Here is a 144,179-nt window from a genome sequence, read left to right on the forward strand (position 1 = left end):
TTAGATATGTATTTTAAGGTTTTTTTTTTCCTTTCATGCATTTGTTTCTAACGCATTTATAAGATTATCTCTCTGTAGCTTTGTATGTCCCTCCCCCACAATATAACCTCTGCTTTTACTATATTTGATGTCAGTATAACTTGTAGAGGAGATGGGGAAAAACAAGTCGTTTAAGGATTCAGGTGGACCTGTTGCAACAATGAGAAATACAAGTTGTCATGTCGAAAACGAGCTTTGCAATGTTGTTGGGGGGGGGCAAGGCAAGGGGGGGATTGTGTGGGGGGATGGGGGGAGGCTGGGAAGGGATGTGAAGGGTAAACAAAGAGGAGGCTGCAATGCTTGATAAGAAATGTATGCATTAACCTGCCCATGTAATTGTAACCCCTCTGTACAGTGTGTGCACAAAAAAATAAAAATTAAAATAAAAAAATTGCATGAAAACTAAACAAGTATGAGTATGTTAGTCAAGCCAGATACATGAAGATTGCAGTTTGAAGCCAGTCCAGGCAGAAATGTCACTATTAGGCTCTGTTGCTCAGGCCTAGGCCCTGATTTTAAGCCCATAACTAATGGGATAAAAGAATTCCAGGAAATATCATTTTAATTAACAGCATGATTAGCGACACACACAAATACTTGACAGAATGGTGAGACATCAACCAACATTTTGTTTATAAGGAACATTATTTCTTTTTTCTTTTCCTATTTTTGTCAGTACCGGGGCTTCAGTGCTGTTCCTGAGCTTGTTTTGCTTAAGGTTAATGGTCTTCCACATTGAGCCACAGCCAGTTCTGGCTTTTGGGTGATGAATTGGTGATAATAGCCTCATGGGCTTTCTGCTGGGATGGCTTTGAACATGGATCCTCAGAATTCATCCTCTTGAGCCTGACAAGCAAGATCATTTCTTATGATAAACCAGATGAAAAACAGTTAAAATTTTGTAAAGCAACACTTGGTTGTGAAAAGCACAATGTCTTAATGCATTCACACCAGCATAAAATTGCAGCAGAGACAAATGTTAGACTGAGAAGGAAACACAATTAATGCACAAACTTCAGTTTACAAAAGAAACACTTTGTTAGCAAACACGTATAATCTGATTTTATTATAGAATTTCAAATGCTTAGAAATCCAAAGAAGCCAGGTACTGGTAGCAGATTTCTGTAATCTAGCCACTTGGAGGCTGAGAGCTGAGAATCGCAGTTAGATGCCAGCTTGGCCATAAAATGTTCCTGAGACTCTTATCTCCAATACACTAGTGTGAAAAGGTCAGAAGCTGCACTGTGGCTCAAGAGGTAGAGCACTAACCTTGGGCAAAAAATAAACTCAGGAATAGTGCCTAGACCCTGAGTTCAAGCCCCAAATTGGAAAAAAATAAAAAATACTTACATAGTTGTGTTAGATCTCTTCATCAGAGAATATTGTACCCCTGAGCACACAAAGCTGTGTGATCTCCAGGATATGAAGGGATGTGCAACTACACCAAGACTGTAAACTGTGCTAGGAGACAGGCCTGTGACTCTCACCAGATATTTTTCCTAAAATACAAGAAAGTGCCTCATTCTGGCAATCCAAAAATTCATATGGAACAATAAAAGACCCCGAATAGCAAAAACGCTCCTGAATGGAAAGAACACTGCTGGAGGAATATCAATACCAAACTTCAAACTCTACTATAAAGCCATAGTAATCAAAACAGCTTGGTATTGGCATAAGAACAGACCTCAGGACCAATGGAATAGAATTGAAAACCCAGAAATGAACCCACAGACCTATAGCCATCTAATCTTCGATAAGGGAGCTAAAACAATAGAATGGAAGAAAGACAACCTCTTCAGTAAATGGTGCTGGCAAAATTGGTTAACTACATGTAGAAAACTTAAGCTAGATCCTTATATATCACCCTGCACCAGAATCAACTCCAAATGGATCAAAGACCTTGAACTCAAAGCAGACACTCTGAAAACATTACAGGATGGAATAGGAGAAACCCTGGGTCTCCTTGGCTCAGGCCGAAATTTTCTGAATAGAGACCCGGAAACACAACAAATCAAAGAAAGGTTGGACAAATGGGATTGCATAAAGTTGCAGAGCTTCTGCAGGGCAAATGACATAGCTAGCAAGATCAATAGAAAGCCCACGGATTGGGAGAAGATCTTTAATAGCCATACAACGGACAAGGGTCTCATATCTAAAATATACTTGGAACTCAAAAAATTAAACCCCCCAACAACAAATCCTCAAAGAAACAACTGCCCAATAAATAAGTGGGCGAAAGACTTAAAGAGAAACTTCTCTGAAGAAGAAAGAAGGATGGCCAATAGACACATGAAGAAATGTTCAACATCCCTAGCCATAAAAGAAATGCAAATCAAAACAACATTGAGATATCACCTCACTCCAGTTAGAACGGCAAAAATCAAGAACTCTAACAACAACAGATGCTGGAGGGGATGTGGACAGAAAGGAACCTTACTTCATTGTTGGTGGGAATGTAAACTTGTTCAACCACTTTGGAAAGCAGTATGGAGGTTCCTCAAAAGACTCCACATAGAGCTCCCCTATGACCCAGCAATCCCACTTTTGGGCATTTACCCAAATGTTTACAAACAAGACCACACTAAAGCTACCAGCACAACTATGTTTATTGCAGCATTATTTACCATAGCTAAGATATGGAACCAACCCAGATGCCCCTCAGTAGATGAATGGATCAAGAAAATGTGGTATATATACACAATGGAATTCTATGCCTCCATCAGAAAGAATGACATTGCCCCATTTGTTAGGAAATGGAAAAACTTGGAAAAAATTATATTAAGTGAAGTAAGCCAGGTCCAAAGAAACGTAGGTCCCATGGTTTCCCTTATTTGTAATATCTAGTATATGTATGAGTCAAGGGGAAAAGGTCAGATAATGTGATGTCAGGAAAATGAACCCTTAGATGTGTATTTTAATGTTTTTTTCTTTCATGCATGTGTTTCTAACACATTTATAAGATTATCTCTTTGTTGCTTTGTATGTCCCTCTCCCACAGTATAACCCTTGCTTTCACTGTATTTGATGTCAGTATAACTTGTGGAGGAGATGGGGAAAAACCAGTTGTTTAAGGATACAGGTGGACCTGTTGCAACAATGAGAAGTACAAGTTGTCATGTCCAAAACGAACTTTACAACGTTGGTGCGGGGGGGGGGGGGCTGGGGGGGGAGGAAGGAGAAGAATTGGGATTAGGGGGGGAGGGGGGAGGCTGGGAAGGGATGTGAAGGGTAAACAAAGGAGGAGGCTGCAATGCTTGGTAAGAAATGTACACATTATCCTGCCCATGTAACTGTAACTCCTCTGTACAGTATGTTCACAAATAAAATTAAATTAAAATAAAAAAAAAAAAAGAAAGTGCCTCATTCTAACCCCACACCGCACAGACATTTTACAGAGAAGTTATGTCTGCATTTTCATGATGAGTTCCATTTACTACTATCACTTTCCTGGAAAGAATAGCTGCTTATCCAGTAGGAAATGGCTGTAAGGACAGAGGAGCAGAGGCAGTGATCACAGCATGTGTGCTCAGCCACAGAGCCCCAAGATAAAGGCTCAGGACTGTGTGATCTCATTTCCTCTGTGGGCATGCTCTTCATGTCACCTGGAAGTGCGGTGACACTGTTTGCATGGGGAACAGAGCTTCCCACTGACACACACTGGTGAATTGTGGATACTGATGAGCACCACTGAACTTCCACAACTATTTACAAAATATGTGACCCATGATTAGGGAAGTGCAGGGAATACAGGGGAACTTTTGAAAATGATCGCATTAGAAGTTAGTAGAGGAAAAGGAAATCCATTATATGAGTGTGAAACTGAGCAAATGGTTTTGGTGAAGTTGAAATGTATTTTTCTTTTATTTCCACTATGTAATTTCTTTCCTTAGCAAATCATTCAGGTTAAAAAAAAAGCTGAGTCTGGCAGATTATGCCTGTAATCCTAGCTACTCAAGAGGCTGAGATATGAGGATATTGGTTCAAAGCCAGCCTGGGCAGGAAAATCCATGATGCTGGATCTAAATATATAAAGTTATTTTTTCAGGAGCACATGTAAAAACCAACAAGTACTAACACTTTGTTTTTGACAAATATTGAACTTATTTCCAGGTTTCTTATTTCCACTCATTACATTGATCAACATATTGTAATTTTAGTCTCAATAAACAGAGAAGCCACATTTTGGAAGTCTTAATTGGTGAGCCAGAGACTGCAGGGGACTCCTGTCACAAAGCCCTGCAGCACCTGGAATATATTTACACTGTCAGAAAACTAAGCCAGGAGAGCAGGTGAGGAAAGAAAGAGCAGAAAACAACAATGCCAACAAATGAGATCAACCCCAGTGGATACCTGAAATGGGACATCATGGCAACCGCAGGAGAGCAAGAAGCCAGGAGACAGAGGAGGTACAGCACATGAGTCACAGTGTTATAGTGCCTGGTCTTTTCAGGGCCTAAATAGTGGCAGACACAAGGGGAGGGTCATGGAAACTTGAGAGTCTCCTAAGCTCAAGGCAAAGGACTCACAGGTCCGTGAATCTATTTTCGAAGTCACTGTCCCTGCTTCTAGGAATTCAGGCATGCTCATCACCAGAGAGGTGGAACTGAACCTTCTTACTACATGAGCACAAAATAGCCTCAGCTAAAACAAGTTCCTAATCAACAACGTGGCCAAGATGGCACCCATTCAACCTAGCATCCTTATTTCATTCCTCACTGGTTTTACGTACATGAAATCAAGCCATTGATTTCTCAGTGACAGAGCCACATTGGGCTCTTAGGACTATGCCCAACCAAATTATTTTTTATTGTGAAAATACTGTACAGAGGGGTTACAATTACATGGGCAAGTTAATGAGCACATTTCTTATCAAGCATTGTAGCCTCCTCCTTTGTGCCAATCAAGTTATTTTAACCAAAGTTGAAAAGAGGCTCTTCTTTCTGCTCCATTAGCATGAAAGAGCATAACCCCCAATCCTTTCCCAGATCTTCCTGGGTAAGATTTACAAATCTATCTACCACAGAAAGAGTGTCACACAAAAAGTTTAGTTCCAGTAGGCCCTCCCATCAGTGGAGGTGGTCAGGATGAAGATGTTGGATGCTTGAAAAGACAGAAGAAATGGACAAAAGTTTTACTTTGATTGGGAAACAAAGAAACAGAAGACTAAAATTACTGAATCAATAATCATAGTACAGACATGACTCCTGACTTGTGGAAATGCAAACCACAGTCAGGAAAGGTGGCTCAGACCTATGATCCTAGCTCCTCAGGAGACTGAGATTAGGAGGATCACAGATTATAATCAGAACAAGCATAAAGGTCCATGAGACTCCATCTCCAAAGTCAACATCAAGCTGAGCACTGGCAGCTCATGTCTGTATTCTTAGATACTCAGAAGGCTAGGATCCTAGGATTGTTGTTAAGGCCATCCCAAGCAGAAAATCCTGTGAGTTTCTTATGTCTGATTAACTGCCAAAAAGGTAGGAAGTAAAGATTGAGGTCAAATGGCAGAGAGGTAACCTTGAACACAAAAGCTCAGGGACAGCACCCAGGCCCTGAGTTCAAAGACCAGGACGGTAAAAATACTAAAACAAACCAATAATGAGAACAAAAATCTTGGCTGTAGGCATGGCTCAAGTGGCAGAGTACCAGGAAGGTAAGCAATTTCAGCAAGCACAAGGCTCTGTATTCAAATCCTTGTATCTACACAGAGAGAATGAGAAAGAGAGGAAGAAACAAGTAAAGAGGGAGTGAGAGAGACAAAGAATGGATTCTACCAATGACATGCAAATTGTATAAACTAGATGAAAAAGGTTCAATTTCTCAGAACAGTACTCTTGTCAAAATTGACTGAAGAAACCTGGTTACTGGTGGGACAGGCCTGTAACCCCAGCTACTCAGAAGGCTTGGATGTGAGTATCACAGTTTGAAGCCAGTTCTGGCAGGAATGCATGTGAGACTCTTATCTCCACTAAAGTAGTAAGAAGAAGCCAGAAGTTGTGCTATGGCTCAAATGGCAGAGTGCTACCTTAGGCAAAAGCAGCTCAGTGACAGCTCCCTAGTTCAAGCTCCATGGCAGCAAAAAAACAAAAAAGATTCAAGAAATAGCAGTAAATCTGAATAGCAAAATGAAGAGGAGACATTGCATCTCTACTATAAAGTCACTCAACTGATAAAAGCCCACACATAGTCCCACACTCATATATACACACACAGAGTTGTTTATTTACATTTGAATCACCACAATGAAATGAACAGCTTATAGTAATTTAATAAAATTAAAACTTATGAAACTCTCTTTTCAAATGCATAGTACATTTTATCTTATCACAATTCATTAGGTAATGAAGAAAAATTAAATGTAAAGCCTGTTAACTAGGGCGAAAACATGTATTTTCTGGTTCCTGCATTACTGTTAATTATTGCATCTTTCCTTATTCCTTATTTGCTTACAAAACTAACATTGAAAGATCATTAGGCCACAAGAACTACATTGAAATTTTCTATAACTTAATTTATTTGAGGTTCAGGCAACAAACTTAGGGTTTCATGTAGGCAAGTATGCCATTGCTGATATACTCCCATGGCACTTGTTTTGTCAGTTTCACACGGATTCTTACAGAATAACATATTATAATTCAATCTTTTAAAAAAATTATGTTGATCATTGGTGGCTTATGCCTGTAAACCTCGCTACTCAGGAGGCTGACATCTGAAATCACAGTTCAAAGCCAGCTCAGCAGGATAGTTGAGAAATTCTTAATTCCAATTAACCCTGGGAAAGCCAAAGTGGAGGTGTGGCTCAAAAGAGTAGCATGCTAGCCTTGAGCCAAGGAGCTCAGGGATAGCACATAGTCCCTGAGTTCAAACTTCCGGAATGGCACAATACAAAAGCAGAATTAAAACAACATGAAAAACCTAAGCTTGAGTCATGGGAAAAGAGGTAGAGGACCAGCAGAGGAAGAAATTTAAATGACCACAGGCCCTGAATTCACATCCTGGGATCTGCAGAAAAAGAAAGAGAAAGACAGAAAGACATTGCACGCCCATGCGTGTGTGCACGTGCATGAGTGTGCGTGCACGCGCGCGCGCACACACACACACACACACACACACACAATGGATTCAAACAATTACATATAATTAGGAATGTTAGTTTCTAGGAACATTACTATCAAAATTGACTCAAGAAAGCAGAATTTGTTGCCTCACACCTGTAATCATAGCTACTCAGGAGGCTGAAAACTGAGGATTGCTGTTGGAATACAGCCATGAAAAGAAATCCACAAGACTCATCTCCAACAAACTACTCAGAAAAGACTGGAAATGGTTCTATGGTTCAAGTGGTAGAGCACAAGCCTTGTTCCAGCAAAGCTCAGGGAAAACACCCAGGACCTCAATTCAAGCCATAGGACCATAAAAAAAAAGAAGAAAAGAAAAATTGAATCAAGAAATAGCAGGAAATCTGAATAACCAAAGAAGAGATTGCATCTGTAGTACAAAGCATCCCAACACAGACAATCCCACAGACACTCACACACACTATCACACACGGTTGTTTACCTATATTTGAATCACCACAGTGAAATGATATATATTCTAGTAACAGATTATAAAAATTTAATAAAACGAAAACTTGTGAAACTTTGTCAAATGCAATATACACATTACTTGAACATTGGCTAAAACATCTTTAGGATGACTGCTGATATTGTGCATGAGGCTAGGCCTCACACTGAGTCTGTCATAATTTTAAGACAGGATGAAATTCTGGACTGATGAGGGTTATATTTAGGAACCAGCAGTGACACAGACTTACTGCTTGACTTGACACCATGTCTCCTGGTGCAGGTCAAACATGGTGGACGTCTTCAGGTCTCTGAAATCCCCGTGATCCACAGGAGAGACTTTTCTGGAATACTCTACTTACGTGAAGATGCAGGATCTAAATATGTTTCAAGGTAATATGTTTTCAGGTATCTATGTGACAAACCAATAAGTAATAACACTTTGTTTTTGTGCTAACTATTGAACTTTATTTTCAAGTTTAATACTTCCAGTCATTACACTTACTCAGCATAATTCATGAGGTAAAGAAAAAAATGACATGTAATTTCCACAAAATGGGGTTAAAACATTCATCTTCTTGTATCTCAGTTATTGCAATTAGCAATTGAACCTAATGCAATATTTGTTTAGTTAATTAACATTAAAAATCGTTACACTGCATTAACTACATTGAAATTTTCTATAACTTTGTTTTATTTGAGGTTCAGGCAACAAAATTGGGGCCTTGCATAGGCAGGAACTTCACTGCTGAGACACTCCCATAGTCTGCTTTCAGTCAGTTTCACACAGATTGTTATGTAGCACCTTCTATTATACACTCATTTAATAAATTTAAAGGTAAAAATTTATGGCAGGCTCTGCGGGTTCAAGTCTGTAATCCTAGCTACTCAGGAGGCTGAGATCTGAGAATTTCAATTCAAAGCTAGCCTGGCAGGAAAGTCCATGACACTCCTTTCTCCAATAAGCTACTCAGAAAAAATCTGAAGTGGCGCTGTGGGCCAAAATGGTAGAGTGCAAGTCTTGAGCAAAAGAGCTCTGGGAAAGTGCCCAGGCCCTGAGTTCAAGCGCCACAACAACAACAATAACAAATAATAATAATAATACTCAAAGACTGATCAAAGGTGGATGCAGTGGCTCACACATGCAAGTCTGAATCAGGAGCATTCAGATTGATCCAAGGCCAGCCCAGGAAAACAGTTTACAAGATCCCCCCTCCAATGTTCTCTGATTGTGATGGTGTACATACATCATCCCAGGCATGTGTGAGAATGAGATTGGGATGGTTGTAGGGATAGGTCTGCCTGGCAAAAACAATTCCCCATGACTCTATCTGAACTATAAAATCTCAGCATATACTTTCATATCTGTCATCACAGGTTCTTCAGGAAACACACAATAGGAGTATGAGGGTACAAGGTTATAACTAAAAAATAACCAGAGTGAAAAAGCACTAGAGCAGTTCTCTACTAGTAGAGCCTCTGCCCTAGCAGTGCAGAGTGTAGTGTGTAAATGCAACTGCTGCAAAACAAAAACAAAAACACTATGAGCCAACTGGAAATTAATTGTAATCGCTTGGTTTATCCGATTTGTGAAAATCTTTTATTCAGTGCAGAAATGAAACACCTGAGTGATACAAGTGTCTCTACTGATGAGCACACAGGGACTGACACACCCAGAAACACAGACGTGTCCACCAGCAAGAGGTCTGACTTCCTAAGGAGACCAACTCAAAGAGTGAAAATGGCAGAGACAATAGAAGGAGATGAACATGCTCACCAGGGTCAGGATGGTGTGCTTAGGCCTGGCCTCATAGTCAGGTCATTGGGAGGGTATGCGGCTGTGAATGTGCTGGAACCTCTGCTTGTGTCTATGCAGAACAAAGACCATGAAGCCACTCTCCCACATCATGAAAACCAAGCACATAACATTATTGGCAATGAATAAAACGACATGTAATAATATTCCAAAGGGTTTTGGTGGACCTTGGGAGCAGTATCTATAATGCATGTGCAGAGTGACATTTAGTTTGTGTCATGGGCCAATCACTCTCAGAGGCAAATAAACATTTACCAGGAGCTGCAGGATCCAGAAAAGGGAACCACAGAATGCAAAGCACTTGGGAAATCTAGTAGTGATCTTTCACCAAGCATTTCTAGGGCAAAGCTTTGAGACCTGGAAGCCACTCAGAAGGCAGATGGCATTAAGAGAAACCCCTCTGGCTACTCTGAATAAATACAAAACAACTTTAAACCCAGCATCATCCAGAAAGTACTTCCATCCAAATCCTGCCATTGTATAAGGATCACAGAGGATAAATCAACCAAGTTGTTGGCAAAGACCAGTTGACTGTGGATGGGGTCTGTGGGTTTCACCTTCTGTCCAGTAAGGAGGGTGTAGCTGTAAAAACAAAGGAGACAGGAGTTCCCCAGGACCCCAGCTGCAGTCTGAGTGAGGAATGTCAGCTTCAGCCATCTCTTCCATATCTAGGAAATCATGGATTTTAATGTGACACAAAAAATGCATGAAAACAAAACAAGGATGAACATTTTAGCCAAATCAACTTCATGAGGATCACGTTTGAAACCATTTCAGGCAGAAAAGTCCCCATCAGTCTCTCATCTCTAATTAACCACTCATATACCAGAAGTGAGGCTGTGGTTCAGGAGGTACAGCACTAGCCTTGAGCACAAACAGGCTCATGCACAGCACCAAGACCCTAAGGCTAAGCCCAAGAACCAATGGAAAAAAATCCTTGAACTATTATTAATTAATAGCATGATTATTGATACACACAATTATTTGACAGAATATTGAGACTTTACCAACCTTTACTTTGGCAGTCATGGGGCTTGAACTCCCTTCCTGGGTGCTGACCCTCAGCTCTTCAGCTCAAGACAAAGGCTCTACCATTTGAGCCTCAGTGCCATTTTCTGCTTACTCTGTGTGGAGGAATCGAATGCAGGACCTCCTGCATGTGAGGTAAACACTCTACCACTGAGCCACCTTCCCAGCACTCAACCAACATTTTGCTTATAAGAAATATTACTTCTTTTTTCTTTCTCTTTTTGTCACTAGTGGGGCCTTGGTGCTGTTCCTGAGCTCATTTTGCTCAAGTCTAGTGCTCTTCCACATTGAGCCACAGCTCCACTTCTGGTTTTTGGTAGTGGATTGGAGATAAGAGGCTCATGCACTTTTCTGCTAGGCTGGCTTTGAACTTGGATCCTCAGAATTCAGCCTCCTGAATAGCTGGGATTACAGGACTGAGCCTGACAAGCAGCATTATTGCTTATAATAAAGGAGATTATCATAGAGGAAAACAGTTAAAATTTTATAAACCAACACTTGGTTATGAAAATCACAATGTCTTAATAAATTCACTCCAGAATTAAATAGCAGCAGAGACATATGGTACACTGAGATGGAAAGAGAAGTAGTACGTAAAGTTCACTTTGTAAAAGAAACATCTGACTAGTGTATCAGCAAAGAAGTATAATCTGAATTTACTCTAGCAATTTCAAATAATTAAGAAATTCAAAGGAGATTGGGGCTGGTGGCAGGTGCCTGTAATCCAAACCACTTGGAAGCTGAGAGCAGAGAATTGAAGTTAGAAACCAGCCTGGCCAGGAGATGTCCCTGAGACTCCTATCTCCAATATACTACTGAGAAAGGGCCAGAAGTGGAACTGTGGCTCAAGTAGTAGGACACTTAATTGGGCAAAAGAGAAGCTCAGAAATAGTGCCTAAGCCCTGAGTTCAAGCCCCAGGGCTGGGTAAAAATAAAAAATAAAACTATATGGAGATGTGTCAGATCATTTCAACAGAGAATGCTCAACCCCTGAGCACACAAAGTTGTGTGGTTTCCAGGATGGAAGGATTGTGGAGCTGCGCCAATGCTGTTAACTGAGGCAGGAGACAGACCTGTGACTCACGAAATATTTTTCCTAAAATTCAAGACATGTTCCTCATTCCAACTCTGCACAGCACACACATTTTACAGAGAAGTTACTTCTGAATTTTCTTCATGAGTTCCATTTACTACTGTCACTTACCAGAGAAGAATAGCTGCTTACCCAGTAGGAACTGGCCATCAGGACAGATGAACAGAAGCAGGTGTCACAGCATGTGTGTTCAGCCATGGAGCCCCAAGATAAAGGCTCAGGACTGGGTGATCTCATCTCTTCTGTGGTCGTGTTCATCATGTCACCTGGAAGTTCAATGACACTGTGTGCATGGGGAACAGAGCTTCCATGTGACATACACTGGAGAATTGTGGATATTGATGAGCACCGCTAAACTTCCACGATCTTTCCCAATAGATGTGACCCATAGTAAGGGAAGTTCAGGGAAAATGGTGAGACTTTTGAAGACTATATTATTAGAAGTGAGTAGAGGAACAGGAAATCTATTGTGGAAGTGTGTGACACCTAGAACAAGTATTTGATAAATTTTGCGGACTTTTTTCTTTTGTATCCAACATGCAATATCTTTCTTTACTAAAATAGTAGGTTAAAGATAGTAAGTGTCTTAGTCTTGGGCCTGTCATCCCAGCAGTTCATGAGGCTGAGAGATGAGGCTGCAGTTTGAAGTCAGCTGAGGGAGAAAAAAAGTCTGACTTTTACAATGAGCTCCGGAAATCCCGCCCACAGTGACTTTACCTCCATGCTGCCAGACTGCAGGAGGGTGTGTCCGCGGGGAGGGGGGGAGAGTCAAAGAGTGGCTTAGGGAGAGGGCAACTGTATACAGGGGATGGGGAGTTCTGGAGCAGGGACAGAGAGAGAAGGGAGATGGCCAATAAATATGCAGAAACACCTGCCTCCCAGAGCCTCAAACCTGAGGAGAGCCAGGCCCAGCCTGAGCAGACCCATTAGCCTGAGGATACCTGAGGACCTGAGGATACATTGGCCGGTCTGAGGAGAGCACAGGCCAGCAGAGAGGCCCAAGAAAAGAGGTCCGTGGAGTGCTAAGAGGCCTGGGGAAGTCTTATGAAGAATCAAGAGGCTGGTGGAGAGCAGAGAGGTCTGTGGGTACAAGGAAAAAGGAAAAGTAACTTTCCTCTTTGGAGGCTGAAGCTGCTCCTGTTTTGAGATAAGACAAGATAGGGTTGTAGACCAAGTAATATACTCCTGTGTCACTCTGATGGTGCCTCCATGGATTTCCCCGCTCGCGGGTCATCACAAAACTACTCAGAGAAGGCCTTAATTGGTCCTGTGGCTCCAGGGTTTCAATGCTGGCTTGCAGGAAAGGGGTCAGGGACAGAGCACACGGTCTCAGTTTGAGCAGTACGACTGGACAACTAAAAGACTACATCCCAAGACGACACAATGTGATATGGGCTGGTTAGCAGTGTTTAAATAATCAAGGCTCAGAGACGTTTCACAACAGGTTTTTAATGTTTCCACAGTACCTTCATAATATTTACACATGCACACTTTTTGTAACCATTTTGACTTTCTAAGGTACAGAGAATATAGAAAACCTGAAGACCTCTCCCTCTGAACACAGCACAGCCATTTCTCATAATTCTAAGGGACATAATTTGCATGCATATGTTACGAAAGGAAAGACCAAGACTTCCCCACCTCTCATCACTCCTTACAGAGCAAGAAAAATACTAGCAAGGTAAACATAGTATGAAGACAAGAAGAATACAAATATAAATGCAAGATGAAGAAAGAGTAATAGAAAAGAAAATCATCAAAACAAGTGTTGGATGCTTGAAAAGATCCAAAAAAGGGACCAAAGATTACTTAGATTGGCAAATGAATGCAAAGGAGGACTGAAATTAAAAAATCAGAAATGGGAGTTAATTGTTATTCTGGACTTTAGAAATGCAACATAGAGCCAGGCATAGATAACTCATGCCCATAATCCTAGATCTTGTGGAAGCTGAGATTAGAAGGATCAAAGTATGAAACAAGAGCCTACACAGAACCCCATGAGACTTCATCTCCAAAACAGCCTGCAAGGTGGGTCCTGGTGCTGGTGGCTTATATCTGTCATCCCAGCTACTCAGGAGATTGAGATTTAAGAATTTTAGTTCAAAGCCAGCAATGAAAGAAAAGTCTGTGAGATTTTAATCTTCAATAAACTCTTGAGAAAAGGCTGGAATTAGTGCTGTGGCTCAAATGGTAGACCACTAGGCTTGCACCAAAAAACTCAAGGACATAATCCAGGCCTAGAGTTCAAGCAGGAGCAGCACAAAAAAGAAAACAAAACTCAAATTGAATGGAGAAATAGCAGTAGGGGCTAGGAATGTTGATTAGTGGTACTGTTTGCCTAGAATGCATGAAGGCCTGGATTTGATTCCTCAGTACCACATACACAGAAAAAGCTGAAAGTGGTGCTGTGGCTCAAATTGTAGAGTGCTAACCTTGAGCACAGAGAGACTCAGGGAAAGAACCTCTTCAAGAACAAGAGAGATTACATACCTATTGTAAAGCCACCCAACACAGAAAATCACACACACACACACACACACACACACACACACACACACACACACACAAACACACACACACACAGTTGTTTGACAACAACTGACACATCACAATGAAATGTCATCTATTATATGAATAAAATTAAAATTTCTGAAACTTTTTTCTCAAATGTATACTGTATTTTAGTTGGACATCAACTAAACCATCTTTAGGCAGACCTGCTGATATTGTGCATGAGGTTTGACCTCACATTGAGTTGGTCATACTTTTAGGACAAAATGGAATTCTGGGCTGGGCCTGCATTATATTTAGGAACTAGCAGTTATATAGGTTTACTGCTTAACCTGCCAACGTGTCTCCTGGTCCAGGTCAAACATGGTGGTCGTTTGCAGATCTCTGAAATCCCCATGTTTTAGAGGACAGATCTTTCTATACTACTCTTTTTTACCTCATGATGCTGGATCTAAATATGTTTGAAGTTAATATGATTTCAGGGACCCATCTGAAACACCAATAAGTAATAAGACCTTCTTTTTGTGCTAAATATTGAACTTTATTTCCAAGTTTAGTATTTTCATTCACTTACTTAGCAAAATGCATTAGGTAATGAAGAAAAATTTGAGTGTAAGTCCTGTAAAGTAGGGAGAAATGATTCATCTTCTGGTATCTCTGTTACTGTGAATTAGACAGCAATTGTATCTTTCCTTATTCATTATTTGCTTAGTGAACTAACAGTAAAAGAGCATTAGGTCACAATAGCTACATTGAAATTTTCATTAACTTTATTTTAATTGAGGTTCACACAACAAACTCAAGGTCTCAAGTAGGCAGGAATTTCACTGCTGAAATACTCCATGATACTCTTTTTGTCAATTTCACACAGATTCTTTAAAAAATACCTTTTTTTCCATACTCATTTAATAATTTCTGGCTCCCAGGGCTTGAATTCAGCATGTAGCACTGTCCCTGAGCCTCTCTGTGCTCAAGGCTATCACCTTACCACTTGAGCCACAGTGCCACTTCCATCTTTTTCTGTTCATGTTGTATTGAGGAATTTAACCCAGAGCTTCATGGATGCTAGGGAAGCACTCTACTCCTAAGGCACATTTCCAGCACCTCATTAAATAATTTTATAAACATTTATGTGGGTTGCTGTTGGCTCACTCCAGAAATCATGGCAACTCAGGAGGCTGAGATATGAGGACTGAGGTTTGAAGCTACCCCAGACTGGAAATTCTGAGAGACTTCATTTTTGGAGGGTTCCGGTCGTGGGGCCTGAACTCTGGGCCTGGGTGCTGTCCCTCAGCTCTTCAGCTCAAGGCTAGCACTCTACCAGTTGAGCCACAGCCCCACTTCCTGCTTTTTTTCTGCTTATGTTGGGCTGAGAAATCAAGTCCAGAGCCTCATGCATGCAAGGCAAGCACTCTACTACTGAGCAACCTTCCCAGCCCCTGAGAGACTATTATCTCCAATTAACAACCAGAAAACTGGAAGTGAAGCTGTGGCTGAAACGAGGACAGTGCTAGCAAAAGAGCACAGAGATATCTTCCAGGCCCTGAGTTCAAGATCCACAACAACTAATAATAATAATACAAATTTAAATGAAAGATTGATGTAAGATGGATGCAGTGGCCCACAACTGTAAGGTTGAATCAGGAGAACTCAGTTTCAAGGTCAGTCCGAGAAGCAGTTCTTAAGACCCCCCCATCTCAAGTATTAACTGGGTGTGGCAGAGTACACATCTCATCCCATTTATGTGGGAGACAGAGATTGGGATGTCTGAAGTTATAGGCAAGGTTGGGCAAAGAAATTCCTAAGACTCTGTCTCATAAAGATATTTCAAATCTTGGTTCACATCTGTCATCCCAGACACTTCAGGAAACACATAATGGGAATATTAGGGTTCAGATTGACATACATAAAAAGCCCATATATCAAAAATAACCAGAGTGAAAAAGAACTAGAGTTCACCGCTAGTAGTAGACCACCTCCCCTAGTGAGTGCAGAGTTTAAAGTCTAAATCTGAGTCAGTGTTATAAAAACAAACTAGGAAAAAACAAACTAAGAAAATGTCTTTTTGTGTAGGAATAAAATACCTGAGTAGCCCGGGTGTCTCTGCTGAGGAGCACAGAGGGGCTTAGTACTGAGGAACATGTACTCAGGAATGCAGCCATATCCACCATCCACAGATCTGGCTTCCTAAGGAGACCAACACAATGAGTGAAAATGGCAGAGAGACAGTAGAAGGAGACAAACGTGCTCACCAGGATCAGGATGGTGCATTTGGCCCCAGCCTCATGGTTATTTCTTTGGGAGGAAATGTGACTGTGAATGTACAAGACCCTCTGCTTGTGCCTGTGCAAGACAAAGACCATGGAACCACTGGCCCACATTATGAAAACTAAGCACATAACATCAATGAAAGAGAATAAGACCATCTCTGATGTACAAATGGTTTTGATGGGGCTGCTCCTGTGGAGCAGTATCTATAATTCATGTACATAGTAACATTTTGTTTGTGTCTTGAGCCAATCACTCTCAGAGGCACATAAACATTTACCAGGAGCTGCAGGATCCAGAAAAAGGAAATACAGAATCAAAGCACTTGGGGAATCTAGTAGTGAACTCCCACTAAGCATTTCTAGTGCAAAGCTTTGAGACCTGGAAGCCACTCGGAAGTCAGGAGGCATTAAGAGAAACCCCACTGGCTACATTGGAAATACAAAACAACTACATGTGGCATCATCCAGAAAATACTTCCATCCCAAACCTGACACTGTGTGTGCGATCCCAGTGGATTAAACAACCAAGTTTTTGTCAAAGACCAGATGGCTGAGGATGGGGTCTGTGGCCTCACCTTCTGTCCAGTGAGGAGGGTGTAGCTGTAAAAACAAAGGAGATAGGAGTTCCCCAGGACCCCAGCTGCAGTCTGAGTGAGGAAGGCAATCCCCATCTCCATGTTCTATTGGGTCGTCTTTTCTATATCTAAGAAATAATTGATTGTATTGAGGTACTATGAATACAAAAACAATCAAATAACTAAATCATGCTAGCTAGCCAGGCACTGGTGACTGTTGTCTGTTATCCTAGCTACTCAGGAGCTGAGGTCTGAAGATACTGGTTCCATGTCTGAGGAACATGGACCCAAATCAGCCAAGGCAGAAAGGGTTGTGATGCTATTAACTTCCATTAACTACAGAAAACCACAGATTGTGCTGGGCCTCAAAGTGGTCAAGGAGCAGCCTTGTGCAAAAGAGCTCACACAACACCCAGGCATTAGCTCAAGCTTTATGGTGTCCAAAAACAATAACAAAAAGAAAAAGTAAAAAATATTCTAACCTAAGCAAGATCTATAGAAAGCCCACGGATTGGGAGAAGATCTTCACTAGCCATAAAATGGACAATACTCTCATATCTAAAATACACCTGGAACTCAAAAAATTAAATCCCCCAACAACAAATCCTCAAAGAAACAACTGTCCAATAAATAAGTGGACTAAAGACTTAAAGAGAAAACTTCTCTGAAGAGGAAAGAAGGATGGTCAATAGATACATGAAGAAATGCTCAACCTTTCTTGCCATAAAAGAAATGCAAATCAAAACAACATTGAGGTACCACCTCACCCCAGTTAGAATGGCTATAATCATGAATTCTAATAACAAGAGATGCTGGAGGAAATATGGACAGAAGGGAACCTTACTGCAATGTTGGTTTGAGTGTAAACTTGTTTAACAACTTTGGAAAGCTGTATGGAAGTTCCTCAAAAGACTCCACATAAAGCTCCCTTATGACCCAGCAATCCCATTTTTGGGCATTTACCCAAATGATCACAAACAAGACCATACTAAAGCTACCACCACAACTATGTTTATTGCAGCATTATTTACCATAGCTTAGATATGGAAATAACCCAGATGCCCCTCAGTAGATGAATGGATCAAGAAAATGTGGTATATATACACAATGGAATTCTATGCCTCCATCAGAAAGAATGACATTGCCCCATTTGTTAGGAAATGGAAAGACTTGAACAAAATTATATTAAGTGAAGTAAGCCAGGCCCGAAGAAACATAGGTCCCATGGTTTCCCTTATTTGCAATAACTAGTATATGTGTGAGTCAAGCAGATATGGTCAGATAAGTTGATGTTAGGTGAAATGAACCCCAAGATAAGGACTCAAATGTTTTTTCTGTCTTGCTATTGTTTCTAATGTATTTATAATATGATTTCTTTCTTGCTTTGTATGTCCCTCCCCAACGGTATAACCCCTGTTTTCACTGTATTTAATGTTGGTATAATTTGTGGTGGGGAAGGAAAAAAACACATTGTTTAAATAGGGATACATGTGGACCCATTACAACAAGGAGATGTACAAATGTTACATCGAAAAACAAACTTTACAACTTTGGCAGAGGGATGGGCACGTGAGGGTGGGGGAAATGGGAGGGATGGGAAGGGGAAACAAAGAGGAAGCCACATTGCTTGATAAGAAATTTTCTCATTACGTTGCCAGTGAAATTGTAAGCCCTCTGTCCTGTGTTTTCACAATAATACAAAAAAGTGGTCTGTGAGACTCTGGTCTGTCTTTGAAGTAAGGACACTGTGTATAACTGGTGCCATCTTGGCCACGTGGTGGATACTAGGGAATTAACATTAATTGGCATCATCTTTTCTTCATAGTGTGGGAAGGTGAGGTCCCACCCCAAGGTGATGGGTCCCTGAATTCCTAGAGCCAGGGCTGGACTTGGATAGCAAGTTATTAGATATGTCAGTCATGTGTCTTGAACTCATGGGACTCTGGTGCTCCCTGTGTCCCTGTTCCCTGACCATGACACTCTTTACACCCATTCCAGATCAGGCACTATTACACCATGCCTCCTGCCTCCTGGCTGTCCTTCAGTCACTATGGCATCTCACTTCAGCTCTCCATTAGAGTTTAGCCTGTTTGGTTGTACTGTTCTTCTGTTCTTCCTTTCTTTCCTGTATGCATGGCTCAGTGTTCTGACAGTGGTCACTGCATTCAACAGGCCATAGTTCTTTGAGGTAGAAGTTCAGCTGCAGTCACTGGCTCTATAATAAAAACTCTCAATTTGACTTCTCAAAATGTAGCTTCTCTGTTTCTTGATGCTGAGTTCTCATACATCACCTTAAACTACTAAAAAAGCCAGTATTAGAGCCATGGCTCAAGTGGGACAGTGCTAGCTAGCCTTGAGCACAAACAGGCTAAAGGACAGTACCTAGGCCGTAGGTTCAAAACTCATAATCTACAACAACAACAAAATAGTTCCATGAAATGTTATTTGAATTAAGAGCATGATTAGTGATATTCACAAATACTTGATAGAATGATCAGACATCAGGGAACACCTTGCCTATAAAGAACATTATGGGAGTCAGAGAACGATGGCAGAGTAGAAGCTGGAGGCTAAATAAGCTCTCGCATAGAAAGCAATTTTAGTGTTTCAGTGAACAGTTCTAGGCCAGAGAATTTCACCAAGTAGGCCATCACAATACAGAGAGTTTGGCCAGAGAGGGAAAATCCAGGCAAGGAGACAGATCTGAGAACTTGTGGGTAGCCATGGCTGCAGCGGTTGTGGGAGCAGTGGCTGCAGCCGTAGCTGCCATACCTACAACAGAGAGAGTCCACTGCCAGACGCACTGGGCGAGAAGATTCTACTTAACACCAGGAAGAACTGACAAGGAGCAGATATCTTCATCCTGGAGATTGCAGACCAGAGATGGCCCAGGAACCAAGACTCTGGAATGGGTAGAACCCTAACATCCTCACTCCTTCTTAAGGAGCAGAGGAGGGAAGGCCACCCAACCCCCACCACCAGAGATCTCCATCTTTGATACTGACAAAGGCCTAGCTGAGCAACTAGCTCCAACTCATGCCTTGGAAGAAAAGAGTCATTTAGCAGGTCACAGAAACCTGAACTGACCTTCCAGGCTCTGCTCCACCCAGGGGAAAATCACCCAGCCCAGGCAGAAAAGGCTCTGTCCCCGAAGGAGCAGCTTTCTTCACTGGGTAAACAGAGCCAGAGGTTGCCCCTCCCTACAGCAGCCTAGACAATCAATTGAAATTCAGTAAACATAAACCTGATGGCTCCAGGCTGGGCTCTGTGAGTGTCTCCTGAGCTAGCCCTTCAGGGAAGAGCTACTGTTTGTTGAAAGGCCTCAACCCTACCCAGAACCTAGCCTCATCACAGCATCTCCAAGCTAGAGGAAACAGCCCTATCCTTCTATTGTGATACTCAAAGCAGATCTCCCTCCCACTGAACTAGGCTGGGAGGAGGATCACAAAATCCTGGGTCAAGCAGAGCATTTGTCTGCCTGCTCAAACAAACTGACTTAAGAAACCAATCAAGCTGCGGGAAAACCAAACACCACAAGCAAACCAGAGTCTCCACCAAGAGACTGGTTATGGCTACAAGGGAGATAGAGGATCTTCCCATTCCACCCCCCCAAAAAAAAAAATCAAAGAACTCTTTTTTTGTATCACTTTTAAATTTAAATTTAAAATTTTTTCCTATTTTTTATTTCTCTCTTTTTTCCTCTCATAATTCTTATTTTAGGTGTGTGTGTGTGTGTGTGTGTGTGTGTGTGCTTTTTTTTTTTATCTCTTTTGACCTTTTGGTCCTTTTTTATTTTTTTATTCTTTTCATTTTTTCTCTTTCTTTTTTGTGTGAGTTAATTGCTGTTCTGCTCATCATCAGATATATATCTGTCATCGATTAATAGACCTTGTCCCCCATTGTGTACATAATTAATCCAGAAATTTATTATTCAATTCACAACCTCTTAGGCTTAACTTCTTTAATAGCAGTATTATATCTTTATTCCTATATAATTTTTAAATAACTAATTTTAAGAATTTTTATTTTTTTAGTTTTTCATGTCTCTTTTCTATCCCTCCCTTACTCTCATCCTATCCTTCTCCTCTCAATATCACTTCTTCATTGTTTCACTTTTTAAATTTAAATTTTTGTTTATATTATTTTTTCTTTTTTTTTTAAATCACTCTCCTATCATTCTGTGCAATCAATTTCCCTGTCTGAGATTAGTATTTGTTTAAATTCACTCTTCTTTTACTTTCCACATCCCTCTAATCCTATTTTCCCCCACATTGCTGCCTAAACCTAGTAATTTCTGATTTGCTAAATTCTTCTTTGCTGTTCTTAGCCCATTAATCCATAGTTGTTTGATGTTGAATAGATTGTATCTGTTGAAATAGTTTGTACCTGCAGCCATTTTGACTGTGCAACTACAGGACTTCGGTTGATGCTTGCCTTAAAATAGTGTTCTAGCACAAAATTGGTGTTACTTTCATATCAAATGGGCAGAACAAGCTGGAAAAAATGCAAGAAAAATGGCAAGCCTGGGTATCTCAACTCCCACTCATGTTAATCTGGTAACAGAACAGTTAATGAATAATCCAGAGGAGAGTTCCCAAAAAGCTCTACAAACACTACTGGTAAACATGGTGAATCAAAAGATTAAAAACCTGCAAAGGACTCCGTGTGATAGGGAGAGAGAGGAAGCAAACCAAAGATTAATACAGGAATCTTGTGAGCTTGAGGAAGCTACTCAAAAATTGATACAGGAATTGAGTGAGCAGGTTGCGAACAAAGACAAATAAAGGAAATGCGTGAGCCGGCTGAGAACAGTCAAAGAGAACTGGAATTGAGTGAACGTGAGGAAGTTACACAAAGAGTAATCCAGGAATTGCGAGAGTGGGATGAGAATAGACAAAGATCAGTAGAGGAATTCATGGAATCCATAAAGAGACAGCTGAAAGAATTCAAGGCGACCACAATTGGAATGCTGAATGGAATCTGACAGAAGTAAACCATAACCAGTCAACTAAGTGATTTGAGAATAAACACTGAACACCAAACTAAGGAAGTAAAGAAGCTCATACAAGATCTAAAACAAAGCTCCAACAAAGAATTTGAAGCCATCAAAGCCGACCAATTAGAAGGAAAAGAAATAAAAAACGAAGTAGAAAGTCTTGATAGTAGGTTAGACCATGCAGAAGATTGAATCTCGGGGATTGAAGACAGTCTAGATATTATAGAGGAAGAACATACAACTATCCAAGACAAATCCAAAAAATATGATAGATAAATTCAACATCAGCAAGACACTATCAAAAGGCCTAATCTGAGGATAAATGGGTGTAGAAGAGCATCTAGAGACAGAAGTAAATGGTCAAGGAAGGTTGTTTAACAGGATCCTAGCAGAGAACTTCCCAAACATGCAAAAAGATAGGCCTATTCAGATAGAGGAAGCTTTTAGAACCCCAAATAAACCAGACTAGAACAAGATATCCCACTGTCACATTAAAATACACACAGGACTAATTCAGACCAAGGAAAAGATGTTAAAGCTGTCAAGGAGAAAAGCTCAATCACTTATAAAGGGAAATCAATTAGAATCACCTCAGAATTCTCAGCAGAGACAATTAAAACAAGAAGAGCCTGGAATGATGTATGCCATGCCCTAAAGACAAAGAACTATCAACCAAGAATAGCAAAGAAAAACTGAAACATTATTTATCCATCAAACCAGCCCTAAAAAAGCTACTTAAAGATTCCTACACATAGAAAACAACAAGACTACAATAAAGGCCAAGAAACCACACCTAAACTGAGAATCCAAGAACCATACGAAGAACCCAGTTGCCGCAGCCCACAAGAAGGTGGATCCAGGAACTCCCAAACACCTCTCAGTCCTAACTCTGAACATTAATGAACTTAACTCTCTAATTAAGCGACATAGACTGTCTAGTTGGATTAAAAAGCAAGATCCTTCTATCTGCTGCCTTCAGGAGTCACTTTGACAGTGAAAGGGCTGAAATAAAATCTACAAAGCAAATGGCCCCCATAAACAGATGGGAGTTACAATCCTAATATCAGATAAAATAGACTTCAAATTAAAATTAGTGAGAAGAGATTTAAAAAAATGTCGCTACATACAAATTAAGGGATCTCTCTTTCAGGAGGATATTACAATTTTAAATCTCTATTTGCCAAACAACGGAGCAACCAACTTTATCCAATAAACGCTACTTTCCCTCAAATCTCACATAGATCCAAAGACATTAACTCTTGGGAACTTTAACACACCACTAACCCCACTAGATAGATCAACACGGCAAAACCTCAAAAGAGAAGCCACAGATCAAAGCAACTGCATAGATCAACTAGAATTAACAGATATCTACCGAATATTTCACCCAGTAACATCAGAATACACATTTTTCTCAGCAGCACATGGAACACTTTCCAAAATAGACCACATTTTAGGTCACAAAACAAACTTGTCCTGTGGTGTTTGAATGCTCCAGGCTCTTCAGTGACTCATGGACAACTAGGACTCTCAATGTCTCTGCTCCTAAACCATTCTCAGGGATGCAGAGAAGCATATATTAAGTGCCTCCTACTCATGTACATAGATGAATTTGCCCATGAAATAGATGTTCTGGTTAAAAGTTTTCATTTGGAAAAGAATCTCCTAAGCTAAGCACTCATCCTTGTAATCTCAGTAACTCAGAAGACTGAGACCTGTGGATCAAAGTTTGAAACCAATATTGGTGCACTAGGTGTCCAGGCTGCAATGTCCAAGCGACACTTATTTTCTAATAACAACCAGGGACAGTGAAGTGGCACTGTGTCTCAAATGATAGGGCCCTTGGCTTGAGCAAAATGGCTCAGGGACAGAGCCCAGGCATTGAGTACAAGTCCCATGACTGACAAAATAATAAACATTAAAAAGAGCATCCTTAAGTAAGACGAGTGCAATAACAATGAGAGAGAAGGCAGAGGGAAAGGGAACAAACTGAGGAAATTGGTTGGAATGGAAATGACAAGCCAAGGCATTAAAATTAATGTCAAAGGCCTCTTACATTCATATCATAAATTGTCATGTCACAGTTTATTCCTTGGCAAATCTCTTCCAATGCATATATTCAAATTATATGCGATTATTTTAAATGTAAGTGTGAATCAAGTTGAGACATTACTCATGACAAAAAGATTACAGATGTTTATTAGATCATTTCTGCAGAGAATGCTCTAACCTTGAGCACACAAAGCTGTGTGGTCTCCAGGATACAAAGGGATGTGAAGCTGCATCAAGACTGCTAACCGAGGCAAGAGAGAGGCCTGTGACTTTCACCAAACATTATTTCCTAAAATACAAGACATGTGCCTCATTCTAACCCCAACCAACACACACATTTTACAGAGAAGTTAATTCTGTATTTTCTTGATAAGTTATAGTTACCTGAGAGTAGCTGCTTACACAGTAGGAATTGGCTGATCTCATCTCCTCTGTGGGCGTGCTCATCATGACACCTAGAAGAGTGGTGACACTGTGTGCCAGAGCCTGCCAGCAATGAAAGGGAATCCTGAATTAGGGGGAGAGGATGAGGAAAAATAAAGACATAAGACCAAGGATGGGGTCGGGAGGTCTGCAACTCAAGACTGCAGCTCCGTTTATTTTTAACTTTTCCTAATATATACTATTAGAAGTCAAGAGGTAACGTAAGGTTACCATAGTGCAGAAAAACAAGGAAAAATTTTAGTAAAAACAGAATGCAGTAAAAACAAGACAAGGTCAAGTAGTTGAAAGTAAAACAAACTCTGCAGTCATAGCAAAGCAATCCCAGGCACCAGGTGTTTTTCATGTAAGCCAGTTCCTTGTACATGTCTTGAGCACAGGGGTCAAGATGACCTTTGAGATTTACTGTCAGCTCCCAACAACTGTGTGCCTGGGGAACAGTGTTTCCCTGTGACAAACACTGGAGAATTGTGAATAATGATGAGCACCACTGAACTTCCACGACCATTTCCAACAGATGTGACCCATGGGTAGGGAAGTCCAGGGAATATGGGAAATCTTTTGAAGATGATCTCATTTGAAGTGAGTAGTGGGAAAGGAAATCTCTTGTGTAAGTGCGTGACAATCTATGAATGGCTTTGGTGAATTTGTAGGGTTTTTTCCCTTGGTCTCCTAGATACAATTTCTTTTTATAGCAAAAAAACATAATTAAAAAAAAAAAAGCCAGGTCTCTGTGGCTCATGCCTGCAATCTTAGTTACTCAGGAGTCTGAGATCTGAGGATTGCAGCTCAAAGGCAGCATAGGGAGAAAGTAGATAAAACTCTTACCTCCAATAAACCACTCAGAAAAAGCTGGAAGTGGCACTGTGGCTCAAGTGGTAGAGCATTACCTTGAGAAAAAAAAAACACCCTCAGGGACAGTCCCAGGCCCTGAGTTCAAGCCTGAATCCCTTTAAAACAATGTACACATTACCTTCCTCCTGTACCTGTTACTCCTCTGTACAGAATTCTTACAATAAAAAAGGTATTAAAAATGCTTTATCCCAAGTTGAAGGCTATGACTTTATCAATATTCAAATACTCAAGGCTCAAAGACAAGTTTTACAATAGTCTTTTTCATGCTTTCCCAATATCTTCATAGGTACCTTCACAGGCTTTTCATATGCTCACTTATTCCAGCCATTTTGACTTTCTAAGATGCAGAGAATATAGACGTCCTCCTCTGAACACAGCATGACCATATCACCTAAAACTAAGGGGTATCTGTAGATGAAACTAGTAACCAGGTTGCTGCTGAGAGGGAAATGTGTAACTTAGCTCCTGTCATTACAAAAGGAAAGACTAAGAAGACTCCACCTCCTCATCACTCCTTACAGAGCAAGAAAATAATAGCAAGGTAAACAAAATATGGTAACAAAGAATAAGAGTATTACTATGAATCCAAGACAAAGATGGAACAATAGAAATAAAAATCAGTGAAACCAAATGTTGTATGTTTGAAGTGAAAGACCCCCGACTTCGGGTATCTCCCAAATCAGGACCTCCCTGCCCCAAGCACCAGTCAGACGACACCAGATGCAAAGGCAAGAGGATTTTATTTCGGCATGCCCAGGCTCCCAGGTGCACGTGACCTCGAGATCCGCAAGGTTCGGGTCAGTGGCTGGGAGCCCCGAGCAGTCTCGGGGCTGGTCCTTTTATAGGACCCCTCAGTCCGTTAAAGTAGAGTCCGCGCTTTTTCAGCCAGTAAATTTAAAGTATTACAACCAGGTCTGCACGCAGGCAGCCAATCCTTTTAAAAATAAATCTTACACCTTGACCAATTATTGTTTAGGTGGGGTTCAACAGGGTGTACAGGCCGAGTTGCATACCTCCGGCCGAGTTGCATACCTCCGGCCCTTGGTATGAGGAAATGACCTCTATCCGAGTCAGCACCTGGGGTTTGTTTCTGCCAGCTGCAGGGTCGGCTAGCAGGATGTGAGCTTATCGATTAACTTGGGTGGTTACTACTTAATTACTAAAGGGAGAGTATGGGGTAATTTTCTTAGCAAAGCATGTTACAGAAGCCAGAAATTGCTTGGTTAGACATAAAACTGTTCTCTTTCAAAAGGGACTCACTCAGGGCCTGGTAGGTTGGGGAGGGGGTCTTTCATTCCCCCATTTCTTTTGTTAGTGCCTCTAACCTTAGAGGCCAGTATTGTCCATTGTCATACTAACTACCGATTTCCTGTTGCTTGAGGGCTTGATATTGCTGGGTCAAAACTAGGGTCTGCACTACCAATAAGCGGTCTTTTACAAATTGTACCAAGCAGTTTACAATACAGGGGCCTAGGGTAAGGATTAGCATCAGTAGTATAAGTGGTCCCACCAAGGAGGATAATAGGGTAGTGAACCATGGTGACTTGTTCCATAATCCCTCATACCAGCTCTGTTGGGACTCAAACTCCCGCTTTCTTTTATCTAGTCTCTCTTTGAGATTGTCTAGGGTCTTGATTACCATTCCTGTTTTATTAATGTAAAAACAACATTCTTCTTTTAAGGCTGCACATAGGCCCCCTTCCTTTAGAAAAAGCAAGTCTAACCCCCTTCGATTTTGGAGGACTACCTCAGCTAAGGAGCTTACGGAGTCTGTCAACGCCCGGACGGACTTCTCTAGGGTTCTTAGGTCTTCATAGCCTGTTGGAGGAGCATATACTGATCTGCCTTCATCAGGGCTGTGGTTCCTGTGGCGATTCCTGCCGTTACTCCTCCAAAACCCAAAAGAACAGCTAATGTGAGGGTTACAGGTTCTCTTTTGTTCCTGTGTATAGGGTCCTCGAAATACCGTAGGACAAATTCATCAGGGTGGTAGGTGATACGGGGCCAAATTTGCAGGAGTATGCAATAATCCCGGGTTTGGTTAAAAACAGCTGCTGACACACACGGGGTAATTCCAGTGTTACAAGCCCAATAGAATCCATCTGGGGGGACCAAGTAATAAGAGCCAGCGGTAACAGCCTGAGTTAGATTACATAAGGTTTCGTGGGACAGTGGTACGTGGCCCAAACACAGTCCACATCCTGATACTTCTGGAAGGGTCAGCTTGTAGCTGGGCAGGGAGTTACAAGTGGCAGGAGGGCTGGTGTGATTGGTAATATTTGCAACCACAGCGGTGCCTTCATAGTAAGGTGGACTGGAAACTAAGCAAAGCCAACAATTGTTGGTTCGGTCTGGGTCTGAATAGTTTAGAGCGGTATAGACCCCTTACATTTTTTTTCCCACCAGTCCTGACTCCGTGTATCACAGTTAACTTAATTTTATACCAGCTGTACTTGTAAGTTTTAATTTTAAGACATACTCATACCATCTGCTACGTACTTAAACTTTCTGAGGTTTGTCTTGAAGACAATCCTTACTTTTTAAAGAAGAAAGTCAAGAAAATGGACAGAAATTTTACTTAGTTTGGGAAGAAGAAAATCAGAAGACTCAAATTACTGAACCAGAAATGGAAGTGAAGACATGATTCTTGACCTCTGGAAATGCAAAACAGAGCCAGGAAAGGTGGCTCCGGCTCATGTTCCTAACTCCTCAGGAGGCTGAGATTAGAACAAGCACAAATTCTACAAGACTCCATCTTCAAAATAGCTTACAAGCCGGGCACCTGCTCATGTCTGTAATGTTAGCAGCTCAAGAGGCTGAGGTCTGAGGATCAGTGTTTGAAGCCAACCCAGGCAGAAAAGCCTGTGAGACTCTCGTCTATGATTAAGTACCAATAAAGCTGGAAGTAAAGCTGCTGCTCAGATAGTAGAGAGCTATCCTTGAGCAGAAAAGCTCAGGCACAGCACCCAGGACCCAAGCTCAAACCAGGACTGACACAAAAGCAATACAAAAACCTGGGCTGGAGGCAAGGCTTAAGTGGTAGAGTACCAGTTGAGTGAACAAGGTTAGCAAGCATAGGGCCTTGAATTCAAGTCCTGGGACAAGGAGAGAAGACAGAGAGAGAAAATGAATTCTAACGATTACAAATGACATAAACTAGATGAAAAGCATTCAAGTTTCCAGGAACACTACTCTTGTCATAATTTACTGAAGAAGGACGGGTGCTAAGGGTTGTACTCCAAGCTCCACAGAAGGCAGAGAAATGAGAATCACGGTTCGAAGGCAGCTCTGGCAGGAAAGTCTGTGACACTCTTCTCTCTAAGAAACAACTCAGAAGAGGCCAGAGGTGGCACTGTGTCTCAAGTGGTAGAGGGTAAGCCTTGAGCCATAGAAGTTCAGGGACAGCATCCACATCTGGAGTTGAAGCCCCAGGAAAAGAAAAAAATGACTCAAGAAAAAGTAGTAATTGTGAATATCACAAGAAAATCAGAGATTGAATCTCCAGTACAAAGCCACCCAACACAGAAAAGCCTTCAGATACACACACAGACACACACACACACACACACACACACACACACACACACACACACACACACACACAGAGTTTTTTGACCTACATTTACATCACCACAGTGAAAAGATGTGCATTTTAAGAACATTTTTTCCTAATTTAATAAAGAATAATTGTGAATTTTCTTGTCAAATGCATACTACCTTTTCATTGAACATAGACTAAATCAGCTTTATAATGACTGCTGATATTGTGCATGAAGTTAGACCTCACACTGTTTGTCCTACTTTTAGGACAAAGATGGAATTCTGGGCTGGTCCTGTATTACATTTAGGAACCAGCAGTGACACAAGTGTGCTGAATGACCTGCCACCATTTCTCCTGGTCCAGGTCAAACATGGTGAATGTCTTCAGATTTCTGAAATGCCCGTGATCCACAGGAGAGACCTTTCTAGACTAATCCTGTTACCTGAAAATTCTGAATCTAATTATGTTTGAAGTTAAGGTTTTCAGGTATCCAAATGAAAAAACAATATCTAATAACACTTTGTTTTATGCTAAATATTGAACTTTATTTCCAAGTTTAATATTTACAAACATTACAGTTGTGTAACACAGTTTATTAGGTAAGGAAGAAAAATTAAGCATAATTCCTGTATAATGGGGGAGGTGAGATTCATCTTCTGACACCTCTGTTACTGCTAAGAAGACAGCAATTGTGCCTTTCCTTATTCACCATTTGCTTAGTGAACTAATAGTAAAATATCATTTCATATATATTTATTTTATTTTGGTTCTGTCAAAAAAACCCAGGGTCTTGTGTAGGCAAGTGCTTCACTTCTGAGATACTCTCCTGGTCCTCTTTTGTCCATTTCACATGAATTCTTACAGAATACCTTCTATTATATAATCGTTAAATAATGATAAATACAAAAATTTCTGCCAGGTGCTGGTGCCTCACACCTGTTATTCTAGCTACTCAGGAGGTTGAGACCTGAGGATTGGACTTCAAAGAATACCCAGGAAAGAAAGATTGAGAGAATCTTATCTCCAATGATCCAACAGAAAACCAGAAGAAAAGCTGTGGCTCAAAATGGTAGAATATTAGTCTTGAGTAAAAGAGCGCAGAGATAGCACCCAAGTTCTGAGTTCAAGCCCCATAAATGATGTAATAATAATCATGGTAATAATTTAATGGAAAACTGATCCAAGATGTATGCAGTGGCTCATATCTGTAAGGTTGAATCAGAAGGACTAAGGTTCAAGGCCAGCCCCGGTAAACAGTTCATAAGATTCCATCTCAAGTGCTATCTGAGTGTGGTGGTGTTCACCTGTCAGCCCATCCATGTGGGAGGCTGAGATTGCGATGGTTGTAGTTATAGGTAAGACTGGGTGAAAAATTCCATCTCAACCAAAAACCACCTCAATATCTTGATCCACATCTGTCATCCCAGGTACTTCAGGAAACACATAAAAAGTTACAAAGCAAGGCTACATTTCAAAAATAACTAGACTGAGAAAAAACTAGAGCATGTCTAGAGTAATCAGTCACCTACCCTAGCAGTGCAGGGCACAAAGTATAAACCCCAGTGCTGCCAAAAGAAATTATGACCCAACTGTAAAATCTGATGTCAGTTATGGTTTAACCAAATTATAAAATTCATTTTTAGTGCACAAGTAAAATACCTGAATGACGCAGTGACTCTGCTGATGAGCACAAAGGGGCTCAGAACTGAGAAACACGCATCCTGGAACACAGCCGTGTCCATAAGCCATGGGACTGGCTTCCTATGTGAACTAAACCAAACAGTGAAAATGGCAGAGAGACAAGTAAAAGGAGACGAACATGCTCATCAGGACCAGGATGGTGCACGTGGCATTGGCTTCAGGGTCAGATCTTCGGGAGGGAATGTGGCTGTGAATGTGCCGGACCCTATGCTTGTGTCTGTGCAAGACAAGGACCATGGAGCCACTGGCCATCATCGTGAAAACGAAGCACATAACATCAGTGGAAGAGAATAAGGCTATCTGAAATGAAGTTGTAAAGGGTTGTGGTAGGCCTGTGGTGCAGTATCTATAGTGCATATTCACAGTGATATTTCATTTGTGTCTTGGGCCAATCACTCTCAGAGGCACATAAACATTTACCGGGAGCTGCAGGATCTAGAAAAGGAAACCACAGAGACCAAAGCCCTTGGGGAATCTAGTAGTGATCTTCCAATAAGCATTTCTAGTGCAAAGCTTTGAGACCTGGAAGCCACTCAGAAGGCAAGTGGTGCTAAGAGAAACTCCTCTGGCTACTCTGTGGAAATACAAAACAACTTTGCATGCGGCACCATCCAGGAGGTGCTTCCATCCAAATCCTACCATTGTCTGAGGGATTCCCCTAGATAAAACAAACAAGTTGTTGGCAAAAACCAGATGGTGGCGGATAGGGTCTGTGGGCCTAATCTTCTGTCAAGTGAGGAGGGTCTAGCTATAAAAGCAAAAAAGAGAGGAGTTCCCCAGGATTCCAGCTGCAGTCTGAGTGAGGAAGACAACCCCCATCTCCATGTTGACTTGAGTTAGGAAAGAATTCATTTTATTGTGAGACAAAAAATACAATGAAAACAAATAACTATGACCATGCTAGCTAGCTGGACACTGGTGACTCACACCTTTAATCCTAGCTACTCAGGAGGTTGAGACATGAGCATCATGTTTCTAGATCTGAGAATTGTGCTTGGACAAAGCCAGCCCAGGCAGAAAATTCTCATTACATTCTTACCCTCAAATAACCACTCAAAATCAGAAGCAATGCTTTGGCTGGAAGAGGTAGAGTAGTAGGCTTCACATTGCACCCACATCTTAGTTCAAGACCCTTGGCAATAAAAAAAAAAAAAGCTATCCTTGCCAGGTACCAGTAATCCTAGCAATGCAGGAAGCTGAGATCTGAGGATCACAGTTGAAAGCCAGCACTGGCTGAAAGTCTGTGAGAGTCTCATCCCCATGAAATTAAGATACTGGGTCAACCTGTTGCTGAAGTGGCCCCTGGCACCATCTTGTCTTTGTGATGGGGGAAGGTGAATTCCCACAAACATGTAATAGGGGCCTGAATTCCTAGAGTCAGTGGCACCGACTTGTACAATAGGTATTGGACCTGTCAGTACTGTGCCTTGAACTTGACCCTTGAGATCCCCATGACACTGTCTCATGACACTCACCCTCTCTAGGCCTGAACTAGCTCAGTCTTCATTACACTATGCCTTCATCCCCGGTTCTTCTCTGGTCACCATGGCATTTCAATTCAGCTCTCCATTGGAGCTGCTCTGGTTAGTTGATGCATGCCTCTTTTTTGAAGGTGTTAAGTGTATGTGAGGGGCTCCAGGTCTTTGTGACACAAATTCACCTGCATTCATCGGTTTTCCAATAAGATTCCCAACTCAACCACTCAAAATGTGACTTCTCTGTTTCTCATGGCTGAGTTTCTGTACCATACATTAAGCTACAACAAATGCCCAAAGATGAGCCATATTTCAGTGTTACAGTGCTAGTTTTGGGCGAATGCATAGTGGCTAGACCCTGAGTTCAAGCCCCAGGACCAACAACAACAATAAAAGAATGCCATGAAATGTTATTTAAGAGCATGATGCTTAGTGATACATTCAAATACTGGATACAATGGGGAGACATCAACCAACATCTTGCCTTTAAGAAAAATTTCTTTTTCTTTTCTTTTTCTTTTTTGTCAGTTGTGGGGCCTGGGTGCTGTTGCTGAGCTCTTGTTTGCTCAAGCTAAGTGCTCTTCCACTTTGAGCCACAGGTCCTGGTATTCTGATGGTGAATTGGATAGAAGAGTCTCAGGGCTTTCCTTCCTAGGCTGGCTTCCAAGCAGGATTCTCAGATTTCAGCTTCCTGAGTAGCCAGGATTAGAGAATTGAGTCCAAGCAGGAACATTTTTTCTTATAACAAAGGAGATTACCTTGGGCTATGAATGGGTCTTTGGGGTAGAGTGCTTGCCTAGCATGCATGAAGGCCTGTGTTCTATTCCCTAGTACCCCATAAAGAGAAAAGGCCAAAAGTGGTAAAGCACTAGCCTTGAGCACAGAGAGGCTCAAGGACATTGCCCAGGCCCTAAGTTCAAGCCCCAGGACTAGCAAAAAAAGCAGTTTATCTTAGATTGTAGGAGAGCTTGACAAACCCCACCATCTTAGACTTTACTCTGAGCTTCTGACATTCCATTTTGCTTTGTGACACCATCTTAAATAAAAGACAGCACCCCTACATTGTTTCTTATGGTTTGACATTAAAGATATAGTTATCCCTTATTTACTGTACATTAAAGATATAGTTATCCCTTATTCACTGTTTCCTTGAACGTGTCTAGGTATCAATCACAGAGATAGTCATAGAACAGGTCAAGTTGCCCTTTCTCAATGCTGGCTTACACCACTGATTAGTGTTTGTAAAGCCTTGCTTGGCTTGCACCTGCAGGAAAGAACCACGAGGGAGTCTTCAGCCCGACTAAGCAAGAAGGTGGGTTCTTGGCCTTTACTTACTTACTTACTTACTTAATTTATTGTCCATCATGGGGCTTGCACTCTGGGCCTGGGCACTGTACCTGAGCTCCTTAGCTCAAGGCCAGTGCCTACCACTTGAGCCACAGTGCCACTTCTACTTTTCTAATGGTTAATTGGGGATAAGAGTCTCATGGATTTTTTTGCCTGGGCTCGCTTTGAACCACAATCTTCAGACCTCAACCTCCTGAGTAGCTAGGCTTATAGGCATGAGCCATCGGTGCCTGGTTGGGTTGTCTGCTTTAAAAGGGGTCTTGAGATCAGGCTTGGGACTGCACTGGGGGACCACAAAGTGGTCACTGGCTGTCTAACAAAGACTTTCTATTGACTATACTCTATGTCTGCGTGGTCTCTCCTGGTGGTCCTCCCCACAACAAGAGAAAAACAGTTAAATCTTGGTTACACAACACAATTATAAGACAGATGGAAAGAAAAGGACAATGTCTTAATTTATCCACATCACAAATAACAACAGAGACATACTGTATATGAAGGATACACAGAAAATGCACAAACTTCAATTTGGTAGTGTAGAAGCAAAAAAGCATAGTCTAAATTTACATTAGCAATTTCAAAAAAGAAATCCAAAGAAGCCAGGAGTCTGAGAGCTGAGGATTACAGTTTGAAGCCAGCCTCAGCACACAAGACATTTTATCCACAATTAACCCACAAAAGGCAGAAGTAGAAGTGTGTCTCAAGTGATAGAACAGCAGCCTTGAGTGAGAAAATAAGCAAGACACTGAGGTCCTGAGTTCAAGCCCTTATCCTGCACATCCCACATGGCTGTGGTTTCTGAATGTTCCAAGCTCTTCAGTGACTCAGGGAGAATAGCACTCTCCATCTCTCTGATCATAAACAATTCTCAAAGATGCAGAAAGGATGGGATGAAGTGCTTTCTGCTCGTGTACATAGATAAATTTACCCATGAAATAGAGTATCGAGTCAAAAGTTTGCATCTGACAAAGAACACCCTAATCTATATGTTGGAGGCCCATGGCTGTTGTCTTAACAAATCTGGAGGCTAAGATGTCAGGACTGAGATGTGGGGCCAATCAAGGGAGGAAAGTCAAGACTCATCACCAAATAACCACCAGGAAAAACTAGAAGCAATGCGGTGTAACAAATTGTGGAACACTATCCTAAGAGAAAAGATTAGGGACAGCATCCAGGCACTGAGGGTAAGTCCCCCAGCTGATCAAAAATATTCTTAAATAAGTTGAAGGGCAATAAGAGAGGAGACAGAGAAAATTGGCTGGGATGTGAATGACAAGCCAAAGTATTTTTAATTAAAGTCAATTAGCTTCATACACTCATATCATAATTTGTCAGGTCACAATGTCTTCTTTTGCAAAATCTCTTCCAATATCTATCATCAAATAATACACTATTGCTTTGAGGAGGAGGGACCAAGATGGCAACGGGGCAGTAGGGAAACGCCACAGCTCTCCCCAACCAAAAAGGAGAGTTCTAGTTCCAACGCTTAATCTCCCCAAGAGACCGACAACAACAAAAAGATGAACACTCAGAGAAAAACAGGAGGTGGAAATTTAAAAAAAAAAAAAAGAAAAAGAGGAAAAGAAGAATTTCAGAGCAGAGAAGAGCAAAGACCCCTCCCCCAACCTTTACTGGCCGCGTGTAAGCGCTCCAAGCTGCGGCCAGCCTGCCCCAGCGGGGACTACCAGAGTCCCAGAGACACAGGGGGCTGCCTGCAGATCACCCATGCAGAAGCCATCTGAGGTACCGGTTTGCAGACCCGCTGATCGCCACAGAGAAACCTACCAGCCTGGAGTCTTCACGAAGATCCTACCCCCACCCCTCACTCTCCATCCGAGCAGAGAGGCTTCATCCTGCCAAAGCTGCCCAGCATGAGCAGAGCATCAAGCCGCTGCCAGCTGGCCCGGCGGGGGCTGCCGGAGTTCCAGAGACACAAGGAGCTGTCTGCAAATAGTGCAGAAGTGGCCTGAGGTACCGGTGTCAGACCCGCTGATTGCGAAGACCCAACGGGGGGCTGCCGGGGTCCCAGAGACACAGGGGGCTGCCTGCAGATCACCCACGCAGAAGTCGCCTGAGGTACCGGTGAGACACGCCGATTGCTATAAATGGAGAAACCCCTGAGCCCGGAACTTGGCCCCATGACGGGAACCCCCAGAGTTACACGGGATGCCCACAGAACACCAAAGAAAAAGACGTACAAGGAACTGGTGCTGATATGGAGAGTGCAAACCCCAGTGCTCAGAACCTGTACGGAGGCCCAGTCCCCACCCCTCGCCTCCAGCGAGGACACTGCAGACCCGACAGCTTCGACAGAGGTAGAGACAGAAGAGAATCACACAGAGCCACCACCGCCCAGCCCAGCCTGCAACCACCCCAACTGAACTCAGATTGCAACAGCAACTGACAACTTACACCACACAGAAACAACTAGCTGCAGGGTGAGTACCCCACAGGGGACAGTGTATCCCTCAAGGGAGACCAGAGCTGGAGGGAATCCCCAGACTGTGACCCAGACTCCCTACTCCAACACCCGGACCACAGGACCCACTAAAACTGGGAACTGTTAGAGAGCTCCACCAGCCTGTGGAGCACACTCTGCTGGCCAGGCTAGAACAAGAGCGCCCCTGGAAGGGAGCTTAAACACCCAAGCCAGGAACAGTGCCCCTGGGTCAAGACAACCAACACTAGAAGAAATTTGAACTGTGTACCCCAGGCTGCATAACCTAGGTGGTATACACAGCAGCACAGGCCCAACCGGTGTGCCCCAGGCGCTGGGACCAGGCCTGGGAATCCGGCACCTGAACAACACAACCAACTCTTCCCAACTGAAGTCAAAAGCTGAACATACGCCTCAGCAGAGGGGAGAAAAACAGGGAACTGCACCCCCTGGGAAGCATGCCTGTGACAATAAAATACCTGGAGGTTCAGGACAAGAGAAGCCCAAACCCCACCAAAACCCGACCCATATACTCTAGGCTGGGAATTGGGCAACACAGGCCGCCAGCGCCTGATAGTAGGCAGGAGCTCAGGCTGGTAAGGTGGCTCAGCAGTAGAGTGATAGTCTTGGTGCATGAGGCCCTGAATCTGATTCCTCAGCATCACATAAGCAGAAAGGGGCAGAAGTGGTACTGTGGCTCAAATGGTAGGGTACCAGCTTTGAGCTGAAGAGCTGAGGGACAGCACCCAAACCTAGAGTTCAGCCCACAACTGGCCAAAATCAAAACCAAAAAACCAAACCAAAACAACAACAACAACAAAAACATCAGGAGCCCATAGCAGACTCTAGCATCTGGGAGAGGGCATCCAGAGCATCCAATCTTGCCAAGAGCACCCGTACAAGCAAACACGAGCAGTCTACGCTGCTCAACCCTTCCAAAGGTGAGAATTGCGAGCGATCTACAGCAGAGAGCCGAGAATGTTATGTAGGTCAGACCAGCAGCTGGTGGTAGGCCCCCAACAGAACCCAGATAAGGCACAGACTCTCTCTACCAATACAGGATCAGCAACCAAGCAAAGACAGACACACCAAAACAAAATTGCAGATTAGTCTCCAATAATCCCCGAACCCCCATGTGAAAATCACAGAGAAAAATTACAAGGTTTACCACTACCCAGGATAGCAAGCTATCCTCAATAGCCAGCAGCCATGCAGGAGAGAGCCCCAGTGGGAGTAAAGCAGGAATGGAAGACAAAAGCTACATCCAAGGGATGCTGGAGGCAATGACTCAAGAAATAAAGTGAGAAATAGACCAGAAATTGAAAGAGCACAAGGATGAACTATCAAAAGAGATACAGGATATCAAACAGGAGATGCATGCAAAACTAGAGGCAGCACAAACTTCAGTAAGAAGTGAGATAAATGCCAAATTAGAGGTACTACATACCTCATTAAGAGGTGAGATCAGTACATTGAGAACCAACATCGAATCCATAAAGGAGCCCATGTCCTCCATGCAAACCACAATAGATGCCACAGTCAACACAGTGAATGAAATGAAATGTAGAGTGTCAGATACAGAAGACAGAATACACAAACTGGACCAAAAAGTGACAGATATGGAAAAATTACTCAAATTAAACCAAAGGGAAATTCAGGAGCAAGCAGATAATGCCAAGAAATTTAACCTTCGTATAATTGGAGTGGACGAAGGTGAGGAATTTCAGAGCAAGGGAATGCAACACCTATTCAACAAGATAATCGGTGAAAATTTTCCCCACCTCAAAAAAGAACATCTTACCTACATAACAGAAGCATATAGAACATCCAACAAGCATGATCCCAGGAGAAACACTTCCAGACACATTATAGTAAAAATGATAGATCTGAACAATAAGGAAACAATCTTGCATGCAGCAAAAATGAAGAAGGAGCTATACTACAATGGGAAAAAAAAATTAGAATCACTGTAGATCTCTCCACACAAGCACTGAATGCAAGAAAGGCCTGGGAAAGTACCATATGAGCCCTGAGAGCCAATAACTGCCAACCCAGACTGATATACCCGGCAAAGCTAGCATTCACATTCGATGGAGAACTGAAATTTTTTAATAACAAAGAAAAACTGAATGAATACATAAACATTAAGCCAGCATTACAAAGAATACTAAGAGGGGGGACACAACCTGAAGAAAGCAACCAGGAACTGGGACCTACACCCAGAAAGGCATTAATCAAAGTCTACCTGAGCAAGCACAGGAGGAAAGGAAAGAAGAAAAACTTAGGAAAACAGGGAATGACAGGGACAACAATGCATCTCTCTATACTTTCTCTTAATATTAATGGGCTTAATTCGGCAATCAAAACAAAAAGAACTGCAGACTGGATCAGAAAATATGCCCCATCCATCTGTTGCCTTCAGGAGACACACCTCTCAGCCAAACATACAAACAAACTCCGAGTAAAGGGTTGGAAAAGAATCTACCAATCAAATGCACCCAGTAAGAAAGCAGGTGTAGCTATCCTGATATCTGACAAAATAAACTTTTCATTAAAATCAGTACAGAAAGGCAAGGATGGACATTACATATTAATACAGGGAACAATCCAAGAGGAGGATATTACCATCATCAACTTATATGCTCCAAATATGGGTGCACCCAGATATGTTAAACAAATACTCTCAAACTTACAGAATAAAATAGATCCCAATACGAGAATACTAGGAGACTTTAACACACCACTCTCACCAAAGGACAGGTCTACCAACCAGAGGATTGGCAAAGAAGCTAACGAATTAAGTGAGGCCATACTTCCAGCAGAATTAACTGACATCTACCGAGTATTTCACCATAAAACAACACAGTACACATTCTTCTCAGCAGCTCATGGAACTTTCTCCAAAATAGACTATATCATAGTTCATGCAAGGAACTTAAGCAAACACAAAGGGATCGACATAATCCCCTGTATCCTATCTGACCACAGTGGAATCAAGCTACTTCTCAATAACAAAGCATATCGCAGAAATTTCTCTAATACATGGAAACTGAACAGCACGCTTCTTAGCAATGTCTGGGTAACAGAAGAGATCAGAGAAGAAATAAAACATTTCCTACAATTCAATGAAAATGAAAACACCTCGCAAAGAAACTTGTGGGACACAGCAAAAGCAGTCCTGAGGGGCAAATTTATTGCCCTCAGGGCCTACATCAACAAAATGGAAGCAGACCAAGTAAATAATCTCATATTACAATTAAAACAGCTAGAAAAAAAAACAAGAAAAAAACGGAACCTAAGTTACTAGATGGAGCCAGATAACCAACTTAAGAGCAGAGATTAATCAATTAGAAAATTATAACCAAAATTAACTAAACAAAAAGCTGGTTCTTTGAAAAAAATAAATACAATTGATGGACCATTGGCAAGATTAATTAAAAAAAAGAAGAGAGGAAACCCATATTAACAGGATTAGGGATGCCACGGTAAAAATCACAACACGTACCCAAGATATCCGAACAATCCTAATGGACTACTTTCAAAAGTTATACTCTCTAAAGGAAGAAAATCTGGCAGAAATGGATGCATTTTTAGAGAAATACAAGTTGCCCAAACTGAGCAAAGAAGAAGTAAACCAATTAAATAAGCCAATATCCTACAAGGAGATACAGGAAGCTATCAAAAGTCTTCCAACAAAAAAAAGCCCAGGACCAGATGGATTCACAGCAGAATTCTATAAGACCTTTAAAGAAGAACTAATACCCATACTCCTCAAGCTCTTCCGAGAAACAGAGAAGGAGGGAGCTATCCCAAACTCATTCTACGAAGCCAATATCACACTCATCCCCAAACCAGGAATAGACTCAACCAAAAAAAAGAATTACAGGCCAATTTCCTTGATGAACACAGATGCAAAGACCCTTAACAAGATTCTAGCTAACAGAATCCAGAAACACATAAAAAAATTATACACTATGACCAGGTAGGCTTCATCCCAGAGATGCAGGGATGGTTTAACATGCATACCTCAATAAATGTAATCCATCACATCAACAGAGCCAAGGTCAAGAATCACATGATTATCGCCACAGATGCAGAAAAGGACGTTGATAAAATTCAACATTCATTCATGCTAAAACTCTGGAGAAAATAGGAATAGAAGGAACATTTCTTAAAACAATAAAAGCCATTTACAACAGACCAATAGCCAATATTATACTTAATGGGGAAAATCTACAACCAATTCTCCTAAAATCAGGAACAAGGCAAGGATGCCCACTGTCTCCACTCCTCTTCAATATAGTCCTGGAACCCTTAGCCAGGGCAATAAGGCAAGAAAAAGACATTAAAGGGATCCGCATAGGGAAAGAAGAAGTTAAACTATCCCTTTTTGCAGACGACATGATACTATACCTTCACGATCCCAAAAACTCCATCCCCAAACTCTTAGAAATCATAAATCACTTCGGCAAAGTAGCAAGATACAAAATAAACCCACAAAAATCAGTTGCCTTCCTGTACACTGACAATGTACAAGAAGAGAGGGAAATTAAAGGAGTAACCCCATTCACAATAACCTCCCCAAAAATAAAATATTTAGGAATTAACCTAACCAAAGATGTAAAAGAATTATTTGATGAAAACTATAAAAAGTTAAAGAAAGAAATTGCAGAAGACACTAGGAAATGGAAAGACCTCCCATGCTCTTGGATTGGCCGACTTAATATAGTAAAGATGGTAATACTGCCAAAATTAATATACAAATTCAATGCAATTCCTATTAAAATCCCAATGATGTACACCACTGAAATACAGAAAACAGTCCAAAAATTCATATGGAACAACAAAAGACCTAGAATAGCCAAAACAATTCTAGGGAATAAAGACAACATGGGAAGGATATCCATGCCGAACTTCAAACTTTACTACAGAGCTATAATAACAAAGACAGCATGGTACTGGCACAGAAACAGACGGGAAGACCAATCGAACAGAATAGAAGATCCAGAAATAAATCCACAGGCCTACAGCCAGCTGATATTCGACAAAGGAGCCAAAGACATACAATGGAAGAAACACAGCCTCTGCAACCATTGGTGCTGGGAAAACTGGGCAGCCACATGCAGAAAACTAAAAGTGGACCCCAGCCTATCACCATGCACCAACATCAACTCAAAATGGATTAAAGACCTTAACATTAAACCTGAATCTCTGAAACTACTGCAGGACAGAATAGGAGAGACACTTGAACTAATAGGCACAGGAAGGAACTTCCTGAACAGAGTCCCAGGGTCACAGCAAATTGGAGAGAGACTCGACAAATGGGACTATCTTAAAATAAAAAGCTTCTGCACAGCTAAATCTATCGCAACCAAGCTAGAAAGACAACCAATTGGGAAAATTATTTATCAGCAATATATCAGACAAAGGGTTAACATCCAGTATATACAGGGAACTCAAGAAACTAATCCCTCCCCAAACTAACAAACCAATTATTAAATGGGCAAGGGAACTAAAGAGGGACTTCTCAGATCAAGAAATAAAAATGGCAAAGAAACACATGAGGAAATGTTCATCATCCCTGGTTGTGAAGGAAATGCAAATAAAGACAACCCTGATATACCACCTTACCCCAGTCAGAATGTCCCACATCCACAAGTCAGCCAACGACAAATGCTGGAGGGGATGTGGAGAAAGAGGAACCCTATTACACTGCTGGTGGGAATGTACACTTATACAACCACTTTGGAAAGCAGTCTGGAAGGTCCTTAGAAAGCTAAAGATTGACCTCCCTTACGACCCAGTCATACCACTTCTAGGCATCTACCCTGAACAACAGGAACCAATATACAAGGACACGTGTACCTCCATGTTTATTGCAGCACTGTTCACAATAGCTAGGATATGGAAACAACCCAGATGCCCCACCACAGATGAATGGGTCCAAAAATTGTGGTATCTATACACAATGGAATATTATGCAGCCATTAGAAATGACAAAATAATGGCATTTGCAGGGAAATGAATGGAGCTAAAAGGAATCATGTTGAGCGAGGTAAGCGAAGAGCAAAGAGACAAACGGTACATGGTCTCCCTGATAAGTGGATGCTAAATCCAAAATGTTAGATGATACCACAAAATTAACAGTACTTAAGAAACAACTTCCACTCATCTGATCGAACCACTACTAAATATCCCCATGCTGCTGATCACATGTATGGTGTATATGTGTACACCGTTATGTTATAGACCGTGATAGACAATTTGCTCCAGGAAAGTTAGCATGAACTTGTGACTTTAAATGAGCATCATTATTCCACAATACTGTGAAATTTGGGAAATTATGTAATCACTTAATCACAATTTAAAAAAAAAGAACCTTGGGGAAGGTAGGGAGGGAAGGGATGGTAGGGGAAAAACAATGGAGGGGGTAACAATGCTCAATAGGAAGTGTACTCATTACCTTGCTCATGTAACTGTAACCCTCTGTATATTAGTTTTACAATAAAAAATTAAATATATATATATATATATATATATATATATATATATACTATTGCTTTAAATGTACATTGGGACATTACTCATGACAACCAAGTTCATGGCTGTATTAAATCATTTCAGCAGAGAATGCTATAACCCTGAGCTCACAAAGCTGTGTGGTCCCCATGATATGAAGGGATGTGGAGCTGGACTGAGATTGTTAACCGCAGCAGGAGAGAGGCCTGAGATTCTCATGTTTTTCCTAAAATTCAAGACATATTCCTCATTCTAACCCCACACAGCACACACATTTTACAGAGAAGTTACTCCTGAATTTTCTTAATGAGTTCCATTTACTAATGTCATTTACCCAAGAAGAACAGCTGCTTACCCAGTAGGAATTAGCTGTCAAGAGAGAAGCAGAGGCAGTGGTCACAACAAGTGTGATCAGCCATGGACCCCCAAGATAAAGGCTCAAGACTGTGTGAACTAATCCCCTCTGTGGGCGTGCTCATCATTTCACCTGGAAGTGTGGTGACACTACGTTGTGGGGAACAGAACTTCCCTGTGACAAACACTGGGGAATTGAGTATACTGATGATCATCATTGAACTTCCACAACTATTTCGAACAGAAGTGACCCATGGTTAGGGAAGTCCAGGGAATACTGGGGAACTTTTGAGGACGATCTCATTAGAAGTGAGGAGAAGAAAAGGAAATCCATTATATAAGAGTGTGAAACTGAGCACATCATTTTGGTGAATTTGAAGTGTATTTATTTTATCTCCACTATGTAATTGCTTCCCTTAGCAAATCATAAAGGTTTTTAAAAAAAAGCTGGGTGCTGGCAGATTATGCCTGTAATCCAAGCTATTCAGGAGGATGTCTTATGAGGATAATGGTTCAAAGCCAGGTCGGGCAGAGAAGGGGGAAAGTATAAGAAACCACCAAAAAACTAAAGTGGCACTGTGACTCAAGTCTTAAAGCGCTAGCCTTGAACAGAAGAGCTGCAGGACAGCGCTCAGGCCAAGAGGTCAAGCCCCAAGACTGGAAAAAAGAAAGAAAGAAAGAAAAGATGAATGCCTGTAGCTCAAGACTGTAGTCCAAACTGTTCAGGAGTCTGAGATCTGAAGATTGTGGTTTGAAGCCAGCCTGGGGAGAAAAATCCCAAAGATTCTTATCCTCTCTCTCTCTCTCTCTTTCTTGCTCTCTTTCTTCTCTCAGTCTGTATGTCTGTCTGTCTCTATCTCTGTTTCTCTCTTACAGACACACACACAGCGTTGTTTACCTACATTTGAATCAACACATTAAAAATTATGTGAATTGTAGGAATCAAATCTAGTAATTTAATAAAATGAAAATTTTGAATATATTTTTGTCAAATGCATACAACATATTGGTTGAATATCAGCTTAATCATCTCTAAGTACACCTTATGATATTGTACATGAGATTAGGCCTCATACGGTATCTGTCATACTTTTAGGACAAGGATGGAATTCTGGCTGGTCCCACATTACTCTTATGAACCAGCAGTGACACAGGGTTACTGCTTGACCTGTAACTGTGTTTCCTGGTCCATGCAACCATGGTGGATATCTTCAGATCTCTGAAATAACCTTATTTCATTGTGACAGAATAGTATATTGCTATACTATTCTTAACATCATGATGCTGGATCTAAATATATATGAAGTTATTGTTTTCAGGAACCCATGTTAAAAAACAAGTACTAACACATTGTTTATGACAAATATTGAACTTTATTTCCAGGCTTAGTTATTTCCACTCATTACATTGATCAGCATGTTGTAGTGTATCTCAGTCACAATAAACAGAGAAGCGACATTTTGAGAGGTCAAATCGGAAGTCTATATTGGTGAGCCAGAGACTGCAGATGGACTCCTGTCACAAAGACCAGCAACACCTCGCATGCACTTAACACTGTCGGAAAACTGAGCCAGGAGAACAGGAGAGGAAAGAAAGAGCAGAAAACAACAATATCAATGAACCAGATCAACGCCAATGGAGACCTGAAATGGGACACCCTGGCAATCACAGGAGAGCAAGAAGACAAGAAATACAGAAAGCACAGCACATGAGTAACGGTGTTATGGTGTCTGGTCTGGTCAGGGCCAAAAAAGGGGCAGATGCAAGGGGCAGGGTCATGGAAATTCGAGAATCTCCTAAGTTCAAAGCACAGGACTCATGGGTCCAGGAATCTCTTGTCAAATCACTGTCCCTGCCTCTAGGAATTCAGGCATGCCTATCACGAGAGAGGTCGAACTGAACTCCATGAGCACAAAATAGCCCCAGCTAAAACAAATTCCCAATCCACAGCATGGTCAAGATGACACCCATTCAACCTAGCATCCTTACTTCATTCCCTATGGGTTTTATGTACATGAAATCAAATCATTGATTTCTCAGTGACAGAGCTGCATTGGCCTATTAAGACTAGGCCCAAACAAGTTATTTTAACCAAAGTTGACAAGAGGACCTTCTATATTAGATCTGCTCCATTAGCATGAAAGAGCATAACCCCCAATCGTTTCCCAGTTCTTGCTGGGTAAGATTTACAAATCTATCACAGAAAGAGTGTCACACAAAAGGTTTAGTTCCAGCAGACCCTCCCATCATTGGGAGTGGTCAGGATGATGATGTTGGATGCTTGAAAAGACAGAAGAAATGGACAAAAGTTTTACTTTGATTGGGAAACAAAAAACCAGAAGACTCCAATTACTGAACCAGAAATGGTAGTACAGAAATGACTCCTAACCAATGGAAAAGCAAACCAGGGCCAGGGAAGGAGGCTCAGCCCTATGATCCTAGCTCCTCAGAAGGCTGAGATTAGGAGGATCACAGGTCATAATCAGAACAAGCATAAATGTCCATGAAACTCCCTCTCCAAAGTCAACATCAAGCTGAGCACTGGTAGCTCATGTCTGTATTCTTAAATACTCAGAAGGCTTGGATCCTAGGATTGTTGTTAAGGCCATCCCAAGCAGAAAACCCTGTGAGATTCTTATGTTTGATTAACTGCCAAAAAGGTAGGAAGTGAAGATTTATGTCGTGGCAGAGAGCTAGGCTTGAGCACAAAACCTTGGTACTGCACACAGGCCTTGAGTTCAAATACCAGGACTGGCACAAATACTAAAACAAACAAAAAATGACACAAAAATTATGGTTGTAGGCATGGTTCAAGTGGTAGAGTACCAGGAGTGTAAGAAATTTCAACAAGTACTAGGTCCTGAATTCAAATCCTGTGTCTACCCAGAGAAAATGAGAAAAAGAGAAAGAAACAAGCAGAGAGAGAGACAGAGAATGGATTCTACCAGTTACATGCAAATTATGTAAACTAGATGAAAAGGGTTCAATTTCTCAGAACAGTACTCTTGTTAAAATTCACTGAAGAAACCTGGTTACTGGTGGGACAGGCCTATAACCGTAGCTACTCATGAGGCTGGGAGGTGAAGATCACAATTTGAAGCTAGCTCTGGCAGAAATACATGTGAGACTCTTATCTCCAATAAAGTAGTAAGAAGAATCTAGAAATAGTGCTATGGCTTAAGTGGCAGAGTGCTACCTTGGGCAAAAGATGCTCAGGGATAGTTCCCAAGTTCAAGGTCCATGCTAGCAAAAAAACAAACAAACAACAACAAAAGGAAATCAACTCAAGAAATAGCAGTAAATCTGAATAGCAAAATGAAGAAGAGACATTGCCTCTCTACTATAAAGCCACTCACCAAAGAAAAGCTCACACATAGTCCCACACTCACATATATACACACAGAGTTGTTTACTTACATTTGAATCGCCACAGTGAAATGAATGGTTCATAGTAATTTAATACAATCAAAACTTGTGAAACTCTTTTTTCAAATGCATAGTAAATTTTAGCTTATCATAATTCATTAGGTAATGAAGAAAAATTAAATGTAAGGCCTGTAAACTAGGGTGGAAATATGTATTTTCTGGTTCCTCTGTTACTGTTAATTATTGTACCTTACCTTATTCCTTTTTTGCTTACTAAACTAACAGTGAAAGATCATTAGGCCACAATAATTACATTGAAATTTTCTATAACTCTATTTTATTTCAGGTTCAGGCAATATACTCAGGGTTCCATGTAGGCAAGTATGCCACTGCTGATATATTCTCATGGCACCCATTTTGTCAGTTTCACACAGATTCATATAGGATAACATATTATCATTTAATCGTTTTTTAAAAAAATATTCTGCTGGTGGCTTATGCCTGTAAACCTAGCTACTCAGGAGGATGACATCTGAAATCACAGTTCAAAGTCAGCTCAACAAGAAAGTTGAGACACTTATTTCCAATTAACTGTGGAAAAATCAATTCCAAGCTGTGACTCAAAAGAGTATTGTGCTAGCCTTGAGCAAAGGAGCTCAGGGATAGCACTCAGTCCCTAAGTCCAAACCCAGTGACTCACAAATAATCATTGTACTACTGCTACTACTAATGCTAATGATAATAACTTAAACAAAAGATTGATTCAATATGTATGCAGTTGCACAGGCTGTAAGGTTAAATCAGGAAGATTCAGGTTCAAGGTCAAACCAGGTAAACAGTAACACCCCATCTCAAGTACTAGTTCGGTGTGGTGGTGTACACTTTTCATGCCATCCTGGTGTGAGGCTGAGATTGAGATGGTTGCAGTGATGGGTGAGCCTGGGCAAAAATATTTCCTAAGACATTAGCTCAACAAAAAAACTCTCAGCATCTAGATTTGCATCTTTCATCCTAGATATTTGAGGAAACACATTATAGGAGTATTACAGTGAGGGCTGATCTGGGTAAAACACAAGGCTATATCTCAACAAGAACCAGAGTGAACAAGGACTAGAGCCTGTCTCTAGTAGTAGAGCCCCAGGTTAGAGAGAACAAAGCATAGAGTCTGAAATCCAGTGCTGCAAAGAACCAAGTATGATCCAACTATAAAATTTGAAGTATCAAATTAACGTTTATGGATTTATTTATTTGAAGTTTTCTTTATATTTGGTGCCTTTCTAAGATATAAGAAAAGATTACAATTATGCCTAATTTATGAGGCAGTAACAAAAGTCCCCTAGTCTGTCTGCTCCATTCACATACGAATTGCATGGAAAATCTGGACATTAAGAGGCCTAATCATAAAGCACTATCACAAATAGCAGAAATGATTTTGTGTGTAAAACATATCAACGCTTGAACTTTCAGAGAAAAATTTAAAAAGTCATAATGAGTATTTAATCTTGTAAAGTTTCTACTCAAAGCTTTTTCTAATGACAAGAAATATTATATAGAAATATTACGTTTTGTCAAGGAAAGTACTAAATAAGAAATAAGAAACAGAACCAACAGCAAAAGCTTTCCCCGTTGGAGATAACTACAAGTACTTCTCTGCTATTTTTCATAAGGTCACATTTTCTTATTGTGTAAATGCCGTACAAAAGGGTTACAATTACATGGGCAAGACAATGAGTACATTTCTTATCAAGCATTGTTGCCTCCTCCTTTGTTTCCCCTTCCTATATCTTCTGATCTCTCCCCTGCCCTCACAACGCCAACCACGCCAGAATTGCAAAGTTCGTTTTTCGAAATAACGATTTGTACATCGCATTGTTGCAATGGGTCCACCTGTAACCATGTTTGAACAGTTTGTTTTTTCCCTTACCCTCCACAAATTACACCAACATCACATAAGTGAAAACAGGGGTTATACCATGGGGGAGGGACATACAAAGCAACACAGAAATCATCTATAGATATGTTAGAAACAATTGAATCAAAGCAAAAACATTTGAATACTTATCTTGGAGTTCATTTCACCTAACATCAACTTATCTGATCATTTCTGCTTGTCTCAAACATATACTAGGTATTGCAAATAAGGGAAACCATGAGACCTATGTTTTTTGGGGCCTGGTTTACTGCACTTATAATTTTGTCCAAGTTTTTCCATTTCCTAACAAATGAGACAATGTCATTCTTTCTGATGGAGGCATAGAATTCCATTGAGTATATATACCACATTTTCTTAATCTATTCATCTACTGAGGGGCATCAGGGTTGGTTCTAAATCTTAGCTATGGTAAATAATGCTGCAATAAACATAGTTGTGCTGGTAGCTTTAGTATGGTCTTGTTTGTGAACATTTGGGTAAATGCCCAAAAGTGGGATTGCTGGGTGATAGGGGAGCTCTATGTGGAGTCTTTTGAGGAAACTTCATACTACTTTCCAAAGTGGCTGAACAAGTTTACACACCCACCAACAATGTAGTAAGGTTTCCTTCTGTCCTCACCCCCTCCAGCATCTGTTGTTGCTAGAGTTTTTTATTATAGCCATTGTTAACTGTTGTGAGGTGGTATCTCAATGTTGTTTTGATTTGCATTTCTTTTATGGCTAGAGAGGTTGAGCATTTCTTCATGTGTCTAATGGCCATCCTTCTTTCCTCTTCAGAGAATTTTCTCTGTAAGTCTTTAGCCCACTTATTTATTGGACAGTCTTTGAGGATTTGTTGTTGGGGGATTTAATTTTTTGAGTTCCGGTATATTTTAGATATAAAACCTTTGTCTGTTGTATGGCTAGTGAAGATCATCTCCCAATCCATGGGCTCTTTATTCATCTTGCTAGCTATGTCGTTTGCCATACAAAAGCTCTGCAATTTCATGCAATCCCATTTGTCCAACAATTCTTTGATTTCTTGTGTTTCTGGGTCTCTATTAGGAAAATTTCGGCCTGTGCCAAGGAGACCTAGGGTTTCACCTATTCCATCCTATAGTGTTTTCAGAGTGTCTGCATTGACTCCGAGGTCTTTGATCCATTTGAAGTTAATTTTGGTGCAGGATGACATAAAAGGATCCAGCTTAAGTTTTCTACAAGTGATTAACCAATTTTGCCAGCACCATTTACTGAAGAGGCTGTCTTTCTTCCATTCTATTTTTTAGCTCCCTTATCGAAGATTATATGGCTATAAGTCTGTGGGGTCATTTCTAGATATTCAATTCTATTCCATTGGTCCTGAGGTCTGTTCTTGTGCCAGTACCAAGCTATTTTGATTACTATAGAGTTGTAGTAGAGTTTGAAATTTGGTATTGATATTCCTCCAGCAGTGTTCTTTCTGTTAAGGATAATTTTTGCTATTCGTGGTCTTTTATTGTTCCATGTGAATTTTTGGATTGCCTCTTCTATTTCCTTTAAAAACGTGGTTGGAATATTGAGAGCTATCGCATTGAATTTGTAGATAGCCTTGGGAAGTATTGCCATTTTCATGAAGTTGATCCTTCCAATCCAGGAGCATGGGAGGTTTTGCCACTTTCTAAGTTCTGTTTTGATTTCCTTTTTCAAATTTTTAAAGTTTTCATCATAGAGGTCCTTCACTTCTTTGGTTAATTCCTAGGTATTTTATTTTTTGTGGAGCTATTACGAATGGAGTTGCTTTACTAATTTTAGCCATGCTGTTCTCATTGTTGACATGCAGAAAAGCCACTGATTTTTGAGGGTTAAGTTTATACCCTGCTACTTTGCCAAAGTTTTGAATCAGTTTGAGTAATTTGGGAGTGAAATCCGTGGGATTCTTTAAATAAAGCTCATGTCATCTGCAAAATGGGAGAGTTTTGCTTTTTCTTTCCCTATTTGGATCCCATTTATGCTTGCATCATTTCTTATTGCTGTAGGTAGGCATTCTAATACTAAATTGAAGAGAAGTGGAGAGAATGTGCATCCTTTAATCGTTCCTGAGTTAAGACCAAATGGCTTTAGTTTTTCACCATTAAGTATAATGCTGGCTGTAGGTTTGTCATATACAGCCTTTATTGTATTGAGGAATGTTCCCTAGATTCCTATTTTTCCAGAACCTTCATCATGAAGGGGTGGTGGATCTTGTCAAATTCTTCTTCTGCATCTATTGAGATAACCATGTAGTTCTTATCCTTGCTCTAGTTGAGGTGATGAATTATGTTAACTGATTTGCATATATTGAACCAGCTTTGCAACCCTGAAGTGAATCCTGTTTGATCGTGGTGTATGATTTTTTGGATGAATTGTTGAATTCGATTGGCCAAAATGTTGTTGAGAAATTTTACATCAATGTTCATCAAAGAAATGGGTCTATAATTCTTTCTTTGATGAGTCCCTACCTGGTTTTGGAATGAGGGTTATGATGGCTTTATAGAATGAGTTCGGTAGTGAACATTCTCTTTCAATTTCATTGAAGAGTTGGAGGAGTATTGGTGTGAGCTCTGCTTTGAAGGCCTTGTAGAATGACGCTGTAAATCCATCTGGAGTTGAGCTTTTCTTAGATAGAGGTCTCTAATTGCTGTTTCTATTTCAATGCTTGATGTGGGCCTGTTAAGATGGTCTAATTCATCTTGGTTTAGATTTGTCATGTCGACATTTGCTAGGAAAAGATCTATTTCTGCCAAGTTCTCAAATTTATTAGCATAAAGTTTTGAGAAGTATTCCCTTATAATGTTCTGAATCTTGGTTGTTTCTGTGATGATGTTTCCATTCTCATCCCTGAGTTTATTTATTTGGGTGTGTTCTCTTCTTTTTCTGATAAGATTTGCCTAGGGTCTGTCAATTTTTTTAATTTTTTCAAAGAACCATATCTTTGTTTTGTTGATTCTTTCTATGTTTTTTTTTGTATTCTAATTCTTTTAATTCTGATTTAATTTTAATTATTTCTTTCTGTCTACTGGATTGGAGTTTATCTTGCCTCTCTTCTTCAAGGAGGTTCAGATGTCTCATTAAATTGTTGGTTTCAGAACTCTCCAATTTGTTGATGTAGGAACTCAGAGCTATAAATTTGCCTCTGAGTATTGCCTTTGCTGTGTCCTAGAGGACCTGGTAATTTGTGTGTTCATTTTTGTTGAATAGCATGAACATTTGAATTTCCTTTCTAATCCCTTCAATGACCTACTCGTGATTCAGCAGTGTGTTGTTCAGCCTCCATGTGTAACAGGACTTTCTTTGGTGGCTTTTGATGCTGAGTTCTTATTTTAATCCCTTGTGGACTGAGAGAATGTAAGGTATAACTTCAATATTTCTGAATTTGGACAAGTTTGCGTTGCAGCCTAAAATGTAGTCTATTTTGGAAAATGTTCTATGTGTTGCTGAGGAAAATGTGTATTCTGATGCTGCTGGGTGAAATATTCGGTAGATGTCTGTTAAATCTAGTTTATCTATGCAGTTGTTTCGATCTGCGGTTTCTCTGTTGAGTTTTTGCCGAGTTGATCTATCTAGTAGGGAAAGTGGTGTGTTAAAGTACCTAACAATTAATGTCTTTGGATCTATGTGGGATTTGAAGTATTTCTTGGATAAATTTGGGTGCTCCGTTGTTTAGCGAATAGATATTGAGAATTGTAATATCCTCCTAGAGGAGAGATCCCTTAGTTAGTTTATATTGACTTTCTTTATCTCTGCTCAGTAATTTTAATTTGATGTCTATTTTATCTGGTATTAGGATTGCAAATCCCGCCTGTTTATGGGGGCCGTTTGCTTGGTAGATTTTGTTCCAGCCTTTCACATTGAAAATATGGTTTTTTTTTATGGGCCCAATGTGACTCCTGAAGGCAGCAGATAGAAAGTTCTTGCTTTTTAATCCAACTAGACAGTCTATGTCACTTAATTGGAGAGTTAAGTCCGTTACTTTTGAGAGGTAGGACTAAGATGTATTTGGGCATTCCTGCCCTTTAATCCACCTTCTTGTGGGCTGCCGCAACTGCGTTCTTCCTATAGTTCTTGGATTCTCAGCTTGAGTGCAGTTTCTTGGCCTGCATTGTGGTCTTGTTGGTTTTCTATGTGTAGGACATCTTTAAGAATCTTTTGTATGGCTGGTTTGGTGGAGATATATTGTTTCAATTTTTCTTTGTTATGGAAGTTTTTTATTTGACCTTCAGTTATGAAGGTACAGTATTCTTGGTTGATAGTTGTTTGTCTTTAGGGCATGGCACGTATCATTCCAGGCTCTTCTTGCTTGGATTATGTCTGCTGAGAAATCTGAGGTGAATCTAATTGGTTTCCCTTTATAGGTGATTGGTATTTTCTCGAGAGTTTTAAGGATCTTTTCCTTGGTCTGAATTGATCCTGTGCAGATTATAATGTGACGGTTGGATGTCCTATTGTGGTCTGGTCTATTTGGAGTTCTGAAAGCTTCTAGTATCTGAATAGGCCTATCTTTTTACAAATTTGGGAAGTTCTCTGCTAGGATCCTGTTAAAAAAATTTCCTAGACCATCAACTTCTGTCTCTAGGTGCTCCTCTACACCCATTATCCTCAGATTAGACCTTCTGATGGTGTCTTCCAAGTTTTGAATAGATTTATCATATTTCTTGGATTTGTCTTGGATAGTTGTATGTTCTTTCTCTATAATATCTAGGCTGTCTTCAATCCCTGAAATTCGATCTTCTTTATGGTCTAACCTATTATCAAGACTTTCTACTTTTTTATTTCTTTTCCTTCTAGTTGGTCAGCTTTGATGGCTTCAAATTCTTTGTTGGAGCTTTGTTTTAGAACTCGTATGAACTTCTTTACTTCCTAAGTTTGGTGTTCCGTGTTTATTCTCTAATCACTTAGTTGATTGGTTATGGTTTCCTTGGAGTCCCATTCATTCTGTTGGGTTCCATTCAGCATTCCCTTTGTGGTCTCCCTGACTTCATTCAGCTCTCTCTTTATGGATTCCATGAATTCCTTCAGTCATCTTTGTCTATTCTCATCCTGTTCTCTCAGTTCCTGTATTACTCTTTGATTAGCTTCCTCAGATTCATGCAATTCCTGTAGTTCTCTCTGAGTGTTCTCAGCCTGCTCACGCCATTCCTGACTTTCTCTTTGTCTGCTCTCTGCCAGCTCCCGCAATTCCTATCTATCTCTTTGACTGATCTCAGCCTGCTCACACCATTCCTTTATTTCTCTTTGAGTGTTCTTAAGCTGCTCACGCAATTTCTGTAGCAATCTTTGAGTAGCTTCCTCACCCTCATGATATTCCTGTATTGACTTTTGGTTTGCCTCCTCTCTCTCCCTATCACGCTCACACAGATTACTTTGCAGGTTTTAAATCTTTTCATTTACCACGTTTACCGGTAGTGTGTGTAGAGCTTTTGGGGAACTCTTCTCTGTAATATTCATTATCATTCAATAATGATTATCATGAGTGGGAGTTGAGATACCTGGACTTGTCATTTTTGTGTTTTTCTGGCTTGTTCTGCCTATTTGGGACGAAAGTAACACCAGTTTTGTGCTAGAACATTATCTTAAGGCAAGCATCAACCAAAGTCTGTAGTTGCACAGTCAAAAGTCTGCAGATAAAAATCTAGTTCAACAGATATATCTATTCAGCATCAAACACCTATTTATAAAAGGGCCACGAACTGCAAACAAGAATTTGGCAAACCAGAAATTATTTAGGTTTAGTGAGAGATGAGGGTCAAAATAGGAATAGAGTGATGTGGAAAGGTAGAGGGAGAGTTAAATAAGTCCTAATCTTAAAGCGGGAAATAGGTTGGATAGAATGTTACTAGAGAGAGAGGAAAAAAAGAAAGAGAAAGAAAAAAGACAGAAAAATAGAAAAACAAAAATTAAAAATTAAATAGTGAAACACTTAAAAATTATGGACATATGAAAACCTAATATTCAGAGAACACCTGGGATAGGATAAGAGAAGTGGAGGGATAGGAAGGAGACCTGAAAAAGTTAAAAAATAAGAAAAGAAGAAAAAGTGAAAAGAATGAGAAAGAAAGAAAAAAAGATCAAAAAGTCAGTAGAACTAAACCAAAAAAAGAAAAAGAAAAACACACACACAAAAATATACCCCTAAAATAAAAATTATAAGAGGAAGAAAAAAGTTAATAGAAAACAATTTTTAAGTTAAAAATTTAAAAAGTATAAATTTTTTTCAATAAAAGGTACAAAAAAAGAGTTCTTTGATTTTTTGTGGGGGGCTGGGAAGATCCTGTATCTCCTTTGTGTCCATAACCAGTCTCTTGTTGGAGTCTCTGGTCTGCTTGTGGTGTTTGGTTTCCCTGTTGCTTGGCTGGTTTCTTAAGGCAGTTTGTTTGAGCATGCAGAAAAATGCTCTGCTTTACTCAGGATTTTGTGATCCTCGTTCCACGCTAGTTCAATGAGAGGGAGATCTGCTTTGAGTATCCCAAAAGAGGGAGATGCCCGTTTCCTCTAGTTTGGAGATGCTGTGATGAGGCTAGGTTCTGGGTAGAGTTGAGGCCTTTCAGCAAACAAGCTTTTCCCTGAGAGGCTAGCTTCTGAGACACTCACAGATCCCAGCCTAGAGCCATTCTCAGGGTTTATGTTTACTGAGTTTCACTTGATTGTCAAGGCTGCTGTAGGGAGGGGTAGCCTCTGGCTCTGTTTACCCAGTGAAGAAAGCCACTGGGGGGGGGGGGCAGAGCTTTTTCTGCTTGGACTGGATGACTTTCCCCTGGGTGGAGTTGAGCCTGGCAGGTCAGGTTAGGTTCTTGTGAACTGTCAAATGACTCTTTTGTTTTCTTCCAAGACCTGAGTTGGAGCTAGCTGCTCAGCCAGGCCTTTGTCAGTATCAAAGATGGAAATCTCCGGTAGTGGGGGGGAGGGGTAGCCTTCCCTCCTCTGTTCCCTGAGAAGGAGTGAGGATGTCAGGCTTCTACTTATGCTGGAGTCTTGGTTCCTGGCTCGTCTCTGTGATTTGCAGGATGAAGATGTCTGCTCCTTTCAGTCCTTGCTGGTGTTGAGTAGAATACGCTAGCCCGCTGTGTCTGGCACCTTTGTCCCAGACTCTCTGTGTTGTAGGTATGGTGGCTACGGCTGCCACTGCTACAGCCGCAGCCCCTGCAGTCGCAGCTGCTGGCAAGTGCTCAGATCTGTCTCCTTAGCTCGATTTTCCCTCGCTGGTCTAACTCTCTGTACTATGATGACACACTTGGTGTGATTCTCTGGCTTAGGACAGTTCACTGGAACACTAAAAGTGCTTTCTATGCGAGAGCTTGTTTAGCCTCCAGCTACTCCTCCACCATCTTCCCAGAACCTTCTCGAGTAGTTTTTTGTTTTGTTTTGTTTCTTTTTTTCAGTACTGGGACTTGAACTCCTAGACTGGGGTTTTCAACTCAAGGCTCACACTCTACCATTTGACCCAACTGACACTTCTGGTTTTCTAGGGGATTATTGGCGATATTAATCTCATGGACTTTCTTCCTCGAGTTGGCTTTGAATCTTGATCCTCAGATCTCAGTCTCCTGAGTATAAAGGATTACAGGTGTAAACCACCAGTGCCCAGTGTTTTATTCTTTATATTTTTCTTTATTTATTTATTTTAGTCCCTCGTGGGGCTTGAACTCTTGGCCTTGGTGCTGTCCCTGAGCAGTTCAGCTCAAGGCAAGCACTCTGCCACTTGAGGCACAGGGCCAATTCTGGTTTTCGAATGGTTTTTTTGGAGATAAGAGCAGTGCCCAGCTTATTCTTTTTTTTTTTTTTTTGTTTTTAACATAGTGGATTTCTAAAAAAGAAATCACATCTTGGAGAGAAAAGGAAATAAAGCAGCCTAAAAAATTGCTCTTGTAACACAATAGATTTACTTTTCCTCTACTCATTTCTAATGAGATCACCTTGAAATGTTTTTCCATATTCCCTGGACTTCCCTAACAATGGGTCACATCTCTTGGAAATGGTCGTGGAAGTTCAGGGTGCTCATCAGTATCCATAATTCTCCAGTGTTTGTCACAGGGAAACTCTGTTCCCCATGCACACAGTGTCACTGCATTTCCAGGTGACATGATGAGCACGCACACAGATGAGATGAGATTACACACCACTGAACCTTTCTCTTGGGGCTCCGTGGCTGAGCACACATGGTGACCACTGTTTCTGCTCCTCCGTTCTGACAGCCAGTTCCTACTGGATAAGCAGCTATTCTCAGGCAAGTGACAGTAGTCTATTGAACTAATCAAAAAAATGAAGAAGTAACTTCTCTGTAAAATGTGTGTGCTGTGTGGGGTTAGAATGAGGCACCCGTCTTGTATTTTAAGAGAAATGTTAAGTGAGAGTCACAGGACTGTCTCCTGCCTCAGTTAGCAGTCTCGATGCAGCTCCAAATCTCTTCGTATCCTGAAGACCACACAGCTTTGTGTGCTCAGGGGTAGAGCATTCTCTACTGAAATGATCTGATATATCTGTGTACTTTGTTGTCCTGAGTAATGTCTTAATGTGGTTTCTCATTACATTAAAATAATGACATATTACTTGAAGAAAAACATTGTAAGAGATTGTGAAAAGGAATATTTTGTGAGATGACAAATCATGATATGAATGGAAGCTAGTCAATGTTAGTTTTAAATGCCTTGGCTTGTCAATCACATGCCAGCCATTTTCCTCAGTGTGTTTTTTCTCCCTCTGCCTTCTCTTTTCCCTTGCACTTACTTAGGGAGATTTCTTTTCTTTTGTCAGTCATGGGACTTGAACTCAGGGCCTGGACATTGTCCCTGAGCTTCTCTCAAGCCTAATGCTCTAAAATTTGAGCCACTGGACCACTTCCAGTGTTGCTGGTGGTTACTGGGAGGTAAGAGTTTCCTGAACTTTCCTGACCTGGTTGGCTTCAACTCTCAATCCTCACATCTCAGTCTTCTGAATTGCTAAGATTACAGCCACAAGTCTAGGGCACCTAGCTTAGGACATTCTTTTTTTCAAATGAAATCTTTTAAACAGAAACTCTCTTTCATGGGCAAATTTATCTATGTACATGACCAGAAGGGGCTTAATGTATGCTTTTCTACATGGTGAAAAACTTTTTAGGATCAGAGAGATGGAGAGCCCTAGTTGTCCAAGAATCACCAAAGAGTTTGGAACATTAAGTCTTGTGGATATCTCTGCTCAGGATGGCTTCAAACTGTAATCTTCATCTCTCCGCCTCCTGAGTGTCTAGGATTACAGCCATCAGTCATTAGAACCTGACTTCTTTGGATTTCTTTTCTGAGATTGCTACAGTAAATCCAGACTGTACTTCTTTGCTAATAAACTAACAAGATCCACCTTTTACAAATTGAAGTTCATGCAATTTTTGTGTTTCCTGTGTACACTGTGTCTCTGTTGTTTTTAATGATGATATGGTTACAGTAAGCTCTTATCTGTTTCTTTCTAAGTTTCTTATAATTAAGTGTTGTTTTACAAAATTTTAACTGTTTTTAATCTAACATATTTGCCTTTATTATAGGAAAGAATTCTCCTTCTCTGGCTCATGCCTATAATCTAGCTACCTAGTTGGCTGAGATCTGAGGGTCCTGGTTGAAAGCCAGCCTAGACAAAATTCCATGAGATTCTTATCTCCAATTCAGACTCAGGAAACCATAATGGAGCTATAGCTGAATGTGGGAGCAAAAATGAGCTCAGAGAAAAAAATGTTCCTAATACACAATTTGTTATTTGATTCCACACCATTCTATGAAGTATTTGTTTATTAGTAATTATGCTATTAATTCAAATAAAATTTCATGTAATTCTTTTTTATTGGTTATGTTCTGGGCACTGCCCAAAGTGTCTTTTTGTGCAATGTTAGGGCTCTACCACTTTAGTCATGACTGCACTTCTAGCTTTTCATTAGTTTAATGCATTGTATGGGAATTAAGTTGTGATAAACATAGGAACCAAATTTTGAAAAGTCAAATGCTGCTGACCACAGATGGACTCCTGTCTCAAAGACCTGCAGCCCCTTTAATACACTTAACACTGGTAGAAAACTGAACTGTGTGAGAAGGACAAGAAAGAAACATCTAAGAAAACAATATCAACAAACCAGATCAACTCTTATGCTGAGCTGACCTGGGACACCATGGTTCCCTGAGAAGAGCCTGGAGACATGAGGCTGGGCTTAATCATACTTCAGCTGGTTTTGCCATACATAGGCTCATGTTCATAGGGCAGGGCAGGGTCACAGGGAGCACCAGAATCTCTGAAGCTCAAGGCACAAGCCTGACAGGTCCAGTAATGTATTGTCCAAATCCTGACACTGCCTCTAGGAATTAAGGCCTTCCCATCATCTGCCCCTGTGTATGGTACTTCATCTTCTCCCATCATGAAGACAAGATGGCTCCATGAAGCCTAATTCCCTACCATTCACCACGTGACCAAGTTGGTGCTGGTTATACATAATACCCTTATTTCAAATGATGGATGATCAGGGTCTCACAGAGCTCTTGCATGGGTTCGCTTGACTGTGATCATCTGATCTCAGCTTTCTTAGTCACTACGATTATTGGCACCTGCCTTGCTAGCATTCTGGTTTTTTTTGTTGTTTTTTTTTTTAAGGCCATGGGTCTTGACTTAAGGTCTGAGTGCTTTGTGAGTTTGTTTACTCAAGACTAGTGCTCGACCACTTGGAATCACAGCACCATTTTCAGTTTTAGAGTGGTTAATTGGAGATAAGAATATCATGGGACTTTTCTCTTAGGAATGGCTTTGAACAGCAATCCTCAGCTCTTCATTATACTCATATCTCAGCCCTATAAATAGATAGCATAACCCACCGCAGTCACCAGCACTCATCTAGCTGTAATATTTATAATTTTTTTCTGTTGGTCATGGGGCTTGAACTCTGGACTTGGGAGCTATACCCGTGCTCATTAGCTCAAGGCAAGGGCTCTACTGCTTGAGCCACATTGCCACTTCCAGTTTTCTAGTGATTTACTGGAGATAAGAGTCTCATGGACTTTTCTGTTTGGGCTGGCTCTGAACCAAGATAGTCAGATCTCAGCTTTCTGAGTAGCTAGGGTGACAGGCGTGAGCCACCTTGCCCTGCTAGTTGTTTGTTTTCATGTTAGTTTTTGTCTCACAATAAAATCATTCACAGCCGCATTCCCTCCCGAAGACCTGACCATGAGGCCAGGGCCACACACACCATTCTGACCTTGGTGAGCATATTTGTCTCCTAATACTGCCTCTCTGCATTTTTCACTCTTTGTGTTGTTCTAAATATGAAACCAGACCTGTGGCTGGTAAACACGTCTGTGTATCACTCAGATGTTTTATTTCTGCACTATTACACATATGTGTAATCCTAGCTACTTATGGGGGTGAGATCTGGGGATTGCATTTCAAAGCCAGCCCAGGCAGGAGATTCCAGAACACTCATCTCCGATGAACCACTAGAAAACTGGAAGTGGTACTGTGGCTCAAGTGGTAGAGTGCTAGCCTTGAGATGAAGAACTGTCCAGACCCAGAGTTCAAGAATCACAACGAATAAAAAAAAATCGATGGGGTTTTGGGAAGATGGCTGAGGAGAAGGTGGAGGTTAAACAAGCTCTGGACTAGAAAGCAGTTTTAGTGTTCCAGTGAGCAGTCCTAGGCCAGAGAATTACAAGTGTGACATCACAGTACAGAGAGTTTGGCCAGTGAGGGAAAATCCAGGCAAGGAGACAGATCTAAGCACTTGCTGACAACCGTGGTTGTGGCTAAGGCGGTGGCAGTGGCGGTGGTGGCGGCGGCCATAGCCACCATACCTACAACACAGAAAGTCTGGGACAAAGGCGCCAGACATACTGGGTGAGCGGATTCTACTCAACAGCAGCAAGGACAGAAAAGGAGCACATATTGTCATCCTGTTGATCACAGAACAGAACCAGAGACAACTCAGGAACCAAGACTCTGGTGTGAGTAGAAGTCTGACATTATCACTCTTTCTCAGGGAGCAGAGGAGGGAAGGCCACCCTTCCCCCCCACTACCAGAGATCTCCATTTTTGATACTGAAAAATGCCAGCTGAGCAGCTAGCTCCAACTCAGGCCTTGGAAGAAAACAAGAGTCATTTAGCAAGTCACAGGAACCTGACCTGACCTGCCAAGCTCAACTCCACCCAGGAAAAAGTCACCCAGTCCAGGCAGAAAAAGCTCTGCTCTCCCAGGAGTGGATTTTATTACTGGGTAAACAGAGCCAGAGGCTGCCCCTCCCTGCAGCAGTCTATACAATCAGTTGAAATTCAGAAAATGTAAACCCTGAGAATGGCTCCAAGCTAGGATCTGTGAGTGTCTCAGAAGCTAGCCCCTCAGGGAAATGCTACTGTTTGCTGAAAGGCCTCAACTCTACCTAGAACCTAGCCTCATCACAGCATCTCCAAACTAGAGGAAACAGCCCTCTCCCTCTATTATGATACTCAGAGCAGATCTCCCACCCACTGAACTAGTTTGGGAAGAGGTCACAAAATTCTGAGTAAAGCAGAGCATTATTCTGCCTGCCCAAACAAACTGACCTAAGAAACCAGCGAAGCCACAGGAAAACCAAGCACCACAAGCAGACCAGAGACTCCACCAAGAGACGGGTTACGGACACAAGCTACATACAGGTTCACCACATCCACGCACCCCCCCCCCCAAAAAAAAAGTAAAAGAAATTTTTAATCCTTTTTTTAAATTTTTAAAATTAAAAAAATTGTTTTTATTACTCTTTTTTTTCTTCCTCTCATAATTTTTATTTTACGTGTATATGTGTGTAGGTGCTTTTAAAAAAATCTCTACTGAACTTTTCATCCTCTTTTTCTTTCTTTCTCATTCTTTTCATTTTTTCTCTCTTTCATTCTTTTTTTTGGGGGGGGGGTCCAGTCGTGGGGCCTGAACTCTGGGCCTAGGTGCTGTCCCTTAGCTCTTCAGCTCAAGGCTAGCGCTCTACCACTTGAGCCGCAACGCCAATTCCGACTTTTTTATTTTTGCTTTTGTGGTGCTGAAATATCGAACCCAGGGCCTCAAGCATGCAAGAGCCACCTTCCTACCCCCTCTTTCGTTCTTTTTTGTGTGACTCATCCTCAAATATACCCGTCGTCAATTATTAGACCTTATTCCCTATTGTGTACACACTTAATCCCGAAATTTATTACTGAATTTAAAAACTCTTAGGCTTAAATTCCTTAATAGCAGTATTATCTCTTTACACCTCTATAATATTTTAAGTATTTTTACTTTTTAGTTTTTCATGTTTCCTTTCTATCCATCTCTTCTTCTCATCCTATCCCCAATTTTTCTCTCAATATTACTTCTTCACACTTGCATAATTTTCAAATGTTTCACTTTCTAAATTTAAATTTTGTTTTTTCATTTTTTCTTGTCTCTTTATTTTCTCTTCTCTCTCTCCTACCATTCCGTCCAATCCATTTCCCTCTTTTAGATTAGGATGTGATTAAACTCCTCTTTTACCTTTCAACATCCCTCTAATCCTACTTTTGCCTACATTTCTCCCTAAACCTCATAATTTCTGGTTTGCCAAATTCCTCTTTGCAGTTTGTAGCCCATTAATCAATAGTTGTTTGATGTTGAATAGATAGTATCTGTTGACTAGATTTTATCCGCTGACTTTTGACTGTGCAACTACAGGACTTTGGATGATGTTTGCCTGAAAATAGTGTTCTAGCACAAAACTGGTGTTATTTTGATGCCAAATGGGCCGAACAAGCCGAAAAAAAAAAGGAAAATGATAAGTCCAGGTATCTCATCTCCCACTCATGAGAATCATGTGAAAGCACAGATCATGAATAATCCAGAGGAGAGTTCCCAAAAAGCTCTACAAACACTAATGGAAAACATGGAGAATGAAAAGATTGAAAATCTGCAAAGGACTCGTTGTGAGCGTGATAGGGAGAGAGAGGCGACAAACCAAAGATCAATAAGGAAGCTCATTAGCATGAGGAAGCTACACAAAGATTGATACAGGAATTGCACGAGCAGGCAGAGAACACTCAAAGAGAAATAAAGGAATTACCTGAGCAGGCTTAGAACAAAGATATAGACAGGAATTGCCTGAATGTGAGGAAGCTAATCAAATAGTAATACAGGAATTGCCAGAGCAGGATGAGAATAGACAAAGATCAATAGTGGCATTTAAGGAAGCCATAAACACACAGATGAAAGTAGTCAGGGAGTCCACAAAGGGAATGCTGAAAGGAGCCCAACTGAAGGAATGGGAGTCCAAGGAAACCATAACCAATCAACTAAATGATTTGAAAATAAACACTGAACACCAAATTAAGGAATTAAAGAAGTTCATACAAGATCTAAAGCAAAGCTCCAACAAAGAATTTGAAGCCATCAAAGCTGAACAATTAGAAGAAATAAAAAACAAAGTAGAAAGCCTTGACAGTACGTGAGACCATGAAGAAGATCGAATTTCAGGGACTGAAGACAGCCTAGATATTATAGAGAAAGAAGATACAACTATCCAAAACAAATAAAAGAAATGTGACAGATCCATTCAATATTTGGAAGATACTATTAGAAGGCCTAATCTGAGGATAATGGGTGTAGAGGAGCAACTAGAGACAGAAGTTAATGGTCTTGGAAATTTGTTTAACAGGCTTCTAGCAGAGAACTTCCCAAACATGCAAAAAGATAGGCCTATTCAGATACAAGAAGCTTTTAGAACCCTAAATAACCCGGACCAGAATAGGATATCCCACCATCACATAATCTGCACAGGATTAATTCAGACCAAGGTAAAGATCCTTAAAGCTGTCAAGGACAAAAGATCATTCACCTATTAGGGGAAACCAATTAGAATCACCTCAGATTTCTCAGCACAATCAAAGCAAGAAGAGACTGGAAAGATATCATGCTCTAAAGACAAACAAGTATCAACCAAGAATACTGTACCCAGCTAAACTCTCCTTCATAACTGAAGGCCAAATGAAAACCTTCCATAGCAAAGAAAAATTGAAACAATATATCTCCACAAAACCAGCCCTAAAAAAAGATACTTAAAGATGTCCTACACATAGAAAACCAACAAGACCACAATAAAGGCCAAGAAACCACACCCAACCTGAGAATCCAAGAACCATAGGAAGAACCCAGTTTTCCCAGCACCCAAGAAGGTGGATAACATGCAGGAACTCCCAAATACCTCTCAGTCCTACCTCTCAACATTAACGGAATTATCTGTCCAATTAAGCAAAATAGTCTGTCTAGTTGGATTAAAATGCAAGATCCTTCTATCTGCTGCCTTTAGGAGTCACGTCTTGCCCATAAAAACAAGCACATTTTAAATGTGAATGGCAGGAACAAAATCTACCAAGCAAATGGCCCCCATAAGCAGGCAGGAGTTGCAATCCTAATATCAGATAAAATAGACTTCAAATTAATATCAGTGAGAAGAGATAAAGAAGGTCGCTACATACTAATTAAGGGATCTCTCCTTCAGGAGGATATTACAATTCCAAACATCTATACGCCAAACAATGGAGTACACAAATTTATCCGAGTCACTGTTTTCTCTCAAAGTACATTCCCTCACATAAATCAAAAGACATTACTTGTTGGGGACTTTTTTTTTTTGTCGGTGGTGGGACTTGAACTCTGGGCCTGGGCGCTGTCCCTCAGCTCTTCAGCTCAAGGCGAGCACTCTACCACTTGAGCTACAGCGCCACTTCCTTGTTGGGGACTTTAACACACCACTATCCCTATTAGATAAATCAACTTGGCAAAAACTCAACACAGAAACCGCAGATATAAACAATTGAATAGATCAACTAGATTTAACAGACATCTACTGAATATTTCACCCAGAAGCATCAGGATACACGCTTTCCTCAGCAGCACATGGAATATTTTCCAAAATAGACCACATTTTAGGTTACAAAACCAACTTGTCCAAATTCAGAAACGCTGAAGTTATACCTTACATTCTCTCAGACCACAAGGGAATAAAATTAGAACTCAACACCAAAAGCCACCAAAGAAAGTCCTGTAACACATGGAGGCTGAACAACACACTGTTGGCTCACCAGTGGGTCATGAAGAGATTAGAAAGGAAATTCAAATGCTCATGATATTCAACAAAAATGAACACACAAATTACCAGGTGCTCTGGGACAGAGCAAAGGCAATACTCAGAGGCAAGTTTATAGCTCTGAGTTCCTACATCAACAAATTGGAGAGATCTGAAACCAACAATTTAATGAGACATCTGAGCCTCCTTGAAAAAGAGCAGCAAGATAAACCCCAATCCAGTAGAAGGAAAGAAATAATTAAAATTAAATCAGAATTAAACGAATTAGAATCCAAAAAAATAGAAAGAATCAACAAAACAAAGAGTTGGTCCTTCGAAAAAATTAACAAAATTGACAAACCCTTAGCAAATCTTATCTGAAAAAAAGAGAACACAACTAAATAAATCATTTCAGGGATGAGGATGGAAACATCTCAACAGAAACAACCAAGATTCAGAACATTATAAGGGAATATTTCTCAAACTTTTATATGCTAATAAGTTTGAGAACTTGGAAGAAATAGACCTGTTCCTAGCAAATCTTGACATGCCATAATTAAACCAAGATGAGTTAAACCATCTTAACAGGCCTATATCAAGCACTGAAATAGAAGCAGTAATAGGAGAACTGCCATCTAAGAAAAGCCCAGGACCAGATGGATTTACAGAAGAATTCTACGAGACCTTCAAAGCAGAGCTCACATCAATACTCCTCCAACTCTTCAATGAAATTGAAAGAGAAAGTTCACTACCGAACACATTCTATGAAGCCATCATAAAACTCAGCCCAAAACCAGGCAGTGATTGATCAAAGAAAGACAACTATAGATCCATTTCTTTGACGAACATTGATATAAAATTTCTCAACAAAATTTGGGCCAATAATTCATCCAAACAATCATACACCATCAAACCGAATTCATTTCAGGGATGAAAAGCGGGTTCAATATATGCAAATCAATTAGCATAATACATCACATAAACAAGAGCAAGGATAAGAACCATATGGTTATCAAAATAGATGCAGAAAAAGCATTTGACAAGATCTAACACCCCTTTATGATGAAGGTTCTGGAAAAATTGGGAATCCATGGACATTCCTCAATACAGTAAAGGCTGTATATGACAAAACTACAGCCAGCGTTATACTTAATTGTGAAAAACTAAAGCCATTTCCTCTTCACTCAGGAATGAGACAAGGATGTTCACTCTCTCCACTTCTCTTCAATCTAGTATTAGAATGCCTAGCTACAGCAATAAGACAACATGCAAACATAAAGGGGATCCAAATAAGGAAAGAAGAAATAAAACTCTCTCTCTTTGCAGATGACATGATCTTGTATTTAAAGAATCCCATAGACTTCACTCCCAAATGACTCAAGCTGATTCAAAACTTTGGCAAAGTAGCAGGGTATAAAATTAACCCCCAAAAATCAATGGCTTTTCTGTATGCCAACAATGAGAAAAGTGTGGCTGAAATTAGGAAAGCAATTCCATTTGTAATAGCCCCACAAAAAAATAAAATACCTAGGAATTAACTTAACCAAAGAAGTGGATGACCTCTATGATGAAACTTTAAAAACCTGAAAAAGGAACTCAAAACAGAACTTACAAATTGGAAAAACCTCCCATGCTTCTGGATTTAAAGGATCTACATCGTGAAAATGGCAATACTTCCCAAGGCTATCTACAAAGTCAACGCAATACCTATCAATATTCCAACCTCATTTTTCAAGGAAATAGAAGAGGCAATCCAAAAATTCATATGGAACAATAAAAGACCCAGAATAGTAAAAACAATCATCAACAGAAAGAACAGTGCTGGAGGAATATCAATACCAAATTTCAAACTCCATTACTAAGCCATAGTACCCAAAACAGCTTGGTACTGGCACAAGAACAGACCTCAGGACCAACAGAATAGAATTGAAAACCCAGAAATGAACTTACAGACCTATAGCCACCTAATCTTCGATAAGGGAGCTAAAAAAAATAGAATGGAAGAAAGACAGCCACTTCAGTAAATGGTGCTGGCAAAATTGGGTAACTACTTGAAGAAAACTAAAGCTAGATCCTTATATATCTCCCTGCCCAGAATCAACTCCAAATGGATCAGAGACCTCTGAGTCAAAACAGACACTCTGAAAACATTACAGAATGGAATAGTAGACATCCTAGGACTCCTTGGCACAGGATGCAATTTTCTTAATAGAGACCCAGAAACACAACAAATCAAAGAAAGGTTGGACAAATGGAATTGCACGAAATTGCAGAGCTTTTGCATGGCAAATGATATAGCTAGCAAGATGAATAGAGAGCCCACGGATTGGGAGAAGATCTTCACTAGCCATACAATGGACAAGTGTCTCATATCTAAAATATACTTGGAACACAACAAATTAAATTCCCCAACAACAAATCATCAAAGAAACAACTGCCCAATAAATAAGTGGGATAAAGACATAAAGAGATACTTCTCTGAAGAAGAAAGAAGGATGGCCAATAGACACATGAAGAAATGCTCAACATTCCTAGCCATAAAAGAAATGCAACTCAAAACAACATTGAGATACCACCTCACCCCAGTTAGAATGGCTAGAATCAAAAACTCTAGCAACAGCAGATGCTGGAGGGGATGTGGACAGCAGGGAACCTTACTTCATTGTTGGTGGGAATGTAAACTTGTTCAACCACTTTGGAAAGCAGTATGGAGGTTCCTCAAAAGACTCCACATAGAGCTCCCCTATGACCCAGCAATCCCACTTTTGGCCATTTACCCATGTGATTACAAACAAGAGCATACTAAAGCTACTAGCACAACTATGTTTATTGCAGCATTATTTACCATAGCTAAGATATGGAACCAAACCTGATGCCCCTCAGTAGATGAATGGATCAAAAAAATGTGGTATATATACGCAATGGAATTCTATGCCTCCATCAGAAAGAATGACATTGCCCCATTTGTTAGGAAATGGAAAGGCTTGGAAAAAAATATATTAAGTGAAATAAGGGAGGCCCAAAGATACATAGGTCCCATGGTTTCCCTTATTTGCAATATCTAGTATATGTCTGAGACAAATAGAAACTCTCAAACACATTGATGTTAGGCCAAATGAACCCCAAATAAGGATTCAAATATTTTTTTTCTTTCTTGCGATTGTTTACAACATATTTATATGAGATTATTTCTTTGTTGCTTTGTATGTACCTCCCCCAGGGTATGAGCCCTCTTTTATCTGTATTTGATGTTGATATAATTTGTGGTGGGGAAGGAAAAAACAATCTATTTAAACAGGGCTACAGTTGTACCCTATGTAACAATGAGATGTACATGACGTTATGTCGAAAAATGAACTTTACAACTTTGGCTGGGTGGGGTGTGGGGTGGGGGAGTCGTAAGGGAGTGTGGAGGTGAGGGTGGAGAGGGGAAGGGATGGTATGGGCAAACAAAGGAGGAGGCAGCAATGCTTGATAAAAAATTCTCTATCTTGTCCATGTAATTGTAAGCCCTGTGTATGGTATTTTCATAATAATAAAAACAAGACCCACAAATAATAATAATAATACTCAAAGATTGATCCAAGATGGATGCATTGGCTCACACATGAAAGGTTGAATCAGAAGGATTCAGATCCAAGGCCAGCCCAGGAAAACAGTTCACAAGATTCCTCCTCCAATATTAGCTGGTTGTGGTGTTCTACATCTGTCATCCCAGCTATGTGTACGGATGAGAATGGTATGGTTGCAGTGATAGATCAGTCTCGGCACAAACAATTCCCCAAGACTTTATTTAAACAATAAAATCTCAGTATGTACATTCATATCTCTCATCCCTGGTACTTCCAGAAACACAATAGGAGTATGAGGGTGCAGGTTGACCTGGGTATAAAGCAAAGGTATAGCTCAAAAAAAAAAAAAAAAAAAAAAAGACTAGAGTGAAAAAGGACTAGAGCAGGTCTCTAGGATTAGAGTCTGCCTAGCATGGCAGTGTGTTGTATAAATGCCACTGCTGGAAAAACAATTAACCGACTGATAATTGAACGTAATTGCTTCGGTTAACAGTATTGAGAAAAACTTTTATTCAGTGCAGAAATGAAACATTTGAGTGATACGAGTGTCACTGCTGATGAGGACAAAGGGGCTCATTAATGAGAAACACGTATCCAGGAACACAGATGTGTCCAGCAGCCACAGGTCTGGTTTCGTATTTAGGCCAACACAAACAGTGAAAATGGCAGAGAGGCAGTAGAAGGGACGAACCTGCTCACCAGCGTCAGGATGGTACGTGTGGCCCTGGCCTCATGTGGCAGAGCCTGCCGGCAACAAAAGGGAATACTGAATTAGGGGGCAAGGATGCAGAAAAATAAAGACATAAGACAAAGGATGGGGTCGGTAGGTCTGCAGCTCAAGACTGCAGCATCGTTTATTTTTCACTTTCCCTACTATTTACTATTAGAAATCAAGAGGTAATGTAAGGTTACAATAGTCCAGAAAAACAAGGAAAATTTCAGTAAAAACAGAGTGGAGTAAAAAAAAGACAAGGTCAACTGGTAGAAAGTAAAACAAACTGCAGACATAGCAAAGCAATCCCGGGCACCTGGTGTTTTTTAAGTAAGCCAGTTCTTTGTACTTTCCTTCAAGTGAGCACCGGTGTCAAGAAGACCTTTAAACTTTACTGTTGGCTCCCAACATTTTCCCCATCTTTGTTTAAAGAAGCGAACCCGCCTGTCTTAGGTTGGGTGGATCACTTTGTTTGCCTTACCCGTCATCGGGAACTTCTTCAGAGTGAAGCTGAAGGCCCTGTCTTAGGTTGGTCAGACTGGCACTCCCTCTTACCTGTCACTGGCTACAGTTCCTCTTGGGGGGAATTCATTTATATGGAGCTTGATCTTATGTAACTGGCTGGCTAAACTCATAAGAGAGTTTTGCAGTGCATGTATAATACAAGGAAGGCATAGAAAAGCCATCAGCAAAAGCATTCCCAAGCCAAGCAATGACATTATCAATCCTTTAACATGAGTCAGGGAAGGGATATAGCGTTGAAATTGTTTAAACAGTTTTTTTTTTAGTAGTTTTTTGCCACTTTAGAGTCCAGAGGGAGGACTTGTGTGGTATTATGAGCAAGCTGATTAAGATAATAGGCGGTTTGTTCATTTTGTTTTAGTGCCTCAGCAGCTGCTGCTGCAGAGGCAAATAATGAAATAAAGGCCAAAACATCAGCTACAAGGAGCCCAACAATCGACGAGGGAACATTAGTTCTTTCAATTGTCTTAACACCTGAATGCCAGAATCTTCATACCAAGTTTCAGAAATATTTACAGGAAGCATAACAAAAGATGGTTGTCTAACAATAAGTATGGATTCAGTTATGCCCCTATACAAGCAATTAGTAAAAGAAAAATTAGAACAGATGACATTAAAATAATTAGCTCCTACAGAGATATTAAACGGTTCCTACATAATGATGTGGGGTGGTGATACACAACTCATAATATTTTAAAAGGCATTAATTGGGCCAGGTTATGTTGTTGAGTGCAGCCACCAGCATCCAAACATGATGTTGAGGATGCCCATTCATCCACCACAGTCCAAGATTGTACTTATTAGTAAGACTAGCTCCAGACCAGTCCATTACTTGAAAGTTACTTCCAGAAATATTGGTAACAAATGGCTGTACATGCCTGCCCCTTATTGGATGAGGCTCTCCTGTAGATACTACTATTTGTGAAGGATTAATGCAACGGGGTATCATATAGGATGGAGTAGAATTTGCATGAACTGGGTGCCCAATTGGTAAAGAGGTCAACTGTATACTGTACATTTGATTTTTGTCTGGGATCCAAATTTTATGAGTCATGGATAGCATTATAATACAGCCTAGAATGGGGCCTTTAGAGCTGGTTGTAAAGCATAAAAGAATTCCAATGCCTAAAGCTGAGATATCTCCCATCTTGGTGTGCTGGATGAAGGGATCGGGGGCTGTACTGTATGCGGATCTATTGACGTGAATGAGTACTTCAACTCAACTTCAATTAAATTTAAAAAATTTAGTACAAATAAAGCATGAGAAGAATATTAACAGGAGACAAGGGGTATAATTCCCCCCTTTTAATTTAAAAATTTGGTGTTTTAACAGCCAGTTGGCTTGTTTAACAATTTCTTGTCCTTAAGGATTATAGGGAATACCTGTAGTGTGAACAATCTGGTAAGATTACAAAAAATTTGAAAACCTTGTCCGACATATCATGGACCATTATCAGTTTTAATATGTTTAGGAAGTCCCATACTGGCAAAGCAGTGTAGGGAATGAGCAATACAATGTTTGCTAGTCTCCCCAGCAAGAGGAGTAGCCATAATAAACTTAGAGTAGGTATATGGTAACATTGACAAAGCGAAATCGTCCAAAAGGTGGAATCAGGCAGGAGTTTAGTCTACTATTTCCACGGTGGAGGTGATTGTCCAGGTGATTGTCAGGCTGTGACAGCAGCAGCAGCAGCAGCAGCAGCAGCGTCTCTCAGTGGCTCCAAGAGACTGTCACAACTCGTGCTGGGCTGTAAATTTCTACAAAGACTGGTTAAGGATACAAGTAATACATAGGCTTGGCAGGCTGTGGCCCCACTAGTTTTTAAGACTATTTAGACAATAGCCCAGGACAATACCAAGATGACAACTTTTTTAACTAGATACTTCTTTTAATAAGGCTGATTTTCTAGTCAGATATAGAGGGCTCAGGCCTATACTACTATTTTCCAGACCTTTTTCTTCTGTCTATTTTGCCACATTTTTTAATGACTCTGGTCCCTTGTTCTAAAAAGGGGATGATGGATGAAGATTCATCTTCTGTAACTTCTTCAAGCTGACTCAGGGGTGTTGATCCTACCTAGCAGAAACCTATAACCTTAGTCTATTTTACAAAGAGGAAACCAGGGTTAGATGTCATTAAGAACAATATTTTAACTTTTGACATATGCACAGACTTTTTCTCTGGCTACAGCAGTATAGCTTGTTCAGCACTCTGGTTTGTAAAAGCATCTTTAGGAATGTGACCTCTAGTGACCCTAACAATACCTAAGTCACCTGTGCAGGCCTTTAGACAGATGTTAATAGAAATACATTCTCAGGTTTACAAACTTTTTTCTTGAGCGGATAAATTTCATGTAGCTGGAGTTAGCTCAAAAATTACTGCCAATTAGGGCCTTTGGCACATACAGGGTTTGGGATTTAAACCATCCCCCCATTTTATAACTTTAGCTTTTAGTACTATCACAGATTACTGACAAGTTCCTGTCCCTACAAGGTAGATCATCATGGACATTAGGCATGCTTACAATCTATCTTCCCATGACCTCCTGGCTCTGAACAATTTTTGACTCTAGGATCTGACATTTCTGCCATCCAAGCAGTGGCTTACTGCCTCTGGATGCTCCTCCATTGCTCTTGTCCCAGGAGTGTCTTCTCTACACTGGGATAAATGCCTCATCTGCATTTCCCTTAGCTGGTCGCAGGACTTGAACTCAGTCTGAGTGCTGTCCCTCAGCTCTACAGCTCAAGGCTAGCACGCTGTCAATTTGAGTCCCAAAGCAACTCTTCTGAGTAGCGGTCACAGTCTCACAGGGACCTTTTTCTGCAGGGGCTGGCTTCGAACAAGATTGCAGATCAATGAGTCTTATAAAAGGTCACTTTACTCCAACTAAAAGCAACAAGGTGGTCAAGATAAAAGGAGCTTTTAAGCATGCTCTTACCTGAAACTTATTAAGAGTCAAAGTTACATCTGACAAACTTGTAAGAATCCTCTGTGTTTTGCTCTTGGCTTGCTGGAAACTTAAAAAACCTATAAGAGCAAACTGAAATAGCAATTAAGCAAGTATTTTGGTAATCCTAATTTTTCCACTTTGAGGCAAATGTTAAGAACAATTTTACTTTTTAAACTTTATATCCAGAAATCCATTCTTAATTTTTTAAGCCTCCTATTAATCTCTTTTATTATTTTATATTTTAGTTTTTAGTTACATTTTTAAAAATCCCTTAAAATCTTGAGGGTAAGTGTCACTCATTGTCTCCTGGCTGTTTGTTTTAAAACAGATACACATTAAAACTTTTAAACTCAAATGACAATTTTTCCTTAATGCAAGAATTACAATCACCATCACTGTACCAAGAAGCTAGACTTAACACCTTTATGACGTTTAAAAACATATCCTAATTGTAGAACATCATTGAAAGCAAGTCACATTATACAAAAACATTTTAAACATCTTTTTAAATCCAAGGGGCAGTTTTAGCAATACTAATCAGATCATCACATCACTAATTTACACCATCATGATTCTAGTATTTATCTGTAGGGAAAAAGGACAGAACAACGCTGGGCCACTTGCTCCCTCCTATGGAATGGGCACACACCTAATCTCACTCTTTAGGGTTAGATGAACTCCCAGCTTGTACTCTTTCACCATGCGTGGACTCCTCCCATGGCCCATCCCACCATGTATGACCAGCTGAACTGCACTTTTGCTTGTTTACCCCTTACCCCTAAAGATAGTTTTTTTGTTGGCTTTTAAGTTTTTTCTTTTTCTTATCTCTTGGTTTTTGAATGAAAATACACAGCTTTAGACAGACAGAACAGGTAATGTCTTTGATAGTGTTAAACAAATTTTTATATTTAAACTTCTAATATTTATCCCCAAATTCTAGCCAAGAGAACTAAATTCCAAATAGCAAATGCATTTTTGTTAAGCCCGATAACTTGATTACAGTGTAAACAGACTTATGCATTTTAAAATACCAGATTTTTAAGTTTTTTAAGTTAAAGAATCCTTAAAAAGTCATTTAAAACAATGTGAAAATTCTTTAAAATTTTTGGTAATGTCCAAACCTCATAACCTTTTGAATTTTAAACTTAACCTCACGCAATTGTTAGAGTATGCTGATAATTCTTATCTTGAACATGTTCACAAACACATACAAAACACACACAGATCTTAAAGTGTGCAAAAACCAAAATCAGTTGTACATACATTTAAAAATGGCACCAATTTTAAAACAGAATTAGACAAGACAACAACCAAAGGCTGAGTTGGGGGCTAATGGGCCCCCAGTTTATCCCTACCTCAGAAAACATAACAGCAAACACATCGAAGTAAACAAGACAAGTGGCCACAAAGACAAAATCAGGTCTCAGTGAATGGGGCAACATCTCACTACCATTCACAAGTGGGACTCAAATCCACTTACCAGGGGACTCGAACTCCCTCTACTCACCTCCGGAGGATTTTTCTTTTAGATTCCTGCAAACGTTGACCCAGGGGCCTTCCAAGGTGGAGGAGAATTCCCAGTCATCTTGGGGCAAGGGAAAGAAGCCCCTAGCGGCCGTTCCCTCAGACTGATAGTTTCTGCCCCATACTCAGATCCCCTAGGCCAAGGCCCGAGGCTAAGATCTTGCTGGTGTCACTTGCAGGTGGTCAGTGGCAGTTTCATCAGGCTGCAAGTTCTCCCTGCCAGCCCTTTTAAGTTATTGTTAGATCCTCCAGGTTTTTCACCCCCCACCACTCCCCTACTTCTGGATCCAGAGAGGGTGGAGGAAGTGGCGTGAAGGGTAGAAAGGGGGGTCAGTTTAAAGTGTAAGGAGCTAGAGAGAAACAGATATTAAGGGGGTGTTAGCCAGCCTCCTCAAGGCTCTCGCATCAGGATGAATCTGAGAGGAGAAACATTCCAAGAATTACAGAATACATACACACAAACACTGAGAGAAAACACATTTACAGCGTGCGCATTGTAGACTGTCAGACAGAAAGTACCAGACTACAGTCGGGCCCAAATGTCTGCACTAGTGGATATTTTACCCTGATGGGGATCCAGGGGACGTCTCCCACTGGCCCAGTTGGCTGTCTTATAGCTCATCCTCAAAGACCTCTTGCCAACCCAATACAGAACCTGCAGGCTACAGAGATAACAGACAATTACAAAGCAACAATGTTTTAAATTACCGGCCATTTGCATCATATTGTCCCTGAATCTTTTTTTCATTTTTTTTTTTTTTTTTGCTAAGTTTCTAAACTAATGGTTCCTTCCTTCGGGAACCAGGGGTATAAATTCTCAACAAAGTGAAAGAAACATTCTAACTGACTCTGTCTAACTTTCACTCCTCGAGCGTGAAGCATACCCTTGAGAGCCTGCACATATAGAATGTGGCTGTTACGTTGCCCCATAATTTCTTACTCCCGACTATACTCTCTCCTGCTCTTTATTTCTGGACGTCCTCTTACCTTAGGGCATTCCCCTGCCATGATCCCAGGTTTTCAGGTCCCTGTTTGGGCGCCACTTGCCAGAGCCTGCTGGGAGGGAAAGGAAATCCTGAATTAAGGGGCGAGGATGAAGAAAAATAAAGACATAAGACGAAGGATGGGGTTGGTAGGTCTGCAGCTCAAGACTGCAGCATCGTTTATTTTTCACTTTCCCTAATATTTACTATTAGAAATCAAGAGGTAACATAAGGTTACAATAGTCCAGAAAAACAAGGAAAATTTCAGTAAAAACAGAGTAGAGTAAAAACAAGACAAGGTCAACTGGTAGAAAGTAAAACCAACTCTGCAGACATAGCAAAGCAAACCCAGGCACCTGGTGCTTTTTAAGTAAGCCAGTTCTTTGTACTTTCCTTCAAGTGAGCACCAGGGTCAAGAAGACCTTTAGACTTTACTGTCCGCTTCCAACACTCATGCACAGGTCTTCAGGAGGGAATGCGCCTGTGCATGTACTGGACACTCTGCTTGTGTCTGTGCAGGACAAAGACCATGCAGCCACTAGCCAAGATAATGAAAACCAAGTAGGTAACATTAATGGAAATAAACAAGATGACAAGTAATAACCTTGCAGAGTGTTGTCCAAGAAATATGATAGATCTATCCAACACTTGGAAGACACCATCAGAAGGCCTAATCTAAGGATAATGGGTGTAGAGGAGCACCTAGAAACAGAAGTTAATGGTCTAGGAAATTTCTTTAACAGGATCCTAGCAGAGAACTTCAAAACATGCAAAAAGATAGGCCTATTCAGATACAAGAAGCTTTTAGAACTCCAAATAAACCAGAATAGAATAGGACATCCCACCGTCACATTATAATCCACACAGGATCAAGTCAGACCAAGGAAAAGATCCTTAAAGCTGCCACGGAGAAAAGATTAATCACCTATAAAGGGAAACCAATTAGAATCAACTCAGATTTCTCAGCACAGACAATCAAAGTAAGAAGAGTCTGGAATGATGTATGCCATGCCCTAAAAACAAACAACTATCAACCAAGAATACTGTACCCAGCTAAACTCTCCTTCAAAACTGAAGGCCAAATAAAAACCTTCCATAGCAAAGAAAAATTGAAACAATACATCTCCACTAAACCAGCCCTACAAAAGATTGTTAAAGATGTCCTACACATAGAAAACCAACAAGACCACAATAAAGGCCAAGAAACAGCACCCAAACTGAGAATCCAAGAACCATAGGAAGAACCCAGTTTTCGCAGCCCCCAAGAAGGTGGATAACATGGCAGGAACTCTCAAATACCTCTCAGTCCTATCTCTTAACGTTAACGAACTGAACTTTCCAATTAAGCGACATAGACTGTCTAGTTGGATTAAAAAACAAGACCCTTCTATCTGCTGCCTGCAGGAGTCACATCTTGCCTGTAAAAACAAACACATTTTCAATGTTAAAGTCTGGAGCAAAATCTACAAAGCAAATGGCCCCCATAAACAGGCAGGGGTTGCAATCCTAATATCAGATAAAATAGACTTCAAATTAAAATTCGTGAGAAGAGATAAAGAAGGTCGCTACATACTAATTAAGGGATCTCTCCTTCAGGAGGATATTACAATTCTAAATATCTACTCGCCAAACAATGGACCACCCAAATTTATCCAAGAAACACTACTTTCCCTCAAATCCCATATAGATCCAAAGACATTAATTGTTGTGGATTTCAACTCACCACTCTCCTCACTAGATAGATCAACTCGGCAAAAACTCAACAGAGAAACTGCAGATCTAAACAGCTGCATAGATCAACTAGATTTAACAGATATCTACCGAACATTTCACCCAGCAGCATCAGAATACACGTTTTTCTCAACAGCACATGGAACATTTTCTAAAATAGACCACATTTTAGGCCACAAAGCAAACTTGTCTAAATTCAGAAACATTGAAGTTATACCTTGCATTCTCTCTGACCACAACGGGATAAAATTATAACTCAACACCAAAAGACACCAAAGAAAGTCCGGTAACACATGGAAGCTGAACAACACACTGCTGGATCACAAGTGGGTCATGGAAGAGATTAGAAAGGAAATTCAAATGTTCATGCTATTCAACAAAAATGAACACACAAATTACCAGGTGCTCTGGGACACAGCAAAGGCAGTACTCAGAGGCAAGTTTATAGCTCTGAGCTCCTACATCAACAAATTGGAGAGATCTGAAACCAACAATTTAATGACACATCTAAACCTCCTTGAAAAAGAGCAGCAAGATAAACCCCAATCCAGTAGATGGAAAGAAATAATCAAAATTAAATCAGAATTAAATGAATTAGAATCCAAAAAAACTATAGAAAGAATCAACAAAACAAAGAGTTGGTTCTTGGAAAAAATTAACAAAATTGACAGACCTTTAGCAAATCTTATCAGAAAAAGAAGAGAACACACCCAAATAAATAAACTCAGAGATGAAAATGGAAACATCACCACAGAAACAACCAAGATTCAGAACATTATAAGGGAATACTTCTCAAAACTTTATGCTAATAAGTTTGAGAACTTGACAGAAATGGACCTTTTCCTAACAAATATTGACATACCAAAACTAAACCAAGATGAGTTAAACTAGTTTAACAAGCCCATATCAAGCATTGAAATAGAAAGAGCAATAAGAGACCTCCTAGCTAAGAAAAGTCCAGGACCAGATGGTTTTACAGAGGAATTCTACAAGGCCTTCAAAGCAGAGCTCACACCAATACTCTTCCAACTCTTCAATGAAATTGAAAGAGAAAGTTCACTACCGAACTCATTCTATGAAGCCATCATAACCCTCATCCCAAAACCAGGCAGAGACTCATCAAAGAAAGAGAAATATAGACCCATTTCTTTGACGAACATTGATGGAAAACTTCTCAACAAAATTTTGGCCAATCGACTTCAACAATTCATCCAAAAAATCATACACCACGATCAAACAGGGTTCATTTCAGGGATGCAAAGCTGGTTCATTATACGCAAATCAGTTAATATTATTCATCACACCAAGAGGAGCGAGAATAAGAACCACATGGTTATCTCAATAGATGCAGAAAAACCATTCCATAAGATCCAACACCGCTTTAAAATGAAGGTTTTGGAAAAATTAGGAATCCATGGAACATTACACAATACAATAAAGGCTGTATATGACAAACCTACAGCCAGCGTTATACTCAATGGTGAAAAACTTAAGCCATTTCCTCTTAAGTCAGGAACAAGACAAGGATGTCCACTCTCTCCACTTCTCTTCAATCTAGTATTAGAAGGCTAGCTACAGCAATAAGACAAGATGTAGACATAAAGGGGATCCAAATAGGGAAAGAAGAAACAAAACTCTCCCTTTTTGCAGATGACATGATCTTGTATTTAAAGAATCCCATAGACTCCACTCCAAAATGATTCAAGCTGATTCAAAACTTTGGCAAAGTAGCAGGGTATAAAATTAACTCCCCCAAATCAATGGCTTTTCTGTATGCCAACAATGAGAAAAGTGTGGCTGAAATTAGGAAAGCAACTCCAGTTGTACTAGCCCCTTAAAAAATAAAATACCTAGGAATTAACTTAACCAAAGAAGTGAAGGACCTCTATGATGAAAACTCTAAAATCTTGAAAAAGGAAATTAAAACAGAACTTAGAAAATGGCAAAACCTCACCTGCTCCTGGATTGGAAAGATTAACATCGTGAAAATGGCAATACTTCCCAAGGCTATCTACAAATTCAATGCTATACCTATCAAAATTCCACCCTCATTCTTCAAGGAAATAGAAGAGGCAATTCAAAAATTCATATGGAACAATAAAAGACCCCGAATAGCAAAAGCACTCCTCAACGGAAAGAACACTGCTGGAGGACTATCAATACCAAATTTCAAACTCTACTATAAAGCCATAGTAATCAAAACAGCTTGGTATTGGCATAAGAACAGACCTCAGGACCAATGGAATAGAATTGAAAACCCAGAAATGAACCTACAGAACTATAGCCATTTAATCTTCGATAAGGGAGCTAAAACAATAGAATGGAAGAAAGACAGCCTCTTCAGTAAATGGTGCTGGCAAAATTGGTTAACTACTTGTAGAAAACTAAAGCTAGATCCTTATATATCAGCCTGCACCAGAATCAACTCCAAATGGATCAAAGACCTGGGAGTCAAAGCAGACACTCTGAAAACATTACAGGATGGAATAGGAGAAACCCTAGGTCTCCTTGGCTCAGGCTGAAATTTTCTTAATAGAGACCCGGAAACACAACAAATCAAAGAAAGGTTGGACAAATGGGATTGCATGAAGTCACAGAACTTCTGTATGGCAAAGGACATAGCTAGCAAGATCAATAGAAAGCCCACGGATTGGGAGAAGATCTTCACGAGCCATACAATAGACAAGGGTCTCATGTCTAAAATATACTTGGAACTCAAAAAATCAAATCCCCCAACAATAAATCCTCAAAGAAACAACTGCCCAATAAATAAGTGGGCGAAAGACTTAAAGAGAAACTTCTCTAAGGAGAAAGAAGGATGGCCAATAGACACATGAAGAAATGCTTAACCTCCCTAGCCATAAAAGAAATGGAAATCAAAACAACATTAAGATACCACTCACCCCAGTTAGAATGGCAAAAATCAAGAACTCTAATAACAACAGATACTAGAGGGGATGTGGACAGAAGGGAACCTTACTTCATTGCTGGTGGGTGTGTAAATATGTTGAACCACTTTGGAAAGCAGTATGAAGGTTCCTCAAAAGACTCCACATAGAGCTCCCCTATGACCTAGCAATACCACTTTTGGGCATTTACCTACATGTTTGCAAACAAGACCACACTAAAACTACCAGCACAACTATGTTTATTGCAGCATTATTTACTGTAGCTAAGATATGGAACCAACCCAGATGCCCCTCAGTAGATGAGTGGATCAATAAAATGTGGTATATATACACAATGGAATTCTATGCCTCCATCAGAAAGAATGACATTGCCCCATTTGTTAGGAAATGGAAAAACTTGGATAAAATTATATTAAGTGAAGTAAGCCAAGCCCAAAGAAACATAGGTCCCATGGTTTCCCTTTTCTGCAATATGTAATATATGTATGAGTCAAGCAGAACAGGTCAGATAAGGTGATGTTAGGAAAATGAACCCTAAGATATGTATTCAAATGTTTTTTTTTCTATCATGCATTTGTTTCTAACGCATTTAAAAGATTATTTCCTCATTGCTTTGTATGTCCCTCCCCCACAGTATAACCCCTGCTTTCACTGTATTTGATGTCGGTATAATTTGTGGAGGGGAAGGGGAAAAACAAGTCGTTTAAATAGGGATACAGGAGGACCCGTTGCAACAATGAGAAGTACAAGTTGTCATGTCAAAAATGAACTTTACAACTTTGGTGTGTGGGGTGGGGAGAATTGGGAAGGGATGGGAAGGGGAAACAAAGGAGGAGACTACAATGCTTGATAAGAAATATACTCATTATCTTGCCCATCTAATTGTAACCCCTCTGTACAGTATTTTCACAATAAAATAAAATAAAATATAAAAAAAGAAATATGGAAAGAAAAGAACAATGTCTTAATGTATCCACATTAGAATTAAATGAAAGACACACACAGTATACTGAGAAACAAGTATTGCACAAACTTCAATTTGTAAAGAATGCATCTTGTTACTTTATTAATGAAGAAATATATTCTGAATTTATTCTAGCATTAAAAAAAGAAATCAAAGGATGCCTGTAATGCTAGCCACTCAGGAAGATGAGTGAGAACTGAGGATTACAGTTTGAAGCCAGCCTGTACAGACAAATCCAAAAGCTTTTTATTTTTAGTTGGTTGTAGGTCTTGAACTCTCTGCCTAGGAGCTATACCTCAGCTCTTCAGCTCAAGGGAAGCGCTCTACCTCTTTTGCCACAGTGTCACTTCCGGTTTGCTCTTGACATATTGGAGATTAGAATTTCCTGACCTTTCCTGCTCGGGTTTAGTTTGAACCACGATCCTCAGATCTCAGCCTCTGGAGTAGCTAATATTACAGGCGTGAGCCACTACCTCCCTCTACAGGACTTTTTAACTACAATTAACCACCCAAAACCAGAAGTGGAAGTGTGGCTCAAGTGATAGAACAGCAGGCTTGAGTGAAAAACTAAGCAAGAGATAGTTGCCCTCAGTTTAAGGCTTTCAACTGGACATCCCACAACGCTGTGGTGTTTAAATGCTCCAGGATCTTCAGTGACACATGGAGAATTAGGACTCTCAATCTTTCTGCTCCTAAACAATTCTCAAGAATGCAGAAAAGCATATATTAAGTGCCTCTTACTCATGTACATACATGAATTTGTGCATACAATAGCGTGTTTGGTTAAAAGTTTTCATTTGGAAAAGAATGTCTTAAGCTAGGCACTCATCCTTGTAACCCTAGTAACTCAGAAGACTGAGACCTGTGGAACAAAGCTTGAACCCACCCAAACTCTAGGAGACACTTATTTCCCAATAACCACTAGGAACACTGAAGTGGCACTGTGTCTCAAATGGTAGAGCACTAGGCTTGAGCAAAATGACTCAGGGACAGAGCCTAGGCCCTGAGTACAATTGCATGACTGACAAAATAATAACAAGTATGAGTGCAAGAACAATGAGAGAGAATGCAGAGGGAGAGGGAACAAACTGAGGAAATTGGTTGGAATGGGAATGACAAGCCAAGGCATTAAAATTAATGTCAACAGGCCTCTTATATTCATATCATAAATTGTTGAGTCACAGATTATTCCTTGGCAAATCTCTTCCAATGTATATCTTCAAATAATATGTGATTACTCATGACAAAAAAGTATACGGAGATGTATTAGATCTTTTCAGCAGAGAATGCTCTATCCCTGAACACTCAAAGTTGTGTGGTCTCCAGGATACAATGTGATGTGGAGCTGCATCAAAACGGCTAATCAAGGCAGGAGAGAGGCCTGTGATTTTCACCAAACATTTTTTTCCTAAAATATAAGACATGTATCTCATTCTAGCCCCACACTCCACACACACTTTACAGAGAAGTTACTTTTGCATTTTCTTGATGAGTTGCATTAATGATTGTCACTTACCTGAGAAGAATAGTTGCTTACCCTGTAGCAATTGGCTGTCAGGACAGGGGAGCAGAGGCATTGGTTACAACATGTGTGCTCAGCCACAGAGCCCCAAGCTCAGGGCTCCATGAACTCATCTCCTTTGTTGGCATGCTCATCATGTCACCTGGAAATTTGGTGACACTGTGTGCATGGGGAATAGAGTTTCCCTGTGACAAACACTGGAGAATTGTGAATTCTGATGAGCACCACTGAACTTCCATGACCATTTCCAACAGATGTGACGCACCATAAGGAAAGTCCAGGGAGTAGAGGAAAATGAAATCTATTGTGTAAACGTGTGACACTGTAGGAATGGCTTGGTAAAATTGTAGGATTTTTTCCCTTTTTCTCCAAGATACAATTTCTTTCTATCGAAAAGCACCATGATTTTAAAACAAAGCCAGGATCTGTGGCTAATGCCGGCAATCCTAGTTACTCAGGATTGTGATATCTGAGGATTGGAGTTCAAAGGCAGTGTTAGCAGAAAAATAGATGAAGCTCTTACCTACAATGAGCCACTCAGAGAAAGCTGGAAGTGGTTGTGGCATAAGAGATAGAGCACTACCTTGAGAAAATAAGACCTTCAGGGGCAGTATCCAGGCCCTGAGTTCAAGCCTACGTGTAAAAAAATGTACTCATTACCTTTCTCATGTAACTGTATACGCTGTGTACGGTATTTTTACAATAAAAAACGTAAAGAAATAGGCTATATTCCAAGTTGAAGTGCTATGTCCTGATCAATATTCAAATAATCAAGGCTCAAAGTTTCACAGTAGTCTTTTTCATGTTTCCCCAGTATCTTCATAAATACCTTCATAAGCTGTTTATATGCTCACTTATTCCAACCATTTTGACGTTCTGAGATTCAGAAAATATAGACCTGTCTTCCTCTGAACACAGCATGAACATATTGCCTAAAACTAAGGGGCATCTGTAGATGAAACTAGGAAGCAGGATGGAGCTGAGAGGGAAATATATAACTTAGATCCTGTCATTACAAAAGGAAAGACTAAAAAGTCTCCACCTGTCATCATTCTTTACAGAGCAAGAAAATAATAGCGAGGAAAATACAATATCAAAAAGAAGAAGAGGATAACTATGAATGTAAGATGAAGACAGAACAATAAAAATAAAATAAGTGAAACCAAATGTTGGATGTTTGAAAGAAGCCAAGGAAATTGATTGAAATTTGTTAGATGGGTAATTATAAATTTAGTAGACTCAAATTACTGAACCAGAAATTGAAATACAAACATTCTTCTTGACCTATGAAAATGCAACACAGAGCCAGGAAAGGTGACTCAGACCTAGGATCATAGCTCCTCAGGAGGCTGTGATTAGGAGGATCACAGTTTAAACCAGAACAAGAACAAAGTCCACAAGATTCCATCTCCAAAGTAGCTGACAAGCCTGGTACAGGTGGCTCATGTCTGAAATTTTAGCAGCTCAGGAGGCTGGGGTCTGTGGATCAGTGTTTGAAGTCAGCCCAGCAGAAAAGCCTGTGAGACTCTCATCTCTGATTAACTACCAACAAAGCTGGAAGTAAAGCTGCTGCTCAGATGTCACAGAGCTATCCTTGAGCAGAGAAGTTTAGACACAGCACCCAGGCCCCAAGTTCCAACCTAGGACTGACACAAAAACAAAAACAAGAAGAAAAACCTGGGCTGGAGGCATGGCTTAAGTGGTAGAGTACCAGTTGAATGAACCAAGTTAGCAAGAATAGGGCCCTGAATTCAAGTCCTGGCACAAGAAGAGAAGACACAGAGAGAAAATTGATTCTAACGATGACAAGTGACATAAACTAGGTGAAAATTATTCAAGTTTCCAGGAACACTAGTCTTGTCATAATTGACTGAAGAAGGACGGGTGCTCATGGCTCACACCTGTACTCCTAGCTACTCAGAAGGCTGAGATATGAGAATCACAGTTTCAAGCCAGCCCTGGCAGGAAAGTCTGTGACACTCTTTTCTACAAGAAACAACTCAGAAAAGGCCAGAGATGGCACTGTGCCTCAAGTGGTAGAGGGCGAGACTTGAGCCATAGAAACTCAGGGACAGCATCCAGGCCCTGAGTTCAAGCCTTGGAAAAAGAAAAATTGACTCAAGAAAGAGTAATAAAAAAAAGTGATTGCATCAACAGTATAAAACCACCCAACAGAGAAAAGCCCACAGATATAATCTAATCTAAAATCTTATGTAAGGTATGGTTTAACCAAATTGGGAAAATCAATTTCCTTTTATTTTTTATCGTGAAAGTACTGTACAGAGGGGTTACAATTACATGGGCAGGATAATGCGTACATTTCTTATCAAGCATTGCAGCCTCCTCCTTTGTTTACCCTTCACATCCCTTCCCAGCCTTCCCCCTCTGCCCCCATTCCCAATCCATCTTGCTAGCTATGTCCCTTGCCATGCAGAAGCTCTGCAACTTTATGCAATCCCATTTGTCCAACCTTTCTTTGATTTGTTGTGTTTCCGGGTCTCTATTCAGAAAATTTCGGCCTGAGCCAAGGAGACCTAGGGTTTCTCCTATTCCATCCTGTAATGTTTTAAGAGTGTCTGCTTTGGCTCCGAGGTCTTTGATCCATTTGGAGTTGATTCTGGTGCAGGCTGATATATAAGGATCTAGCTTTAGTTTTCTACAAGTAGTTAACCAATTTTGCCAGCTCCATTTACTGAAGAGGCTGTCTTTCTTCCATTCTATTGTTTTAGCTCCATATCGAAGATTAGATGACTATAGGTCTGTAGGTTCATTTTTTTTTAATTTTATTTGTGAACATACTGTACAGAGGGGTTCAAATTACATGGGCAGGATAATGCATACATTTCTTACCAAGCATTGCAGCCTCCTCGTTTGTTTACCCTTCACATCCCTTCCCAGCCTCCCCCCTTTCCCCCATTCCCAATCCTTCTCCTCCCCCCCCACCCCCCCCACCCCCGCTCCGACGTTGTTTTTTTTTCTTTCTTTTTTTTTGGGGGGGGGGGGTCTGGTCGTGGGGCCTGAACTCGGCCTGAACTCGGACTGGACGCTGTCCCTCAGCTTTTCAGCTCAAGGCTAATGCTCTACCACTTGAGCCACAGCGCCACTTCTGGCTTTTTTCTTTTTGCTTATATGGTGCTGAGGAATAGAACCCAGGGCCTCAGGCATGTAAGGCAAGTGCTCTACCACTGAGCCACCTTCCCAGCCCGCGCTCCGACGTTGTAAAGCTCGTTTTGGACATGACAACTTATACTTCTCATTGTTGCAACAGGTCCACCTGTGTCCTTAAACGACTTGTTTTTCCCCATCTCCTCCACAAGTTATACTGACATCAAATATAGTGAAAGCAGGGGTTATACTGTGGGGGAGGGACATACAAAGCAACAAAGAAATAATCTTATAAATGCGTTAGAAACACATACATGAAAGAAAAAACATTAAAATACATATCTAAGGGTTCATTTTCCTAACATCACTTTATCTGACCTTTTCCGCTTGACTATATACTAGACATTGCAAATAAGGGAAACCATGGGACCTATGTTTCTTTGGGCCTGGCTTACTTCACTTAATATAATTTTTGCCAAGTTTTTCCATTTCCTAACAAATGGGGCAAAGACATTCTTTCTCATGGAGGCATAGAATTCCATTGTGTATATATACCACATTTTCTTGATCCATTCATCTAGTGAGGGGCATATAGGTTGGTTCGATATCTTAGCTATGGTAAATAATGCTGCAATAAACATAATTGTGCTGGCAGCTTTAGTATGGTCTTGTTTGTAAACATTTGGGTAAATGCCCAAAAGTGGGATTGCTGGGTCATAAGGGAGTTCTATGTGAAGTCTTTTGAGGAACCTCCATACTGCTTTCCAAAGTGGTTGAACAAGTTTACATTCCCACCAACAATGAAGTAAGGTTCCCTTCTGTCCACAACCCCTCCAGCATCTGTTGTTGTTAGAGTTCTTGACTTTTGCCATTCTAACTGGAGTGAGGTGGTATCTCAATGGTGTTTTGATTTGCATTTCTTTTATGGCTAGGGATATTGAGCATTTCCTCATGTGTCTATTGGCCATCCTTCTTTCTTCTTCAGAGAAATTTCTCTTTAAGTCTTTGGCCCACTTATTTATTGGGCAGTTGTTTCTTAGAGGATTTGTTGTTGGGGGATTTAATTTTTTGAGTTCCAAGTATATTTTAGATATGAGACCCTTGTCGGTTGTATGGCTAGTAAAGATCTTCTCCCAATTCGTGGGCTTTCTATTGATCTTGCTAGCTAGGTCCTTTGCCATGCAGAAGCTCTGCAACTTTATTCAATCCCATTTGTCCAACCTTTCTTTGATTTGTTGTGTTTCCAGGTCTCTATTCAGAAAATTTCGGCCGGAGCCAAGGAGACCTAGGGTTTCTCCTATTCCATCCTGTAATGTTTTCAGAGTGTCTGCTTTGACTTCGAGGTCTTTGATCCATTTGGAGTTGATTCTGGTGCAGGCTGATATACAAGGATCTAGCGTTAGTTTTCTACAAGTAGTTAAACAATTTTGCCAACACCATTTACTGAAGAGGTTGTCTTTCTTCCATTCTATTGTTTTAGCTCCCTTATCGAAGATTAAATGGCTATAGTTCTGTAGGTTCATTTCTGGGTTTTCAATTCTATTCCATTGGTCCTGAGGTCTGTTCTTATGCCAATACCAAGCTGTTTTGATTACTATGGCTTTATAGTAGAGTTTGAAATTTGGTATTGATAGTCCTCCAGCAGTGTTCTTTCCGTTGAGGAGTGCTTTTGCTATTCGGGGTCTTTTAATGTTCCATATGAATATTTGGATTGCCTCTTCTATTTCCTTGAAGAATGAGGGTGGAATTTTGATAGGTATCGCATTGAATTTGTAGATAGCCTTGGGAAGTATTGCCATTTTCACGATGTTAATCTTTCCAATCCAGGAGCAGGTGAGGTTTTGCCATTTTCTAAGTTCTGTTTTAATTTCCTTTTACAAGATTTTAGAGTTTTCATCATAGAGGTCCTTCACTTTTTTGATTAAGTTAATTTCTAGGTTTTTTTATTTTTTGTGGGGCTATTACAAATGGAATTACTTTCCTAATTTCAGCCACTCTTTTCTAATTGTTGGCATACAGAAAAGCCATAGATTCTTGGGGGTTAATTCTATACCCTGCTATTTTGCCAAAGTTTTGAATCAGCTTGAGTCATTTGGGAGTGGAGTCTACAGGATTCTTTAAATACAAGATCATGTCATCTGCAAAGAGGGAGAATTTTATTTCTTTTTTCCCTATTTGGATCCCCTTTATGTATGCATCTTCTCTTCTTGCTGTAGCTAGGCATTCTAATACTAGATTGAAGAGAAGTGGAGAGAGTGGACATCCTTGTCTTGTTCCTGAGTTAAGAAGAAATGGCTTTAGTTTTTCACCATTACGTGTAATGCTGGCTGTAGGTTTTTCATATACAGCCTTTATTGAATTGAGGAATGTCCATTGGATTCCTAATTTTCCCAAAACCTTCATCTTAAAGTGGTGTTGGATCTTGTGGAATGCTTTTTCTGCATCTATTGAGATGACCATGTGATTCTTATCCTTGCTCCTGTTGATGTGATGAGTAATATTAATTGAGTTGCGTACATTGAACCAGCTTTGCATCCCTGAAATGAATCCTGTTTGATCGTGGTGTTTGATTTTTTGGATGAATTGTTGAAGTCGATTGGCCAAAATTTTGTTGAGAAGTTTTCCATCAATGTTCATCAAAGAAATGGGTCTATATTTCTCTTTCTTTGATGAGTCGCTGCCTGGTTTTGGGATGAGGGTTATGATGGCTTCATAGAATGAGTTCGGTAGTGAACATTCTCTTCCAATTTCATTGAAGAGTTGGAGGACTATTTGTGTGAGTTCTGCTTTGAAGGCCTTGTAAAATTCCTCTATAAAACCATCTGGTCCTGGACTTTTCTTAGCTGGGAGTTCTCTTATTGCTCTTTCTATTTCAATGCTTGATATGGGCCTGTTAAGTTTTTTTAACTCATCTTCGTTTAGTTTTGGCATGACAGTATTTGCTAGGAAAAGGTCCATTTCTGTCAAGTTCTCAAACTTATTAGCATAAAGTTTTGAGAAGTATTCCCTTATAATGTTCTGAATCTTGGTTGTTTCTGTGGTGGTGTTTCCATTCTCATCTCTGAGTTTATTAACTTGGGTGTGTTCTATTCTTTTTCTGATAAGATTTGCTAAGGGTCTGTCAACTTAGTTAATTTTTTCCAAGAACAAACTCTTTGTTTTGTTGATTCTTTCTATAGTTTTTTCTGGATTCTAATTCATTTAATTCTGATTTAATTTTAATTATTTCTTTCCATCTACTGGATTGGGGTTTATCTTGCTGCTCTTTTTCAAGGAGGTTGAGATGTGTCATTAAATTGTTGGTTTCAGATCTCTTCAATTTGTTGATGTAGGAGCTCAGAGCTAAAAACTTGCCTCTGAGTACTGCCTTTGCTGTGTCCCAGAGGAGCTGGTAATTTGTGTGTTCATTTTTGTTGAATAGCATGAACATTTGAATTTCCTTTCTAATCTCTTCCATGACCCACTCGTGATCCAGCAGTGTGTTGTTCAGCCTCCATGTGTTACCGGACTTTCTTTGGTGGCTTTTGGTGTTGAGTTATAATTTTATTCCGTTGTGCTCAGAGAGAATGCAAGGTATAACTTCAATATTTCTGAATTTAGACAAGTTTGCTTTGTGGCCTAAAATGCGGTCTATTTTAGAAAACGTTCCATGTGCTGCTGAGAAAAACGTGTATTCTGATGCTGCTGGGTGAAATGTTCGGTAGATGTCTGTTAAATCTAGTTGATCTATGCAGCTGTTTAGATCTGTGGTTTCTGTGTTGAATTTTTGCCGAGTTGATCTATCTAGTTGGGAGAGTGGTGTGTTAAAATCCCCAACAATTAATGGATTTGGATCTATGTGGGATTTGAGAGAAAGTAGTGTTTCTTGCATAAATTTGGGTGCTCCATTGTTTGGCTAGTAGATATTTAGAATTGTAATATCCACCTAAAGGGGAGATCCCTTAATTAGTATGTAGCGACCTTCTTTATCTCTTCTCACGAATTTTAATTTGAAGTCTGTTTTATCTGATATTAGGATTCCAACTCCCGCCTGTTTATGGGGGCCATTTGCTTTGTAGATTTTGCTCCAGACTTTAACATTGAAAATGTGTTTGTTTTTACAGGCAAGATGTGACTCCTGATGGCAGCAGATAGAAGGGTCTTGTTTTTTAATCCAACTAGACAGTCCATGTCGCTTAATTGGAGAGTTCAGTCCTTTAACGTTAATAGATAGGACTGAGAGGTATTTGGGAGCTCCTGCCATGTTATCCACCTTCTTGGGGGCTGCGAAAACTGGGTTCTTCCTATGGTTCTTGGATTCTCAGTTTGGGTGCTGTTTCTTGGCCTTTATTGTGGTCTTGTTGGTTTTCTATGTGTAGGACACCTTTAAGAATCTTTTGTAGGGCTGGTTTAGTGCAGATGTATTGTTTCAATTTTTCTTTGCTATGGAAGGTTTTTATTTGGCCTTCAGTTATGAAGGAGAGTTTAGCTGGGTACAGTATTCTTGGTTGATGTTTGTTTTTAGGGCATGGCATACATCATTCCAGGCTCTTCTTGCTTTGATTGTCTGTGCTGAGAAATCTGAGGTGATTCTAATTGGTTTCCCATTATAGGTGATTAGTCTTTTCTCCTTGACAGCTTTAAGGATCTTTTCCTTGGTCTGAGTTGATCCTGTGTGGATTATATTGTGAAGGTGGGATGTCCTATTCTGGTCTGGTCTATTTGGAGTTCTAAAAGCTTCTTGTATCTGAATAGGCCTATCTTTTTGCATGTTTGGGAAGTTCTCTGCTAGGATCCTGTTAAACAATTTTCCTAGACCATTAACTTCTGTTTCTAGGTGCTCCTCTACACCTATTATCCTTAGATTAGGCCTTCTGATGGTGTCTTCCAAGTGTTGGATAGATTTATCATATTTCCTGGACTTGTCTTGGATGGTTGTGTGTTCTTTCTCTATAATATCTAGACTGTCTTCAATGCCTGAGATTCGATCTTCTGCATGGTCTAACCTGCTGTCAAGACTTTCTACTTTGTTTTTATATCTCTTTTCCTTCTAATTCGTCAGCTTTGATGGCTTCAAATTCTTTGTTAAAGCTTTGTTTTAGATCTTGTATGAACTTCTTTACTTCCTTAATTTGGTGTTCAGTGTTTATTCTCAAATCACTTAGTTGATTGGTTATGGTTTCCTTGGACTCCCATTCCTTCTGTTGGGTTCCATTCAGCATTCCCTTTGTGGTCTCCCTGACTTCCTTCAGTTCTTTGTTTATGGATTCCATGAATGCCTTTAGTGATCTTTGTGTATTCTCTTCCTGCTCTCTGAATTCCTGTATTACTCTTTGATTAGCTTCCTCCCATTTGTAGAATTCCTGTAGTTCTCTTTGAGTGTTCTCAGCCTGCTCACGTCATTCCTGCGTCTCTCTTTGAGTATTCTCAAGCTGCTATGCCTATATCAGTTTTTGAGTAGCTTCCTCACGCTTATGATATTCCTGCATAAACTTTTGGATTGCCTCCTCTCTCTCCCTATCGCACTCATACAGAGTCCTTGGATGTTTTCAATCTTTTCATTTATCATATTTGCCAGCAGTGTTTGTAGAGCTATTTGGGAACTCTCCTCTGGATTATTCATTATCTGTTCTGTCCCCTGATTATCAAGATTGGGAATTGAGATACCCGGAGTTGCCATTTTTCTTGTGTTTTTCCGGCTTACTCTGCCCATTCGACATGAAAATAGTACCAGTTTTGTGCTAGAACACTATGCTAAGGGAAGTATCAACCAAAGTCTGAATTTGCACAGTCAATAGTCTACAGATACAATCTAGTTCAACAGATACATCTATTCAACATCAAACAACTATATATTAATGGGCTACGAATGGCAAAGAAGAAATTATTAGGGTTAGGGAGAGATGTGGATAAAAAATAGGAATAGATTGATGTGGGAAGGCACAGGGAGTGTTAACTAAGTCCTAATCTCAAAGCAGGAATAGGTTGGGTAGTATGAAAGTAGAGAGAGAGAAAAAAAAAGAAGAAAAGGAAAGGGAAGAGAAAAGAGACCAGAAAAAATAGAAAAGTATAAATTAATAATATTATGGAGATAAAAAACAATCTATTTAGAGAAGAACGTGAATATATTGAGAGAAGGGAAGGGATATAAAGGAGATGTGAAAAACTTAAAAATAAAAATTCTTAAAATACTATATAAGTATAAAGAGGTAGTACTGCTATTAAGGAATTTAAGTCTCAGAGGTTTTGAATTGAGTAATAAATTTGTGGATTAAGTGTGTATACATTGGGTGATAGGGTCTAATTGTCAACTACAGGTTTATCTGAGGATGTGCATGACAAGAATTAAGTCACATAAAGAAGAACGAAAGAGAGGAAAAGGTGAAAAGGATAAGAAAGGAAGCAAAAAGATCAGAAGTTCAGTAGAGCTAAACAAAAAACAAAAAGATAATTAAAAAAGAAAAAAAGAGAAAGAAAACGAAAAAAGAAAGAAAAACGCACACTCACATATCCCTAAAATAAAAATTATAAGAGGAAAAAAATTTACTGGAAAACATTTTTTTTCAAAATAGGCAAAAATTAAAGATTAAAAAATTTAAGAAAAGAAAAAAAATTTATATAAGGAAGAAGAAGAAGAAGAAGAAGAAGAAGAAGAAGAAGAAGAAGAAGAAGAAGAAGAAGAAGAAGAAGAAGAAGAAGAAGAAGAAGAAGAAGAAGAAGAAGAAGAAGAAGAAGAAGAAGAAGAAGAAGAAGAAGAAGAAGAAGAAGAAGAAAAGTTCTCTGATTTTTTTGGGAGGGGTGGGAAAAATCTTGTATCTCCCTTGTGTCCGTAACCAGCCTCTTGTTGGAGTCTCTGGTCTGCTTGTGGTCCTGTGTCTTGGTTAGTTTCTTAAGTCAGTTTGTTCAAACAGACAGAAAAATGCTCTGCTTTACCCAGGATTTTGTGATCCTCCTCCCAGGCTAGTTCAATGGGAAGCAGATCTGCTTTGAGTATCACAAAAGAGGGAGATGCAGTGATGAGGCTAGATTCTGGGTAGAGTTGAGGCCTTTCAACAAACAGTAGCTTTTCCCAGGGGCTAGTTTGTGAAAAACTCACAGAGCCCAGCCTGGAGCCATTCTCAGGGTTTCTGTTTACTGAATTTCAGTTGATTGTGGAGGCTGCTAGAGGGAGGGGCAGCCTCTGGCTCTAATTACCCAGTGAAGAAAGCCACTCTTAGGGCTGGCGCCAGAGCTGGATGACTTTTTCCTAGGTGGAGCTGAGTCTGGCAGGTCACGCCACTGTTAAGTTCTTGTGACTTGCTAAATGACTCGTTTTATTCCAAGGCTTGAGTTGGAGCTAGCAGCTCCACCGAGCTTTGTCGGTATCCAAGATGGAGATCTCCGGTACTGGGGGAGGGAGGGGTGACCTTCCCTCTTCTGCTCCCTGCGAAGGAGTGAGGACGTCAGGCTTCTACTCACGCTGCGTCTTGGTTCCTGGGTCATCTCTGGTCTGTGAACTGCAGGATGAAGGTGTCTGCTCCTTTTCGGTTCTTGCTGGTGTTGAGTAGAATCTGCTCGCCCACTGCGTCTGGCTCCTTCATCCCGGACTTTCTGTGGCTCAGGTATGGGACCTGGGGTCACCGCCGCCACAGCTGCCGCCGTCGCGGCGGCTGCTGGCAAGAGCTCAGATCTGTCTCCTTGCCTGGATTTTCCCTCTCTGGCCTGACTCTCTGTCCTGTGATGGCACACTTGGTGTGATTCTCTGGCTTAGGACTGTTCACTGGAACTCTAAAACTGCTTTCTATGCGAGAGCTTGTTTAGACTCCAGCTTCTCCTCCGCCATCTTCCCGGAACTCTGGAAAATCAATTTTTTGGAAACACATAAAACACCCAAGTGAAGCAAGTGTCTCTGCTGATAAGCACAAAGGTGCTCAGAACTGAGAAACATGCATCAACGTACACAGTCTTGTCCATGAGCCGTGGGAATGCTTCCTATGTGAACTAAATCAAACAGTAAAATTGGCAGAGAGGCAGTAGAAGGAGACAAACATGATCACCAGGGTCAGGATGCAGCACGTGGTCCTAGCCTCCTGGCCAGGTCTTCAGGATGGAATAGGCCTGTTAATCTGCCAGACCATCTGCTTATGTCTGAGGAAGACAAGGAACATGGAACCACTGGCCCACATCATGATAAACAAGCACATAACATCAAAGGAAGAGAATAAAGCTACATGTAATGAAGTTTTAAAGGGTTGTAGTGGGCCTGTGGTGCAGTATCTATACTGCATATTTACAGTGATAGTTCATAAGGCATGTGCAGAGTGACATTTCATGTGTGTAGTCGTCCAATCACTCTGAGGCACAGAAATATTTACCAGAGCTGCAAGATCCAGAAAACACCAAAGCACTTGGGGAATCTAGTAGTGATCTTCCACCAACATTTCTGGTGCAAAGCTCTGAGACATGGAAGCCACTCAGAATGAAGGTGACATTAAGAGAAACCCCTCTGGCTACTCTGTGGACATACAAAACATCTTTACATCTAGCCTCCTCCAGGAAGTACTTCTATCCAAATCCTGCCATTGTCTGAGGGATTCCCCTGGATAAAATAACCAAGTTGTTGGCAAAGTCAAGATGGTGGCAGATCCAGTCTGTAGGCCTCATCTTCTGTCCACTGAGGAGGGTATAGCTATAAAAGCTAAAAAGAGAGGAGTTTCCCAGGATCTAAGCTACAGTATGAGTGAGGAAGACAACCCCCAGCTCCGTGTTGGCTTGAACGCTGGAAAGAATTCATTTTCTTGTGAGACAGAAAAATACAATGAAAACAAACTAATAACTATGACCATGCTAGCTAGCTGGGCACTGGTGACTCACACCTTTAATCCTAGCTACTCAGGAGGCTGAGATAATGAGCATCATGTTTCTAGATCTGAGAAATGTGGCTGGACAAAGCCAGCCCAGGCAGAAAATTCCCATGATACTCTTGCCCTCAACTCACCACTCAAAATCAGAACCAGTGCTTTGGCTGAAAGTGCTAGAGCTGTAGGCTTCACATTGCACCCAGGCCTTAGTTCAAGACCCTTGTCATTAAAAAGAAAAAGCTATCCAAGCCAGGTACCAGTAATCCTAGCAATGCAGGAAGCTGAGATCTGAGGATCACAGTTCAAAGCCAGCCCAGGCAGGAGGTCTGTGAGAGTCTCATCCCCATAAATTAAGATACTGGGTCCACCTGTTGCTAAAGTAGCTGCTGGCACCGTCTTGTCTTTGTGATGCCAGAAGGTGAATTCCCACATACAGGTGATAGTGGCCTGATTCCCAGAGGCACTGGCAAGGATTTGGACAATAAATAATGGACCCGACAGTCCTGTACCTTAAACTTAACCCTTGAGCTCCCCATGACACTGTCCCATGACTCTGACCCTCTCTAGGCCTGGACCAGCTCAGGCTCCATTACACCTTGCCTCCCTCCTGATGCTCTCCTGTGATCACCATGGCATCACAATTCAGCTCTCCATTGGAGCTTCTCTGATTTGTTGATGCTGTTTTTCAGTTCTGTCTCCTCTTGCATGCCTCTTTTCTGAAGGTTTTAAGTGTATTTGAGGGGCTTCAGGTCTTTGTGACAGAAGTCCACCAGCATTAATCAGCTCTCCAATAGGACTCCCACCTCAAACTCTAAAAATATGGTTTCTCTGTTTCTCACGACTGAGTTCCCGTACCACACATTAAGCTACAAAAAAAAAAAAAAGCCTGAAGTTGAGCCATATTGCAGTGGTAGCATGCTAGCTCTGAGCAAAAAAGTTCATGCATAGTGGCTAGGCTCTGAGTTCAAGCCCCAACAACAATAACAACAAAAGAATTCCATGACATGTTATTTAAGAGCATGCTTAGTGATACACACAAATACTTAATACAATGGTGAGACATCAACCAACATCTTGCCTATAAAGAACATTATTTCTTTTTTTCTTTTTCTTTTTTGTCAGTTGTGGAGCCTGGGTGCTATTGTTGAGTTCTTGTTTGCTCAAGGCTAGTGCTCTTACATTTTGAGCCACAGCTCCTGGTTTTCTGGTGGGGAATGGGAAAGAAGAGTCTCAGAGACTTTCCTGCCCTGGCTGGGCTCCAAGTAGGATCCTCAGATCTCAACTGCCTGAGTAGCCAGGATTAGAGACATGAGTCCAACCAGGAACAGTTTTTTCTTACAACAAAGGAGATTATCTTGGACTATGAATGTGTCTTTTGGGAAGAATGCTTGCCTAGCATGTATGAAGGCCTGTGTTCAATTCCCCAGTACCACATAAACAGAAAAAGCCAAAGGTGGCTCTATGGCTCAAGTGGTAGAATGCTAGCCTTGAGCACAGAAAGGCTCAGGGACAGTGCCCAGTCCCTAAGTTCACGCACCAGGACTAGCAAAAAAATAATTAAGCAGTTTATCTTAGACTGTAGGAGCTTGTCAAACCCCACCATCTTTGATTTCATTCTGAGCTTCTGTAACTCCATTTTGCTTTGTGACTCCATCTTAAAGAAAGGACAGTACCCCTACCTAGCTCCTTAAGGTTTGACATTAAAGATATAGTTATCCCTTGTTCACTGTTTCCTTTACGGTCTCTAGGTAAGGATCATAGAGATAGTCATAGAAACAGGTCATGTTGCCCTTGCTTGATGCTTGCTTACAGCACTGACTAGTGTTTGTAACATCCTGCTTTTCTTGCACCTACAGAAAAGAACCGTGAGGCACTCTCCATCCCGGACTGAGCAAGGAGGTGGGTTTCAGCCCCCTTTTTTTCACCATGGGGCTTGAACTCTTTGCCTGGGCACTTTCCCTCAGGTCTTCAGCTCAAGGACAGTGCCTACCACTTGAGCCACACTGCCACTTCTTTTCTAATGGTCAATTGGAAATAAGTTTCTCACGGACTTTCCTGCCTGGGCTGGCTTTGAAGTGCGATCCTCAGAGCTCAGCCTCCTGAGTAGTTAGGATTACAGGCATGAGCCACTGGCACCTCGCTGGGTTTCTGCCTTAAAAGTGGTCCTAAGATCACGCTTGGGATGGATCTGGGGAACCACAAATCTATAGTGTGGTCACTGGCTGGCTAACAAAGACTTTCTATTGACTGTACTCTATGTCTGCGAGGTCTCTCCTGGTGGTCCTCCCCATAACAAGATAAAAACAGTGAAAACTTCGTAAAACTACCCTTAATTATAAGAAAGATGGGAAGAAAAGGATGATGTCTTAATGTAGCCACATCACAAGTATCAACAGACATCCTGTATATGAAGCATAAAGAGAAATTGCACAAACTTTAATTTGGTAGTTTATTAGCAAAGAAGTATAGTCTGCATTTACTCTAGCAATTTCAAAAAAAGAAATCCAAAGAAGGCAGGAGACTGAGAGCTGAGGATTACAGTTTGAAGCCAGCCTGAGCAGACAAATCCACAAAACATTTTATCCTCAATTAACCTTCCAAAAGGCAGGAGTAGGAGTGTGTCTCAAATGATAGAAGAGCATCCTTGAGTGAAAAACTAAGCAAGACACCACTGAGGCCCTGAGTTCAAGTCTTTACCCTGCACACCCCACATTGCTGTGGTTTCTGAATGTTCGGGGCTCTTCAGTGACTCAAGGAGAAGAGCAATATCCATCTCTCTGATCATGAACAGTTCTCAAGAATGCAGAAAGGATGGAATTAAGAGCTATCTGCTCACATACATAAATAAATTTATGCAACAAATCTAGTATCAGGTCAAATGTTTCCATCTGTAAAACAATACCCTAATCTATATATTGGAGGCCCATGGCTATTAACAATTCTGGAGGCAAAGATATCAAGACTGAGATGTGGTGCCAGCCCAAGGAGGAAAGTCAAGACTCTAATCTCCAAATAACCACCAGAAAAAACTAGAGGCGATGCTGTATAGCAAATGGTAGAACAAAATCCCTGAGTGAAAATCTTAAGGACAGCACCCAGGAAATGAGGTCAAGTTTCACAGCTGAAAAATATCCTTCAATAAGTTGAAGGGCAATAAGAGATAAGACAGAGGAAAAGAAAACACATTGCGGAAATTGGCTGGAATGTGAATGACAAGCCAAAGTATATTTAATTAAAGTGAACAAGCTTCATACATTCATATCATAATTTGTCAGGTCACAATTTCTTGTTTTGCAAAATTTCTTCCAATGTCTATCATCAAATAATATACTATTGCTTTAAATGTAGGGAGAAATCACATTGAGGTATTATTCATGACAACAGAGTATGGGGCTGTATTACATCATTTCAGCAGAGACTTCTGTACCCCTGAGCACAAAAAGCTGCGTGTTGTCCAGAGTATGAAGGGATTTGGAGCTGCACCAAGACTGCTAACCGAGGCAGGAGACAGGCCTGTGATTCTCACCAAACATTTTTCCTAAAATTCATTCTAACCCCACACAGCACACACATTTTACAGAGAAGTAACTTCTGCATTTTCTTGATGCGTTCCATTGACTACTGTCACTTACCTGAAAAGAATAGATGCTTACCCAGTAGGAATTGGCTGTCAGGACAGAGGAAGAGAGGCAGTAGTCACAGCATGTGTGCTCAGTCACAGAGCCCCAAGCTAAAGGCTCAGGACTGTGTGATCTCATCTCCTCTGTGGGCATGCTCATCCTGTCACCTACAAGTGTGGTGACACTGTGTGTGGGGGGGAACAGAGCTTCTCTGTGACAAACACTGGAGAATTGTGGATACTGATCAGCACCACTGAACTTCCATGACCATTTCCAAGAGATGTGACCCATGATTAGGCAAGTCAAGGGAGTATGGGGAAATTTTGAAGATGATCTTATTAGAAGTGAGTAGAGGAACAGGGATAGGTAATCTACAGTGTAAAACAATGAAACTGAGCAAATGGCTTTGGTGAATTCTAGGGTGATTTTTTCCTTTTGTCTCCAAGATGTAGTTTTCTTTCTTTACATAACCACTATGTTAAAAAATAAAAAGGTGGGCTCTGGTGGCTCATGTCTATAATCCTAGCTATATAGGAGGCTGAGATCTGAGGAATGTAGTTTGAAGCCATCCCAGGAAAAACAGTTTGAGACTCTTATCTCTAAAAACCTACTCCATCATGCCTGTAATCCTAGCTACTCATGAAGCTGAGATCTGAGGATCATAGTTCAAATACAGCCCAGATAAGAAAGTTCATGAGACTATTATCTCCAATAAACCACTAGAAAAGCACAATTTGAGCTTAGTTAAAGTGGTTGAGTGCGAGCCTTGAAGTGAAGAGCCCAGTCTCAGATTACAATTCTCAGGACTGACAAAAACAAAACAAAAAACTACTCAGGCAAAGCTGTAAGTGACTGTGGCTCTAGTCCTTGAGCACTTACCATGAGCACAAAGACGCTCAGGACCAGTGCCCATGGGCTGAGTTCTGGGTTCAGGACAGGCTGGTGGGAAACAGAAAGACAATATTCTAAGTGGAAGTACCATGTACTATGTGATAGTTAACAATTCTTAAATTATCAGGGTTCAAAGATATGTTTTACAACAGTCTTTTTAATGTTTCCACATGGTCTTCATATAATTTCCTCATGCTCACTTATTCCAGCCATTTTGACCTTCAGAGATAGAGAATATAGAAACCATGAATGCCACTTTTCTTCTCTACACAGCATGACCATATCGCCAAAATCTAAGCCACATCTGTATATGAAAATAGAAACTAAGTCTGTGCTGAGAGTTAAACTTCGATCCTGACCTTACAAAAGGGAAAGACCCAAAAGTCTCCACCTCTCATCATTCCTTACAGAGTAAGAAAATAATAGCAAGGTGAACACAATATGAAAGGGAAAAAGAAGAGCATAACTATGAATGCAAGGTATAAAAAGAGCAATAGAAAAGTCAGTGAGCTGGGCAGTGGTGGCTCATGCCTGTAATGCTTACTACACAAGATGCTGTCTGAGGATTGCAGTTCAAAGCCAGCCCAGGCAGGAAAGTCCCTGAGGCTTTTATCTCCAATTAACAACCAGCAAACAGGAAGTAACATGGTGGCTCAAGTGGTAGAGCACTCACCTTTAGCAGAAGAGCTCAGAGACAACACCCACGACCAGAGGTCAAGCCCTATGACTGACATAAAAAATAAAGGAAGAAAGAAAAGTCAATGAAATCCAATGTTGTGTGTTTGAAAAGACCAAAGAATTGCACAAAAGTTTTACTTACATTGGCAAAGGAAAAACCAGAAGATTCCAATTACTGAACCAGAAATGGAAGTGGACACATGATTCGTGTCTTGTGGAAATGCAAAACAGAGCCAGGAATGGTGGCTTAAGCCTATGATCCTAGCTCCTCAGGAGGCTGAGATTAGGAGGGTCAGAGTTTAAAACCAGAACAAGCACAAAAATCCACAAGACTCCATTTCCAAAGTAGCCTAAAAGCCTGGCACAGGTAGCTCATGTCCGTAATTTTAGCTACTTGGAGGCTGAGGTCTGAGGATCTTTATTTGAAGCCAGACCAGACAGAAAAGCCTGTGAGACTCTTATGCCACGCCGACCCCAGTAGAGTCTGCTTAGCATGGGAAACCATCTATCAGACCATGATAGGGGCTTCGAGACCTATCTCTGAGTTTTGGGACTTCACCGAAGTCTACCTCAGAGAATGGGGCTTTACAGAAACCTATCTCCAAGTTTTGGGACTTCACCGAAGTCTACCTCGGAGAATAGGGCTTCTAAGAGGCCTACTCCTGGGAAAAGGCTGGAAAAACCCCTGGGAAAAGATGTGTTTCTGCCTTTCTTCACTGCATAAGAGTGCCTATTAATCTTTTACTGCTTCTACTGCTCTTTGTACTTGCTCATTGTCAACGTTCCCTTATTCAAAGCTCTTTCTTAAGAGTGTTGACGACCCCAATATCTGATGAGTGTCTTAAAAATATGACTAACTCACCAGAGTTAAGTGCTACCCTGAAACACCTCTTATGGAGGCTAGGAGATAAGTTATAAGTAAATATAAAAGTATTGGGGGTTTCACAAAGTCACTTCAGCAGAAGGAATTATTTGTAAAGGATTTACAAGAAGCTGTAGGCTCAGCTAGAACAGAAACAATGTATGGCAATTGCTGAGATAATTACTTAGGAGAAAGAATTTCCTGCTATTTACTAAGAGAATTGCTAGACCTAGAGAATTGCTAGATCCAGGTCTCCTTGAGGTTTACTATTAAAGAAGAAACAGGAAAGATCTATTTGGGAAAGTTAAGGCCTCTGTAAAGATAGGTAATGGTTAATTGGTGACAAACATCGTAATCGTTGTATTTCTTAGAGATAAGCTGGAAACAAGTGCCTATCAGGAGATCAGCTGGTGACCACCAAAAAATGAAGCCATGCAGCAAGATTGTGTAACCTTTTGCCCTCTCTCATGAAGACTTCTGTTATAAAAGTTTGCTATCCTCTGCATTAAATCGCACTCAGCATCCACTCCTAATGTGTGTGAGTTGTCTGTTTGCCATCTCCCCACCTATTCCAGGTTCCTCCCTTTAGGTGTCCTCCGTCGTCCCGACAGAACCCGGTCCGAGGCACTCTTACTTCAAAATAACCACAAAAACCTGGTTGTGAAGCTGAGGCTCAGATGATAAAGAGCTAAACTTGAGCACAAAAGCTCAGATACAGCACCCAGGCCCTGAGTTCAAACCCCTGTATTGGCACAACACAAAAGCAGAATGCAAACAACAACAAAATCTTGGCTTGCAGTCATGGTGAAAGTGGTAGAGGACCGGCAGACTAAGTAGTTTAAACTACCAGAGGCCCTGAATTCATGTCCTGGTACCTGCAGTAAATGAAAGAGAAAGTAAGATAGCCAGAGAGATGGGCACATACACACACACACACACACACACACACACACACACACACACACACACACACACACATGCATACATACAAACACACAGAATGGATTCTAACGATTACATATCATTAGTAATGTTAAATTGCAAGGAACACTACCGCTGTCAAAATTCACTCAAGTAAGCAGGTACTGTTGGCACATGCCTATAATCCTTGCTACTCAGAAGCTGAGATCTGAGGATCTCTGTTGGAAGCCAGCCAGGACAAGAAACCCATGAGACTCTTATCTCCAACAAACTACTCAGATAAGATGGGAAGTGGTGCTATGGCAAATGGTAGCGCTCTAGTCTTGATCCAGCAAAGCTCAGGGACAACATTCACGACCACAGTTCAAGCCCCAGTACCAGAAAAAAGGAAGAAAAAAAGAAAAATTGAATCAAGAAATAACAGGAATCTGAATAACTTAAGAAGAGATTGGAAGGGGGGACCAAGATGGCGATGGCATAGTAGAGAAACACCACAGCTCTCTCCAACCAAAAGAGCGTTCAAGTTCCAATGCTTAATTTCCCCAAGCGACCAACAACAACAAAAAGATGAACACCCAGAGAAAAACAGGAGATGGAAAAAACAAAAAAGGAAAGAAAGAAAAGGAAGAATTTCAGAACAGAGAAGCATGAAGACCCCTCCCCCAACCTTTACTGGCTGTGTGGCAAAGCACCAAGCCATGGCCAGCCTGGCCCGGCTGGGGCTGCCAGAGTATCCTGAGATACAGGAGGTTGTCTGGAGATGACCTGCACAGAAGACACCTGAGGTACCAGTGTTGGACTCGCTGATCACCACGAACAGAGAAACCTTTGAGCTGGAGCCTGCACAAAGATCCCTCCCCAACCCCTCACTCTCCGAGCAGAGGGGTTCCATCCCACCAAAGCAAATCGGTCCCACAGTGGAACCCCCAAAACTACACTGGTTGCCCACAGAACACCAGAGCAGAAGACCTGCAAGGTACTGGTGCTGATCCGGAAAGCACAAACAGAACCTGCATGGAGACCCCTCTTCCACCCCTTGGTTGGAGGCCCGAGGCCCATCCCAAGGCACTGACACAAACAGCATCAACAGAGGCAGACGGAGGAGAAACACGGAGAGCCACCACCGCCTGCCCCAGCCCACAAGCGTCTCCACTGAACTCTGATTGCAGTGACAACCAGGGATCTACATCACACAGAAACAATGAGCTCCAGGGAGAGTACCCCGCAGGGGACAGTGAATCCCTCAAGGGAGACCAGAGCTGGTGAGAACACCCAGACCTTGACCCAGACCACTACCCCAACACCTGGACTACAGGACCCACTAAACCTGGGAAATGTTTGAGAGCTCCACCAGCCTGTGGAGCACAGCCAGCCAGCCAGGCTAGATCAAGAGTGCCCCTGGAAGTAGCTTAAACACCCAAGCCAGTAACAGTGCCCATGGGTCACAACAGACAACAATGGAAGAATCTTGAACTGTGTACGCTTGGCTGAATAACCCAGGTGGGATATACAGCAGCACAGGTCCAACTGGCATGCCCTAGGATGGGGACAGGGAGCCAGGACCAGGCCTGGGGATCCGGTGCCTGAGCAACACAACCAACTCCTCTCGATTGAAGTCAGAAGCTGAGCATACACCTCAGCAGAGGGGGGAAAACAGGAAACTGCACCCCCTGGGAATCATGCCCATGGCAGCCAAAGACTTAGGTGTCCAGTGCAAGAGAACCAGAAGCCCAAACCACACCAGAAACCGACCCATATATCCCGGTGTGAGAATTGGACAACTCAGGCCACCAACACCTGATAATAGTCAGGAGTTCAGACTGGTAAGGTGGCTCAGTGGTAGCGTGCCAGCCTTGTGTGCATGAGGCCCTGGATCTGATTCCTCTGCAGCACATAAATAGAAAGGAAAAAAAGTGCCCTGTGGCTCAAATGGTAGGGCTCCAGCCTTGAGCTGAAGAGCTGAGGGATAGCATGCAAGCCCAAAATTCAGGCCCACAACCCACCAAAAAACAAAAAACAAAACCATCAGGAGCCTATAGCAGACTCCAGCAACTGGGATTGTACATCCAGCACACCCAATCTTGCGAAGAGAACTTGTAGGAGTAAACAGGAGCAGTCTAGGCTGCTCAGTCCTTCTAAAAGAGGGAACTGCCAGTCATCTACAGCAGAGAGCCGAGAGACCTATATGGGTCAGACCAGCAGCTGGAGGTCGGCCCCCAACTGAAATGAGACCAGGTACAGACTCTCTCTGCCAACCCAGAAACAGCAACCAAGCAAAGACAGACACCTATTGACCAAAACAAAATTTCAGATTAATTTCCAGTAATTCCTGAACCTCCATGCGAAAATCACAGAGAAAAATTACAAGGTTTATCAACATCCAGGATAGCAAGCTACCCCCAAAAACCAGCAGCCACCCAGGGGAGAGCCCCAGTGGGAGCAAAGCAGGAATGGAAGACAAAAGCTACATCCAAGAGATGCTGGGAGCAATGACTCAAGAATTAAAGTGAGAAATAGACCCAAAATTTAAAGAATTATCGAAAGAGATGCAGGGTCTCAAACAGTAGGTGTACACAAAAATAGAGGCAGTACACACCTTATTAAGAGGTGAGATTAGTACAAAAATAGAGGCAGTATACACCTCACTAAGAATGACATTTGTACTTTGAGAACCAACATCGAATCCATAAATGACTCCATTTCCTCAATGCAAACCACAATAGAAGCAATAGTTAACAAAGTAAAAGAAATGGAATTTAGAGTGTCAGATACAGAAGAGAGATACACCAACTGGACCAAAAAAAATCACAGATATGGAAAAATCACTTAAATTATGCCAACGGGAAATCCAAGACCAAGCGGATAGTGCCAAGAAATTTAACCTTTGTATAATTAAAGTTAATGAATGTGAGGAATATCGAAGGGAATGCAACAGCGATTCAACAAGATTGTCATTAAAAATTTCCTCCATCTTAAAAAAGAACATCATACCTACATAACATAAGCATATAGAACACCTAACAAGCAGGATCCCAGGAGAAACACTTCTAGGCACATTATAGTGAAAATGATAGATCTCAATAATAAGCAAACAATCTTCCGTGCAGCAAAAATGAAGAAGGAGCTATACTACAATGGGAAAAATTAGAATCACTTCAGATCTCTCCACACAGACACTGAATGCAAGAAAGACCTGGGAAAGTACCATCCCAGCCCTGAGAACCAATAACTGCCAGCCCAGACTGATATACCCAGCAAAGCTAGCATTCAAATTCGATGGAGAATTGAAAATTTTTAATAGTAAAAAAAATTAAATGAATTCACAAACAATAAGCCAGCATTAAAAAGAATATTAAGAAGGGGAACACAACTTGAAGAAAGCAACTAGGAATGGGGACCTACACCAGACAGGTATTAATAGAAGTCTAACTTGGTAAGCACAGGAGGAAAGGAAAGAAGAAAAACTTAGGAAAACAGGGAATGACAAGGACCACAATGCATCTCTTTATAATATCCTTAACTATTAATGGTCTTAATTCACCAATCAAAAGAAAAAGAACTGCAGTTTGGATCAGAAAACATGACCCATCCATCTGTTGCCTTCAGGAGACCCACTTCTCAGCAAAATATACAAGCAAACTCAGAGTGAAGGTTTGAGAAAGATCTACCAATCAAATGCCCCAGTAAGAAAGGAGGAGTAGCTACCCTGATATCTGACAAAATAAACTTTTCACTAAAATCAATGGAAAAAGACAAGGAAGTCCACTACATTTTAATACACATTATCAACTTAAAATCCCCAAACATTGGAGCACCCAAACATATTAAGCAAATAGTCTCAAACTTATCGAATAAAATAGATCCCAATGCGATAATACTAGGCGACTTTAACACCCCACTCTCACCCAAGGGACTGGTCTACCAACCAGGGGACTGGCAAAGAAGCTAACGAATTAAGTGAGGCCATACTTCAAGCAGAACTGACATCTACCAAGTATTCCACCCTAAAACAACACAGTACACATTCTTCTCAGCAGGTCATGGAACTTTCTCCAAAATAGACTATATCATAGTTCATGCAAGAAACATAAGCAAATACAAGGGGATTGACATAATCCCCTGTGTCCTATGTGACCACAGTGGAATCAAGCTAGTTATCAATAACAAAGCATACCGCATAAATTATTCAAATACATAGAAATTGAACAGCACACTTCTAAGCAACACCTGGGAAAGAAGTTATTAGAGAAGAAATAAAAAAGTTCCTACAATTCAATGAAAATGAAGACACATCACAAAGAAGCTGGTGGGGCACAGCAAAAGCAGTCCTGAGGGGCAAATTTATCACCCTCAGTGCCCACATCAAGAAAATAGAGGCAGACCAAATAAATAATCTCATGTTGCAATTAAAACAGCCTGAAAAACCTGAAAAAATGGAACCTAAATTTACTAGACGGAGCCAGATAATCAAACAAAGAGTGGAAATTAATGAGATAGAGAATAGGAAAAATTATAAATAAAATTAACAAAACAAAAAGGTGGTTCTTTGGAAAAAATAAATAAAATTGATAAACCTTTGGCAAGATTTATTAAGAAAAGAAGAGAGGAAAGCCAAATTAACAAGATCAGGAATGCCACGGGAATAATCGCAAGTACCCAAGATATCCAAACAATTATAAAGGACTATTTTCAAAAATTATCCTCTCTAAAGAAAGAACACCTAGCAGAAATGGATGCATTTTTAGAGAAATACAAGTTGCCCAAACTGAACAAAGAAGAAGTAATCAATTAAATAAGACAATATCTTACAACAAGATACAGGAAGCAATCAGAAGTCTTCCAACAAGGAAAAGCCAAGGTCCAGATGGATTCACAACAGAATTCTATACCTTTAAAGAAGAACTCATAAGCTCTTCAGAGAAGCAGAGAAGGAAGGAGCTATCCCAACTCATTCTATGATGCCAATATCATACTCATCCCAAACCAAGCAAAGACTTAATTAAAACAGAACTTCAGACCAATCTCCTTGATGAACACAGATGCAACGTCCTTAACAAAATTCTAGTTAACAGAATCCAGAAACACCCAGAGATGCAGGGATGGTTTAACGTATGTTAATCAATAAATGTAATCCAACACATCAACAGAGCCATGCTCAAGAATCACATAATTATCTCCACAGACGCAGAAGAGGCATTTGATAAAAATACAATGTTCATTCATGTTAAAAGCTCTGGAGAAAATAGGAATAGAAGGAACATTCCATAAAACAACAAAAGCCATATACTACAGATCAATAGCCAATATTATACTTAATGGGGAAAAACTACAACCAATTCTCCTAAAATCAGGAATAAGGCAAGGATGCCCACCATCTCCACTACTCTTCAATATAGTCCTGGAACCCTTAACCAGGGCATTAAGGAAAGAAAAAGACATAAAAAGGATCTTCATAGGGAAAGAAGAAGTTAAACGATCCCTTTTTGCAGATGACATGATACTATATCTTCATGATCCCAAAAATTCCACGCCCAAACTTTAGAAATTATAAATCACTTCGGCAATGTAGCAGGATACAAAATCAACCCACAAAATCAATTGCCTTCCTGTACACTGACAATGTACAAACAGAGAGGGAAATAAAGGAAGCAACCCCATTCACAATAACCCCCCCCAAATAAAATATTTAGGAATGAACCTAACCAAAGATGTAAAAGAACTATTTAACGAAAACTATAAAAACTTAAAGAAAGAAATTACAGAAGACACTAGGAAATGGAAAGATCTTCCCTGCTCTTTGATAGGCAGACAATATAGTGAAAATGGCAATACTGCCAAAATTAATGTACAAATTCGATGCAATTCCTATTAAAATCCCAAAGACATACATTTCTGAAATACAGAAAACAGTCCAAAAATTCATATGGAACAACAAAAGACCTAAAATAGGCTCAACAATTCTAGGCAAAAAAGACAACACGGGAGGGATCTCGATGCCAGACTTCAATTTCTACAATAGAGTCATAATAACAAAGACAGTATGGTACTGGCACAAAAGCAGACCCCAAGACCAATGGAATAGAATAGAAGATCCAGAAATAAATCCACATGCTTACAGCCATATTTGACAAAGGAGCCAAAGACATACAGTGGAAGAAGCACAGCCTGGGAAAACTGGGCGGCCACATGCAGAAAACTAAAAATGGACCCCAGCGGATCACCGTGCACCAACGTCAACTCAAAAAGAATTAAAGACCTTAACATCAAACCTGAATCTCTGAAACTACTGCAGGACAGAATATGAGACACACTTGAAGTTATGGGCACAGGCAGGAATTTCTTGAACAGAGTCCCAGTGTCACAACAAATTGGAGAGAGACCTGACAAATGGAACTACTTTAAAATAAAAAGTTTCTGCACAGCTAAAGCTATAGCAATCAAGTTAGAAAGACAACCAACTAATTGGGAAAAATATTTACCAGCAATATATCAGACAAGGGGTTAATATCCAGTATATACAGGGAACTCAAGAAACTAATCCCTCACAAACCCAACAAACCAATTACTAAATGGGCAGGGGAACTAAAGAGAGACTTCTCAGAAGAAAGATAAAACTGGCAAAGATTTCTTTCCAGGAAGATGGCAGAGGTCAAGCTGGAGGCTAAACAAGCTCTCTCATAGAAAGCAGTTTTATTGTTCCAGTGAACAGTCCTAGGCCAGAAAAGCACACTAAGTGTGTCATTACAGTACAGATAGGGAAAATCCAGGCAAAGACACAGATCTGAGCACTTGCTGTTAGACCCGGCTGCTGTGGTGGCTGCAGCGGCAGCTTTAGCCACCATAGCTACACCACAGAGAGTCCAGGACAAAGGCGCCAGACAAGGGGATGAATGGATTCTACTCAACACCAGCAAGAACTGACAAGAAGCAGATATCTTCATCCTGCAGATGGTAGTCACAGACTAACCAGGAACCAAGACTCCAGAGTGAGTAGAACCCTGACATCCTCATTCCTTCTCAGGGATTAGAGGAGGGAAGGCTGCCCTTCCCCCCCACACACACCACCACCGGAGATCTCCATCTTTGATACAAAGGCCCAGCTGAACAGCTAGCTCCAACTCAGGCCTTGGAAGAAAACAAAAGAGTCATTAAGCCGGTCACAGGAACCTGACCTGACCTTCCAGACTCAACTCCACTCAGGGGAAAGTCACCTACCCAGGCAGGGAAAGCTCCGCCCCCCCCCAGGAGTGGATTTTTTCACTGAGTAAACAGAGCCAGAGGTTGCCCCTCCCTACAGCAGCCTAGACAATCAATTGAAATTCAATAAACATAAACCCTGAGAATGGCTCCAGGCTGGGCTCTGTGTCTCAGAAGCTAGCCCCTCAAGAAAAAGGAACTGTAGGCTGAAAGGACTCAACCCTACCCAGAAGAAAACCTTATCACAGCATCTCTAAATTAGAGGAAACAGCCATCTCCCTCTTTTGTGATATTCAAAGCAGATCTCCCTCCCACTGAACTAGCCTGGGAGGAGGATCTGGGTAAAGCAGAGCATTTTTCTGCCTGCCCAAACAAACTGACTTAAGAAACCAATCAAGCCACAGGAAAACCAAACACCACAAGCAGACCAGAGACTCCACCAACAGACTGGTTACAGACACAAGGGAGATACAGTATCTTCACATCCCCCCCCCCTAAAAAAAATCAAAGAACTCTTTTTTTGTACCTTTTTAAAATTTTTAATTTTTTAAAAAAATATTTTCTATTAATCTTTTGTTTTTCCTCTTATAATTTTTATTTTAAGTGAATATGTGTGTGTGATTTTTTTTATCTCTATTGACCATTTGGTGCTTTTTTTTCTCTTCTTCTTTTTTGTCATTTTTTTCTCTTTCTTTTTAGCTTGACTGAATTACTGTTCTGTTCATCTGCAGATATATATATACCCGTCATCGATTATTAGACTTTATCCCCCATTGTATACACATTTAATCCAGAAATTTATTACTCATTTCACAACCTCTTTGGCTTCATTCCTTAATAGCAGTATTATCTCTTTATCCCTATATCATTTTTAACTATTTTTTTCCATTTTATCTTGTTTTTTTATCTTCTCTTTTTAAATCTCCCTCTCTATCATTCTGTCCAAATCATTTCTATCTCTTAGATTAGGAATTGGTAAAATTCACTCCCCTTCTATGCCTCCACATCCCACTAATCTTATTTTTCCCCACATTTCTCCATAAACCTAATAATTTCTGGTTGGACAAATTCTTCCTTGCTGTTCTTAGCCCATTAATCCATAATTGTTTGATGCTGAGTAGATTGTATCTGTTGAACTAGATTGTATCTGCAGGCTTTTGATTGTGAAACTACAGGACTTTGGTTAATGCTTGCCTGAAAACAGTGTTCTAGCACAAAATTGGTGTTAATTCATACCAAATGGTCAGAACAAGCTGGAAAAACACAAGAAAAATAGCAAATCTAGTAACTCAACTCCCACTCATGATAATCAGGTGACAAAACAGATAACAAATAATCCAAAAGAGAGTTACCAAAGACCTCTATAAAAACTTCTGGTAAACATGGTGAATGAAAAGATTGATAACCTGCAAAGGACTCAGTGTGAGCATGATAAGGAGAGAGGAGGCAAACCAAAGATTAATACAGGAATCTCAAGAGCTTGAGGAAGCTACTCAAAGATTGTTGCAGGAATTGCAAGAGCAGGTTGAGAACACTCAAAGAGAAAGGCAGAAATTGCATGAGCAGGCTGAAAACAAACAAAGAGAGACAGGAATTGCTTGAGCAAAATTGCTGATAACAGTCTAAGAGAACTACAGGAATAGCGAGAATGTGAGGAAGCTAATCAGAGAAATCCAGGAATTGCGAGAGCAGGATGAGAATAGACAAAGATCAATAGAGGCATTCATGGAACCCATAAACAGACAAAAGTAAGAAGTCAGGGAGACCACAAAGAGAATGCTGAATGGAGCCCAACAGAAGGAATGGGAGTCCAAGGAAACAATACCTAATCAACTAAGTGATTTCAGAACAAACACTGAACACCAAATTAAGGAAGTAAAGAAGTTCATACAAGATCTTAAACAAAGCTCCAACAAAGAAATTGAAGCCATCAAAGCCAATCACTTAGAAGAAAAAGAAATCAAAAACAAAATAGAAAGTCTTGACAGTAGGTTAGACTATGCAGAAGATTGAATCTTGGGGATTGAAATCAGCCTAGATATTGTCTAGGAAGAACATACAACTATCCAAGACAAATCCAAGAAATATGACAGATCTATTCAACATTTGGAAGACACCATCCCAAGGCCTAATCTGAGGATAATGGATGTAGAGGAGGACATAGAAACAGAAGGTAATGGTCTAGGAAATTTGTTTAACAGGATCCCAGCAGATAACTTCCCAAATATGCAAAAAGATAGGCCTATTCAGACACAAGTTGCTTTTAGAACCCCAAATAGACAAGATCAGACCAGAACAACTCACTGCCATTATAATGCATCCCAGATCAATTCAGACCAAGGAAAAGATCCTTAAAGCTGTTAATGAGAAAGATAAATCACTTATAAAGGGAAACCAATTAGAATCACCTCAGATGTCCCAACAGAGAAAATTAAAGCAAGAACGTGAAATGATGTATTCCATGCCCTAAAGACAAAAAACTATCAACCAAGAATACGGTACCCAGCTAAACTCTCATTCATAACCGAAGGTCAAGTAAAAAAATTCCATAGCAACAAAAGATTGAAACAATTTATCTCCACCAAACCAGCCCTACAAAAGATACTTAAAGATGTCCTACACATAGAAAACCAACAAGACCACAATAAAGTCCAAGAAACCACACCCAAACTGAGAATCCAAGAACCATAGGAAGAACTCAGTTGCCGCAGCCTCCAAGAAGATGGATAACATGGCAGGAACTCCCAAATACCTCTCAGTCCTAACTCTACACATTAACGGACTTAACTCACCAATTAAGCAACATAGACTGTCCAGTTGGATTAAAAAGAAAGATCCTTCTATCTGCTGAATACAAGAGTCACACCTTGCCTATAAAAACAAACACATTTACTTTTTTATTTTTTTTGGTCCGGTCATGGGGCCTGAACTCTGGGCCTGGGCGCTGTCCCTCAGCTCTTCAGCTCAAGGCTAGCGCTCTACCACTTGAGCCACAGTGCCACTTCCAGCTTTTTTCTTATGTGGTGCTGAGGATCGAACCTAGGGCCTCAGGCATGCAAGGCAAGTGCTCTACCACTGAGCCATCTTCCCAGCCCACAAACACATTTTCAATCTGAAAGGCTGGAACAAAATCTACCAAGCAAATAGCCCCCATAAACAGGCACCAGTTGAAATCCTAATACCAGATGAAATAAACTTCAAATTGAAAATAGTGAGAAGAGATACATACTAACTAGGGGATCTCACCTCCAGGAGGATGTTACAATTCTACATATATATTTGCCAAACAACGGAGAACCAAACTACCCAAGAATCACTACTTTACCTCAAATCGCACATAGCTCCAAAGATATTAATTGTTGGGGACATTAACACACCACTATCCCCACTAGATAGATGCACTTAGCAAAAACGTAACAGAGAAACCGCAGATCTAAACAACTGCATAGATCATCTAGATTTAAGAGACATCTGCCGAATATTTCACCCAGCAGCATCAGAATACACGTTTTTCTCAGTAGCACATGGAACATTTTCCAAAATAGACCACATTTAGGCCACAAAGCAAACTTGTGCAAATTCAGAAACATTGAAGTTATACCGTGCATTCTCTCAAACCACAAAGGAATAAAATTAGAACTCAACACCAAAAGGCACTAAAGAAAGTCCTGTAACACATGGAGGCTGAACAACACTCTGTTGAATCACCAGTGGGTCATGGAAAAGATTAGAAATGAAATTCAAATGTTCATGATATTCAACAAAAATGAACATACAAATTACATCAACAAATTGGAGAGATCTGAAACCTAAAATTTAATGAGACATCTGAACCTCCTTGAAAAAGAGCAGGAAGATAAATCCCAGTCCAATAAATGGAAAGAAATAATTGGAATTAAATCAGCATTAAATGAATTAGAATTAAAAAAAAAAAACACACAGAAAGAACCAACAAAACAAAAAGTTGGTTCTTCAAAAAAAATTGACAAAATTGACAGACCCTTAGCAAATCTTATCAGAAAAAGAAGAGAATACACCCAAATAAACTCAGATGAAAATGGAAACATCACCACAGAAACAATCAAGATTCAGTACAATATAAGGGAATACTTCAAAAACTTTTATGCTAATAATTTTGAGAACTTGGCAGAAATAGATGTTTTCCTTCCAAATATCGACATGCAGAAACTAAAGCAAGATGAGTTAAGCCATCTTAACAGGTCCATATCAAGCATTGAAATAGAAACAGCAATAAGAGCCCTCCCATCTAAGAAAAGCCCAGGGCCAGATGGATTTACAGCGAAATTCTACAAGGCTTTCAAAGCAGAGCTCCCTCCAATACTCCTCCAACCCTTCAATGAAATTGAAAGTTCACTACTGAACTCATTCTATGAAGCCAAAGGAACCTGCATCCCAAAACCAGGTAGGGACTCATCAAAGAAAGAGACTTATAGACCCATTTCTTTGATTCGCATTGATGCAAATCTTCTCAACAAAATTTTGGCCAATCGACTTCAACAATTCATCCTAAAAACCATACACCACGATCAAACAGGATTCATTTCAGGGATTCAAAGCTGGTTCAATATACACAAACCTATTAATATAATTCATCACATCAACAAGATCAAGGATAAGAACCACATAGTTATCTCAATAGGTGCAGAAAAAGCATTTGACAAGATCCAACACCCCTTTATGATGAAGGTTCTGGGAAAATTAGGAATCCACGGAACATTCCTCAATATAATAAAGGCTGTATATGACAAACATACGGCCAGCATTATACTTAATGATGAAAAACTAAAACCATTTCCTCTAAACTCAGGAACGAGACAAGGATGCCCACTCTCTCTATTTCTCTTCCATTTAGTATTGGAATGCATAGCTACAGCAATAAGACAAGATGCAAACATAAAAGGGATCCAAATAGGGAAAGATGAAGAAAAACTCTCCCTTTTTGCAGATGACATGATCTGATATTTAAAAAATCCCATGGACTCCACTGCCAAATTACTCAAGCTGATTCAAAACTTTGGCAAAGTATCAGGGTATAAAATTAACCCTCAAAACGCAATGGCTTTTCTATATGACAACATTGAGAAAAGTGTGGCTGAAATCAGGAAAGCAACTCCATTTGTAATAGCTCCACAAAAAATAACTACCTACGAATTAACTTAACCAAAGAAGTGAAGGACCTCTATGATGAAAACTTTAAAAACCTGAAAAAGGAAATCCAAACAGAGCTTAGATAGTAGAAAAACCTCCCATGTTCCTTAATTGGAAGGATCAAAATCGTGAAAATGTCAAGACTTCCCAAGGCTATCTACAAATTCAATGCAATGCCTACAAATATTACAACCTCATTCTTCAAGGAACTAGAAGGGGCAATTCAAAAATTCATATGGAACAATAAAAGAACCGGAATAGCAAAAACGATCCTTAACAGAAATAACAGTGCTGGAGGAATATCAATACCAAATTACAAACTCTACTACAACACCATAGTAATCAAAATAGCTTGGTACTGGCACAAGAACAGACCTCAGGACCAATGGAATAGAATTGAAAACCCAGAAATGAACCTACAGACCTGTAGCCATCTAATCTTCGATAAGTGAGCTAACAAAATAGAATGGAAGAAAGACAACCTCTTCAGTGAATGGTGCTGGCAAAACTGGCTAATCACTTGTAGAAAACTAAAATTAGAACCTTATATACCATCCTGTCCCAGAATCAACTCCAAATGGATCAAAGACCTCAGAGACAAAGCAGGAATTCTGAAAAAATTACAAGATGGCATAGGAGAAACCTTAGGTCTCTTTGGCACAGGCCAAAATTTCTTAATAGAAATCCAGAAACAAAACAAATCAAAGAAAGGTTGGACAAATGGGATTGCATGAAACTGCAGAGCTTGCATGGCAAAGGACATAGCTAATAACATCAATAGAAAGCCCATGGATTGGGAGAAAATCTTCACTAGCCATACAATGGACAAGGGTCTCATATCTAAAATATACCTCGAATTCAAAAAATTTAATCTCTCACAACAAATCCTCACAGAAATAACTGCCCAATAAATAAGTAGCTAAAGACTTAAGAGAAATTTCTCTGAAGAGGAAAGAAGGATGGCCAATACACACATGAAAAATTGCTCAACCTCTCTAGCCATAAAAGAAATGAAAATTGAAACAACATTGGGATACCACCTCACCCCAGTTAGAATGACTATAATCAAGAGCTCTAAAAACAACAGATGCAGTAAGGAATGTGGCCAGAAGGGAACTCTACTGCATTGTTGGTGGGAGTTTAAACTTGTTCAACCATTTTGGAAAGTAGTATGGAGATTCCTCAAAAGACTCCATATAGAACTCCCCTATGACCCAGCAATCCCACTCTCGGGCATTTACCCAAATGATCACAAACTAGACCATACTATAGCTACCAACACAACTATGTTTATTGCAGCATTATTAACCATAGCCAAGATATGGAACCAACCCAGATGCCCCTCAGTAGATGAATGGATCAAGAAAATGTGGTATATATACACAATGGAGTTCTATGCCTTCATCAGAAAGAATGGCATTGCCCCATTTGTTAGGAAATGGAAAAACTTGGAAAAAATTATATTAAGTGAAGTAAGCCAGGCCCAAAGAAATATAGGTCCCATGGTTTCCCTTTTCTGCAATATGTAATATATGTATGAGTCAAGCAGAAACTATCAGACAAGTTGATGTTAGGTGAGATGAACCCCAAGAGAAGGATTCAAATGTTTTTCTCTCTTGCGATTGTTTCCAACATATTTATAAGATGATTTCTTTGTTGTTTTGTATGTACCTCCCCCAGGGTGTAAGCCCTGCTTTCACTGTATTTGATGTTGTTATAATTTGTGGAGGGGAAGGGAAAAAACAAACTGTTTAAATAGGGTTACATTATTACATTAAAACAATGAGATGTACAAGATGTTATGTCGCAAAACCAACTTTACAACTTTGGCAGAGTGGGGGGTGGGAGGTGGAGGGTATGGGGGCGGGAGGATGGGGATTGGAGGGGGGTAGGGATGGTATGGGGAAACAAAGGAAGAGGTAACAGTGCTTGATAAGAAATGTACTCATTATCTTGTCCATGTTATTGTAACCCCTCTGTATGGTATTACCACAATAATAATAAAAATTGGCAAAAGAAATATATGAGGAAATGTTCACCATCCCTGGTTGTGAAGTAAATGCAAATAAAAACAACCCTGAGATACCACCTTATCCTAGTCAGAATGGCCCACATCCTAAAGTCAGCCAACAACAAATGCTGGAGTGGATGCCGAGAAAGAGGAACCCTATTCCACTGCTGGTGCGAATGTACACTTATACAACCACTTTGGAAAGCAGTCTGGAGGGTCTTCAGAAAGCTAAGTACTGACCTCCCTTATGACCCAGTCATGCCACTTCTAGGCATCTATCCTGAACAGTAACCAGGACACAAGGACACATGCACCTCAATGTTTATTGCAGCACTGTTCACAATAGCCAGGATATGGAAACAACCCAGATGTCCCACCACAGATACATGGATCCAAAAATTGTGATATCAATACACAATTGAATATTATGAAGCCATTAGAAAGGACAAGATAATGGCATTTGCAGGGAAATGGATGGAGCTAGAAGAAATCACGTTGAGCAAGGAAAGCTAAGAGCAAAGAGACAAACGGCACATGGTCTCCCTGATAAGTGAATGTTAAATCCAAAATGTAAAGTGATACAACAAAATTAACAAGACTTAAGAAACAAAGGACTTCCACTCATCTGGTCGAATCACTACTAAATAACCCCATGCTGCTGATCACATATATGGTATATATGTGCACACCAGAGGAAAACCAGGAGGATGACACAGAACTAGAGGGAATCAGGGGAAAACATACAACAGTGAGACCCATCAGCTGCACTGGACATTGACCAAAATGTACAAGCAACTCAATGGCAGCCATGAGAGGGAGGAAATAAGGGGGATAGAGGGAACAGACGATGCTATGCAAAACAAAAAAATGTACATATCACCCAATGTGGAAGAAATAACTGTATTAAAAAGCTCATAGAGACAATTTGCTGCATGAAAGTTAGAATGTGTTGGTGACTTTAACTAAGCATCACTATCCCACAATACTGTGAAATTTGGGGAATTGTGTAACCACTTAATCACAATAAAAATTGAAAATATAAAAAAAGAATAAAAAAGGTGGGCACTGGTGGCTTACGCCCATAATCCCAGCTGTTCAGAAAGCTGACGTCTGAGGACTGCAGTTTGAAGCCATCCTGGGAAAAAATAGTCTGAGACTCTTATCTCTAAAAAAGTATTCAGTCAAGCTGGGTGCTGGTCTCTCATGCCTGTAATCCTACCTATTCAGGAGGCTGAGATCTGAGGATTATGGTTCAAAACCAGCCCTGGGAAGAAAGTCCATGAGAGTATTAGCTCCAATAAACCACTCGAAAAAAAAGTATTTGAGCTTTGCTCAAGTGGTAGAGTGCAAGCCTTGAGGTGAAGAACCTAGTTCCAGAGTTCAAACCCCAGGACCCACAACAACAAAACAAAAAACTACTCAGACAAAGCTGTAAGTACCCTGTAGCTCAAGTGGTTGAGCACTAACCATGAGCACAAAGAGGCTCAGGACCAGTGCCCATGGGCTGAGTTCAGGGTTCAAGACAGGCTGGTGGGAAACAGATAGACAATATCCCAAGTGGATATTTTAATATTTCCACATGATCTTCATAAACTTTCCACATGCTCACTTATTCCAGCCATTTTGACCTTCAGAGATAGAGAATATAGAATACCTGAACACAGCATGACCATATTGCCTAAATCTAAGGGCAACTGTATATGAAAATAGAAACCAGGACTGTGAGGAGAGGGAAACTTCGATCCTGACATTACAAAAGGGAAAGACCCAAAAGTCTTCACCTGTCATCATTCCTTACAGAGCAAGAATATAATAGCAAGGTAAACACAATATGAAAGGAAAGAAGAAGAGCACAACTATGGATGCAAGCTATAGAAAGACCAATAGAAAAGTGTGAGCTGGACAGCGGTCACTCATGTCTGTAATCCTAGCTATCCAAGAGGCTGTCTGAGGATTGCTGTTCAAAGCCAGACCAAGCAGGAAAGTACATGAGACGCTTATCACCAAGAAATCACCAGAAAACCGAAGTATCATTGTGGCTCAGAGGGGAAAGCTCTGGTCTTGAGCTGAAGAGTTCAGGGACAACACCCAGCTCCAGAGGTCAAGTCCCACCAACGGCCTAAAAAGTAAAGAAAGAAAAGTCAGTGAACCCCAATGTTGGGTGTTTGAAAAGACCAAAGAATTGCACGAAACTTCTACTTAGATTGGCAAAGGAAAATCCAGAAGATTCACAGTATTGAAACAGAAATGGAAGTGCACACATGATTCCTGGCCTGTGGAAATGCAAAACAGAGGCAGGAAAAGTGTCTCATGCCTATGATTCTAGCTCCTCAGGAGACTGAGATTAGGAGGATCATAGGTCACAATTAGAACAAGCACAAAAGTCCACAAGACTACATTTCTATAATTGCCTACAAGCCAGGCAAAGGTGGCTCATGTCTACCATTTTTTCTGCTCAGGACACTGGGGTCTTAGGATCAGTGTTTGAAGCCAGACCAGGCAGAAAAATCTGTTATTTCAAAATAACCACAAAAAAAAGCTGTTGGTGAAGCTGAGGCTCAAATGGTAAAGAGCTAGCCTTGAGCACAAAAGCTCAGGGACAGCACCCAGGCTGTGAGTTCAAACCCCTGGAATGGCACAACACAAAGGCAGTATAAAAACCAACATAAAAAATCCTGGACTGGAGTCATGGCTAAAGTGGTAGAGGACCAGCAGAGTAAGCAATTTAAACTACTACAGAACTAGAATTCAAGTCATGGTACCTGAAGAAAAAGAAAGAAAAAGAGAGAAATACAGACAGACACACACTCATGTATGTGCGTGTGCACGAAGCACAGACAAACAGAATGGATTCTAATAATTACTTATAATTAGTAATGTTAAAGTTCCTAGGAACACTACCCTTGTCAAAATTGATTCGAAGAAGCAGACACTGTTGGCTTACGCCTATAATTGTAGTTACTCAGGTGGCTAAGATCTGAGGATCACTGTTGGAAGCCAGCCAGGACAAGAAATTCATGAGCTTCTGATCTCCAACAAAGTACTCAGAAAAGTCCGGAAGTGGTGCTATGGTTCAAGTGGTAGAGCACTAACCTTAATCCAGCAAAGCTCATGGAGAGCACCCAGGACCTCAGTTCAAGACCCAGAACCAGAAAATTAAATGAACAAGAAAAGAAAAATTGAATCAATAAATAGCAGAAAAGCTGAATAACTAAAGAAGAGATTGCATCTGTAGTATAAAGCCTCCCAACACAGACAATCCCACAGACACTCAAAAACACACACACTATCACAACAGTTGTTTACCTATATTTGAATCACCACAATGAAATGATATATAGTCTAGTAACAGATTATAGTAATTTAATAAAACTAAAACTTGTGAAACTTTGTCAATGCAATGTACATTTTACTTGAACATTGACTAAATCATCTTTAGGATGACTGCTGATATTGTGCATGAGGTTAGGCCTCACAGTGAGTCTGTCATACTTTTACATCAAGGATGGAATTCTGGGCTGGTTCCGGGTTACATTTAGGAACCAGCAGTGATTCAAGCTTTCTGCTTAACATAACACCATGTCTCCTGGTGCAAGTCAAACATGGCAGATGTCTTCAGATCTCTGAAATCCCCGTGATCCACAGGACAGACCTTTCTAGACTACTCTTCTTTCTTGAAGATGCTTTTTCAGAGAGTTTGCCAAGGGGCTTAAGGAGCACAGAATGTTGGGCCCCTGTATCCACCACGAAATCCACTGGGGTCCTTTCCACCTTAAGTGTTACCCTGGGTTTGGGGAAGGGTGCCGAACCCTGACCTCCCTATTTGTGGTCTGATTCTCTCACAGTCAGGACAACAGGAGGCTTTTGCTGGCAGACATTTCTCCTGGAGTCCCTCTTGTTCTTTGGACAGTCTTTAGCCCAGTGTCCTTTTTCTCTACAATAGACTCATTGGTCCTTGCCCACAATTATGCATCTACGGGGTCTGGAGTCAGGACCCGTTCCCCCTGTTGCAGTGACCAACACTCAAGCCATAGCCTTCCCCTGTCTTTCCTCTAGGGAATCCCTGTTGTTAAACACACACTGGGGTATGCGTAATAACCCAGGGATGTTTTGGCCTTCTAAACCTTCTATTTTGTGTAATGTTTTCTTAATATCTGGGGCTGCCTGATTAACAAAGGCCATGACCACTGCTGTCTGATTTTCGGTTGCCTCTGTGTTCATAGGAGTGAACTGCCTAAAGGCCTCCATTAACCTTTCCAAATAAGCTGCAGGGGTCTCTTTTCTTCCCTGTAATACCTATAAACTTTGGCCAAATTAGTGGGTTTTCAGGCTGCAGCCCGGAGACCGGCCATTAGAGTCTGGCGATAGACCAGGGTGTCTCCCTACCTTGAGGGGTGTTGTAATTCCACTGGACCTCTGGTGGGCACTCCATGGGGAAGGCGGCATTAATCAAGGCAGAATTAATCGTGGGGCGACCGTTCTCTCCAGGAACTTGTTTCCTGGCTTCTACCTGAATCCACTCTCTTTCCTCCATAGTGAAAAGGATGCAGAACAACTCCTGACAGTCGTCCCAAGTGTGTTGGTGGGTAAACACTGTCTAAAAGAGTAATTAAGTCTTTAGGACTTTTAGAAAACTGCACATTCAGATTTTTCCAGTTATACAAATCACTAGTGGCAAAAGGCCAATACTGGAGTCTCAGGAGTCCAGTGTCATCGGAGGGCCCAAATTCCTGAAGTGGAAGAGCTATCTTGGTATCGGGTTGTTAGGGACTCGTGGCACCTGTACATCCTCCCGTCCCTCTTGCTGGCCCCTCCAGTCCCCCACCTCCCACTGCTGTTCCCTCACCTGCCACCACCGGGGCCTTGGGCTCAGGGGCAATGGGGGGGGGGTGGCAGGTACAGCAGGAGGGGTGGAGGGGAGCGGACAGAAGGGTATCACTGGCCAATCCCTGATGTAGGACTGGATAAAAAGGGGCAGAGGGCGATCGGCAGGTCTTCCAGACTCCTTCACAGCCAAAATCTTATGGGATTCTGACTCTGGGAGAGGCAAGAAAGGAGTTAACCAGGAGGGGGATCTTCCACTAGGTCTCTCCAAACAAGAATATAAGGGATCTGGTCAGGGTGTGAGTTGCGTCCTGGAAGGAAAATTTTGGTCTGCAACTACCGAATTAGGTTCAGGTAAAATGACCCCTCTGGGGGCCACCCCACACTGAAGGTCAGCCACTCAGAGTAACAGAAAGATATTCATCTCCTTTTTAAAAATTTCAACGCTCAGGGAGTTACCCCGATCCTTAACATCTTTGATATGGTCGGTTAAAATAGTCAGGGGAGTGGTGTGTTTCTGTCCTATCAAAAGGGTGGTGTGATTCTGTCCCATCTTGTCCAATGAGACACTCAACATAGGGACAAAAGAAGAAAGTTAATACAAGATACTGAGAGCAGAGAACCTGGCCCGAAAGTCGTTTTCCCAAGTGGGTTCCTGTGAAAATTTTAATAAAGGGAAGATTATAATTGGGAGGCACTCAATTTAAAAGTCTTATTGAAAAAACATAAAATAACATGCCACAACTAATTCTAAAAGAAAAAGTGATAGACAGAAAGACAAATTCCCATAGCAGATCTGGAGCACACTGAAATGTTTTCTGACAGTGGCTCGGGTCTTTCACAGGCCGAGTCTCTTGAATCAGTCCAGCCAGTGAGAATCTTGAGGGGAATAATTGCTCCCTCCAGAATGCTGGAGGAGTTTAAAACACAAACAGAGGATTTTACAAACAAAACACTCAACACAAAGACACAATTTAAGACTAAAATGGCTGTGCGTTGTAAATTGCCAGACCAAAAGTTCCAGACTACAAACGGAGAGTTTCCCCAAACAAACGTCCCCACTGAACAGCAATTTACCCAAATGGGGTCTGAGGACATCTCCCACAGATCCCATTGGAGCCTTTTAGCATGTCTGCCAAGACGCTTTACCAACCTGAATACAAAACCTGCAGGCAACAAAAAATACAAATAAAATACAAAGCGGCAATGCCTTAAATTACCTGCCGGGTTTCCGCTACTCTGTGGTGGGACGTCTGGAGGGTCTTGTGAGGGGTATCCCGGATTAGCCCAGAAATATTGTATGGACTCAGGACCCCCGAGAGACCACCAGAGACCAGGACCAATGCAACAGGAAAAGAGTCGTTTATTTGCAAGCTCTAGTTTGGTCCTCTGCCCACTAGGTAACTGGTGATGCTAAGAGGCCCCAAGCACAAAATCAGCACAGCTTTTATAGCATTTATCAAAAAGTTTAGGGGATTTCCACACAAGCAGCTACATGATTGGTTAACATTTATAAAGATTGCATAGTCATTTTTTATTGACCCATGTACTGAGGTTTAAGTCCACCCTAACAGCACTGCCCTTTATCTGAATGATTGGTCCACATTTGATGGTTCAATGGTTGCAAAACCATTATGTTCTGTTCCTGTAACACTTGGGCAATTGTTCTGTTTCTTAAGGGTGGGTGGGGTTGGTGGCAACCTATGATTTTTCCAGAGAACTGTTTTTCTCTCTTGGGGATACTCTGAGGACAGCCTAGCACAAGATGGGGTTAATCTCAAAATGGAGTTATTTTGGCTCTTCACAGGATCTAAATGTGTTTGAAGGTAATATGTTTTCAGATACCAATGTGAAAAACCAACAAGTAAAAACACTTTGTTTTGTGCTAAATATTGAACTTTATTTCCAAGTGAAATACATCTACACATTACACTCATTCAGCACAATTCATGAGGTCATGAAGAAAAATGAAGTGGAATTCCTGCATAATATGGTGAAAACATTCACATTCTGGTATCTCGGTTACTGCAAATAAGCAAGTGTACCTTATGCAATATTTGTTTAGTGAACTAACAATTAAAGATCAGTAGGACTCATTAACTACATTGAAATTTTCTATAACTTTGTTTTATTTGAAGTTCCGACAACAAATTTGAGGTCTTGCATAGGCAGAAACTTCACCACTGAGATACTCCCAATGTCTGCCTTCAGTTGGTTTCATAGAGATTCTTACAGAATACCTTCTATTATATACTCATTTAAAAATCTTAAAGATAAAATATATGCCAGGTGCTGGTGGCTCATGCCTGTAATCCCAGCTACTCAGGAGGCTGAGATGTGAGGATTGCAGTTGGAAGCCAGCCTGGCAGGAGAGTCCATGACATTCCTCTCTCCAATTAAGTACTCAGAAAAGGCCTGAAGTGGCACTGTGGGTCAAAATGGTAGAGTGTTAGCCTTGAGCAAAAGAGCTCCGTGACAGTGCCCAAGCCCCACAACTAATAATAATAGTAATAATAGCCATTATTATTATTATTATTTAACTCAAAGATGGATCCAAGGTGGATGCAGTGGCTCACACATGCAAGGTTGACAGGAGGATTCAGATCCAAGGCTAGCCCAGCAAAACAGTTCACAAGGTCACCCGTCCAATACTAGCTTGGTTTGGTGATGTACACCAGACATACCAGCCATGTGTGAAGCTAAGATCTGGATGTTTGCAGTGATAGGTCAGCCTGGATAAAAACAATTTGCTAAATTCTATCTAAACAACAAATCCTCAGCATCTACATTCACATCTCTCATTCCAGGTACTTCAGGAAACATATAATACGAGTATAAAGGTGCATGCTGACCTGGCTAAAAAGCAAAGCTAGAGTTCAAAAAAATAACCAGAGTGAGCTGGGAAGGTGGGTCAGTGGTAGAGTGCTTACCTGAGGTCCTGGGTAGCATTATTAAGCACCACATTAATAGAAAAAGGGGGAAGTGGTGCTGTGGCTCAAGTGGTAGAGCACTAGTCTTGAACTGAAGAGGTGAGGGACAGCACCCAGACCCACAGTTCAGGCCCAAGGACCAACAAAAAATAAATAAATAACCAGAGTGAAAAGGATGAGAGCAGGTCTCTAGTAGTAGAGCCCATGCCCTTACAGTGCAGAGTGTAGTGTGTAATTGCCACTGCTGCAAAACCAAAACTATGAACCAACTGGAAATTGAATGTGATGGATTGGTTTAAGCAAATCATGAAAATCTTTTATTCATTGCAGCAATAAAACACCTGACTGCTGTGAGTGTCACTGAGCACAAAGGGGCTCAGTAATGAGAAACATGCATCCAGGCACACAGAAGTGTCCACCCGCCACAGGCCTGGTTTTGTATTTAGACCAACACAAAGAGTGAAAACGGCAGAGAGGCAGTAGATGGTGACGACCATGCTCAACAGGGAGAGGATGGTCTGCGTGGCCCGGGCTTCATGATCAGGTCATTGGGAGGGAATGCAGCTTTTAGTGTGCTGGACCAACTGCTTGTGTCTGTGCAGGAAAAGGACCATGGAGCCACTGGCCCACATCATGAAAACCAAGCACATAACATCAATGGAAGTGAATAACACAAAAACATAGAAAGTGCAAAAACCTTCCATGCTCCTGGATTGGAAGGATCGACATTGAGAACATGCCAATACTTCCCAAGGCTATCTACAAATTCAATGCAATACCTACCAATATTCCAACCTTATTCTTCAAGGAAATAGAAGAGGCAAGCCAAAAATTCATGTAGAACAATAAAAGACCCCGAATAGCAAAAATGATCCTCAACAGAAAGAACAGTGCTGGAGGAATATCAATACCAAATTTCAAACTCTACCATAAAGCAATAGTGATCAAAACAGCTTGGTACTGGCACAAGAACAGACCTCAGGACCAATGGAATAGAATTGAAAATCCAGAAATGAACCCACAGACCTATAGCTATGTAATCTTTGAAAAGGGAGTTAAAAAAAATAGAATGGAAGAAAGATAACCTCTTCAGTAAATGGTGCTGGCAAAATTGGTTTACCACTTGTAGAAAACTAAACCTAGATCCTTTTATATCACCCTGCACCAGAATCAACTCCAAATGGATCGAAACCTTGGAGTCAAAGCAGACATTCTGAAAACATTACTGGATGGAATAATAGAAACCCTACGTCTTCTTGGCACAGGCTGAAAATTTCATGACAGAGACCAAGAAACACAACAAATCAAAGAAAGATTGGACAAATGGGATTGCATGAAATTTCAGGGCTTAAGCATGGCAAAGGACACTGCTAGTAAGATCAATAGAAAGCCCATGAATTGGGAAAAGATCTTCACTAGCCATACAACAGACAAGGGTCTCATATCTAAAATATACTTGGAACTCAAAAATTAAATCCCTCAACAACAAATCCTCAAAGAAACAACTGCCCAATAAATAAGTAGGCTAAACACTTAAAGAGAAACTTCTCTGAAGAGGAAAGAAGGATGGCCAATAGACACATGAAGAAATGCTCAACTTCCCTAGGCATAAAAGAAATGCAAATCAAAACAACCTTGAGATACCACCTCTCCCCAGTTAGAATGGCTAGAAACAAGAACTCTAAAAACAACAGATGTTGCAACGAATGTGGCCAGAAGGGAACTCTACTGCATTGTTGGTGGGAGTTTAAACTTGTTCAACCATTTTGGAAAGTAGTATGGAGATTCCTCAAAAGACTCCACATAGAGCTCCCCTATGATCCAGCAATCCCACTTTTGGGCATTTAGCAGAATGATGACAAACTAGACCATGTTTATTGCAGCATTATTTACCATAGCTAAGATAGGGAACCAACCCAGATGCACCTCGGTAGATGAATGGATCAAGAAAATGTGGTATATATACACAATGGAATTCTATGCCTCCAACAGAAAGAATGATATTGCCCCATTTGTTAGGAAATGGAAAGACATGGAAACAATTATATTAAGTGAAGTAAGCCAGGCCCAAAGAAACATAGGTCCCATGGTTTCCCTTATTTGCGATAACTAGTATATGTCTGAGACAAGCAGAAACGGTCAGATAAGTTGATGTAAGGCGAAATGACCCCTAAGATAAGGACTCAAATGGTTTTTCTTTCTTGCTATTGTTTCTAACATATTTATAAGATTATTTCTTTGTTGCTTCATAAGTCCCTCCCTCACGGTATAATCCCTGTTTTTCACTGTATTTGATGTTGGTATAATTTGGGGAGGGGAAGGGATAAAGTTAATCATTTAAGTAGAGATACAAGTGGACCCATTGCAACAATTAGATGTACAAGATGTTATGTGGAAAAACGAATGGGAGGTGGCCGGCGGGGGCGCAGGGGGAGCTGGGAAGGGATGGTAAGGGGAAAGAAAGGAGGAGGCATCAATGCTTGATAAGTAATGTACTCATTACCTTGCCCATGTAATTGTAACCCCTCTGTATGGTATTTTCACAATAACATAGAGAGAAAAGCTCACACATATTCGCACACTCACATATTCGCACACTCACACACACAAAGTTGTTTACTTACATTTGAATCACCACAATGAAATGAACAGTTCATAGTAATTTAATGCGATCAAAACTTGTGGAACTTTTTTCAAATGCATAGTACATTTTAGCTTATCACAACTCATTAGGTAACGATGGTGGGAATATGTATTTTCTGGTTCCTCTGTTACTGTTAATTATTGTACCTTTTCTTAGTCCTTATTTGCTTACTACACTAACATTGAAAGATCATTAGGTCATAATAACTACTTTGAAATTTGCTATAACTTTATTTTATTTCAGGTTCGGGCAACAAACTCAGGGTTCCATGTAGGCAAGTATGCCACTGCTGATATATTCTCATGGCACTCATTTTGTCCGTTTCACATGGGTACTTACAGAATAAGTTATATTATCATTTAATTGGTTTTTGAAATCATGTTGGGCATTGGTGGCTTATGCCTGTAAACCTAGCTACTCAGGAGGCTGACATCTGAAATCGAAGTTCAAAGCCAGTTCAGCAGGAAAGTTGGGACACTCTTATTTCCAATTAACCCTGGGAAAACCAAAGTAGAGCTGTGGCTCAAAAGAGTAGCATGCTAGCCTTGAGCAAAGGAGCTCAGGGATAGCACTCAGTCCCTGAATCCAAACCCAGTGACTCATAAATTATTATTATACTACTGCTACTACTAATGTTAACAATAATAAACAAACGATTGATCCAATGTGTATGCAGATGCACAGCCAGTAAGGTTGAATCAGGAGGATTCAGGTTCAAGGTCAACCCAGGTAAACAGTAAGACCCTATCTCAAGTACTAGTTGGGTGTGGTGGTGTACACTTATCATGCCATCTTGGTGTGAGGCTGAGATTGAGATGGTTGCAGTGATAGATGGGCCTGGTCAAAAAGATTTCCTAAGACATTAACTCAACAACAACAACAAAAATATCTCAGCATCTAGATTTGCATCTCTCGTCCTAGATACTTGAAGAAACACATTATAGGAATATTACAGTGTGGGCTGATCTGGGTAAAAGAGAAGGCTATATCTCAACAACAACCAGAGTGAACAAGAACTAGAGTGTGTCTCTAGGAGTAGAACCACAGGTTAGCGAGAATACAGCAGAGAGTCTAAATCCCAATGCTACAAAGAAACAACAATCAAACTGACTACAAAAGCTGATGTATCGAATTAACCAGTTTATGAATTTTTTGTATGTTCGTGGGTCTTGAAATCTGGGTCTGGATGTTGTACCTGAGCTCTTCAGCTCAAGGCGAGCACTCTATCACTTGAGCCACAGTGCCACTTGCAGTTTTCTGGTGGTTCATTGGAGATAAGGGTCTCCTGGACTGTCCTGGCTGGGCTGGCTTTGAACTGCAATCCTCAGCTCTCACTCTCCTAAGTAACTAGATTACACACACGTGTGAGACATCCTTGCTCAGCTTGATAATATTCTTTTAGTGCAGAAATAAAACACCTGTGTGATACGAGTGTCTCTGCTGATGAGCACAAAAGGGCTCAGGACTGAGAAACACACATCCAGGAACACAGACGTGTCCACCAGCCACAGGTCTGGTTTTGTATTTAGACCAACACAAAGAGTGAAAATGGCAGAGAGGCAGTAGAAGGAGACGAACATGCTCACAAGGGTGAGGATGGTGCATGTGGCCCTGGTCTCATGGACAGGCCTTCGGGAGGGAATGCGGCTGCGAATGTGCCAGACACTCTGCTTGTGTCTGTGCAGGACAAAGACCATGAAGCCACTGGCCCACATCATGAAAACCAAGCATGTGACATCAATGGAAATCAACAAGACAACATGTAATAACCTTGCAGAGTGTTGTGGTGGTCCTGAGGAGCAGTATCTATGATGCATGTGCAGAGTGACATTTTGTTTGTGTCTTGGGCCAATCACTCTTAGAGGAACATAAACATTTACCAGGAGCTGCAAGATCCAGAAAAGGGAACCACAGAATCCAAAGCACTTGGGGAATCTAGTAGTGTTCTTCCACCAAGCATTTCTAGTGCAAAGCTTTGAGACCTGGAAGCCATTCAGAAGGCAAGTGGCATTAAGAGAAACCCCTCTAGCTACTCTGAATAAATACAAAACAACTTTACATCCAGCGTCATCTAGAAAGTACTTCCATCCAAATAATGCCATCGTGTGAGGGATCCCAGTGGATAAAACAACCAAGTTGTTGGCAAAGATCAGGTGGATTAAGATGGGGTCAATGGGCTTCATCATCTGTCCAGTGAGGAGGGTATTGCTGTAAAAACAAAACAGACAGGAGTTCCCCAAGACCCCTGCTGCACTCTGAGTGAGGAAGGCAATCCCCATGAAAATGTCAGCTTCGGCCATCTCTTCCATATCTAGAAAATCATGGATTTTATTGTGAACAAAAAATAGCATGAAAACTAAACAAGGATGAACATGTTAGCCAAGCCAGCTGCGTGAGGATTATAGTTTGAAGCCAGTTCAGACTGATAAGCTCCCATCAGGCTCTCATTTCCAATTAACCACTCATACACCAGAAGTGAGTGTATGGTTCAGGAGGTAAAGCACTACCATTAAGCACAAACAGGCTCATGCACAGCACCAAGGCCCTGAGGCTAAGCCCAACAACCAACCGGAAAAAAACAATCCATGAAATATTATTAATTGATAGCATGATTTGTGATACACACAATTATTTGGCAGGATATTGAGACTTTTTCTTTGACAGTCATGGGGCTTGAACTCCCTTCCTGGGCACTGCCCCTCACTTCTTGAGCTCAAGGCAAGCCCTCTACCACTTGAGCCACAGTGCCACTTCTGGCTTTTTCAACTTACTTGGTGATGAGGAAGCAAATGCAGGGCCTCATGCATGTGAGCACTCTACCAATGAGCCACCTTCCCAGCCCTCAACCAACATATTTTTTTATAAGAAACATTATTACTTGTTTCTTTTTCTATTTTTGCAGTAGTGGGCATCGCTGCTGTTCCTGAGCTCATTTTGCTCAAGTCTAGTGATCTTTCACTTTGAGCCACAGCTCCACTTCTGGCTTTTGGTAGTGGATTGGAGATAAGAGGCTCATGGACTTTTCTGTTAGGCTGGCTTTGACCCTGGATCCTCAAATCAGCCTCTTGGATAGCAAGGGTTACAGTCCTGAGCCCGACAAGCATCATTATTTCTTATAATAAAGGAGATTATCTTAGATGAAAAGTTATAATTTTGTAAAACAACACTTGGTTATGAAAAGCACAACATCTTAATGCATTCACACCAGAATTAAATAGCAGTAGAGACATATGGTAGACTGAAATGGAAACATATTTAGTGCACAAACTTCATTTTATAAAAGAAACATCTCTTTTTTTTTTTTTGGGTCCGGTCATGGGGCCTGAATTCTGGGCCTGGGCGCTGTCCCTCAGCTCTTCAGCTCAAGGCTAGCACTCTACCACTTGAGCCACAGCGACACTTCCGGCTTTTTTCTTTTTGCTTATGTGGTGCTGAGGAATCGAACTCAGGGCCTCATGCATGCAAGGCAAGTGCTCTACCACTGAACCACCTTCCCAGCCCAAAAGAAACATCTTACAAGTGTATCACCATACAATATAATCTGAATTTACTCTAGCAATTTCAAATAATTAAGACATCCAAAGAAACCAGGTGCTGGTGGCAGATGCCTGTAATCTTTGCCACATTGAGGCTGAGAGCTTAGAAAGGCTGTTAAGAAGCCAGCCTGGACAGAAAATGTCCCTGAGACTCTAATTTCCAATACACTACAGAGAAAGAGGCAGAAGTGGCACTGTGGCTAACGTGGCAGAAAAAGAAGCTCAGGAATAGTAGCTAGCCCCTAAATTCAAGCCCCAGGACTGGCAAAAATTTAAAAATAAAAAATATATATGGAAGGGTGTTAGATCATTTCAGCAGAGAATGATCTATCCCTGAGCACACAAAGCTGTGTGGTCTCCAGGATACGAAGGGATGTGTTGCTGCACCAAGACAGCTGACTGATGCAAGAGAGAGGCCTGTGACTCTCAGCAAACATTTATCTGAAACTACAAGATGCGTGCCTCATTCTAACTGCACACAGCACACACATTTTACAGAGAAGTTATTTCTGCACTTTCTTGATAAGTTCCATTTACTACTGTCACTTGCCTGAGAAGAATAGCTGCTTACCGAGTAGGAATTGACTGTCAGGAGAGAGGAGTAGAGGCAGTAGTCACAGCATGAGTGCTTAGCCACGGAGCCCCCAGATAAAGGCTTTGGACTGTGTGATGTCATCCCCTCTGTGAGCATGCTAATCATGTCACCAAGAAGTAAGGTGACACTGTGTGCATGGGGAACAGAGCTTTCCTGTGACAAGCACTGGTTAATTAAGGATACTGATGAGCATCACTGAACTTCCATGAGCATTTCAAACAGATGTGACCCATGGTAATGGAAGTCCAGGGAATATGGTGAAACTTTTGAAGCCGTTCTCACTAGAAGTCAGTAGAGGAACAGGAAATCTATGGTGTAAGAGTGACACCCAAACATTTATTTGGTGAATTTTAGGGACTTTTTTCTTTCATATCCACCAGGGAATTTCTCTCTATAGTAAAAGTTTATAGAACCCCAAATAGACCAAACAAGAACAGGACATCACACGGTAACATTATAATCTGCACAGGATCAATTCAGACCAAGGAAAAGATCCTTAAATCTGTCAAGGAGAAAAGAATAATCACCTATAAAGGGAAAACAATTAGAATCGCGTCAGATTTCTCAGCACACACAATTAAAGCAAGAGGAGCCTGGAATGGTGTATGCCATGCTGTAAAGAAAAATAACTATCAACCAAGAATACTGTACCCAGCTAAACTCTCATTCATAACCAAAGGTCAAGTAAAAAAATTCCATAGCAAAGAAAAACTGAAACAATTTATCTCCACCAAACCAGCCCTACAAAAGATAATTAAAGATGTCCTACACATAGAAAACCAACAAAACCACAATAAAGGCCAAGAAAGCACACCCAAGTTGAGAATCCAAGAACCATAGGAAGAATTCAGTTGCCACAACCCCCAAGAAGATGGATAACATGGTAGGAACTCCCAAATACCTCTCAGTCCTACCACTCAAAATTAACGGACTTAACTCTCCAATTAACCGACATAGACTGTCTAGTAGGATTAAAAAGCAAGATCCTTCTTTCTGCTGGCTTCAGGAGTCACACCTTGCCCATAAAAGCAAACTCAATCTGAAAGTGAAAAGCTGGAACAAAATCTATTAAGCAAATAGCCCCCATAAACAGGCGGGAGTTAAAATCATAATATTAGATAAAATAGACTTCAAAGAAAAATTAGTGAGAAGAGATAAAGAAGGTTGCTACATACTAATTAAGGGATCTCTCCTTCAGGAGGATATTACAGTTTTAAATATCTATTCGCCAAACAACGGAGCATCCAAATTTATCCAAGAAGCACTACTTTCTCTCAAATCTCACATATATCCAAAAACATTAATTGTTGGGGATTTTAACACACCACTAGATAGATTAACGTGGCAAAAACTCAACAGACAAAGTACATATCTAAACAACTGCATAGATCAACTAGCTTTAAAACGCATCTACCGAATATTTCACCCAGCAGCATTAGAATACACATTTTTCTCAGCAGCACATGGAACATTTTCCAAAATAGACCACATTTTAGGCCACAAAGTAAACTTGTCAAAATTCAGAAACATTGAAGTTATACCTAGCATTCTCTCAAACCACAAGGAAATAATATTAGAAGTCAACACAAAAAAACACCAAAGAAAGTCCTGTAACACATGGAGGCTGAACAACACACTGTTGAATCACGAATGGGTTATGGAAGAGATTAGAATGGAAATTCAAATGTTCATGATATTCAACAAAAATGAACACACAAATTACCACCTCCTCTGGGACACAGTTAAGGCAGTACTCTGAGACATAAAAACTCCTTGAAAAGAACAGCAAGATAAACACAAATCTAGTGGATGGAAAGAAATATTTAAAATTAAATCAGAATTAAATGAATTAGAATCCAAAAACACCATAGAAAGAATCAACAAAACAGAGCATTTTCTTCGAAAAAAAATTAACAAAATTGACAGACCCTTAGCAAATCTTACCAGAAAAAGAAGGGAACACACCCAAATAAATAAACTCAGAGATGAAAATGAAAACACCACCACAGAAACAACCAAGATTCAGAACATTATAAGGGAATACTTCTCCAACCTTTATGCTAGTAAGTTTGACAACTTGGCAGAAATGGACCTTTTCCCAGCAAATCTCGACATGCCGAAACTAAAGCAAGAGGAGTTAAACAACTGTAACAAGCCAATATCAAGCATTGAAATAGAAACAGCAATAAGAGACCTCCCATCTAAGAAAAGACCAGGACCAGAGGGATTTACAGCAGAGTTCTACAAGGCTTTCTAAGCAGATCTCACATCAGTACCCTTCCAACTTTTCAATGAAATTGAAAGAGAAAGTTCACTACTGAACTCATTCTATGAAGCCATCATAACCCTCATCCCAAAACCAGGCAGGGACTCATCAAAGAAAGAGAACTATAGACCCATTTCCATTGATGGAAAACTTCTCAACAAAATTTTGGCCAATCGACTTCAACAATTCATCCAAAAAATCATACACCATGATCAAACAGGATTCATTTCAGGGATGCAAAGCTGGTTCAGTATACACATATCAATTAAGATAATTCATCACATGAACAAGAGCAAGGATAAGAACCACATGGTTATCTCAATAGATGCAGAAAAAGCATTTGACAAGATCCAACACCCTTTATGACGGAGGTTCTGGAAAAATTAGAAATCCATGGAACATTCCTCAAGACAATAAAGGCTGTATATGACAAACCTACAGCCAGCATTATACTTACTGGTGAAAAACTAAAGCCATTTCTTCTTAACTCAGGAACGATACAATGATTTACACTCTCTCCACTTCTCTTCAATCTAGTATTAGAATGCCTACCTACAACAATAAGACAAGATGCAAACATAAAGGGGAGCAAAATAGGGAAAGAAGAAGAAAAACACTCCCTCTTTGCAGATGACATGATCTTGTATTCAAAGAATCTCATGGACTCCATTCCCAAATACTCAAACTGATTCAAAACTTTGGCAAAGTAGCAGGGCATAAAATTAACCCTCAGAAATCAATGGCTTATCAATATACCAACAATGAGAAAAGTATGGCTGAAATTAGGAAAGCAACTCCATTCATAATAGCCCCACAAAAAATAAAATACCTAGGAATTAACTTAACCAAAGAAGTTAATGATCTCTATGATGAAAACTTTAAAAACCTGAAAAAGGAAATCAAAACAAAACTTAGAAAGTGGCAAAAACTCCCATGCTCCTGGATTAGAAAGATCAACATCGTGGAAATGGTAATACTCCCAAAGATCATCTATAAATTCAATATGATACCTATCAATTTTCCAACCTCATTCTTCAAGGAAGTAGAAGAGGCATCCAAAAATGTATATGGAACAACAAAAGACCCAAATAGCAAAAATGATCCTTAACAGAAAGAACAATGCTGGAGGAATATCAATACCAAATTTCAAACTTTACTACAAAGCCATAGTAATCGAAACAGCTTGGTACTGGCACAAGAACAGACCTCAGGACCAATGGAATAGAATTGAAACCTCAGAAATGACCCCACAGATCTATAGCCATCTAATCTTCGATAATGGAGCTAAAGAAATAGAATGGAAGAAAGACAGCGTCTTCAGTAAATTTTACTGGCAAAATTGGTTAATCACTTGTAGAAAACTAAAGCTAGATCCTTATATATCAGCCCGCACCAGAATCAACTCCAAATGGATCAAAGACCTCAGAGTCAAAGCAGACACTCTGAAAACACTAGGTCCCTTGACACAGGCCGAAATTTTCTTAATAGAGACCCAGAAACACAATAAATCAAAGAAAGGTTGGACAAGTGGGATTGCATGAAATTTTAGGCACTCTGCAGGTCCAAGGACATAGCTAGCAAGATCAATAGAAAGCCCACAGATTGGAGAAAATTTTCACTAGCCATACAACCGACAAGGGTCTCATATCTAAAATATACCTGGAACTCAAAAAACTTATATCCTCCAACATCAAATCTTCAATGAACAACTGCCCAACAAATGAGTGGGCTAAAGACTTACAGAGAAACTTCTCTGAAGAAGAAAGAAGGCTGGACAATAGACACATGAAGAAATGTTCAACCTCTCTAGCCATAAAAGAAATGCAAATCAAAACAACATTGAGATACCACCTCACCCAAGTTAGAATGGCTAGAATCAAGAACTCTAATAACAACAGATGCTGGAGGGGATGTGGACAGAAGGGAACCCTACTGAATTGTTGGTGGGAGTGTATACTTGTTCAACCACTTTGGAAAGTAGTATTGAGGTGCCGGAACCAGCCGGCAATGAAAGGGACTCCTGATTTAGGGGGCGAGGACGGAAAAATAAAGACATAAGACAAAGGATGGGGTGGGGAGGTCTGCAGCTCAAGACTGCAGCCCCGTTTATTTTTAACTCTCCTTATTTATACTATTAGAAGTCAAGAGGTAACCTAAGGTCACCATAGTGCAGAAAAGCAAGGAAAATTTTAATAAAAACAAGGGTGCAGAAAGAAACAAGACAAGGTCAACTGATAGAAAGTAAAACAAATTCTACAGACATAGCAAGGCAAACCCAGACACCTGGTGTTATTCATGAAAGCCAGTTCCTTGTACGTGCCTTCAATTGAGCCCAAGGGTCAAGATGACCTTAGAGTTTTACTGTCGGCTCCCAACATTGAGGTTCCTCAAAGACTCCACATATAGTTCCCCTATGGCCCAGCAATCCCACTTTTGGGCATTTACCCAAATGATCACAAACAAGACCATACTAAAGCTTCCAGCACAACTATGTTTATGCAGCATTATTTACTATAACTAAGATATAGAACCAACCCAGATGCCCCTCAGTAGATGAATGGATCAAGAAAATGTGGTAGATATACACAATGGAATTCTATGCCTCCATCATAAAGACTGATGTTGCCCCATTTGTTAGGAAATGGAAAGTCTTGGAAAAAATTATATTAAGTGAAGTAAGCCAGGCCCAAATAAACATAGGTCCCATGTTTTCCCTTATTTGCAATAAATAGTATATGTCTGAGACAAGCAGAAAAGATCAGATAAGTTGATGTTAAATGAACCCCAAGATAAGTATTCAAATGTTTTTTCTTTCTTGCAATTGTTTCTAACATATTTATAAGATGATTTCATTGTACTTTGTATGTCCCTCCCCCACGGTATAACCCCTGCTTTCACTCTATTTGATGTTGGTATAATTTGTGGAGGGGAAGGGATAAAATTAATCATTTAAGTGGTGATACGGTGGACCCATTGCAACAATGAGATGTACAAGAGGTGAAGAGTTAGGGGGATGAGGCGAGGGGGGGGTGATGGGAAGGGATGGGTAAGGGAAACAAAGGAGGAGGCAACAATGCTTGATAAAAATGTACTCATTATCTTGCCCATGTAATTGTAACCCCTTTGTACGGTATTTTCACAATAAAAAAAGAAAAATGAACTTTACAACTTTGGCCAAGGGGAGTGCGGGGGAAGCTTTTCTGTGGTGTGGGGGCGGGGCAATTGGTAGGGATGGGAAGGGGAAACAAAGGAAGAGGCAACAATGCTTGAGAAGAATGTACTCATTATCTTGCCCATGTAATTGTAACCCTTCTATACGGTATTTTCATATTAAAAAATAAGTTTTCAACTCCTCTGTACAGTATGTTCACAAATAAAATTAAATTAAATTTAAAAAAAAATAAGTTTTCATTTGGAAAAGAATCTCCTAAGCTAGGCACTCATTCCTGTACTCCCAGTAACTCAGAGAACTGAGACCTGTGTATCTAAGTTTGAAACCAATATCGGTGCACTAGGTGTCCAGGTTGCAACGTCTAGGAGATGCTTAATTTCTAATGACCACCAGGAACACTGAATTGACACTGTGTCTCAAATGATAGAACCCTTGGATTGAGCAAAATGGCTTAGGGACAAAGCCCGGGCTCTCAGTACAAGCCCCATGACTGACAAAATAATAAAGATTAAAAAGAACATCCTTAAGTAAGATGAGTGCAAGAATAATGAGAGAGGGGGGTTGCAGGAAGATGGCGGAGGAGAAGCTGGAATCTGAACAAGCTCTCACATAGAAAGCAGTTTTAGAGGTCCAGTGAACAGTCCTAAGCCAGAGAATCACACCAAGTGTGCCATCACAGGACAGAGAGTTAGGCAAGAGAGGGGAAGCCAAGGCAAGGAGACACATCTGAGCGCTTGCCAGCAGCCGCCTCGGCGGCGGCAGGGTCGCGGCAGCGGCAGGGTCCCGGCGGCAACCGCCACCGCGGCCATACCTGAGCCACAGTGAGTCCGGGACGAAGGAGGGAGACGCAGCGGGTGAGCGGATTCTACTCAACACCAGCAAGAACCAACAAGGAGCGGACATCTTCATCCTGCAGTTTGCAGACCAGAGACGACCCAGGATCCAAGACTCGGCGTGAGTAGAAGCCCGATGTCCTCACTCCTTCTCAGGGGGCAGAGGAGGGAAGGCCACCCCTCCCCCCCCCAGCACCGGTGATCTCCATCTTGGATACCGACAAAGCTCGGAGGAGCTGCCAGCTCCAACTCAGGCCTTGGAATAAAACGAGTCATTTAGCAGGTCACAAGAACTTAACGGCGAAGTGACCTGCCAGACTCAGCTCCATCCAGGGAAAAGTCACCCAGCTCAGGCGCCAGCCATTGGAGTGGCTTTCCTCACTGGGTAACCAGAGCCAGAGGCTGCCCCTCCCTCTAGCAGCCTCCACAATCAATTGAAAAACAGAAACCCTGAGAATGGCTCCAGGCTGGGCTCTGTGAGTTTTTCACAAAATAGCCCCAGGGAAAAGCTACTGTTTTTTGAAAGGCCTCAACTCTACCCAGAACCTAGCCTCATCACTGCATCCCCCTCTTTTGTGATTCTCAAAGCAGATCAACCCTCCCATTAAACTAACCTGGGAGGGGGATCTCAAAATCTTGGGTAAAGCAGAGCATTTTTCTGCCTGTTCGAACAAACTGACTTAAGAAACCAATCAAGCCAAAGGACGTCAAGCTGACCAGAGACTCCAACAAGAGGCTGGTTACAGACAAAAGGGAGATACAGGATTCTTCCCACCCTTCCCACAAAAATTAAAAAAAAAAATCAAAGAACTTTTTTTTTCTTCTTCTTCTTTTCTTTTCTTTTTTTTTTTTTTTTTGGTACCTTATATATATAAAAAAATTTTTTTCCTTTTCTAAAACTTTTATTAATCTTTAATTTTTGCCTTTTTTGAAAAAATAATTGTTTTCCAGTAACTTTTTTTTTCCTCTTATAATTTTTATTTTAGGAATACATGAATGTGCGTTTTCCTTTCTTTTCTTGTCTTCTTTCTCTTTTTCTTTCTTTTTTAACTATCTATTTGTTTTTTGTCTAGCTCTACTGAACTTCTGATCTTTTTTCTCCCTTTCTTATCCTTTTCACCTTCTCCTCTCTTTTGATCTTCTTTATGTGACTTAACTATTGTCCTGCACATCCTCAGATAAACCCGTAGTTAACTAGTAGACCCTATCCCCCATTGTGTACACACTTAATCCACAAATTTATTACTCAATTCAAAACCTCTGAGACTTAAATTCCTTAATAGCAGTACTACCTTTTTATACCTATATAATATTTTAAGCATTTTTTTAAGTTTTTCATATCTCTTCTATGTCCCTACCCTTCTCCCAGTATATTCACATTCCTCTCTAAATCCATGGTCTTTTATTCTCCATAATAATATTAATTTTTATGTTTCTATTTTTTTTCTGGTCTCTTTTCATTTCCCTTTCCCTTTCTTCTTTTTCTCTCTCTCTCTACTTGCATCCTACCCAACCTATTTCCTTCATTTAGATTAGGACATAGTTAACTCTCCCTGTGCCTCCCCACACCAATCTATTCCTATTTTTTACCCACATCTCTCCCTAACCCTAATAATTTCTGGTTTTCCAAACTCTTCTCTGCAGTTCGAAGCCCATTAACATATAGTTGTTTGATGTTGAATAGATGTATCTGTTGAACTAGATTGTATCTGTAGACTATTGACTGTACAAAGGCAAACATTGATTGATGGTTGCCTTAAGATAGTGTTCTAGCACAAAACTGGTGCTATCTTCATCTCAAATGGGCAGAGTAAGCCGGAAAAACACTAGAAAAATGGCAAATCCGGGTATCTCAATTCTCAATCTTGATAATCAGGGGTCAGAACAGATAATGAATAATCCAGAGGAGAGTTCCCAAATAGCTCTACAAACACTGCTGGCTAACATGATAAATGAGAAGTTTGACAACTTACAAAGGACTCTGTATGAGCATGATAGGGAGAGAGAGGAGGCATCCCAAAAGTTTATACAGGAATATCATAAGCGTGAGGAAGCTACTCAAAAACTGATACAGGATTTGTGTGAACAACTTGACAATACTCAAAGAGAAAGGGAGGAATGGCGTGAGCAGGCTGAGAACACTCAAAGAGAACTGCAGGAATCCCACAAACGGGAGGAAAGAGAACTGCAGAAATCCCATGAATGGGAGGAAGCTAATCACAGAGTAATACAGGAATTGAAAGACCAGGTAGAGAACACACAAAGATCACTAAAGGCATTCATGGAATCCACTAACAAAGAGCTGAAGGAAGTCAGGGAGACCACAAAGGGAATGCTGAATGGAACCCAACAGAAGGAATGGGAGTCCAAAGAAACCATAACCAATCAACTAAGTGATTTGAGAACAAACACTGGACACCAAATTAAGGAAGTAAAGAAATTCATACAAGACCTAAAACAGAGCTTCAACGAAGAACTTGAAGCCATCAAAGCTGACCAATTAGAAGGAAAAGAGATAAAAAACAAAGTAGAGAGTATTGACAGCAGCTTAGACCATGCAGAAGATTGAATCTCAGGGATTGAAGACAGCCTAGATATTCTAGAGAAAGAACATACAACCATCCAAGACAAGTCCAAGAAATATGATAGATCTATCCAACACCTGGAAGACACCATCAGAAGGCCTAATCTAAGGATAATGGGTGTAGAGGAGCACCTAGAAACAGAAGTTAATGGTCTAGGAAATTTGTTTAACAGGATCCTACCAGAGAATTTCCCAAACATGCAAAAAGATAGGCCTATTCAGATACAAGAAGCATTTAGAACCCCCAAATACACCAGACCAGAATAGGACATCCCACCGTCACATTATAATCCACACAGGATCAACTCAGAACAAGGAAAAGATCCTTAAAGCTGTCAAGGAGAAAAGGGTAATCACCTATAAAGGGAAACCAATTAGAATCACCTCAGATTTCTCAGCAGAGACAATCAAAGCAAGAAGAGCCTGGAATGATGTATGCCATGCCCTAAAAACAAACAACTATCAACCAAGAACACTGTACCCAGCTAAACTCTCCTTCATAACTGAAGGCCAAATAAAAACCTTCCATAGCAAAGAAAAATTGAAACAATACATCTCCACCAAACCAGCCCTACAAAAGACTCTTAAAGATGTCCTACACATAGAAAACCAACAAGACCGCAATAAAGGCCAAGAAACTGCACCCAAACTGAGAATCCAAGAACCATAAGAAGAACCCAGTTTTTGCAGCCCCCAAGAAGGTGGATAACAGGGCAGGAACTCTCAAATACCTCTCAGTCCTATCTCTTAACGTTGACGGACTGAACTCTCCAATTAAGTGACATAGACTGTCTAGTTGGATTAAAAAACAAGACCCTTCTATCTGCTGCCTGCAGGAGTCACATCTTGCCCGTAAAAACAAACACATTTTCAATGTTAAAGGCTGGAACAAAATCTACCAAGCAAATAGCCCCCATAAACAGGCAGGAGTTGCAATCCTAATATCAGATAAAATAGACTTCAACTAAAATTCGTGAGAATAGACAAAGAAGATCGCTACATACTAATTAAGGGATCTCTCCTTCAGTAGGATATTACAATTCTAAATATATATTTGTCAAACATTGGAGCACCCAAATTTATCCAAGAAACACTAGTTTTCCCTCAAATCCCATTAATTGTAGGCGATTTTAACACACCACTCTCCCCACTAGATAAATCAACTAGGCAAAAACTAAACACAGAAACCGCAGATCTAAACAGCTGCATAGATCAACTGGATTTAACAGATATCTACCGAACATTTCACCCAGCAGCATCAGAATACACATTTTTCTCAACAGCACATGGAACATTTTCTAAAATAGACCATATTTTAGGCCACAAAGCAAACTTGTCTAAATTCAGAAACATTGAAGTTACACCTTGCATTCTCTCTGACCACAAGGGAATAAAAGTAGAACTCAACTCCAAAAGTCACCAAAGAAAGTCTGGTATCACATGGAGGCTGAACAACACACTGCTGAATCATGAGTAGGTCATGGAAGAGATTAGAAAGGAAATTCAAATGTTCATGATATTCAACAAAAATGAACACACAAATTACCAGCTCCTCTGGGACACAGCAAAGGCAGTACTCAGAGGCAAGATTATAGCTCTGAGCTCCTACATCAACAAATTGGAGAGATCTGAAACTAACAATTTAATGACACATCTAAACCTCCTTGAAAAAGAGCAGCAAGATAAACCCCAATCCAGTAGATGGAAAGAAATAATTAAAATTAAATCAGAATTATATGAATTAGAATCCAAAGAAACTATATAAGGAATCAACAAAACAAAGAGTTGGTTCTTCGAAAAACTTAACAAAATTGACAGACCCTAAGCAAATCTTATCAGAAAATAAGAGAACACACCCAAATTAATAAACTCAGAGATGAGAATGGAAACATCACCACAGAAACAACCAAGATTCAGAACATTATAAGGGAATACTTCTTAAAAATTTAAGCTAATAAGTTTGAAATCTTGACAGAAATGGACCTTTTCTAGCAAATATTGACATGCCAAAACTAAACCAAGGTGAGTTAAACCATCTTAACAGGCCCATATCAAGCATTGAAGTAGAAACAGCAATAAGAGACGTCTCAGCTAAGAAAAGTCCAGGATCATATGGTTTTACAGTGGAATTTTACAAGGCCTTCAAACCAGAGCTCACACCAATACTCCTCCAACTCTTCAATGAAATTGAAAGAGAAAGTTTACTACCGAACACATTCTATGAAGCCAGCATAACCCTCATCCCAAAACCAGGCAGGGACTCAGCAAAGAAAGAGAAATATAAACCCATTTCTTTGATGAATATTGATGCAAAACTTCTCAACAAAATTTTGGCCAACCGACTTCAACAATTCATCTAAAAAATCATACACCATGATCAAACAGGATACATTCCAGGGATACAAAGCTGGTTCAATATACACAAATCAAATAATATTCATCACATCAACAGGAGCAAGAATAAGAACCACATCGATATCTCAATAGATGCAGACAAAGCATTTGACAAGATCCAACACCCCTTTATGATGAAGGTTTTGGAAAAATTAGGAATCCATGGAACATTCCTCAATACAATAAAGGCTGTATATGACAAACCTACAGCCAGCATTATAATCAATGGTGAAAAACTAAAGCCATTTCCTCTTATCTCAGGAACAAGACAAGGATGCCCACTCACCACTTCTCTTCAATCTAGTATTAGAATGCCTAGCTACAGCAATAAGATAAGATGCAGACATAAAGGGGATCCAAATAGGGAAAGAAGAAATAAAACTCTCCCTCTTTGCCGACAACATGATCTTGTATTTAAAGAATCCAATAGACTCCACTTCCAAATGACTCAAGCTGATTCAAAACTTTGGAAGCAGGGTATAAAATTAACCCACAAAAATAAATGGCTTTTCTGTATGCAAACAATGAGAAAAGTGTGGCTGAAATTAGGAAAGCAACTCCACTTGTAATAGCCCCACAAAAAATAAAATACCTAGGAATTAACTTAACCAAAGAAGTGAAGGACCTCTATGATGAAAACTTTAAAATCTTGAAAAAGGAAATTAACACAGAACTTAAAATATGGCAAAACCTCCCATGCTCCTGGATTGGAAAGATATACATCGTGAAAATGGCAATATTCCCAAAGCTATCTACAAATTCAACGTGATACCTATCAAAATTCCAACCTCATTCTTCAAGGAAATAGAAGAGGCAATCCAAAAATTCATATGGAACAATAAAAGACCCCGAATAGCAAAAACGATCCTCAACGGAAAGAACACTGCTGGAGGAATATCAATACCAAATTTCAAACTCTACTATAAAGCCATAGTAATCAAAACAGCTTGGTACTGGCAAAAGAACAGACCTCAGGACCAATTGATTAGAATTGAAAACCCAGAAATGAATCTACAGAGCTATAGCCATCTAATCTTCGAGAAGGGAGCTAAAACAATAGAATGGAAGAAAGACAGCCTCTTCAGTAAATGGTGCTGGCAAAATTGGTTAAATACTTGTAGAAAACTAAAGCTAGATCCTTATATATCACCCTGCTCCAGAATCAACTCCAAATGGATCAAAGACCTCGAAGTCAAAGCAGACACTCTGAAAACATTACAGGATGGAATAGGAGAAACCCTAGGTCTCTTTGGCTCAGACCAAAATTTTCTGAATACAGACCTGGAAACACAACAAATCAAAGAAAGGTTGGACAAATGGGATTGCATGAAGTTGCAGAGCTTCTGCATGGCAAAGGACATAGCTAGCCAGATCTATAGAAAGCCCACGGATTGGGAGAAGATCTTCACTACCCATACAACAGACATATGTCTCATATCTAAAATATACTTGGAACTCAAAAAATTAAATCCCCCAACAACAAATCCTCTAAGAAACAACTGCCCAATAAATAAGTGGGATAACGACTTAAAGAGAAACTTCTCTGAGGAAGAAAGGATGGCCAATATACACATGAAGAAATGCTCAACATCCCTAGCCATAAAAGAAATGCAAATCAAAACACCATTGAGATACCACCTCACTCCAGTTAGAATGGCAAAAATCAAGAACTCTAACAACAACAGATGCTGGAGGGGATGTGGACAGAAGGGAACCTTACTTCATTGATGGTGGGAATGTAAACTTGTTCAACCATTTTTGAAAGCAGTATGGAGGTTCCTCAAAAGATTTCACATAGAGCTCCCCAATGACCCAGCAATCCCACTTTTGGGCATTTACCCAAATGATTACAAACAAGGCCACACTAAAGCTACCAGCACAACTATGTTTATTGCAGCATTATTTACCATAGCTAAGATATGGAACCAACCCAGATGCCCCTCAGTAGGTGAATGGATCAAGAAAATGTGGTATATATACACAATGGAATTCTATGCCTCTATCAGAAAGAATGACATTTCCCCATTTGTTAGGAAATGGAAAAACTTGGAAAAAAAATTATATTAAGTGAAGTAAGCCAGGTCCAAAGAAACATAGGTCCCATGGTTTCCCTTATTTGAAATATCTAGTATATGTATGAGTCAAGCGGAAAAGGTCAGATAATGTGATGTCAGGAAAATGAACCCTTAGATATGTATTTTAATGTTTTTTCTTTCATGCATTAGTTTCTAACGCATTTATAAGATTATCTCTTTGTTGCTTTGTATGTCCCTCCCCCACAGTATAACCTCTGCTTTCACTATATTTGATGTCAGTATGACTTGTGGAGGAGATGGGGAAAAATAAGTCGTTTAAGGATACAGGTGGACCTGTTGCAACAATGAGAAGTACAAGTTGTCCTTTCAAAAACGAGCTTTACAACGTGGGGGGGGGGGGGAAGGGGGGAAGGAGAAGGATTGGGATTGGGGGGGAGGGGGGAGGCTGGGAAGGGATGTAAAGGGTAAACCAAAGGAGGAGGCTGCAATGCTTGGTAAGAAATGTACGCATTATCCTGCCCATGTAATTTTAACCCTCTGTACAGTACGTTCACAAATAAAAAAAAAAAGACAAAAGCCCACACATACACCCACCCTCACATAATACACACAGAGTTGTTCACTTACATTTGAATCACCACAATGAAATGAACAGTTTATAGTAATTTAATACAAACAAAACTTGTGAAACTCTTTTTCCAAATTCATAGTAGTTTTTAGCTTATCACAATTCATTAGTTAATGAATAAAAATTAAATGTAAGGCCTGTAACTAGTGTGGAAATATGTATTTTCTGCTTCCTCTGCTACTGCTAAGAATTGTACCTTTCCTTATTCCTTATTTGCTTACTAAACTAACAGTGAAAGGTCATTAGGCCATAATAACTACATTTAAATTTTCTATAACTTTCTTTTACTTCAGGTTCCGGTAACAAACTCAGGGTTCCATGTAGGCCAATATGTCACTGCTGGCATACTCCCATGGCACCCATTTTGTCAATTTCACTCGGATTCTGACAGAATTACTTATATTATCATTACTCATTTAAAAAATTATGCTGGGCATTGGTGGCTTTTTCCTGTAAACCTAGCTACTCAGGAGGATGACGTCTGAAACCACAGTTCAAAGCCAGCTCAGCAGGAAAGATGACAAACTCTTATTTCCAATTACCCTGGGAAAACCAAAATGGAGCTGTGGCTCAAAAGAGGAGCGTGTTAGCCTTGAGCAAAGGAGCTCAGGGATAGCAGTCAGTTCCTGAGTCCAAACCCAATGACTCACAAATAATGATTATACTACTGCTACTACTAAAGCTAATAATAGAAACTTAAACAAAACATTGATCCAATATGTATGCAGTTACCTAGCCTGTAAGGTTGAATCAAGAAGATTCAGGTTCAAGATCAACCCAGGTAAACAGGAAGACCCCATTTCAAGTACTAGTTGGGTGTGGTGGTGAGCACATGTCATGGCATCCTTGTGTAAGGCTGAGATTGAGATGGTTGCAGTGATAGGTGAGTCTGGGCAATAAGATTTCCTAAGACATTAGCTCAACCAAAAAACTCACAGCATCTAGATTAGCATACCTCATCCTAGATACTTGAAGAAACACATTATAGCAGTATTAAGGGGAGGGATGGTCTGGGTAAAAACAAGGCTATATCTCAACAACAACCAGAGTGAACAAGAAGTAGAGCATGTCTCTAGCAGTAGAGCCCCAGGCTAGCGAGAACAAAGCATAGAATCTAAATGCC

The sequence above is a fragment of the Dipodomys spectabilis genome, unplaced genomic scaffold (genome assembly GCF_019054845.1).
Source record: "Dipodomys spectabilis isolate Male_0828 unplaced genomic scaffold, ASM1905484v1 ptg000080l, whole genome shotgun sequence".
Lineage (NCBI taxonomy): Eukaryota > Metazoa > Chordata > Mammalia > Rodentia > Heteromyidae > Dipodomys > Dipodomys spectabilis.